At 37.7% G+C, this 144,179-nt stretch overlaps 1 protein-coding gene, 2 long non-coding RNA genes and 8 pseudogenes across 12 annotated transcripts; 6 read left to right on the top strand and 5 right to left on the bottom strand.

Annotated features, from left to right (window-relative positions):
- The first annotated feature begins 23,339 nt into the window (after window positions 1–23,339).
- LOC306641754 (BAG family molecular chaperone regulator 5-like) lies at window positions 23,340–24,839 on the top strand (annotated as a pseudogene). The gene has a single exon. The product of its transcript is annotated as a BAG family molecular chaperone regulator 5-like (transcript).
- Window positions 24,840–29,395: 4,556 nt separating this feature from the next.
- LOC306641235 lies at window positions 29,396–88,504 on the top strand. The gene is made up of 3 exons (XR_013758083.1): window positions 29,396–29,500; window positions 70,592–70,652; window positions 88,347–88,504. It is a non-coding gene; the product is annotated as an uncharacterized lncRNA (long non-coding RNA).
- LOC306641198 (alcohol dehydrogenase class-3-like) lies at window positions 67,809–69,191 on the bottom strand (annotated as a pseudogene). The gene has a single exon. The product of its transcript is annotated as an alcohol dehydrogenase class-3-like (transcript).
- On the bottom strand, window positions 74,236–74,905 carry LOC306641386 (ADP-ribosylation factor 4-like; annotated as a pseudogene). Its single transcript has one exon. The product of its transcript is annotated as an ADP-ribosylation factor 4-like (transcript).
- LOC306641753 (swi5-dependent recombination DNA repair protein 1 homolog) lies at window positions 76,355–77,067 on the top strand (annotated as a pseudogene). The gene has a single exon. The product of its transcript is annotated as a swi5-dependent recombination DNA repair protein 1 homolog (transcript).
- Window positions 88,505–90,264: 1,760 nt separating the features above from the next.
- LOC306641259 (phosphoglucomutase-1-like) lies at window positions 90,265–91,787 on the top strand (annotated as a pseudogene). Its single transcript has one exon. The product of its transcript is annotated as a phosphoglucomutase-1-like (transcript).
- Window positions 91,788–106,159: 14,372 nt separating this feature from the next.
- LOC306641231 lies at window positions 106,160–143,967 on the top strand. Of its 2 annotated transcripts, XR_013758078.1 has the most exons (4): window positions 106,160–106,601; window positions 137,690–137,827; window positions 140,579–140,755; window positions 143,042–143,967. It is a non-coding gene; the product is annotated as an uncharacterized lncRNA (long non-coding RNA). The 2 variants fall into 2 exon arrangements; XR_013758077.1 differs by lacking the exon at window positions 140,579–140,755.
- LOC306641258 (protein SET-like) lies at window positions 109,222–110,215 on the bottom strand (annotated as a pseudogene). The gene has a single exon. The product of its transcript is annotated as a protein SET-like (transcript).
- Window positions 121,854–123,665, bottom strand: LOC306641385 (TLE family member 5-like; annotated as a pseudogene). The gene is made up of 2 exons: window positions 123,650–123,665; window positions 121,854–122,623 (listed from the first exon to the last, which is right to left on the bottom strand). The product of its transcript is annotated as a TLE family member 5-like (transcript).
- On the top strand, window positions 124,809–125,446 carry LOC306642063 (iron-sulfur cluster assembly 1 homolog, mitochondrial). The gene has a single exon (XM_079107482.1). The coding sequence runs from the start codon at window positions 124,911–124,913 to the stop codon at window positions 125,298–125,300; it is 390 nt and encodes a 129-aa protein (XP_078963608.1). The 5' UTR covers window positions 124,809–124,910; the 3' UTR covers window positions 125,301–125,446.
- On the bottom strand, window positions 140,866–142,061 carry LOC306641206 (programmed cell death protein 2-like; annotated as a pseudogene). The gene has a single exon. The product of its transcript is annotated as a programmed cell death protein 2-like (transcript).
- Window positions 143,968–144,179: the final 212 nt, after the last annotated feature.

The raw sequence follows: 144,179 nt of genomic DNA, 5'->3' as shown, positions 1-144,179 counted from the left end.
AAATAAACAAAATTGATAAACCTTTAGCCACACTAACAAAGAGAAGATGAGAGAAAACCCAAATCACTAAAATTCGGAATGAACAAGGAAATATAACAACAGTCACAAGTGAAATACAAAACATAATTAGAAGCTATTTTGAAAATCTATACACAAACACAACAGGAAATTTCAAAGACATCAACAGGTTTCTAGAGACATATGAATTGCCTAAACTGAAGGAGGAGGACACACACAATTTAAATAGACCAATTTCAAGAAATGAAATAGAAGAAGTCATCAAAAGCCTACCAACAAAGAAAACTCCGGGACCAGATGCATTCTCAGCCGAGTTCTACAAAACATTTAAAGAAGAGCTCATTCCTAAACATCTCAAAGTATTCCATGAAATAGAAGAGGAGGGAACCCTCTCAAACTCATTCTATGAAGCCAATATCACATTGATACCTAAACCAGACAGAGACACATCGAGGAAGGAAAATTTCAGACCTTAATGAACATTGACTCAAAAATTCTCAACAAAATTTTACCAAATTGCATACAAAACCATATTAAAAAAATAGTGCACCATGATCAAGTGGGTTTCATCCCAGGGATGCAAGGTTGGTTCAACCTCAGGAAATCAATAAATGTAATTCACCATATCAATAGACTTAAAGTCAAGAATCACATGATTATTTCAATAGATGCAGAAAAAGCATTTGATAAAATACAGCACCCCTTCATGCTCAAAACACTAGAAAAAATAGGGATAGTGGAAATATTCCTTAAAGGCCATCTATGCTAAGCCCATGGCTAATGTCATTCTAAATGTTGAAAAACTGAAAGCATACCCCCTAAAAACTGGAACAAGGCAGGGATGCCCTCTTTCACCACTTCTATTCAATATCATCCTTGAAACTCTAACCAGAGCAATTAGACAGACCAAAGAAATTAAAGGGATACAAATAGGAAAGGAAGAACTCAAACTATCCCTATTTGCTGATGATATGATTACATACTTAGAGGAACCAGGAAATTCCATCAGAAAACTTTTGGAACTCCTAAGTGAATTCAGTAATGTAGCGGGATATAAGATCAATGCACATTAATCTAATGCATTTTTATACATAAGTGATGAATCTTTGGAAAGAATAATTAGGAAAACTACCCCATTCACAATAGCCTCGAAAAAAATAAAATACTTGGGAATCAATCTCACAAAAGACCTCTACAATGAGAACTACAGAACACTAAAGAAAGAAATTAAAGAAAACCTTAGAAGATGGAAAGATCTCCCATGTTCTTGGATAGGCAGAATTAATATTGTCAAAATGGCCATACTACCTAAAGTGCTATACAGATTCAATGCAATTACAATTAAAATCCCAATGACATACCTTACAGAAACAGAGCAAGCAATTATGAAATTCATTTGGAAGAATAAGAAACCCAGAAGAGCTAAAGCAAATCTTAACAGAAAGAGTGAAGCAGATGGTATCACAACACCAGATCTTCTACTCTACTACAAAGCAATAGTAACAAAAACAGCATGGTATTGGTACCAAAATAGTCAGGAAGAGCAATGGTACAGAATAGAGGACACAGACACAAACCCAAATAAATACAATTTTCTCATACTAGACAAAGGTACCAAAAATATGCAATGGAGAAAAGATAGCCTCTTCAAAAAATAGTGCTGGGAAAACTGGAAATCCATATGCAACAGAATGAAACTAAATCCATATCTCTCACCCTGCATGAAACTAAACTCACAATGGATCAAGGACCTTAGAATCAGACCAGAGACCCTGAATCTTATAGAAGAAAAAGTAGGTCCAGATCTTCGACATGTTGGCTTAGGACCAGACTTCCTCAACAGGACTCCATAGCAGAAGAAATAAAAGCAAGAATCAATAACTGGGATAGATTCAAACTAAAAAGCTTTCTCTCAGGAAAGGAAACTATCAGCAATGCGAAGAAAGAGCCTACACACTGGGAGAAAATCTTTGCCAATCATACTTCAGATAGAGCGCTAATATCCCAAATCTATAAAGAACTCAAAAAACTCTACACCAAGAATACAAATAACCCAATCGACAAATGGGCTAAGGAAATGAATAGACACTTCACAGAAGAAGATCTACAAGCAATCAACAAACATATGGAAAAATGTTCAACATCTCTAGTAATAAGAGAAATGCAAATCAAAACTACCCTAAGATTCCATTCACCCCAATTAGAATGGCGATTATCAAGAACACAAGCAACAACAGGTGTTGGAGAGGACGTGGGGGAAAAAGGTACACTCATACATTGCTGGTGGGGCTGCAAATTAGTGCAGCCACTCTGGAAAGCAGTGTGGAGATTCCTTAGAAAACTTGGAATGGAACCATCATTTGACCCAGCTATCCCACTCCTTGGCCTATACCCAAAAGACTTAAAATCAGCACACTACAGAGATAGAGCCACATCAATGTTCATAGCTGCTCAATTCACAATAGCCAGACTGTGGAACCAACCTAGATGTCCTTCAATTGATGAATGGATAAAGAAACTGTGGTATATATATACAATGAAATATTACTCAGCCATAAAGAATGACAAAATTATGGCATTTGCAGGCAAATGGATGAGATTGGAGAATATCATGCTAAGTGAGATAAGCCAATCTCAAAAAACCAAAGGACGAATGATCTGGATGATAAGTGGATGATGACACATATTTGAGGGTGGGAGGTGTTAGTGTTAGGGTTAGAGTTAGGGTTAGAGAGGGGGCAAGAATGGAGGAAGGACTGTATAGAGGGAAAAGAGGGGTGGGAGGTGTGGGGGGGAGGGGAAAATAACAATGAATCAAACAACATTACCCTATGTAAATTTATGATTCCACAAATGGTATGCCTTTACTCCATGTACAAACAGAGAAACAACATGTATCCTATTTGTTTACAATAAAAAAATTAAAAAAATTTTAAAAAGAATCAATAAATAAGATGAATTCAAACTAAAAACTCTTCTCAGCAAAGGAAACAATAAGGAAACGTGAAGAGAAAGTCTACAGAATGGGAGAAAATCTTTACCACATGCCCATCAGAGCACTAATCTCCAGGATATATATAAAGAATTCAATATACAACACCATGAAAACCCCCAAATAACCCAATAAATAAATAGGCAAAGGACCTGAAGACACTTCACAGAAGAAATACAACTGATCAACAAACATATGGAAAAATGTTCATCATCACTAGCAATTAGAGAAACACAAATCAAAACTAAGATTTCATATTCCTCCAGTCAGAATGGCAATGATTAAGAATACAAGCAACAACAGGTGTTAGCAAGGATGTGGGGAGAAAGGGACACTCATATATTGCTGGTGGTACTGTAAATTAGTGTAATCACTCTTGAAAGCAGTATGGAGATTCCTCAGGAAACTTGGAATGGAACAACCATTTGACCCATTTATGCCCCTCCTCCATCTATTCCCAAAGTTCTTAAAATCTGTATACTATAGTGATGCAGTCACATCAGTGTTTGTAGCAGATCAATTCACAATAGCTAAGCTATGGAACCAACCTAGATGCACTTCAATAGATGAATGGTGAAATAAACTGTGGTATATGTACACAATGGAATATTACTTAGCCTTAAAGGAGAATAAAATTTTGGTATTTGAAGGTAAATGGATGGAGTTGGAAAATATCATGCTAAGTGAAATAAGTCAATACAAAAAAAACAAAGGCTGAATGTTTTCTCTGATAAGTGGATAATGATACCTATTTTTTTTTTTTTTTTGGCTTGGGGGCAAGAGAAGAATGGAGTAATTTTGAATAGGGAAGAGGGGAAGAAGGGGAGGGGAGGGAACATAGGGGTGAAAAAGATGTTGGCATGAGATTGACAACATTACCCTAGATACATATATGATCATAAATTGTATGACTCCATATCACACACAATCAGTGAAATGAAAAGTTATGCACCATTCATGTACAATGCATCAGAATACATTCTGCTGTCATGTATAATTAATTAAACAGAACAAATAAAAAAAGTTTGGGCTTAAACTGTTTTTATATAATACCCATGTAAATAATAAAATATGTATTTTTGAAAGATACAAAGGAAACTGGAAAAGGAATCAAAGCATGTCATTATAAAGAAATCAATGAAATACAAAGGAATAAGAAGAGTAGGAAACAAAGAATGCAGAAAATAATTTACAAAATTATTGTGACAATTTTACCCTTTTCATTGATTTACTTAAATTAATTTATATTTAATAAGCTGTATTAAATATAAATTAAGTATAAATTAAATATATATTTAATTCAAAACAAAAATTGGCTAACAGAATTAAAACTAAAAAAAAAATTCAACTGTATGCTATCTATAGGACACTGATTTTAGGTGTAAGGGCATAAGTAGGTTAAAAGTAAAAGGATGGAAAAAATGTTTCATTAAAGTGACCAAAAGGGAGGAAATTGGCCATAAATATCTTCTGCAAAGCTCACTATAAAACAGGAAGTCATATAAAATAAGACATTTTAAGTCAAAAACTTTATGAAGAGCAAGTAGAATATTAAAAAGATAAAATGAGCCGTTCTATAGTATTCTAAAATAACAAGAAATGCATACACAACTCAAATTTCTCAAATATATTTCTCAAATATGGGAAGCACATGTTGACAGAATTGAGGAAATAAAAAGCTGAACAATAATATAAGACATCAATATCTCTTCACACTAGGGGAAAATATAGCCAGATGGAATGTTAGTCAGGAAACACAAAGCCTTGTAAAGGAATATAAGACAATTAGACCCATAAACTCCATTTTCTTAATAGTTCATGGAATATTATCCTCAATAGACCAGCTGTTATGGCACAAACAAACCTTAATATATATTAAAATACTGAAATACTTTTCTAAACATGAAAGAATAAAACTAGAAATCAAAAGTAGAATAGAAATCAGAAAATCCACAAATATTAGGCAATGGAACAATACACTGATGAACAGTCTTTTTTTTTTTTAATTTTTTTTAATGTGGTGCTTACAATTGAACCCAGTGCCTAATAGTTGTGAAGCAAGAGCTCTAACCACTGAGCCACAACTTCAGCCCCTGAAGCAGTCTATTCCAGAAATGGAAGATAATGTAAAAAGATTTCTATATTACCCATAGTGATTTAGAGATTCCATGCACTCTATATCAAAATCCCAAGAATAAAAAACTTTTTTCTTTTTTTTAAGAAATAGAAGCTATTCTAAAAAATATATGCAAGCTCAAGGGTTCACAAAATGCCCAACGACATTCAAAATAGGAATAAATTTGGAAGCATAATTCTTTTTTCTTTACGCAACAACCTTCTGGATTTCAAAACATCGAAAATTTGAGTTTTAATTTTGACAGACATGCTTTCTTTTATGGTTTAAATATTAGGTGTCCCCCCAGAAGCTCATATGTGAGATAATGCAAGAGGATTTAGTGGTAAAATAAGTGGGCCTTTTTGCCTCTCACCTGTGTTCTTTACTTCATTCATTCCTACCTACCTGGGTTTATGGTCCCTTGTTTGTTCACATTCAAGGGCTCTTTCCATTCTTCTAATAATGTGACCAGGTATGGCTTAGTCACAGAAAGACCCATTTAATGGAAAATGGAACATGAAACATCCTTGGAATTCTCCTAGTAATTTCTGACATTTCTATCCCCATACTGTGCTCAATAGAAAGAAGATACATTAGAAAATTCTACAAAACTATTTCTCCAACTATTTCCTGACAGACCCATGAAAACAGTTAAGAAACATTTTCTACTTGCATATACTCAGCTCACTTCCAGCTACTACCAAATCAAAGATAAAGGGAAGAAATTGGCAGCACAATATTTTATGTCTTTGAATTTTTACAATTACCACTAATCTATATTTAATGATGTATATTACATAAAGAATAGGGGAGGTTATAAACAAGAGAAAATATTATGAACGTGTTCTTGCCTATATCTACAAACCCACGTTTTTTCCTTGAAAAAAGGAATCCAAACCCCATGCAAAGAAGCTTAGAAAAGATATTTGGCCCAGTGAAAGTAAATAAATATTCGTAGTGCTTAGGAATTCTGGAGAGAAGTTATTCTCACCTAGGGAGACCAGATTTTTGTAGTTCTCTAGCATCACATCCCTGTATAAATTTGACTGAACAGGGTCCAGGCATTCCCACTCTTAAAGACAGAAATCAATGGTCACATGCTTAAATGTCAAAAATTCCTGAAATGAAAAAATAAATAAGTACTATAGCACATCAACTACATAGCCATTAATAGAGCTCTTAATCTGACAGAAGATGAAATAAGAGACAGAGGATAACTGTTTCTAACATATATGGGTTTTTAATTATTTAAAAATATAACATACTACCAAAATCTGAGGAAAATGAATGACATAAATGTCCATAAAGCCAATGCTGCATTTTTTAAAGCATAAAAATGTAAGATGGAGTCATCAATAGAAGTATATACATCTTAAGTGTGATATTTATATTTCACAAGATAAACTGACAAGGTGAGTTAGAAAGTGACTTCTAAAATATTAAAGTGTACAACCATAAATTGGAGATATGATTAAAATGCAGATTCTGATTCATAAGTTCTGATTAGGGGCCTGGCTATATGAAAATGTAGCAAGCTTGCTAGTGGTTCAAGAAACACTGTTGAAAGTCATAAGATAGAACACTAAGGATTTATTTATAGATTTTACCTTAAAAGTTTTAAGTAATTTATGCATTATATCATAAAGTAAGTGTAAGAACCCAGAAACCACTCCAGACATGGGAACTCACATAAGAGAGTTTATTAAGCAAACAGAGTGTCTCCCTGTAAGGTAAGAGAGAAAATGAGAGGAAAAGAGAGAGAGTGCACACGCAAGAAAGAGAGTGAAATGGAGGAGAGAGCATGAAAGCAAGGAGGAGAGAGAAATGGCAGGGAAGCTATTCTTAAGCAGTTGAATTCTGCGGGCTAATAGGGGACCAATAATGGAGAAGGATACCTTCAAGCTGACTGATGAATAAATAGCTAGCTAGGATGTTCACAGACTGACAAGAAGTTGGGAGGCAGGCAAATGACTGCAGCATAAAGGACATGGGAGCAGCTTTATATTATATTTCCCCATTTCTATTTGTATAAGAAGATCTTTTGTTCTCCAGTTCTTTCCCCCCTTATCTCTTCTTCCTGCCATTATGACTAGGCCTGGTTTTGCAGGTGAGATGGGAAAAGTCCATTCTCCCAGGGGCAGTTGCCAACTTCCAGACTTCCAGAGGCAGATGGCTTTCATGGACTTCATTTCCTTGATTTGACTGATCCTGTATTTCTACACTAACTGCCTGTCCCCAATTCTGGCTTCATTCCCCCCTCTAGTTTTAGGAACTCCTTACTGCTGTAGGGAAAGGGGGGTGATGACCACTCTGGCTTCTTCAAGCTGGGAGGGGTAGCATGGGGCAAGCAGTTTGGAGTTCCCTTTTCAGAAATCAGGTCAATTGAGGGGTCCATGGTAGAAGTCTGGTTGGAGAAGAGCAGGTTGTAAAGGCATCTGGACTGGGTGCTTCTATGAGAGAAGAACAAAAAGACATGAGTACTGAAATGAGATTAATACAAAATAAATGTTGCAGAACCTGGAACATGCCAATGAATGTCATGAAGATGACAGAACTCAATAATCCCTCACAAGGAGGTGGAAGAACTGAGAAATTGTTCCCATAACAAGACACAAAAAAGGCTGGAGAGGACAAGGCCTTTATTTGGGAACTATAACATTGTCCAGGTTATCAGTAATGTAAACACAACATTTGGTAGCGATCTCTATAGTTCTGTTACTAGCAAACATTAAGCCTACCTGTGTCTGTAGGCCTTAAACTGACTAAAAACTTCTGACTCTGGCAGTTTCTCTTGATAGTTATCAGGCACATTTGCCTAAGAATATCTCTTTTATAGCTTCCAGTATTTATTCTAGTGGGCTAACACAAGTGTATATTTTAAGTTAACTTTACAATTATTTACCCTTTTATTTAACTGGAGTCTGTATTAGTACTGGAAGTTATCATTATATACTATCTGTTCTGTAGGTGATTGCTTATTATCACAAGTTACCTAGGTTCTTGAACCAGTACCTCTGCCAAACAGGTAACAGTTTTACAAAATGAAATTAGCAAGGGTAAAAATATATTCGGATTGTATAATAGCTATCTTGAATTTTTGGCTGAGCTCTACATTATATCCCGTTTGAGATCACGGTAGTTTTACAACAAGAACCAATCTTTTGAATATAACTTTAAAGAAGCTGGAGTCTGGCTTATTTTGGAGCCACTGTAACATGCAGTAAGGTGGAAGGGAAGGCAGAGCCTTATCTCAGGTAAGGCATGGCTCTTTACAAATCTTAAGTGAAGTGTTTTAATTCTGATGTTGATCTTTGCTTCTTTCTTAAATGTCATTTTAAGAAGTTTACATATATTAATTCCTGAGTCTATATGAACATTAGTTAACACAATTTAACATTATATATAAAACATGAATTAAAGAAAGTCTGAGAGGACTTTTAACTTTCCTTTTGTGTGGCAAAGTGACAAAACACTTTCATGTTTCATGATATTAACCTTTAAATAAACCAGGCTCTCATTTTTTTTATCTCAGTGTAAAAAGTAACAAATTTTACATATACCCTACTGATGACAAGCTCTATAATAGAACATTAAGTGATAGAAATAAATCCCTAATAACATTTAATCTTCTTATAAGTTTAAAATTTTCATTACAGACAAGTTTAATTTGGAGAACAGCAGTTTGATAAATTTTCTGCTTTAAAGGTTTGTATACCTGGAAAATATGAACACATTTAATATATAAAGAATGATCATTCCACAATTATTACCAAATTTAGTTTTTAAAGAAAAAAATTTAGACTCTGTAACATACTACAATACTTTACAGTTTTGTTTAACAATAAGAGTAAATTTTACCAACCTATGAAAACATCAATAATGTTTAAGTATGTTACTCCATAGAATTTAAGGAGTTGAGAGTACTCAATGTTATTTAATAATTAGCATTTTGACTTTGTAAATTAATCACATGTATCTAACAAACACATTTGAGTAATTCCATACATGTATCAGACAAGTGTACTAAACAGCATTTGCCATCTCTTTCCTGTTGAAGAAAAATCCTAGAAAAAATTGATGTTAGATGTTTTATAAACATCAACATTTTATGAGTTTGACCACCTAAAAACTTGTGAGTTAATTTTAAAGACATTTTACTTTTATTAGTTTACCCAATTTAAATTGAACCTTTTTATTTTTTATTTTTTTTTATTGTAAACAAATGGGAGACGTGTTGTTCCTCTGTTTGAAAATGGAGTAAGGCATACAATTTGTGTAGTCATAAATTTACATAGAGTAATATTGTTTGATCCATTCTGTTATTTTCCCCCTCCCCCCACCCCTCTTTTCCCTCTATACAGTCCTAACTTCCTCCATTCTTGCCACCCTCCTTAACTTTAACCCTAAACCTAACCCTAACACTAACACTAAACCTTCCCACCCCCCATTATGTATCATCATCTGCTTATCAGTGAGATCATTCGTTCTTTGCTTTTTTGAGATTGGTTTATCTCACTTAGCATTATATTCTCCAATTTCATCCATTTGCCTGCAAATGCCATAATTTTATCATTCTTTATGGTGGAGTAATATTCCATTGTATATATATATGCCACAGTTTCTTTATCCATTCATCAATTGAAGGACATCTAGGTTGATTCCACAATCTAGCTATTGTGAATTGAGCAGCTATGAACATTGATGTGGCTGTGTCTCAGTAGTATGCTGATTTTAAGTCCTTTGGGTATAGATCAAGGAGTGGGATAGCTGGGTCAAATGGTGGTTCCATTCCAAGCTTTCTGAGGAATCTCCATACTGCTTTCCAGAGCGGTTGCACTAATTTGCAGCCCCACCAGCAATATATGAGTGTACCTTTTTCCACACATCCTCTCCAACACCTATTTTTGCTTGTGTTCTTGATAATCACCATTCTAATTGGGGTGAGATGGAATCTTAGGGTAGTTTTGATTTGCATTTCTCTTATTACTAGAGATGTTGAACATTTTTTCATATATCTGTTGATTGCTTGTACATCTTCTTCTGTGAAGTGTCTGTACATTTCCTTAGCCCATTTGTTGATTGGATTATTTGTATTCTTGGTGTAGAGTTTTTTGAGTTCTTTATATATTCTGGAAATTAGTGCTCTATCTGAAGTATGAGTGGCAAAAATATTCTCCCACTCTGTAGGCTCTCTCTTCACATTACTGATAGTTTCCTTTGCTGGGAGAAAGCTTTTTAGTTTGAATCTATCCCAGTTATTGATTCTTGCTTTTATGCTATGGGAGTCCTGTTATGGAAGTCTGATCCTAAGCTGACATGTTGAAGAATTGGACCTACATTTTCTTCTATAAGATGCAGGTTCTCTGGTCTGATTCCGAGGTCCTTGATCCATTTTGAGTTGAGTTTTGTGCAGGGTGAGAGATGGGGGTTTAATTTCATCCTGTTGCATATGGATTTCCAATTCTCCCAGCACCATTTGTTGAAGAGGCTATCTTTTCTCCATTGCATATTTTTGGCCCCCTTGTCTAATATGAGAAAATTGTATTTATTTGGGTTTGTGTCTGTCTCCTCTATTCTGTACCATTGCTCTTCCTGTCTATTTTGGTACCAATACCATGCCGTTTTTGTTACTATTACTTTGTAGTAGAGTCGAAGATCTGGTGTTGCCATACCCCCTGCTTTGCTCTTTCTGCTAAGGATTGCTTTAGCTATTCTGGGTTTCTTATTCTTCCAGATGAATTTCATGATTGCTTGTTCTATTTCTTTAAGGTACATCATTGGGATTTTAATTGTAATTGCAATGAATCTGTATAGCACTTTTGGTAGTATGGCCATTTTGACAATATTAATTCTGCCTATCCAAGAACATGGGAGATCTTTCCTTCTTCTAAGGTTTTCTTTAATTTTTTCTTTTGTGTTTTGTAGTTCTCATTGTAGAGGTCTTTCACCTCTTTTGTGAGATTGATTCCCAAGTATTTTATTTTTTTCCATGCTATGTCTTTGAGGTTTTCTGTTTTGTTGGAGTATAGATTTTCCAAATAGCTTCTAATTATGTTTTGTATTTCAATCGTGTCTGTTGTGATTTCCTTGTTCATTCCAAATTTTAGTGATTTGGGTTTTCTCCCTCTTACTCTTTGTTAGTGTGGCTAAGGGTTTATCAATTGTGTTTATTTTTTCAAAGAACCAACTATTTATTTTGTTAATTTTTCTGATTGTTACTTTTGTTTCAATTTCGTCGATTTTGGCTCTGATTTTAACTATTTCCTGTCTTCTACTACTTTTGGTGTTGGTCTGCTCTTCTTTTTCTAGGGCTTTGAGCTGTAGTGTTAAGTCGTTTATTTGTTGAGTTTTACTTCTTTTGTTGAATGCGCCTCATGAAATAAATCTTCCTCTAAGTACTCTTTTCATAGTGTCCCAGAGATTTTGATATGATATGTCTTTGTTCTCGTTTACTTCTAAGAATTTTTTTACTTCCCTCCTGATGTCTTCTGTTATCCATTCATCATATAATAGCATATTATTTAATCTCCAGGTATTGAAGAAGTTTCTGTTTTTTGTTCTGTCATTTATTTCTAATTTCAATCCATTATGATCTGATAGAATACAAGGTAATATCTCTATCTTCTTGTATTTGCTAACAGTAGCTTTGTGGCATAAAATATGGTCTATTTTAGAGAAGGATCCATGTGCTGCTGAGAAGAAAGTGTATTCATTCTTTGTGGGATGATATATTCTATATATGTCCGTTAAGTCTAAATTGTTGATTGTGTTATTGAGATCTCTAGTTTCTTTATTCAATTTTTGTTTGGAAGATTTATCCAGTGGTAAGAGAGGTGTGTTAAAATCACCTAGCCTTATTGTGTTATGGTCTATTTGATTTCTGGAATTGAGAAGGATTTATTTGATGTACATGGATGAGCCAATGTTCGGGGCATAGATATTTATGATTATTACATCTTACTATTTTATGCATCCCTTAAGCAGTATGTAATGTCCTTCTTTATCCCTTCTAACTCATTTTGGCTTAAAGTTCACATTATCTGAAATGAGGATGGATGGATACTCCAGCTATTTTGCTGTGTCCGTGTGCATGGTATGTTTTTTCCCATCCTTTCACCTTTAGTCTATGGGTATCTCTTTCTACGAGATGAGTCTCTTGCAGCCAGCATATTGTTGGATTTTTCTTTTTAATCCAATCTGCCAGTCTATGTCTTTTGATTGATGAGTTCAGGCCATTAACATTCAGGGTTATTATTGTGATATGATTTGTATTCCCAGTCATTTGATTCATTTTTGTTTTTTGACATGATTTGGTTTCTCCTTTATTTGGTTATTCCTTTAGGCTAGTTCCTCCCATTGCTGATTTGCATCATTGTTTTTCATCTCTTCCTCATGGAATATTTTGCTGAGAATGTTCTGTAATGCCGGCTTTCTTTTTGTAAATTCTTCTAGCTTTTGTTTATCATGAAAGGATTTTATTTCATTGTCAAATTTGAAAGTAAGTTTTGCTGGGTATAAGATTCTTGGTTGGCATCCGTTTTCTTTCAGGGCTTGGTAAATGTTGTTCCAGGCCCTTCTAGCTTTTAGGATCTGTATTGGAAAACCTGCTGATATTCTTATTGGTTTACCCTAAATTGAACCGTTTTAAATCACGTGAATTAAAAGTATTTGGATCCTTTTTTTAAATTTTAATTTTATTCACACTTATATTTAGTTGTACACACGTAACACATAACACAAAAGCAAAGGCCTTGTAATGTTTGTCTCCATTACAATGTAACGGATGTTCAAAAATAACTCTAGAGTTGGATAAAAAGAATTGACTGAAAGACATTAACCTAGGTATGTAGGATCAAAATTGTGAACTCAGAAAATATACCATTTAAGAAAAACAAGAGTCCCAGAAGAAAAATGATAGTGGCCATTAGTTATAGCATGAGAGAGTGAGAATGAGAAGGGCAGAGAGAAGGGTGAGAGGGAGAGATAGAGTGTTCTGTGTTGCAGCCAAGGAGAAATTTAAAATGGACATTTTTTTTTTCTTGGATTTGAAACTGGTCTCCCACTGCACCTTCTGGCTTTCTCCACTTACATTTCAATGTAAGCCTTGACTGAGATCTGAAAGGAGCTGAGATAATAGGTTCTAGCAGAAACTTGATGCCTAGGGCATTTTAACCCTTTTTCCTGGTTGTAATCAATTCAGGTTTAGATGCAGAAAATTGTGAAACATTATCTCCCACTACTTTTGAGGAAAGGGGCTGCTATATCATACTCCTTACTGTGACATGCCACTGACTGTTGGGCTGGTCACTCCCTCCACACCAGCCACCTCCCATAGTGGGGAGTAGAATATGTAGGGGGGACTAGAATATGTATCAGGACCTCATGGCAGGAGCACTAGGTGGGCTGGGCAGGAGAATGGAAGCAGAAACAGAATGGGATAAAGGAGATGGAGAAACAGGGGCCAGAGGGGCCTCTGTCACAGTGGACCACTATGGTAGTGGTTTGTTAGCTGAGTTGAAGTTGGAGGAGGAAGAGGAGGGATTAAGAGTGGGAGAAGAAGCCAAAAGGAGGTGTTCAAGTTTGCAGGAAGAGCAAAGAAGCACAAGAAAGAAAGGACTTGAAGATAAGGAATCCCTTTCCATCTGCCTGCTGACTCACGGAAGCTGTGTGCCATTACGTGGCCATTTTGGATTGATTATCTAAAGAGTACTGTGGCCAAATATAATTAAATTTTGATGGCTTTAAGCCAGGGGTCAGGCAAAGGATTCTAAAGTTGTCTAATAGACATCCCAGGGGTGAATCTGCTGGAATGGAGGACCCAGATCCCATGGTGGAGATGGATAAACAGCCAAGTCTGTGCCCTGGCATCCCAGGTTAGAGACTAGCCAGCTGGAGACAAGAAGGCAGCACTTCAGTGGTGTCATCACACAAGCATCAGTCTGTGTGCTGGACAAAAGCCGAGAGAGTTGAGCACCTGACATCAGGATTTTCGAGAGAGAGAGAGAGAGAGAGAGAGAGAGAATGAAAAGGAGCCTCAACCCTGAGAGAATCTCCATCATAAAATCAGGAACCCACCCAGCAGATAAGACCAACTGAGGCCAGCTGTAACTATAAAAGTCATAGCTGGGGTACCTCCACCCCTCAGCCGCCTCGAGGGCCCCAGACACTCAACTGTCACTTCTCAGGTCAGCAGAGGAGTGTTTAAATTGGCCTAGGGGAACCTACCTAGGGAGCACACCAATCTGAAGTCTGGAGATGGATGCAGAGCAGAGCGTCTGGGTGAATGGAAGGTGAGGCCATGTCTGGGGGGTACTAGGGCATCAGATGGGGTTCCACTTGCTTAAGAGAGAGTGGAAGAGCCCATCTGAGTCACAGCACCAATGTAAAAACCCAGAAACCACTCCAGACATGGGAACTCACATAAGAGAGTTTATTAAGCAAACAGAGTGTCTCCCTGCAGGGTAAGAGAGAAAATGAGAGGAAAAGAGAGAGAGTGCACACACAAGAGAGAGAGAGAGTGAAATGGAGGAGAGAGCATGAAAGCAAGGAGGAGAGAGAAATGGTGGGGAAGCTGTTCTTAAACAGCTGAATTCCGCGGGCTAACAGGGGACCAATAATGGAGAAGGATACCTGCAAGCTGACTGATGAACCAATAGCTAGCTAGGATGTTCACAGACTGACAAGAAGTTGGGAGGCAGGGAAATGACTGCAGCATAAAGGGCAGGGGAGTAGCTTTATATTATAGTAAGTATAGCAATGATAAAACTTTTTGATTACTTCAAATAGAGAAGGTGTAACTCTTAAGTTTTCAGGGTTCTGCATTAATATTTTTTATCTTTCATGACAACATTTTGTCAAACATTTAGTAAATCATAGAGTGCAGACTGTTCAAGTTTACCTGAGCTAGACTTAATACAAAAGGAATATAAAGATCAAAATGACAGGTGAATGTCAAAACAATGCTGTTTTCATAACAAATAACATTGGAAACCTTGTGATGGCAGCAAAACAAAAATGATCAAATAATGTATAAACAATATTTTAATTTCATACATACACATAGAAATGACAACACTTACATGTTAAAAACAAGTTAATTTTCATTATCAATGGAAATAAAAATGGGTTCATGTTTAAATCATTTAAACTATTCAGGGTTGATGCTTTTGCACCTTTTTTAAAAAGACACTATTGAGACACCCGCATTTAAGTATGGAAACTAAAATAAGAGCTACAGTTTCTGAGCCTTGTATTTTCTTCAATGTTTCCTTTATTTATCATTCATTTTGAGCTATATTTTAAAATTTTAAGATAGTTGGAAATAAAATTTAAGATTCTTTTTCTTTTACAAAAATAGAAGGGAGTAAAAAGGAAGTAGGTGTCTGTGACCTAAAGGTGAAATAAAATAACCTACACAACTGGTTTAAAACCTCTACTAATAATGTCAACAGAAGTGACTTTATTCTCTAGTCAACAAAAATGAGAGCCTTTATTCTCCAAAGCAAGACACAATCAAAGGGAAATGAAAAAGAAAGAAAAGTTTCTATATCAAATGTGATGGTTTACACAGATTATTAAGGAAAACCCCCAAGGATACTTAAAGAGCCAATTAACTTTATAATTGAGAATCTACCGGACAGCACTTAAACCAAGTAAAAGAGGTTAAATATCTATAATAAGACAAATTTGTATCACTTGTCAATGCACAAAAAGGACACATCATCACTGCTGCAATTTCAGTGGACAAAATAAAACAAAAAACATAATGCTGATCTACTCTTTAAGACATCAGTTTTATAAAAGAAATCAGTTTCATATAAAGTTCAAGCTGTATATGTCTCCCTTTGTCTATTAATAGAGTTCAAATACACTTCTTTTTTTATTCTAGAAAACGCATCTCTTCTATTCTCCTGTCCCAAGACATTCTAAGTAGTTTTGAACAATAAGTGTAGTACTCTTTAAATGTGGATTTCATTAACTCTTGTGTATTTAAAATTGATGGCGAATCCAGATGGAATACAAACACTCATAGTTTAATATCACACTATCCACAGAACTGAACACATTCCAAAGGGAATCAATGGTAGCCATGTCTTACCATGTTTATTTGTAAAAAAAAAAAAAAAAAAAAAAAAAAAAAAGTTCAATACTGCACGTCATGAATTCATGAAATCAATTGGCCATGGCATAGAATACGACTGGAATATAAGAATGGAATAAAAGTTCCTAAAATAGGACATTTTCCTTGGGAGAGAGTGTCTCTACAATTCAAGACTACATTTTGAAAATCTGTGCCTTATGCCATCAGAACCAATAGATCTTTAAGGACCTACTCTTAGAGGCTAAAGATTGGTTGCAACTTGAAGTCATTAGGCTCAGTCCACTCTGTTTCCAACTTACAAAGTTTTAAATGAGAAAAGTGCTTAATGTTGAAAGAATCCAGTAAAAACATTCAATCTCCATGTGTATGTTGACATATAGAAAGGAAAGAAATTTTATGGCACTTTTATGTCATACCTCAAAAGGAAAAGCAAAAGTATCTATTTTTACAAAACAATAAATGTCATTCATCACTATCTCTATAATAAGTCATACGTGAACACTTCTAGGATTTGCCAAATCCTGTCCTATAGGCTTTGTGATTAAACTCCAATATCCAAAGACTAGGATATAGGATTCATTGTCAGAAACCTTCAAAGAAGAGAAACTGATGTTCTGATGAATCTTCATAATTCACCAAATGATTTACCACTTTTCAAGGATATCTATGTATTCATGTTTTCTGCAGCCATAATGGAAGAAATATTTTCCATGTTTATTTTTCCTGGTAGCATTTCCAAAGTTAATACCTGAAATTCAATTTGAAATCACCTCCCAAAAAAATAATTGACCTGAGAAACCTACTATACTCACTCTGGGGATGAAAAAAGATAAATAAAAAAATTTAAGTAATTTAATAAGACCAATTTTTTTCTTAAATTCAACTCTTGTCTTGCCTCTTTGGAAATATGTCTTTATCTTTCAAGATCTACTAATAAAACAAATTTTGTACTTCATGAAAAACTGAATCTGAAATAAATCAATAGATCTTTTCAGAGTGACAAACCAGGGAACACCAGTGCTGACTCTTAAGATATGTTAGACCCAAGCTTTACATTAAATCATCCTGAAACCTTGGACATTTTCCCATCTCTGTTCTTGCTCACTGAAGTACATTGTGTGGGCTGGGGATGTAGTTCAGTTGTACACCACTTACCCAACATACACAAGGCCCTGGGTTCAATCCCCATTACCAAAAAAGTTTACAGGAAGTACACTGCAGGCTCTTACACACATTTTTCCTTGTACTTTGGAATAATCTTCCTCCCTTCACCACTATGAGAAAACATACAGGAGAGAACAATTTCTGTATTTCCCCTCAATCCAAGCATCTAATTAGATGATCATTTATGTTTATGAGGGAAATTTTCATGCCCCAAGATGTTAGTTATGTAGGTAAAGTAGATAAGAAGAGATTCCTTTCATCCCCAGGGAGATAAGTTACTCCTGTTTTAGGATCCACCCCATATCCAGCCTGTCCTATAGGAAGAGATGACTAGAGGTTGCTATTTACTAGACAATCCAAAATAAATGACACCTGTGGGCACCAGTTCAGCCTCAGGCAGTTTTGGGAAATACAGGACTAGGAAATGATAGAATAAAGAGGACACACCACCCTGCAGAGTTTCCAAAAAGGAACCTTAACCCAAAGATACTCTGATAAGATGACTGTGTGTAGGAAAGACAAAAAAGGAGAGGCACAAAATTGTTTTACAGTAGAGTTAGGTGATATTTTCTATTTTCTAACTATATGAACTATTAACAACTAGAAAACAAACATTTATACGAGTATCATTCATTACTGAGGGAAAAATGACAATGAAAATACTGTGCCAATCAATTTCCAATGTTGCCTGGAAAAACAGAGAGGAAATTGAGATTTTGGAATAGAGAGGGAATTCAAATTTTAACATTGTTTTGTCAGTGTGAGGATGAGCTAGAATGTGGAAACATGGTCCTAGATTTAACATCCTATTCTCATACATTTCAAGGACTCAGGAAAAATAAGTGATCCCAAGGGCCAGAGGATGGACTAAGTTCTCCTAGGAACACAGATGCTTCTACAGGACTCCATATACCAAGCTGGATTCTCTCCTGATGACTTTTTCATGGACACTGCACAATCTGGAAGACACACAGATTCCAAGTTAAATCTCTGTGCAGGGACAGGATACTTAGACATACCAACTGCAGGCTAAGCTCCCACCTCATGTTACAGAGGAGATAGGGCCAAGCTGTATAAGCAGTGGACTTGGATTCACTGGATTTAGAGGAAAATGTAGAAAGAATCAAGTCCCTCCACAGCTGATTTTGATTGGTTCCAATTCTGATGCCCTCATTTTATCAGGAGGCCCAGCACAGCATATTCATCATTTCCCAGAATTCCAGGCATCCAGACAGGCTTCCTAAGGATGTGATAGTATTTTTCAGGTCACAGGGTAACACAGGTCCCAGCAGAGATACCTGGGTCTCACAAGCAGAAAAAGACTCCAGAGCTCTGGGGCCTGAGAGACAAAGTCCTGTACAATGTCTCACCCTTCTTTCTGAATGCATTCCTAAGTGGAAAGTTATATCCAGGACCCAAAGTTATACCTCAGGTCCAGAGTGACAGGAGGTGGTACCAGATCCCTGTCTAACTAATGTCAGAATGATAGGTTGTTGGCTACAGTTCTTTTCAGGAAAAGTTTCTTCCTTGCACCGGGACTTTTACATTTTGGCTGAATTTGATTTTGATTTTCTGGGGCTGGCACAGTTGTCTTCCTCTCCTTCGTTCAGAGGACTATTCCTCCTGAATGGAGTCACAAGTGTGTACAGGATATTACACACTCAGTGTCCAAATTAGCCAACACCACTGGACTCAGACCAAAAGCATTACCCAGGCTAGGTCGGCCTACACTGGAAAGGAGGGCACTAAGTGTCACTGATTTACTATGAGGATGACAGCTGCAGTCCAAAGCCTCTGATACTTTATCTTTCAGTGTATTCATTTTAACAAAAAAAGGCCGATTGTCAAGTAGAGAATAAAAGTATTAAACACATGGAAAATTGGAGCTATATGGCAGTAATATATAAAAAAGAAATCAAAAGCAAATAAAAGCAAACATTTGAGCTAGTTCAGATAAGGAGTTTCCTTCAGTAACAGTTCACAAACAAAATCTGTATTCTGAAAAATAAGAATATTCTCAATCTCTGGTGCCAGATTTTAATTGCTATGTAATAATGCACTACATATAGTCTCAGATGAAATCAGTCACTGGTGATAAGGCACGGAAGCCTGAGGATTTAATTCTGGGAGCTCAAGATCACAAAGAATAAAAGAAAAAAAAAAAGCTTGATGTCAATGGTTATCCAAATAATGCAATATATACACACATAGACACACATAAAGATAAATGTTCATAAGAAACACACATGGTTGGATTATCAGATAGTTAATTTAGTTAATTAATATATTTTCACTGACATTTTCTAGTAAAATTGACTTTATCCATATTATAAAGTCCCCCAAAGTCCATAAGCAGTGGAAAAGGTGAATAAATTGAATGATATAGCTCCAGATAACAGCTGTGTACACAGATTGAGGCAAAGAAAGCATAAAATTAATTTTAAGAATAATGCTAATATAATTATGTGTAACAATAAGTTACTGAAAACTCAAAAGAAGCACAAAGAAGCTTGAGAAACACATTGTAAAACTAATGAATAACAAAAGAGAAATAGACTCAGTATCCAAATTAGTTAATACCTCTGTGTCCAGAAGGTAGATGAGATCAGTGAAACATTCTACATGTGCCCAGAGCTTATGTTTATCTGGATGGGGGTATTCATAGGTGTTTTGATTATCATCATTTAAATATAGCTTAAAACAAATATATTACCGAAAGACTTATTTTTGCTTCTTTAGGCCACATAATTCAATACACTCAGATTTTTGGCCAGGAAAATTAAAACTTTTTACTTGAATAATAGAGTGAAACTCATAAATCTTTGGCCAAACTGGAATAACATGGCACCAAAAAAGCAGTTTAGCAGCTCAGGTAAGTAATGTACTGAATCCACAGTTCACTAGGAAACTGACAGTAAGTCAAATAAACATCTTTCCAAGATTTGGGTACCAATTTCCCTGTGGGGCTATAGCCCAACATGGTTCATTCCTAAATAGTGAGAGAGGGCAACCTGAGCAGTTAGGAAATGTAGGAAGCTTCCTGAAGGTCCATATATCCTATATCCCCATCATATAGATATAGTCCCCTCTAGGCATTTTTTTCCTTCCACAGATAGAACTTACAGCTGTGTTTTTTTAACCATAGGTTCATTTTGTCTGAAATCATGCAATATATATTATTTTAGGTCAGACTCCTTCACTCAACACAATATTTGTGAGACTTATCTAGTTGATGTGCATCAGTAGCATGTTCCTTTGTATTACTGAGCAATACAGTGTTGTAAAAATGGAGCACAATTTGTTTAATAACTTTACTATTGAAAGACATTTGGGCCAAGCAATGTGGCAACTGTGTAATACCAGAGATTTGGGAGGCTGAGGACACCATCTTCTTGCCTAAAATGGTGGGCAGCCTAATTGGTGTCTACAATGGTAAGACTTTTAACCAAGTGGAGATCAAGTCTGAAATGACTGGACAATACCTGGATGAGTTCTCCATCACCTATAAGCCTGGGAAACATGGCCAGCCTGACATTGGGGCTACTCACTCCTCCAACTTCATCCCCCTCAAGTAGCCTGCCTGGACATTAAAGGCACATACGACTTTGGTTACAAAAGAAAATTTAAAAATAAAAAATAAAAACCAAAAATCCAAAAAGAGGTAAGAGGACTGAGGTTTGAGGCCAGCATGAAAAATTTAGTGAGACTTTCTCAAAAAAAAAAAAAGAAAAAGAAAAGAAAAGAGGTAAGGATGTATGTCAGTGGTAAACTCACCTCCTGCCCCACCTGGCTCAATTCCAAGTACCAAAAAGGAAAACCAAAAAGACATTTGGATCATTTCCTGTTTTGGCCTATTAGGACTACAGCGTCTCATGAACACTTTCTCTCCTTCCCCGCCATACTTGAGATTCAATCAAGAGGGTTCTACCACTGAGCTATATCCCTGGTCCTTTTATTTTGAGACAGGGTCTTACTGAGTTGCCCAGGCTGAAACTGAACTTGTGATTCTCAGCATTTGTCTCCTCAGTCACTAGCATATACCACCACACCCAGCTTTCTATGAACATTCTTGAACCATTATCCATTGTATTCAGTTTAATTCCTTACTAGCATTTAAATGACATTTTTTTCCATACTGGTTTAAGAGGGGTTCCATTTTTTTCTCAATACATTTTATATAATATTCATATGTTTTCACTCATTTTCAATTCTTTTTTTATTTGTTCCTTTTAGATATACATAACAGTAGAGTATATTTTGACATATTTATACAAATATGGAGTATATCTTATCGTAATTGGGATTCCAGTCTTGGGGTTGTACATGATGTGGAGATTCATTGTGGTATTCATATATGTACATAGGAAAGTTGTTTCAGATTCATTGAACTGAAATGACAAGAAATTACATGAAGTTTGAGAGACATGAGATTAATATTTGTCAATTATGTTCATGCACATGATCAATGAACAATTCGATTATAAAAAGCACAATACTACTTACACAGCACCAAGTGAAAAACAGAAAAATATTCTTATATACTAATCTTTCAGAGATTTACATAACAAAACATAAATTTCTGCTGAAAGGGCTAGAGATGTAGCATGTAGCACAGAGGCAGTATGTATCTAGCATTCATCAGGATATGCTTGGTTCAATCCCTGCCCCCCCCCCAAAAAAAAACTTCTGATGAAAAAAATCAAATAATATGTAAATAAAGGGTGAGATATTCCATGTTCACAGATCAGAAGCCTCAATATTATTAAAATGTCAGTTCTCCACAACTCCAATAAATAGATCCAATGCAATCCTGATAAAAGTCATAAACTGTTTTATAAATATCAAAAATGGATTCTAAATTTTACCTGAAAAGGAAAAAGACCAAGAATGCTCAACAAAATACTGAAGAATAAATTCATAGAGATGACAATATACAATTTTAAGATTTATCATAAAGTTTTAGTAATACACAGTGTGACATTGTAACACTGGATCTAAGCAGTCGAGTTCTTTGTCTCCCAAATTCAAGGAATTAAATCCACAGACCCAAGGGTGAGAGCAAAGTAAGAGGATTTATCAGAGTAGTAAAAAGAAAGAACTCTGAAGGGTGGGGGACAAGGGAAGAGAGGGACGCTAACTGATGTCTGTTGTCCAGGGGTTTTAAAGGCATATCTGATGGCCAAACACACGTGATTGGTGGGGTGGGATGCCAGCATGGACCAATCAAGTGCTTCAAGCGCTGAGTTTCATAAGCCAATCAGAAGTGCATAATTTCAATCCTTTATTTACATAATTAAGAGGATTGGTCTCACCCAGTGGATTTTGGCACATCTTTTAGAAAGAGGAAGAAGCATTTGGGGTAGAGGTGTGCCTGTGGTCAGTCATTGCTGGGGTAAGGAGAAGGGTAGTTAAGGAAGGGCTGCTGTGATTGCAGCTGGGAGAACAGAAGCAGTTTTATAGGTGAGAAGGCTTTGTGATTAATGCTGGCAGGGTGTGGCAAGTCACAGGAGGTCCCTCAGGATGTCTCTTTTCAAGTTAGCATGATGTCCTCCTCCCCTCCTGTTCTTCAAGGGCCCTTATCCTATCGGCCTATGGGCTACCTTCCTGCCTCAATATTTGACAAATAAAATGAAAATAGATCAATGGAATGGAATATATAACCTAGACAAATATAGTCAACTAATTATTCACCAAAGAAAAAGGAACAATGGAAATTCAATGGAGAAGGTACAGTTTTTTCAATAAATGCTGGAATACATAGATATCCATATGCAAAGAAATGAATCAGACCAAAAACTTATAACTTTCAGAAAATTAACTTAAAAGATATTATAAATATAAATGTAAAATACAAAATTTAGAATTTTGAAAACATAGGAGAAACAAGATGACTTTGTGTTTGGCAATTAGGTTTCAGACATAAAATCAAAAGAAGGATCAGGGATGGCGCTGGCAGCACAGTACTTGTGAAACTGAACACAACAAAAGTATGGATATGGGAAACCAAGATCCTTCTTTTAGTAGGCTTCAGGAAATCCAAAAGGAAGTAAAAAGTATACAACAGAAAGTAATCGGCTTCAGTGGTCTGTCAGATGACAAGAATTATAAGAAACTGGAGAGGATTCTAACAAAACAACTCTTTGAAATAGACTCTGTGGATACAGAAGGAAAGGGAGACATTCAGCAAGCTAGGAGGAGGGCAGCACAGGAGACAGAACATCTTCTCAAAGAGTTGGAGCAGAATGCAAACCACTCACACCGGATCAAAATACAGAACATCTCTAAGGAAGCCCGAGCTCTTGTGAAAGAGAAGGTCATGCCTTTTTACCGCGGAGGCAACTGTGTGATTGATACATTTGAGGAAGGCCTCCAGGATATCATTCTGAGGCTGACGGATGTTAAAACCGGAGGGAAAATCTCCTTACAGAAAGCAAGGTATCACACTCTAACCAAAATCTGTGCTGTGCAAGAGATTATTGAAGACTGCATGGGAAAACAGCCTTCCCTGCCACTTTCCGAGGATGCACATCCTTCTGTCGCCAAAATCAGCTCTGTGATGTGCAAGGTGAACACGGCCAGAGGCACTCTGATCGCACTTCTGATGGGAGTGGACAGTACTGAGACTTGCAGGCACTTATGTGTGCTCTCAGGTTTGATTGCTGACCTGGATGCTTCAGATGTGTGTGGACGTACAGAAATCAGAAATTCTCAGACAGAAGTAGTAGAAGATATCAACAAATAATTGAAGTATTTAGATTTAGAAGAGGAAGTCAATACTACTTGTGAATTTGACTTGGATCAGAACCATTCCATTTTGAAAATAGAAAAGGTCCTCAAGAGGATGAGAGAAATAAAAAATGAACTTCTCCAAGCTCAGAGTCCTCCTGAATTGTACCTGAGCTCCAAGACAGAACTGCAGGGTTTGACTGGACAACTGGATGAAGTGAGTCTTGAAAAAATCCCTGCATCCGGGAAGCCAGGAGAAGAGCAGTGATTGAAGTGCAAACTCTGATCACGTGTCGACCTGAAGGAAGCCCTTGAAAACAGGAAGGTGTTTGCTTGTGAGGAGCACCCGTCACACAAGGCGGTCTGGAACGTTCTTGGAAACCTGTCGGGGATCCAGGGAGAAGACCTCTCCTTTGACGGAAATCGATCCCTTTAGAACTACATTCGGCTGAAGGAGTTGCTGACCAAGCAGTTGCTGGCCCTGGATGCCGTGGACCTTCAGGGAGAAGAGAAGTGTAAGGCTGCCAGGAAACAGGCCGTGAAGCGTGCTCAGAAGACCCTCAGCTTTCTCAATCTGAAATCTGAGGAGTGGGAGTACTAAAATGCCCGCAATCTCACATTGATCTTGATGGTTTTGCACTTTATATAGACTTTTATGTATTTATAGAGAGCTTTCAGTTCACGGAGCCTACGTGTGATTTATACACGTACATCTCAATCTCAGTATTATGATTTAATCAAATGATATTCAGTATGTCTGCTGCTCTTGATGATGCAAAACAAATGTCATTACAACACATTAACTTTTCCATTTGGATCATTATCCAAACGATGTGGTGTGGTTTGTTTCATTTGTGTTTCTTCTGTTTTGTGTGCTTTTATTCAGAACATGAGACACAGGCAGCATTGGGTTGTACAAGCATAAGGTGCAGAAATTTCACCAGCTAGGAATAAATGGAACCTTATATAATTTTAGGGAAATTATGAGAAAGGGGAATTTGTTAAGTGGGAGTGAAGTCCTAGCACAAAAGCAGTACAACAATAAATTTTATTATACTAAATGAACCAGAGATTTTTTTAAAAATATAAAGCAGGATTGGTCCCACACAGTTTAATGCGGTGGGGTTGTTTATTAAATTGTCCATTCACGAACACTTTTATTCAAAGAACAGTGTCTGCTTTCCCCCGTACTCTATTTTAATTTTATAAGGAAGTGGGTTTTATTTTTGTGTGCAGCAGAAGAAAATTATGAAAACTAACAGCCAAAAAAACCTTTTGAGACCGCACCAGAGAAGGGACAAAGCATCATTAATACTTCAAGTCATTTCTCTATGTAAGATCTGAACTTAAAATTTTCCTTAGTGATTAGTAAGGAGGGGAACATTAAAAAAAAAAAAAAAACCTAGTGGATCTTTAAAATAAAAGTAAAAGGTGACACTCATACCTGTAGAGAATGAAACTGGAGTAGTTTACCAATATCAGGTTGCACTAAAACTGAGCAGAAATACCTGTAGCACGTAGCTACAGGTATTTCTTGACCTACTTCTGTAGGTCAAGGCTGTAAAACAAACAAGCTTGGTAAACACCCAGTCATCTCAGAACATCAGAGCAGAATCTAAGTAGCCCAGCAGGACCAGGTGTGCATAGCTTGTCTGAGGAAGTTGGCTGCCACTACCAGCACGCTAACTGCCACCTACGCCTTGGGGGACTTGAAGGCTGCTCTGGTACCTGCTGGACTCCTTAGTTCCTGCAACAGTAACAGGTGTGGGATTTCTCTGTTTCCTGAAAGAACCATTAGAATCTGTCAGGCATGAAGTGTTTTTCTTTGCCAAAGGGAATATTTCAATAAATACTTTCTGAGGATCCAGTTTTACAGTTGCTTGCTAATGTGAGCAAAAGGATCCCTCAAGTTCTGCAGTGCCTGTCAGACTGCTTTCTCTAGTCACCTTTCACTGGATGGTACTCTGAAGGCACATCCTTTGAACCCTCTGGGGATCTGTTTCAAAGATACTGATTTGGTAAATGTGCAGGGAAAATGTCACTTTAAACAGCTAAAACATGACAGGTAAAAGGAATGACCTAAAATACCTTGACGGTGATGAAAGCATAGCCCTCATCTTCACTTTTGACTCTCCCTTTGCCTTTTCTACTGAAGTGTAGGGTCAGAGGGCATTGGGGGGTCTTCAGGCCGCGGAGTCCCACGGCGGGCCAGCTCCAGGCAGCAGCAGGCTCTCAGTACACGCCACTGGAATTCTCGTTGAGATCAAGTTGTTTTAGGATTGCTCCTCCGTATCTTAATTTTGGAATTCTCTTAAAATCTTGAGTTTTTAAATTATACCCACTGGACAACCAAGGTTACACTATAATCACTTCCCGTGTATCCTTCCCTAGGTTGTGCTTAACTTTTAATTTCATTTTAAAGAGTCGAATGCCAGCCTTTAGAAGTGTCCATTGTCCCATGAAAGCAGATTCCCTGTCCCTTTAATGTTTTCAGTAAGGTGCAGAGATGTGTCCCATCACCGAGCTTGGAGACTGCCTGAGCACAGGATGCTGACCTCCTCTTTTGGCTGGGAGAGGGTTTCACCTGGGTTCTTTCGGTCATGGAGATGATCATTTGCCTTTATGTAACTGTCAAGGCATGGTTTCCTTCCCAAGTTTCAACCTGTCCTATTTCCCTACACCTCATTACCTTCCGGAATGAGCCCGAGTGGACACCAGACAGCTTCTCTTGTCCTCTTAGCCATGTGTGGATGTGGACTGCTGCACCTCATTTTTAAGTTGGGCTCATCACACTGTATTGTATTTTTATGATCTTTCGTGAAGAGACTCTGCACTACCAGTAAAATGTACTCTCCCAAAATGTGTGGCCTTCGGTCTGCATTAAACAATGTCATTCATGTTCATGCAAAAAATGGCTGGGAATGTTTGCTTTCTTTACCCAACTCAGTGAGCTTTGCTTTCAGATCATCTTTGTCCAACAGATTAGAGTCAACCCTGTGATGAAGTAGTTACTACAATAAATGTGTTTAAAGAAAGAAATAAAGAGAAAAAAAATCAGTAAATGAGAAAATTAAAATTTGACTTTATTGAAATTAATTTTGTTTTGTGAAATACACTGTTAATTTAATGAAAAGAAAAGCCAAAGACTGGAATAAAATATAAACCACATATCTGATAAAATCCCAGAATATACAAAGAGCACTTAAAACAGTTATAAAGGAACCAACTGAAAAATGGAAAAAGATACTGGAAAGACATTTCACCCAATACATACTTACATAAAATAAGCTTATGAGAAAATGCTCAACATCATGTCATGAGGATATTGCTTATTAAAACAACAACAAAGTACCATCTACATACCTAGTACACTATATATAAACAGAAACACTGGGACCACAAAAGCCAGTAAAAAATTTGAGGCAATAAAAGTTCTTATTCATTCTTGGCATAAATGAAAAGTAGAATAGTCACTTTGTAACACAGTTTAGAACTCTAGTACATACATAAACATGGTCTTTTCATATGGTTCAGCAATCACATTGCTAAGTATTTACACCAACAAACTGATTATCTACAGAAAAATCTTCACATAAACATTTCTGGTAGTCTCATTCAGAATTTGCCAAGATTAGAGGCAACTAAGATGTACCTAATAGGTGAGTGGATAAACTGTGGCATAGTTATGCAATGTAACATTATCCAGAAAATGAGCTATAAAGACATAAAATGATATGAAGATACTTAAATACATAGTATTAAATCAAAGAAGCAAGTTTAATATGTCCCTATACAGTATGATTCCATGTAAATAACATTCAGAAAAAAACAAACTGTATAGACCATAAATACATCAACAGTTGCCAGGAATTTAGGGGAAAAAAACAGAAAAATGGAAAGTGTGACAAACACATGGAACATAGAAAATTTTTCTGGACAGTGAAATTTTCAGCATGATACAGTGATGGTGTATAAAAAAAATGCATATAAGTATACTACTCAAAAGAGTGAACTGAACTGGTGTGGGGACATATGCCTATAATTCTGGTGACTTATGTAGGAGGTTAGCAAGTTATAGCCAGGGTTCACAATTTACCAAGACCTTGACTCAAATTTTACAAGCTGGTCTGGGGATGTAGCTCTGTGGTAGGAAACTCGTGGGTTCACACACATATCAAAAAAACTGCATCACACACATATCAAAAAACAAAACAAAACAAACAAAAAACCCAACCAAACAAAAAAATCAAAAAACAAAACAAAACAAAACCACATAATGTAAAGTATGAACTTTAGTTAGTAATCCATTGTTTCATTGTGAAATGTGATATAGTGACTCAGCAGTTATAAGAAACACTCTAGACAGGTATAAGATGTTAAAAATTGAGGAAACTATGAGCTAAGGCAAAGGGGTAAATGCAAGCTGTGCACTGTCTGCTGGATTTGGGAGTAAATCTAAAACTACACTGAGAAATAAAGCCTATTACGGCTTAGCAAGACTCTATCTCAAAATAAAAATTAAAAAGGACTGGGGGTATAACTCAGTGGTAGAGCAACCCTGGGTTTAACCTGGACACTGAAATAAATAGTCTATTAAATAACCAGCAAATATACTACAATTCCATGAAAGATTCATAACTGGAAATGAACAATAATATATACAAGAGTTTCAATGAAAAATATGAGTTAAAGAATACTGTTGAAGGGATGAACTTACAGTTAGAAAACTATGAAAAAAGTAAGGAAAGTATCATTCAGAATACTGGCTCCATCAGGAGAGAAATGAAATCATTTAGGAATAATTTCAAATGGGGTATATGGCATGGAAGTTCCTTCCAAAACCCTCCCTGATAATTAAGGAGAAATTCCTTTTGTAGTTCTTCAACAGACTGCAACTGTTTTTATTTTCTGCATGTAATACTTAGTTCAATACAAACCCAATACTCAAATCTTAGTGCATTTTGAATTGCTAGAACATTCTGTTGATTTTTTTTTAATGTGAGCCCAGAGATTTAACACAGGGCACCTTGGCACTAAGTTTTACTTCCAGAATTTTTAATTTTTATCTTGGGAGAGGGATTTGCTAAATTCCCAAGGCTAGCCTCAAACTTGTAATTCTCCTGCTTCTGATTAGATGCATGCACCACTACACCTGGTCTAAAGTAAATTTTAGAAGGAGGAAGATGAGAAGGCACATTGGAAATAGTAAAAAGTAGTGGAGGAGGAGGAGGACAAAGCTGATGAGTAACAAGGCATTGCTGAGGATGGGGAGAAAGAGGATGAAGAGGATAAAGATGAGAAGAAAGAACAGGATGATGACGAGCTGAAGCTGAATAAAGCTGCTGAAGAGGAAAAGGCCCAAGTGGCAGAAAGCAGAAAACAGGTGACAGCAAAGCTCTCTGCTGATGGCTGGGGGTGGGAGGTCCCTCAGGGACTGGAGGTTAGGGCAGAGACAGCCACCTTCTTTTTCTCCCAAGGCTTCTCATTTCTGTCTCTGCAGACACTTCCCCAACACTTCACTAAGCCACTGTTCCACCTTAAGACCTGCCCCACATGAACGCCCCAGCTGGTCCCATTTCACCTCTCTCCTTCCTTAACACTCTGCCTCCCTCAACCCACCTATCCCACCAGCCTCCGTTCCAAGGTAGCCTCTTCTAAGGGTCCTCCATATCCCCCAGTCTCGCATGCAGTCCCATCCTTCCCCTGCATGTCTTCCCTGAAATTCACTCAGATTCCTTTCACTCAGCAATAGTCTGGAGTCAGGGCTGGAGCCTAGCCTCATGGCTGCCCTCTTTTTAATCCACCTTCTTTATAACAATATAGAAATTGTTACACTTTTTTGTTTTTTATAAAAAGAATACTCTTAATAGTAATAGCTAAAACAAAAACATAGGAGTTTCCACTAGGAAGAATGGAAAGGATAATGAGAGGAAGAGAAAGCAGGGCTGTCCAGGGCATTAATCGTGTTTATTTTTTTGTTTTTTTTGTTTTTGTTTTTGTTTTTTTTTTTTTTTTTGTGGTGCTGGGAATCGAACCCAGGGCCTTGTGCTTGCAAGGCAAGCACTCTACCAACTGAGCTATCTCCCCAGCCCAGTGTTTATTTCTTGATGCAGGTAGTAGTTACATGCTGTGTTCCCTCTGTGATAATTCATCTATATAATTTTGATATTTGTTTTGTTTTTGTTTTGTTCAATAAGATTAAACTTATTAAATAAAAGGTGGTATAGAAGAGCAGAAAGAAGGGACTTTAAAAGGGTACTAGGGAATACTTCAGGGTAATGGATATGCTAATTATGTTCATGGATATGAATGTATGTCAAAAGATAAAAATATATATCTTAAATAGACACAAGGGACAATTATACCACTATATGTGCCATTATACTCGATCCAGGTGTAAAAAAAGTGGATGCATCTCAAGCTTAAATTAAAAAAGGAAACACAATTTTATACAGGTAATCTTAAAAAGAGACTAAGAAGGTGACTGTTATTTTGCCAACATCATAGAGTATAATGACACAAATCTAGATAATACACTGCTATCACCTAGATGATATGTTGTGGCCATTGTTGTATATGAAGTTTGTCACTGATCAAAACATGTTGCACAGGGCTGAATGCTATTAAATTGTTATAAAATCAGTGTAGACCTCATAATGAGATGAATAAGCAGATGTATGGAACTAAAGAAAGACCCTTACAAAAGGCCCTTGCCATTTAGACAACAATAAGTGACAGAGATTGCCCTGCAGCAAGGTAGAAAAATGACATCTTTTCCAAAGAAAGGCACTGGAACAATGGAACAATGGGTACTGTGTAACCACACACACACACACACACACAAAAAAAAAGCTACTGTACCCTTTCTCATACCACATGATAAACATTTTCAGAGGTAATACTTTAGTGTAAAAGCAAAATATAAAACATTCAAAAGTTGTTATAAGAAAGGGAGTTATGGGATGGATGTGGTTGCATACACCTGTAATACCTACTACTCAAGAGGCTGAGGCAGGAAGGTCACAAGTTTGTGGCAAGCTAGGGCAACTTAATGGGAAAATTTGCCTCAAAATCAAAAAGGACTGAGGATATAGCTTAGCAGTAGGGCACACCTGGCTTCACTGCCCAGAACCCCTGCAAAAGAAAAAGACATTTATTAATTTTAAAAGTTACATAAAACAATATTTATAAAACTTTAAGTTGGGAAAAAATGAAATAAAAATTCTATTCATCAAATGACACCACTGAAAAGTGCAAAGAGAAGTGAAAGATAGGGAAAACTAATTGTCTCACATATAACCAAACACTTTTAATAAGAAAAGATAGAGGCCTCAAAAGCAGGTAAGAGACTTGAATAGCCACTTTATGTAGTAGAAACCTAAGTATTCAATAATTCTAAAAAAGCTCAATGTCTTTAGAAATGAAAGAAATTTTAAAAAGTCACAACATATAGACAAAATTAAATAGTACTGATGAAGACATGGAACAAATGAATGAATGCTCATGAGCTGAAGATGAAATGTTGTTATCAACTATTTGTGAAAACTGGCTATTAAAGATATATGATACTCCCTTGGGAGAAGCATAGACTTATGTAACTGCACATATGAACAATGCTAACAGAATGATATAGACTTATTGGTCCAAACAGTTGAAACCTGGGCGGTGGGAGGAAGAGGACATAAATGTAGGAAAAGATAAATGATAAAGTATGCAGAAAATTGTTTCTAGGGCACAGCCACATTTTTGTTCACATTACATCCAGTCTAACAAATAGAACAAAACACCACAGTAAGTTTAATACAGTTGCCACACACATGTGATAATTCATGTGTACACATTTTTAAATGGAAACATGTAGAATTCATGAGAAAATTAAAATTTACAGAAGCACACAGAAGCCTCAATTACATATACCAGGTGTGTGGATGGTAAGACTTCTCATTACAAAGATGACCATTTTCCCTCAAATTAATCTATAATATTATCCCAACAAAATTTCAACACAATTTATTTTTAATGGAAGAGGGGACCAAAGCAAAAGTTTCTAAGATTCATCGGGAAGTTTAAATATATATAAAATTAGCCAAAAAACTTCTGAATTCTAAGAGCAAAAGTAGCTATCATTACCTGACACTAATGTATATTATGAAATAATATCGCAATAATAAACAAGGAACCTCAACACAAACAAAATCCATATGTATAAAAAAATATATTATTAAAAGCAATAGAAAGGCCCATATAAATCCAATCTTATCAAGAATAACATAAAATGCGAATGGGCGATGCAACCCAATATAAAGGGAGATGTTGGGGCTGCGGGCATAGTTCACTGGTAAGAATGTGTGTGCAGAATGTACAAGGCCCTTGATTTAAACCACAGCATCACAATACAATGTAGGTGTTGAGGGCGGATGTGGGTGATGTTGGAAATGTAGCAGAACAGGAGGCTCTTAATTTACCCTTCATCCTCTTAAACAAACTCATAAATGAGTTGAGAGATGTATACATTGGACAACTGAGAAAATATCTACCATCAGGAGTAGGGAAAGTTGTGGTACACTGGGCATTTGTCCTGCCTTGGGCAATGTGGTTTTTTACTGGGACGGAATCACCACAGCCAGTGTCAACCTGAGTAGAGAAAGATTGGGACCAGACATATAGCATATAGCTCTAAAGTTTCCTATAATTTGAATCTTATTTAGTGCTGGGAGAGAAAGAGAATAAATACACACAAGTATTAAGCCACAGCAAAAAGCGGTTTTTTTCAATGGCTATGCATGTACTTCCATGGGCTTTATTTCCAGGGATCGGTGCAGAAGACTTAAATCTCAAAGCCTACAGTTTATCCTTAGAAGAGATTTGTCGGTATAATCTGCCAATTGCTATTGCTAATAGCTGAGCTTCTATCTAGCCTGTATCAGAGTTAATAGGAGAAAATAAATAGACTACTGGCAGCTTGGGGAGCTCAGCATTTCCTGGGTCCCTCCCCCAGTTCATTCCAGTAATAACTCCAAGACTACCAATTCCTCTCTGAAAAATTTTGTGCATGCACTCTCAACTTCAACATCTTCCATTCAAGGGACTACATCCTAAACCATTGAGCTGAGAGTGAAAGTGACTTGAGCATGTGCAAACCTCCCTAAATCACCAAAAAAGTGGTTTTATATTGGTGTGCAAGCACTGCCATGGGAGGCAATCCCAGCAGTAGTGCAGAGAAGGGGTTAAAAAACAGATCCCTCTTTATTCCCACAAGAGCATGTGCTTCCAATGGCTATGTGACAGCCAGGATTCTAACTTCCAACGGGGATTTAAAGCATCATATAGCAGGTTTATTGTAGTCTGAGCACAGTTATCAGAATGGCTATTGTCAGAAAGTTGAAAGAGAACTACAGAATACATGGATACAGAAAAAAGAAAACCCTTGTACACTGTTGGTGAGACAATAAATTTAGTTCAGGCTGGGGTTGTAGCTCAGTGGTAGAGCGCTTGCCTAGCATGTATGCGGCACTGGGTTTGGTTCTTAGTACCACATAAATAAATAAAAGTTCATTGACAATAAATAATTAAATAAGAACAGACTTTTTTTGAAAATAGGATAAAGGTTCTTCAAAAACAAAAATAGAACTACCATACGCAACAGTAAAAATAATTCTGGGTATATATCCAAAGGAATTGGAATTACTATGTCAAAGAAATGGCTGTACTACCATTTTCATTGTAGTGATATTCACAGTAGCCAATATAAGAAAACAACTGAAATGCTGTTTAGATGAAGGATATACTGGGAGATTCGTTCCAGTTTCAGGGCATCCAGCAATTCCTCTGAGAGGTTCCATCCCCATGCTTTTTTCAAACTGCTCTCTGGAGGACAGTTATTCACTTGATAGTCACTTGACTTTACATGGTAGGTGTGAGCACCTTGTTTAAGGCAGTGCTCAAACCCAGAACTAGGAAAAGATGGGAGGGTGGGATTAGGACATACCATATTGCAGTCTGCAAGAGAAAATCTCAAAGACATTCTGATAAGGCGCGTTTGTTTAGAGAAGACAAAGGGAGGGCAGTAACGATTTTTTTCTTTTAAACAGAGTCAAGTGATTTTTCTCTGCTTACCTCTCATGTGAAATACTCACAAACAGAAAAAAAAAAAAAATCTTCTAAAAAGTGCTATCCAGTACTTGAGAGCAAAAAATTACAAGATACTACCTCTATTTGAAATGCAACATGGAAAAAAAATAGTTGATAATGTGAAGAGGAGAAGTTGTTTTGGGGAATATGGATGGGAAGCTGGAAATAGGAATTTATTCATAGGTCTGTGAAGAGCTAGGCTGGGGGAACAGGGTTCTGGATTTGAGATCCTGATTGCCATACATTCAGAAAGTTCAGGTGAAGGAGAATCTGGGGTCTCTACAGACCACGGCTGTATCATGCAGAAACAGTGGACCTGGAGTCGGGATTCTCCCTTGATTATCACTCCAGTTATCACCACACAATGTGGGTGGAGGCTGAGCAGCCAACACATTGCTTCCTAGATAGGGCTCAGGCAGTGTCCGAAGACACCACGCAGAAATGAGACAGATCGCCCAAAGTCCCAGCTGCTGACCTACCCCCACTAGACTAACCAGACAACTGGCAATTGAACTGCCCCAGAGAAGGACTTGGGCCTGCTGACTCTGAAGACTGTGGCTGGGAGTCCCCATCTTCTATTTCCAGTTCCTGCGATAGCCAGTTCCACCAGTTCCAGACAGCCGTCCAACCAAGTTTCAAGATTCCACCCGCACACTCACCATTTCCAATTCCAGGGTGCCAGCTTCTCCCTATAGGTCTTCCAGCACGTGCACAGCTTAGCAAACTGGCTCTCCTGAGCACAGGAGCGAGAACCCAGCTATATCCGAACAATGGCGAGCTTCAGAGCGACCACACCAGAGCGCGGAAGCCCGCTCCTCTGCACTAGCTGTAAACTGGATTGGAAGGTTCCCCAAGTTCTCCAGCTTGGACAGGTATTCAGGCCCCGCCCCCTGACTCTGAGCTTAATGAGCCTACAGTCTGAGTAACAGTAGATTGCATCCGACCCAGGAATAAAGGAGGTCAAAGACAGGATCTTGGCTGCAGCTCCCCTGGGTACTAGCTATTGAACGCAAGGAAGCATTGAGCGACTGCCCCAGTCCTTTTAATTTTTACTTTTAGACAGGGTCTCGCTAACAGCTCTGGGTGGTGAACTTGTGGTCCTCCTACCTCTGCCTCTCTAGTCTCTGGGATTGCAGAATTGCCCAAAGTCTCCAGCTTTTTTGTTTTGTGCTGGGAATTGAACCCAGAGCCTTAGTATGCAGCTGTTTTAAGGTACGGTTTCCTCACACTACGGGGAAACCTACAGTCCTCCCGTTCAGGAGAACATTTGTTTTTAACCTTGTATACAAGGTCATATCAATTTATGCATTAAATATGTGTATACAATATTCATGAATGGAAATGATATAATGACAATGTCTTTAAAATTTTGTACTTCTAGTCTTATAAGGAGGCATATTGATCTTTGAACTAGGAAACAATCCGCTAGGGTAGCATTGTCCAATACAAATAAAACGTGAGGAACAAATGTAATTTAAAATTTTCTAGTATTTACATTAAAAATTAAAAAGAACAGGTGAAATTGATTGTAATAACATATCATGATTATTATTATGGGACCAGTATAAAATCATTAATGAAGTGTATTTTTTTTGAAACTACATATTCTAAAGTTATAATTTTCAGCCTCCAGCACATCTCAGTTCACAGCAACCTCATTCCAGCTTTGAGAGCTATGGCTCACCTGACCTCAGGGTGTTTAAGAGCCTAAAGTCCTTCTTTGTAGGCCAGAGGTAACAGAATACACATTCTTATCAATATTTCTCCTTAAGGTCAAAGAAAAGGAGAGACACTGCCCTGAGAGAGAGCAAGGGGCTCCAAACAGGAAGCGTCCAAGAGTAGACCACTGCCTCCCCCCTGATGGTGGGTACAGATCCATACCCATTCCAAATAGCATGCAGTAAACAAATGAGGATGGGTGTCCCTGGGAGGTGGGGGTCCCATATCTTCAGATCTTCAACAATCTAGACTCTGGAGTTTAAGTAGATTAAAGGAAAACTTCTTATTTTGCAATTTGGCCTTGGACCTAATGGACAGGCTGTGATGTGTTTCCTCCTGTGGTACAGGGGTAAAAGCACATTATTAAGATCATGGATACAGGTAAGGCTAAAGAAATGCTGACATTTGCCACTCAGTGTTTTTCTGCCTTTTCTTGCACATGAAGTTTATATAACTGTTCAATGTAAAAAACATATTAAAACCCCACAACTATTAAACAGCCGGACTGGGATTCAGGATCAAATCTGCCTGACTCCAAAGCCAAAATACCTCCACTAGCCCATATGACTCATCAGGCTTTTCTTATTCTCTTAGGTCTTCGATGATGACATTTATTCTAAAAAGTTTGATTTTTACACATTTAATGTTATTCTTCAATAGAAATATATTATTAAGAAAATGCTTCTGATGCTTCTAGGAAGGACTTGGAATAATTTTAGAAAATGATTGAAGACTGAATTTAGAAAATCAAGAACCAAATATATACTTTCGTATTTATACCAGGAATTGAACCAGGGGTGCTTATCCACTGAGCTATATCCCTAGCCTTTTTTATATTTTATAGAGAGACAGTGTCTCAGTAAATTGCTTGGGGCCTCACTAAATTGCTGAGACTCACTTTGAACTTGTGAACTTCCTGCCTCAGCCTCATGAGCTGCTAGGATTACAGGTATGTACCACTGTGTCCAGATATTTTTTACTTTTTATTTTGAAGTAAAGTCTCACTAAGTTGTTTAGGGCCTTGCTAAGCCCTAAACATATTTTAAATTTCTCATCGCTGGAGAAATTTAAAAACAGATATAATACACCCGAGGGGCATGAAAACAAAACATCATGCTATGAAAACACTGTAGGGAGAAGACTGCATCCGTATATAAGAGTGCTAAAAGTTTAAAATTTGAAACACCAAATTAAGAAAGTGTAGAGGAGAATTCCAAGTCTGGCTGCTCACAGTACATGACAATACTCAGCAGTGGGATGGCAGTAGATGTGGCAGGGTCTGCCACAACCATGAGAGGATGGAGCCCAAGAAGCTTCAGTGGTTGCACCCCAGGGAGTTTAAGATAGCAGCAGAGAGGGCTGCAGCCCTGAGAGAGAAGCAGAGCTACAGACTGTCCTGTAGACTCTTCGGGCAGGACAACATCACTGTACTGCATATGAAGCTCAACAAGACTGCAATCTAGGTACTTGAGACTTACCAGAGTCACAAAATTTAATTCCTTTTCAACCTTTGATTCAGTTCCAAGAGCTTTAAGGGTTTTTCAAAATTTCCCAAAGTGATCCACATAATGACCTACATAACTTTTTTTTAGATATTTTTCAGTTGTCAATGGACCTTTTTATTTTTATTTATTTATTTATATATATGCGGCACAGAATTGAATCCAGTACTCCACATGTGCTAGACAAGTGCTCTACCACTGCGCTACAACCCTAGCCCAGAACTACATATCTTTAACTTCTATTTGTCAAATGTGGGCAGAGAACCCTCATGGCACCCTTGACTATATCAAGCAAATGTTCTCCAGCTCTGGAGCCTCCTAACTCACTTGCCTGAAATTTATACAAAATAAAATTACAGTAGGTGCAACAAACCACTCAGATGGGTCAACTGGAGAAAGAATGCCATTGGCAGAGGAGGAATTCTGCAACAAAAGCACAAAAGTTATCAAACTTGGTGAACCATATGTAGGGAAAGGAGTGTGAATTCAGAAAGCACCTCAAGCTGCCACCTCAGATGCAGTGCCTGAGAGGAAAAGGTTAACCCCCATGAACCCTGCAGGCATAATTAGAAAGATGTGTGGCAGCAGCAGTGTTTCTCAGTGACAATATTGGGACAGGGTGAATCGCTTACTGGAGCAATGACCTACAAAAACTTGAAATGCTGGATCAACTGCAGAAAAATGGTGTCAATCAAAAGGACAAGAACTCCCTGGGAGCAATTTTGCAACAGGTAGCCAATCTGAATCTAGAAGACCTCTCCTATACTTGAAAGGATTATGGTTTAAGGAGCTTCAGTGAGACTAATGGGGATACAAAGAAACAGAAAAATGGTTATTGGAGTCTGTGCTCTCTAGAAAACTAAAGCCACCTCAGAATTCTTCTGGCCCCAGTTATTCAGAATCTCTCATATGTTCTAGTAGAGATGCTGTATCTTCTCCACAAAAATGACCTTTGGAATCCGAATTCATTGATTCTTTAATGAATAAGAAAGCTCAACTATCTCACCTGACAAATAGAATATCACCTACATTAAATGGTCATTTGAATCCCACTAATGACAGATCTGCTGCGGGCTTCCCGTCACCCCTTGCAGTTATTGCCATCCCCATCCCTCCATGACTGCCTTCAACTTCCTTGCCTGTCTCAAATCTTCCTCAGACTAAATTCTAACTCCAGTTTCCCTAGGACCCCAGAAGGATGAGGGACTCAATAGCTACCTGTGGACAGTTTTAATTGGAATAGTAGTATCTATGGGGACCAGCAAGATAAATAGGCCTGCTTCCTTCCTTCCTTATTCACTCAGTGAGGTGGAAACATCACTCCCCACTGATGCCTCCAAGAACACTGGGCTCCCTTTCCTGTCAGCTGCCAGTTGGTTGACTAATTTTCCTGATGTGACAGGATATCAATTGTCCCATGCCACCAGATTCCTCTTGCTGGGACTATGTTCCCTGCATTTGACAGGCCCAGACTCTACTTGTGCCTTGAAGAATGTTGCACAGTGGGCATGATGCCTCTGAGAACAGTTTGACCTCATCATCTATTATATGTAATGTCAGAACAGGAAAATCTATAGAAACTAAGAGTAGTTGTTTAGCATTGGAGTGGTCGGGGATAGGGAAGAGATAACAGAAGGGCACTAGGTTTCTTTTCAAGTGATGAAATTGTTCATAAATTGATAAGTAATCATTGCCCAAATCTGTGAATATACTAAAACTATCAAATTGTACAGCTTTATTGAGTTTTAGGATATGTGAATTTTATCTCAATAAAGTTGTTTAAGCAGTTTATGATTGCTGAGTTTTAGATAATATTTTATATTACTTTGTTCCAAACTCAAATGTACATAAAATTTAATTTTCATCATGTATCATACTTTCTATATTTATATGCAGACATGAATATAAATGGAAGAGAAAATGTCTGAACCATACAAACTGGACAAATAATGATAGCTCATTCAGGGGTCATGTCTTCAGAGAATTGTGGGGAAAGATGACATATATTGTCTACATGTATTTTAAAGACTATTTTAATGAATTAGATTAACACAAAACAAAAATCATTGGATATAACAGATACCCAATGATATATTTTCAATATTAATGGATAGGAGAAGACAAATTTCGAGTCTTAAATTTATTGGATTCTAAATTCCATTTGCTTGTCATCACTGCCGTTATCTTTACAATAGGGACTAAACTATTCATTCTCTTGTGTTTAGTATAAATTAAATTTTGGAACTCCTGTCACTGAATAAGTGCTCAAAATCATGATCAATCATTGCACAGAAATTATAGCTAAAATACAGAGGAGGAAATAAATTGTTTAAGGTAACCCAATAATAACTGGTATGATCTTCCTACTGCCTTTTCTTGTGAGTATTCTCATAGAACCAACATCTCCAATTCCAGGATGAATGCTTCCTTCTAATATAGGTATATATACTTTGATCCCAGGGATGATCAGTACAGGAACAATAATTGTCAAAAAAAAAAAAAAAAAAAAAAAAAAAAAAAAAAGACATGAGGATAGACTAGACCATAGTGGCAATCTAATTCCTATAGTCATGCTAAAGTCATTTCTATTTCTTCTGTATCCTGAGTTGGAGGTACCTAGGTAGGCCCAAGGGTGAGATTCCTTGATTTGAAAAATATCACTGAAGGACAATTACAGAATAAGAGAAGAAATAGGATATTGAACAGGACAAGTTATAACCTCAGGCAGAAAGAAAACCACGAATAGACCATGAGCTGTCAGCACTGCCATTCCACCCCTACGAAGGCCCACATCAACCCTAATCACAGAAGCCACGTACAATCCCCATTTGGAAGAGATGTGATAGAAAGCAGGACTTCAGTGAATTCCTTGTGTTGAATTTTTCCTCTAGTTATGAGAAACCAGAGAGATGAATGTAATGTTCAGGTACAGCTCTCAGAAAAATAATTCTAAATGGAAGATGGATAAAAGGACTGTTGGACAGATGAAAAGACAAATGAAATGTGTTTTTAAAAATAAGTAATTAACATACAGTGGGACTTTGAAGTTTGCACAATGATTTTTTTGTGGTACTGGGGAGTGAACCCAGGCACTTTCTACCACTGGGCTATATCCCCAACCCTTTTCTTTTCTTTTTATTCTAATATTTTTTACAGTATCAATATGAGAATGAACTTTTGATATTTACAAAAAGTGATGTTGTTACATTAGAAATATCACTCTTGGAAAATTTTGCTTGCTGAGTGATGAGTTCCAGTCCCTGGTGAACTTTGACATTTCTCTGACTTTTCTGAGGTTATGAGTGAGCATGCATAAGATGCTGGACACATATGAACAAGGGTCAATAAAAATATGGGGAAAGAACAAAAATAAGCACATATCTTTATGATCACTTTTTTGTATCAAAGAAATGTTTTGTATTTATTCAAACATGCTCTTAAAATATTTTTATCACATCAACCTGTAAAGGACAAGGGAAATAATTCTAACTTCTTTTTTAGGTGAAAAAAAAAAAAAACAATTTATAAAGGCATGTGCATAGGTTGAGAACATTTATGAAGATTTTATTTGCATTTGGCTTTTCTAGATGCTTGCCCCCCTGCCCACCCTTCCCCAGCCGCAGGACACTGGGTGGTCTCATCCAATACTGCCAGGACCCAAGGGTTGACAGGTAGGATGAAGGGGAGGGGAATAGGAAGGGGGACTTGTGACCATCTTTCAAACAAAATTGTCTAAATTTATTTATTTATTTATTTATTTATTTATTTATTAGTACTGGAGATGGAATCCAGGGGCTCTGTACTACTGAACTACATCTCCAGCACTTTTTATTTTGAGACTGGATCTTGCTAAATTGCCCAGACTGATCTCCAACTTGCAGTCCTCTTGCCTCAATTTCCCAATTAGCTGGAATCACAGGCGACCAACCTAATATTTTAAGAAGGTGAATTTCATGATATATAAATTGTACCTCAATACTCTATTGGTATGTATATCTAAAAATAAAAATAAAAAGGTGACAAAACATAAAAAATAAATTGTACCCCCTTGTAGGAAAATCCCACAAAAACCACGCCAGACACAGGAAATCACATAAGGGAGTTTATTAAGCAAACAGAGTGTCACCCTGCAGGGTAAGAGAGAAAATGAGAGGAAAAGAGAAAGGAAAGAGAAAGGGCATGCACTAGAGAGAGTCGAAAGTGAGGAGGAGAAAGAAAGTGAGTCCAGGGGAGAGAAAAGCAAGAGAGAAAAGATGGCAGTGAAGCTATCTTTAAGAATCCCGCCAGGCTAACAGGGGACCAATAATGGAGAAGGATACTTGCAAGCTGACTGATGAACTAATAGCTAGCTGAGATGTTCACAGACTGACAGTAGTTGGGAGGTGGGGAAAATGTCTGCACCAGAAAGGGCGGGGAGAGCAGCTTTCAGACTGACAAGCTAGGTTGTAATGCAACGGAAAGGGCGGGGGAGCAGCTTTGTATTATATTCCCCCATTTCTGTTTTTATAAGAAATCTTTTGTTCTCCATTTCTTTCCTGCCTTATCTTTCCTTCCTGCCTAAGTGACTAGGTTTTGCAGGTGAGATGTAAAAAGTCCATTCTCCCAGGGGCAGTGTTCATCTTCCAGACTTCCAGAGGCAGATGGCTTTCATGGACTTCATTTCCTCGATTTAATGATCCCTGATTTTTACACTAACTGCCTGTCCCCAATTCTAGCTTAACTCCTTTACTGCTTTAGGGAAAGAGGGCAATGACCAATCTGGCTTCTTCGAGCTGGAAGGGGGCAGCGTGGGACAAGCAGTTCGGAATTTCCTTTTCAGAAATCAGGTTAATCCAGGGGTCCATGGTAGAAGTCTGGCTGGGAAGAGCAGGTTGTAAAGGCATCTGGGGATGGGTGCTTCTATGAGAGAAGAAGAAGAAGACATGAGTACTGAAATGAGATCAATACAATATAAATGTTGCAGAATCAGGAACATGCCAACGAATATCATAAAGATGACAGAAGTCAATAATTCCTCACCAGGGAGTGGAATAACTGAGTTCTTCCCATAAAAAGGCCTAGCAAAGGCTGGCTGTAGGTGTTAAACTGACTAGAGGACAAGGCCTTTATTTGGGAACTTTAACATTGTCCAAGTTATCAGGAATGTAAACACAACATTTAAATCTTAATGTCATCGATGTCCCCAGAAAATATAGTTAACCTGTGTTTAGTAGAGCTATCTATATTTCTGTTACTAGCAAACATAGATTAAGCCTACACGTGTAAATGCCCAAGAATGGCTATATTTTGGTTTTAACTGTTTTGCTAGGTGTCTAAGATCAAGCTGGTCAAAGTGACCTGTTCCTGTCTGTTAAAGAGTCAGCTGAGTTCCCACAGGGGTCACTGGTAGAGAACTTGAAAGCCTTAGCTTTAGTGCCATCTGGTAGGCAGGGTCTCCTCAATGAGATGGCTTCCCTTGAAAGCACCAGGGATAGCTCCCTTTTTCCTTGACCCTCCTCTGCAGCAGGTGCACTGATTGCCTTTTCATCCTCTAGTGGCCTCATCAATCTCCCTGTTCAGGAGGTCGTGTGACCCAGAGTTTCAAAGCTCCTTAGAGAAGTTCTCTTGTTCCCTGGACTCAGGCTGACTGAGGGCAAGACCCAAATACTGGCTTTTCTTGGCCTCTGTGTTTAATCTCAATCTCTAAGTCTGATCTTAACCATCCAGCAAGCCAGTCTCACCAGTCATAAAGTAAGAGTGCTGGGATTTAGCTTCAATGTCTATAACTTTACAGTTATTTACCCCCTTTTATCTAATTGGGGGTCTACATTATCTGTCCTATAGGTAATGGCTTACTAGTTATTTCAAGTTAATCTATGGTGTACTTCTGCAAAATATTAATTAGGCAACAGTTAGAGTTTACAAGGAAAATACAAAATGGAATCACCAACAGTAAAACATTCAGTTTGTGCAATAGCTATCTTGAATTTTGACTGAGTTATTCATTATAGCCCCTGTTTGAGATCACAGTAATCTTTATGACAAACATCAAACTTTTGAACACAACTTTAAATGAGTTAAATGAGTTTAAATGGCTTACTTTGGAGCCATTCTAATGTGCAGCAGGGTTGTGAGGCAGAGCCTTATCTCAGGTAAGGCGGGGCTTTTCACAAATCTTAGGTAAATTATTCTAATCCTGAAGCTAATTTTTTCCTCTTTTGCCATGACCAGCATGACCAAATTCTCAAGTTCAGTGAGGGGCAAAGGAGTATTAGAAAATAAAGGTTTATAAACACAGATTTTGGAGATTAAGCTGAGGTCAGATGGAGCTGGAAATGCAGATCTAAAGAGTTATGTCAGCAATCTTTATATACGTATGTAAGCATTATTCTTTGTTTTCAGGAAAGTTACAAAGACTAGGACAGTAAAGTAACTTTTTTGTTGTTTTTTCAGAGCTGCAAAGTGCAATGTTAGGAGCTCTGTGTAGCTCTCAAGGAAGTCTAATGTCCAAAGTTACTATAAGGTGGGCAGGAACCAGAGAAGGGAGCTGATGAAACACTGGTTATCTCTCAAAAGAATTCCTTCCTGCCCAAGAGCTGTGCCTGAGATAAATGTCAGAGTTGATAGGACTCCTGTTTAGAGCGTTCCCAGGGAGGGTACTGCCACAGCAGTTATGCATCTTGTGCTCTTGCATAGGAACACTCCCAGGCACCAGGCATGCCACAGTCATGACCCCAATCTCAGTGACTGTTTTCCCATTTTTGCTACTGCACATTACACTCTTTCTTAAATGTCATTTTAAGAGGTTTAACACAATTTAACATTATATCTAAAAAATGAATCAAAGAAAGGCTGAGAGAGCTTTTAACTTTCCTTTTGTGTGGCAGAGTGGCAAAATGCTTTCATGTTTCACAATATTAACCTTTAAACAAATCAGGCTCTCAAATTTCTTTAATCTTAGTGTAACAAATTTTACATATACCCTATTGATGACAGGTACAGACAAGGTTAATTTGGAGAATAGCAGCTTGATAAATTTTCTGCTTTAAAGGCTTGTATACCTGGAAAATATGAACACATTTAATATACAAAGAATAATGTTGAAGTATGTTACTCCATGGAATAGCTTTATAAATTAATTAGATGTCTTTAACAAACACATTTGAGTAATCCCATACATGTCGACTCTAATTCACTCATCTTATTGTAAAAAAACCAAGATGTCAGACAAGTGTAAAAAAAACCAAGATATACCAACAGTATTTGCCATCTCTTTCCTGTGGAGGAAAAGTCCTAGAAAAATTGATGTTAGACATTTTATAAACATCAACATTTAATGAGTTTGACCACCTAGAGACTTGTGAGTTAATTTTAAAGACATTTTGCTACTATTAGTTTACCCAATTTAAATTGAACCTTTTTAAATCATGTGAATTAAAAGTATTTGGACTATTTTTTAAATTTAAAATTTTATGTGTGCTTATATTTAACACAAAAGTAAAGGCCTTGTAATGTTTATCTCCATTGCAATGTAACAGATGTTCAAAAATAACTCTAGAGTTGGATAAAAAGAACTGATAAAAAATCATTAACCTAGGTATATAGGATCAAAATTGTGAGCTCAAAAATATATCATTTAAGAAAAATAAAAGTCCTAGAAGAAAAATGATAATGGCCATTAATTATAGCATGAGAAAATGAGAAAGAGAAAGGCAGAGAGGAAAGATGAGAAGGAGAAATAAAGTGATCTATATTGCAGCCCAGGAGAAATTTAAAATGGAAACATTTTTCCTTTTCTTGGGTTTGAGACTGGTCTCCCACTGTGCCTTTCTCCATTTACATTTCAATGTAAGCCTTGACTGAGATCTGAAAGGAGCTAACAGGTTCTAGCAAAAACTTGATGCCTAGGGCATTTTAACCCTTTTTCCTGGCTAGTAATCAATTCAGATTTGGATGCAGAAAATTGTGAAACCTTGTCTCCCACTACTTGTGGGGAATGGGGCTGCTATATCATACTCCTTAATGGGACATGCCACTGACTTTTGGGCTGGTTACTTCCTCCACACTCACGTATGTGGGACCTCATGGCAGGAGGACTAGGTGGGCTGGGCTGGGGAATGGAAGCAGAAACAGCTGAGTTGAAGTTGGAGGAGGAGGAGGGATTAAGAGGGGGAGAAGAAAGAGGCATTCAAGTTTGTAGAAAGAGCATAGAAGCACAAGAAAGAAGAGACTTGAAGATAAGGAATCCCTTTCCATCTGCCCGCTCGCTCATGGAAGCTGTGTGCCATTACGCGCCCATTTTGGATTAATTACACAAGTGAATTTTGATGGCTTTAAGCCAGGGTTCAGGCGAAGGGTTCCCAGGGTTGAATCTGCCAGAATGGAGGACCCAGATCCCATGGGTCTGTCACCAGTTTATCCCAAGGCCAGAGTAGTCGACTGAAGATGAGAAGGCAGCACATAGATGGTGTTGTCACACAAGCATCAATGTGGGGCCAGGCAAAAGCCTAGAAGAGTTGAGGACCTGATAGCAGGGTTTTCGAGTACAAGTGCGAGTATAAGCACGAGTGTGAGATGAGCCTCAACCCTGAGAGAGAATCTCCACCATAAAATCAGGAATCCATCCGGCAGATAAGACCAACTATAGGGGCCAGCTCTAACTATAAAAGTCATGGCCCCCACCCCTCAGTCACCTCGAGGGTCCGGGATCAATGGTCCCTTCACAAGTCGGCAGAGGAGCGTTTAAATTGGCCTAGGGGGACCCGCCTAGGGGACTCAACAATCTGAAGTCTGGTGATGGGTGCAGAGCAGAATGTCTGGGCAAAATGGAAGGTGAGGCTGTGTCTGGGGGTCACTGGGGAATCAGATGGGTTTCCACTTGCTTAAGAGACAGTGGAAGATCCCATCCCGAGTCACGGCACCAATGTAAGAAAATCCCACGAAAACTACACCGGACACAGGAAATCACATAAGGGAGTTTATTAAGCAAACAGAGTGTCTCCCTGCAGGGTAAGAGAGAAAATGAGAGGAAAAGAGAAAGGAAAGAGAAAGGACATGCACTAGAGAGAGTGGAAAGTGAGGAGAAGAAAGAAAGTGAGTCAGGGGGAGAGAAAAGCAAGAGAGACAATTCTAACATTTTTATTCTGAACCCAACTCTTTTGAATCACTTTTCACATCACAGTTCTCCTTGCCTTTATTTGTCCACAGAACATAATCCTAAGTGTCTTCAAGAGTACTGGTGATGTAGCATTTCTTGTTTAATGTCAATGGGAAGCTTTGCATAAAACTATGTCTAATGATTCAGCTCAATTCATGAATCGGTTACATTGGCCTCACGATGCTTTGAATTTTGTTCATCAGTTCTGAGGGTTTTGTCAATCTTCCTGCTTTTAATTCCATTGCTTGGCCATCCTTTTACATGTGCCTTGCTGACAAAATGTAATAGAGCTTCATCTACTTGTGGGTATCTTCCTTCCTTAGGTCTTATGAAACATTTTGTGGTTGCTTTGCAAGAAAATATGGAATTTCAATCATTCCTTCAATGATGAGTGTTTGCTTCACTAACATCAAATGTATGCCATGCTGCTGGTTCTATGCTTTTCTACATTCACGATAAAATCATTTCAATGCTGAGTCATAGTGTAAACTTTTTTTTTTTTTTAAGCATTTTGGTTATTTTTCCAAGGGCAACAAAGTTAACTAAAGATCAGAAAGAAGCTCGGTGTGGGCTTCTCACAAGCTCTTGCTCCAAAACCTGGAAATGAGGAAAGAGAGCCCTTTTGGGAACACTGGGGTGACTAGAACAGCAGAAGAATTCTTCTGGTGGGGCTAGGCACAGCTGCTGCAAGACCAACCTTGGTCATTGCATTGGTTTCTGTGGACTCTAGGGTGATTCCCATGGGCCATTTGGTTGACATGATTAGCATTATTATTCTTTGAGGCATTACATTAAAGAATGGCATAGGGAGCCAAGAGTGTGGCTTATTCAGTGGATTCTTTTTTTTTTTTTTCCTTTTTATATTTTATTTTGAGATAGGATCTCACAAAGTTGCTCAGGGCCTCACCAAGTTGCTGAGGCTGGCTTTGAACCTGCCATCCTTCTGCCTCAGGGATTACAGGCATATGCTGACAGGCCCATACCTAAGTGACTTTTTTTTTTTTATTGTAAACAAATGGGATACATGTTGTTTCTCTGTTTGTACATGGCGTAAAGGCATACCATTTGTGTAATCATAAATTTACATTGGGTAATATTGCTTGATTCATTCTGTTATTTTTTCCCTTCCCCCCAACCCCACCCACCCTTCTTTTCCCTCTATACGGTCCTTCCTTCCTCCATCCTTGCCCCCCTCCCTAACCCTAACTCTAACCCTAATACTAACCCCTCCCTCCCCGCATTATGTGTCATCATTCACTTATTAGCGATATCATTCATCCTTTGGTTTTTAAGATTGGCTTATCTCAGCATGATATTCTCCAATTTCATCCATTTACCTGCAAATACCATAATTTTATCATTCTTTATGGCTGAGTAATATTCCATTGTATATATATATATATATATATATATATATATATATGCCACAGTTTCTTTATCCATTCATCAATTGAAGGGCATCTAGGTTGGTTCCACAATCTCGCTATTGTGAATTGAGCAGCTATGAACATTGATGTGGCTGTATCTCTGTAGTTGCTGATTTTAAGTCCTTTGCTATAGGCCAAGGACTGGGATAGCTGGGTGAAATGGTGGTTCCATTCCAAGTTTTCTAAGGAATCTCCACACTGTTTTCCAGAGTGGCTGCTCTAATTTGCAGCCCCACCAGCAATGTATGAGTTTACCTTTCTCCCCACATCCTCGCCAACACCTGTTGTTGCATGTATTCTTGATAATCACCATTCTAATTGGAGTGAGATGGAATCTTAGGGTAGATTTGATTTGCATTTCTCTTATTACTAGAGATGTTGAACATTTTTCCATATGTTTGTTGATTGCTTGTAGATCTTCTTCTGTGAAGTGTCTGTTCATTTCCTTAGTCCATTAGTCGATTGGATTATTTGCATTCTTGGTGTAGACTTTTTTGAGTTCTTTATAGATTCTGGCGATTAGTGCTCTCTCTGAAGTATGATTGGCAAAGATTTTCTCCCACTCCGTAGGCCCTTTCTTCTCATTGCTGATAGTTTCCTTTCCTGAGAGAAAGCTTTTTAGTTTGAATCTATCCCAGTTATTGATTCTTGCTTTTATTTCTTGTGCTATGGCTGTCCTGTTAAGGAAGTCTGCTCTTAAGCCAACAAGTTGAAGATTTGGACCTACTTTTTCTTCTATAAGATGCAGGGTCTCTGGTCTGATTCCAAGGTCCTTGATCCATTGTGAGTTGAGTTTTGTGCAGGGTGAGAGATAGGAATATCGTTTCATTCTGTTGCATATGGATTTCCAGTTTTCCCAGCACTATTTGTTGAAGAGGCTATCTTTTCTCCATTGCATATTTTTGGCCCCTTTGTCTAGTATGAGAAAATTGTGTTTATTTGGGTTTGTGTCCTTGTCCTCTATTCTGTACCATTGATCTACCTGTCTGTTTTGGTGCCAATACCATGCCGTTTTTGTTACTATTGCTTTGTAGTAGAGTTGAAGATCTGGTATTGCAATACCCCCTGTTTCACTCTTTCTGCTAAAGATTGCTTTAGCTATTCTGGGTTTCTTATTCTTCCAGATGAATTTCATAATTGCTTGCTCTATTTCTGTAAGGTACATCATTGGGATTTTAATTGGAATTGCATTGAATCTGTATATCACTTTTGGTAGTATGGCCATTTTGGCAATATTAATTCTTCCTATCCAAGAACATGGGAGATCTTTCCATCTTCTAAAGTTTTCTTTAATTTCTTTCTTTAGTGTTCTGTAGTTCTCATTATAGAGTACTTTCACCTCTTTTGTGAGATTGATTCCCAAGTATTTTATTTTTTTTGATGCTATTTGTGAATGGGGTAGTTTTCCTAATTATTCTCTCCAAATATTAATCACTTATGTATAAAAATGCATTACATTTATGTGCATTGATCTTATATCCCACTACTTTACTGAATTCACTTATGAGTTCTAAAAGTTTTCAGGTGGAATTTCCTGGTTCCTCTAAGTATATAATCATGTCGTCAGCAAATAGGGATAGTTTGCGTTCTTCTTTTCCTATTCATCTATCCCTTTAATTTTTTTGGTCTGTCTAATTGCTCTGTCTAGAGTTTCAAGGACGATATTGAATAGAAGTGGTGAAAGAGGGCATCCCTGCCTTGTTCCAGTTTTTAGAGGGAATGCTTTCAGTTTTTCACCATTTAGAATGATATTAGCCATGGGCTTAGCATAGATGGCCTTTACAATGTTAAGGAATGTTCCCACTATCCCTATTTTTTCTAGTGTTTTGAGCATGAAGGAGTGCTGTATTTTTTCAAATGCTTTTTCTGCATCGATTGAAATAATCATGTGATTCTTGACTTTAAGTCTATTGATATGGTAAATGACATTTATTGATTTCCGGATGTTGAACCAACCTTGCATCCGTGGGATAAAACCCACTTGATCATGGTGCACTATCTTTTTAATATGTTTTTGTATGCGATTTGCTAAAATTTTGTTGAGAATTTTTGCATCAATGTTCATTAAGGATATTGGTCTGAAATTTTCTTTGCTCAATGTGTCTCTGTCTGGTTTAGGTATCAGGGTGATATTGGCTTCATAGAATGAGCTTGGGAGGGTTCCCTCCTCTTCTATTTTATGGAATACTTTGAAAAGTATTGGAATGAGCTCTTCATTAAAGGTTTTGTGGACCTCGGCTAGAACCCATCATCTGGTCCCGGACTTTTCTTTGTTGGTAGGCTTTTGATGACTTCTATTTCATTACTTGAAATTGGTCTATTTAAATTGTGTGTGTCCTCCTCCTTCAGTTTAGGCAATTCATATGTCTCTAGAAACCTGTTGATGTCTTTGAAATTTCCTGTTGTGTTTGTGTATAGATTTTCAAAATAGCTTCTAATTATGTTTTGTATTTCAATCATGTCTGTTGTGATATTTCCTTGTTCATTAGAATTTTAGTGATTTGGGTTTTCTCTCATCTTCTCTTTGTTAGTGTGGCTAAAGGTTTATCAATTTTTGTTTATTTTTTCAAAGAACCAACTATATATTTTGTCAATTTCTTGTATTGTTTCTTTTGTTTCAATTTCGTTGATTTCAGCTCTGAGTTTAACTATTTCCTGTCTTCTATTACTTCTGGTGCTGGTCTGTTCTTCTTTTTCTAGGGCTTTGAGCTGTAGTGTTAGGTTGTTTATTTGTTGAGTTTTACTTCTTTTATTGAATGCGCTCCATGAAATAAATTTCCCTCTAACTACTGCTTTCATAGTGTCCCAGAGATTTTGATATGATGTTTCTTTGTTCTCATTTACCTCTAAGAATTTTTTAATTTCCTTCCTAATATCTTCTGTTATCCATTCATCATATAATAGCATATTGTTTAATCTCCAGGTGTTAGAGTAGTTTCTTTTTTTTACTCTTTCATTTATTTCTAACTTCAATCCATTATGATCTGATAGAATACAAGGTAGTGTCTCTATCTTCTTGTATTTGCTAACATTAGCTTTGTGGCATAGTATATGGTCTATTTTAGAAAAGGATCCATATGCTGCTGAGAAGAAAGTGTATTTGCTCTTGGTTGGATGGTATATTCTATAAATGTCTGTTAAGTTAAATTATTGATTGTGTTATTGAGATCTATGGTTTCTTTGTTCAATTTTTGTTTGGAAGATCTGTCCAGTGGTGAGAGCGGCATGTTAAAATCACCTAGTCTTATTGTGTTATGGTCTATTTGGTTTCTGAAATTGAGAAGGATTTATTTGACATACATGGATGAGCCACTGTTTGGGGCATAGATGTTTATGATTGTTATGTCTTGCTGATTTATGCTTCCCTTAAGCAGTATGAAATGTCCTTCTTTATCCCTTTTGACTAACTTTGGCTTGAAATCCACATTATCTGAAATAAGGATGGATACTCCAGCTTTTTTGCTGAGTCCATGTGCATGGTATGTTTTTTCCCATCCTTTCACCTTTAGTCTATGGGTATCTTTTTCTATGAGGTGAGTCTCTTGCAGGCAACTTATTTTTGGATCTTTCTTTTTAATCCAATGTGCCAGTCTATGTCTTTTGATTGATGAATTCAGGCCATTAACATTAGGGTTATTATTGAGATATGATTTGTATTCCCGGTCATTTGGTTCATTTTTTAAAATTTTATTTATTTATTTATATATTTGTTTTTTGACACGACTTGGTTCCTCCTTTATTTGACAATTCCTTTAGGATAATTCCTCCCTTTGCTGATTTGTTTCTTTGTTTTTCATCTCTTCCTCATGGAATATTTTGCTGAGAATGTTCTGTAATGCTGGCTTTCTTTTTGTAAATTCTTTTAGCTTTTGTTTATCATGGAAGGATTTTATTTCATCGTCAAATTTGAAGGTAAGTTTTGCTGGGTATAAGATTCTTGGTTGGCATCCATTTTCTTTCAGGGCTTGAAAAATGTTGTTCCAGTCCCTTCTAGCTTTAAGGGTCTGGATTGAAAAAATCTGCTGATATCCGTATTGTTTTCCCCCTGAATGTAATTTGGTTCTTTTCTCTCACAGCCTTTAAAATTCTGTCTTTATTTTGTATGTTAGGTATTTTCATTATAATGTGCCTTGGTGTGGGTCTGTTGTAATTTTGTGTATTTGGAGTCCTATAAGCCTCTTGAACTTGACTTTCCATTTCATTCTTCAGATTTGGGAAATTTTCTGATATTATTTCATTGAATAGATTGTTCATTCCTTTGGTTTGTTTCTCTAAGCCTTCCTCAATCCCAATAAATCTTAAATTTGGCCTTTACTTGATATCCCATAGTTCTTGTAGATTCATGATTTTTTACCATCTTCTCTGTTTGTTCAACTTTGTTTTCAAGGTTAAGTATTTTGTCTTCAATATCTGAGGTTCTGTCTTCCAGGTGTTATATCCTATTGGTTATGCTTTCTATGGAGTTCTTAATTTGGTTTATTGTTTCCTTCATTTCAAGGATTTCTGTTTGTTTTTTTTTTTCAATATCTCTAACTCTTTGTTGAAATGATCTTTTGCTTCCTGTATTTGCTCTTTTAACTGTCAATTGGTGTGATCATTCAATGCCTGCATTTGCTCTTTCATCTCATCATTTGCTTCCCTGATCATTTTAATTATGTACATTCTGAACTCCCTTTCTGTCATTTCTTCTGCCATGCTGTCATTGGGTTTTATTGATGTAACATGTAGATTTGTTTGGGGCATTTTCTTTCCTTGTTTTCTCATATTGTTCTGGTATCAGTGGACTGCTGAGATATTTCAGATTTCCTCTATTGACTTATAATGTCCCTGAAGATTTCTAGTATATCCCCTCTTAGCCTTCAGTAGTCTGAAGTCTTAGAGGAAGTTGATAATGCAGTGTTCCACAAGGAAGCTGCCTCTCTCTGGGTGGTGGCCTTCAGGTGGGGTATATTCCCTGTTAGTGGGCAGAGGTGCCTCCACTTGTTGACCAATGGTCATCCAAAGGGGAACTAGGCTGTGGGCTGAGGCAAAGCCTGTTTGGGCCTGTGTCTCTGGTATTACCGTCCTTGTGGGAAAACCTCACCCGGCAGGGAAGACTCACCCGGTGGGGAGGTCTCGCTGGTCAGTTCCCCTCCTAGAGGTTCCCCTCAATTCACAACTACCACCTGGGCTGGGCTGCCTTCCTCTGCAACGTTCCCAGGGGCCCAGACCTACCTCCTAGGCCTGAGAGCCTCACCCTTCGCAGACGAGTCTCCTTAGGCTGCCCCTCCTCAGAGAATCTGCCCGCAGTCCTGGAACCTTCGCTCTGCCCCTGAGCTTGTCTCTGTGCGGCTCTTCCACCAAGAAGCTTCCTAGGTCCTGGGACCCTGCTCTGAACCTTATTGCCTGGCTATGTGGCCCCTCCTCTGAGCAGCCACCTGGAGCCCTGTACAGTCGCTCCGAGTCCCAGCGACCCGCTGCATGCCTCTTCCTTCCGGCAGCCATCAGGTGTTCCAGTGTGGTTGCTAGGAGTCCAAGCAACTCACTGCGTGCCTCCTCCTCCCACCAACCACCCATAGCCCTGTGCAGTCATTCCGAGTCCAAATGACCCGCCCCTTTCCTCCTCCTCCTCCGGGCAGTCCCCCAGTGTTTAGGAGTGGTCACTCTGAGTCCAAACAGCTCGCCGTGCAGCTCCCCCTCTGGGCAGCCACCCAGAGCCCCAGTGGTTGCTCCGAGTCCAAGTGCTGTGCTGAGCGGCCTCCTCTATGATGCTCCCAGTTGTCTGAGTTCACTGCTCTAGTAGGGGGAGGGGTGTCTCATTGGGCAACTCTACTTCACAAAGTTCCCTGTGATCCAGGACTACCGCCCCATCCGGGACGCCTCCCCAACAGGAGAGACTCATCCAGCAGCTCTGAGTTAGTCCCAAGTCTCTCAATATCTACTCTTTTGAATCCTGAGTCCTGGAGCAACATGAAATGCAGCCACCCTCTAGTCCGCCATCTTGAAACCCCTCTGGAAACTCAGTTGGATTCTAAATCACAATCAGGAATTAGTCTTTATCTGGTGCAACCACAATTTAATTTAAATTCTCACAGTTCATGTTTCAAATAAAGCTACTATCTATGGTCTCTCATGACTTTTTCAGTGTTTCAGTTTAACAAAGTATCACATAACTTAGTGACTTAACCCAAGAATTTATACTTACTATGGGTCACACTTCTGTGGGTGAGAAAATGGTAAGTTGGATGCTTCATGATGTCTCTGGTCTGCTTCAGAACAGTGTGGTCTACTCCTTGATATCTATGGTTTCATCTGGAAGTTCATTAGTGGTTGAGATGTTGATCAGGCATCCACATCACAAATTTTAGTAATTTGAGTTTTCTATCTCTTTCTCTTTGTTAGTGTAGCTAACAGTATATCAATTTTATTTATTTTTTCAAAGTACCACCTTTTCATTTTGTCAACTTTTAAAATTGTTTCTTTTGTTTCAATTTCATTGATTTCAGCTCTGATCTTAATTATTTCATATCTTCTACTCCTCTTGATTTTTATTTTTTCTCTTCTTCTAGGACTTTGAGATGTAATGTTAGATCAGTTTTTGACTTTTTATTCTTTTAAAGGATGAACTCTATCCAATGAAATTTCTTTAGTATTGCCTTCATAGTGTCCCAGAGGTTTTGATATGTTCTATTGGTATTCTTATTTATCTCTAAGTATTTTTTTATTTACACCCTGATTTCTTCTGCTACCCATTCATCATTCAATAGCATATTATTTAGTCTCCAGGTGTTGGAGTAGCTTTTATTTTTTATGTTATTATTTATTTTTAACTTTCATTTCATCATGATCTGATAGAATGCAGTGTAGTATTTCTATTTTTTTTTTTTCTATTTGGTAGAGTTGCTTTATGACATAACATATGGTCTATTTTGGAGAAGGATTCATGTGCTGCTCACAGAAGAAAGTGTATTCTCTTGGTAATGGATGAAATGCTCTATATATGTTGTTTAAATTATTGATTGTACTTTTTAGTTCTATACTTCCTTTGTTTAGTTTTTGTTTGGAAAATTTATCCAGTGGTTAGAGAGGTGGGTTAAAGTCACTCAGTATTATTTGTTATGGTCTATTTGATTTTTTTATGTATGTAGATGTGCCAGTGTTTGGGGCATATATATTTATAATTGTTATGTCTTGTTGATGTATTATTGTCTTAAGCAGTATGAAATGTCCTTTATCCCTTCTGACTGTGTTTGGTTTGAAGTTCAATTTATCTTATATGAGGAAGGAAACCCCTTGTTTGTTTACACAGTCCATGTGAGTGATACGTTTTTTCCCTTCCTTTCACCTTCAGATTGTGTATGTGTTTTCCTAGGAGGTGAGGCTTCTGAAGACAGCATATTTTTGGGCCATTTTTAAAATTCAATCTGCCCAGTCTGGGTTTTTTGATTGAAGACTTTAGGCCATTAACATTCAGGGTTATTATTGAGATAAGATTTGTATTCCCAGTTATTTTGGTTTATTTTTTGTTTTTAACTTGATAGTTTCTGCTTTGATTGACTTTTCCTTTAGGGTAGTTCCTCCCTTTGCTGGTTTTCATTGTTTGTTTGTTTTCTTTCATTTCCTCCTCATGATGATATATTTTTTCCGAGAATGTTTTGTAAGTGCAGGCTTTCTACTTGTGAATTTTTTAAACACTTTTTTGTCATGGAAGCTTTTATTTCATCATCACATCTGGAGCTTAGTGTTGCTGGATATCCTTTTCTTTGCTGGCATTCCTTTTCTTTCAGAGCTTGATATTGTTATTCCAGGACCTCCTGGCATTGAGGGTCTGGGTTGAGAAATCAGCTGAGTTCTGAATTGGTTTCCCCCTATATATAATTTGATTTTTTTCTCTTGCAGTCCTTAAAATTCTATCCTTATTTTGTATGTTTGCCATTCTCATTATAATGTGCATTGGTGTGGGTCTGTTGTCATTTTGTACATTTAGGGTCCTGTAAGTCTCTTGTAGTTGATTTTATATTTCATTCTTTAGATTTAGGAAATTTTCTAGTATTATGTCATTGAAAAGTTTGTGCATTCCTTTCACAAACTTTGTATCTCCATTCCTTCATCTATTCTGATAAATTTTAAATTTGGTCTTTTCATGTTATCCCATATTTCTTGGAAGTTCCATTCATGGTTTCTTACCATCTTCTCTGTATGGCAGACTTTATTTTCAAGAGTATATATTTTGGGGCTGGGGATAGAGCTCGGTTGGTAGAGTGCTTGCCTTGCAAGCACAAGGCCCTGGGTTCAGTCCCCAGCACTGCAAAAAAAAAAAAAAAAAAAAAAAAAAAAAAAAAAAAAAAAAGTATATATTTTGTCTTCATTACCTGAGATTCTGTCTTCTAAGAGGTCTAGTCTGGTGGTGATACTTTCCATTGAAGTTTTAATTTGGTTTATTTTCTCCTTCATTTTGAGGATTTGTTTGATTTCTTTTTATAACCTCTGTCTCTTTATTGAAGTGACTTTTCACTTCCTGTATTTTCTCTGTGATACTGTCCTTTATTTTGAAAATCAGTCTAACTATGTACCTCCTAATCTCCTGCTTTGACATTTCTTCTACTCTGTTGTCTCTGGATTCTATTGTTGGAATCTCTTGGTTTGTCTGAGGTGCTTTGTTCCCTTGTTTTTTTCATGTTGTTTGTGTGTCTTCCCATCGAGAAGTATGGATCTGGCACAGTACAGTTTCTACCCTGTAGTCTTGTAATGTCCTTGAAGGCTTCCAGGACCTCACCTTTAAGGGGAGGGACTGAAATTTGCCAATATTAACAGCACCCAATACAAACAATATACAACCTTAAACCAAATAACTCCTATTATGGCATCTACAGTTTTCTCACAATAAACAGAAATGATGTGTTCAATTATTGTCTACAATATAAACAGCAAGTTTGATAAAAGGGTTTACTATTTCAAATGATAGACAATGAGGGAAGAGATGTAGTATAAATGTGATGTTTATGGGGGTGAAGGAGAGAAGATAGATGTAAAATTTTATAGTAAGAGCAAAAGAGGAATGAATAAATGTTGGCTATTATCATGGGAGAAGTGTGAAAGAGAATCCAGGGAGTCACATAAGTGAGAGAAAAAAATATATACAGATTTTCTTTAAATAAAAATATAAGAATATATAAGAAAAGCATAATATACTATGCAGACATTCCATTCATCAATGAATTGATGCATGAAAAACATTTGGATTCAAAAATGGTAGATATGTGAGAGAGAGGGAAAAAAAAAAGAGGAAAGTCTCAATGAATAATCAAATGATTGCTTCTGTTGGCTTTCAAAAATTTTCTCAGGTTCTCTTCTTGGCTTATGTGTGGGGATGTCTGAAGTTTGATGGTGGCTCTAGTCCAGTGAGGGGCAGACCAGTTGTCTGGGTGAGCCAATGGCAAGATGTTTTCACACCCTCTTCTAGTCTTCCTGCCCATTGTAACTCTCCCTTTCTGTGCCTGTGCACTTCAGAACAAACTGAGCTGGAAAGAGCTCAATTTCCTCCAGTTTCTCTAACCTGTGCTCCCCCTAGGGAACTGACCCCAGTCTCTGGCTTTCCACAGGCTTTCCAGGCCCAGACAGGCCTATGCAGACGCAACTGCTATCTGACAAATCTGGGCTTCAAGTAACCCAGGCTCTGCCTTGCTGTAGTCCCAAGATCTCAGTGTCATTTCAGCTTGCAGAGAGATTACCAGGGATGTGTTCACAAAAAGAAGTGACTCTGCAAAGAGGTTACCAGATGATAGCTATAGCACTCCCAGAAAAATGTGAGGTGCAACCAGATCTGCAGATATCCAGACAATATAGCTCTAGGCCCTGGCCCATGTTCCCAGACTGAGGTGGCCATGGCCTGAGATGGCATCAGTGGTGGTGGTAACAAACCTACAGGCCCCTTGGCCCTGGACTCCCAGGCCCTGACTGGTGTCCCAAGATAGCAGTGGTTTGTTTAACAAAACCTGCAGGTACTGTGACAATGGACTTCCAGACAGCAGCAGGCACTGGGCAGCAGGTGATTCACAGATGGTCTGCTGGTGGTCTCCTCTTGGCCTTCTTTACTGCAATGTTACCATTGATATATCTGTTGATAATTTATGGATACTTTCATACATATGTGAAGAAACACTTCTCTTACATTGCTTTAAAATGCTCTCTTTAACTTTTGGCAGTTTGATTAGACTTACCTATATTTCTTTATGTTTATAATAGCTGGAATTCATTAAACCTCTTGAAAATGAGTCCCTTGCTTTCTTCACATATTATAAGTTTTAAGACCTTATTTCTTATAATAATATTTCTACTTTTTTGTCTCTTCTATTCCAGCTGATGGAATTCCATAAATTCTTTATTCCCTCTTCAATATTTCTTGTTTTTTTCAATTTATACTCCTCTTTCTTCTGGGATCTAGGGATGTCCAATGCTCTGTTGTATATGCCTCTGTTTTCAGTGAACTTGGCATTCAAATTATAATGTTCCTCCTGTTGACACTCTGAGACAGGGCAGACAGAATCCAGCCCCTTAACCAGCACCTGAACAAGAAAGAGGTTGAATGCCTGTTCCGTTCTTTTTTCCATCCTCAGGGAGAAGCAAGAAATTTGTAGAGTATCCTCCAAATCATACCTTTCTCTTTCTGCATGGATAGCAGTGTGGGGATGTAAAAACCTTGACTTTTCTTAGAGTTTTGATATAGTTTTCCATAGCTACTCATTATCTTGGGTGTGGCAACTTCTTAACAGTTTATGGATTTCTTACAAAGTTAAATTTTTGTTCATGTATTGCTATTCTCTTTGTGGGAGTATATTTCAGAGCTTCAGATTCTACCACTGTGCTGGAATTATTGGATTGTTGGGTTTTTAGCTATATAATTTTGCATTAATTTTTAATTGTTGTAAGTGGTTAAAATATTAATACCTTATCACAAAAAACTTAAGAGCTGCTGCTAATCTATTATTTCATAGAAAATAGGGGAAATTTATAATTTCATAGTTTCATTTAGGATTCAATCTACAGTACTATGGTACTTTGTACTATGTTTATATATTCCATTTATAGATGTTAATGCTTCCCACATATATGCTATACTTTTTGCTTTTAACAAGAGTGTATATTTTAAATTGAGTACCCACATACACCCTTTTATATTTATCTATACGTTTACCATTTCTATGGACTCCAATTTTTATATAGATCCAGGTTTTTTCCTAGTGTCATTTTCTTCCTATTCTAAGAATTTTGTATGTCATTTTTACACTGCACTTTTACTGGCCTTCAGTTTTCTCTGTTATTGTTTATCAAAATATATCTTATTTCACCTTTATGAGGATAGTTTCACTGGATATAGCATCAGTATATATTTCTGTCAGAACACAATTCTTGATTTTGGGGGCTACTGGTATTAGTCGAACTTCCTAAATCTGTTCAGGGCCTTCCTGCTAGGAATTTGCCATTTAGCTATCTGCATACTCACAAAACATCTGTTAGTGGTGTATTATGCCTAAGATGGGGCAAGGGACTTTGTATTCATTCTACCTTTGCATTTATGTAGTATCTCCAGGTTCCTTCTTTTCCTAGTCCTAGATGGACTGTGAAGCAACCACGTGGGGATATCTGATTTTTTTTTTTATTACAATTACTTCCTGAACCTTGAAAAGAGTTCTTCTGATAGGCATTAACATGTCCCTCAATTTCCCACTGTAATTCCCATAGGACTAAGCTTCATACTTTATCTCTTTTATAGGTCAAGTTTCTATTACCTTCATTCCTAATCATGTGATTGGGTCATCAAATAGTTACCATGAGTTGATAGAAACTGAAACACCATAGCAAACAACATGCAATTCAGCCCACCAAACTGATTTGCTTTCATTTTGTAAGACTGGTAGCTTCCTAAAATAGAATTTTTTTTTTCATTTGGTAGATGCCTTGGATAAACTAAACAGATTTCTTCTACCTCTAAAAGAGATTATATGGAATTAATATAATTTCTTCTGTAAGTATGTGGTTAAATTCACTATTGAAACCATCTGGGCCTGGTCATTCTATCTTGGAAGGCTTTTAGTTATTTTTACCACCCCTTCAATATATACAGGCCTATTAAATTATGTAATTCTTCTTGTTTCAGATTGGGTAAATAGTGACTCTGGAAAAATTGGTTCTTTTCACCTAGGCAATCAAATATGTGGACATAGAGTTGTTCATGCTCTTACTTTCTTAGTTCAGTGTCCACAGGATCTGAAGTGATGGTCCCTCTTTATTTTTTGGTATTAGTAGTTTATAGTCTCTTTTCCCACCTTTTTTGTCTTGTTTTAGACTGTGGGCTTTATTAATTTTTTTAATATAACAAGTTTTTATTTGTGATTTTCTTTGTCAAGTTTTTGTTTGCAATTTTATTGATTTCTGCTCAAATACTTTTTATTCCTTGTCTTGTCCATGTTCTGTTGTTCAGTTTACACTCTGCTCCACCAGGTCCGTGTCCACTGCAGGGTTATCAAAAGTCTTATCTATGCTCATCTGGAACCCATCTGCTGTACCCCAACTCTACCCAGGAATCTATGTTAATAGAACATTGGCAACTGAGTACTACATGCTGTTCAGTGACCAAAGGTCCCTCCTGTCCACCAGGTCCATGCATCTCTCACCTGTGGAACATCCTGCTGACTACACCAATTGTCAAGCAGAGGATGAAGCTCAGGCCCTAGAAGCAAGGTTCATGGTTCCTGGTAGGTGGAAGAAGATGCAAGATGTGGTTGGGATGATAGACATCAAAGGTGGCAACAGCCTTCAGCACCCAGCTGTAGATTTGGTCCCAAGTCATTTCCATTTAGCCAGAGTCAGTTCCATTTAGCACCTTTCCACAGATCATTTTCATAGGCCCTTATTATATGCAGGCCAAACAAAGAAGGCACACTGACAACAGGTTACACAAATGGGTGCATGCTCACAGCAAATGTTTATGACCTTGAGTACAGAATCAGAGTGTTTCTGATACAGACTACGCACTGACCATAACATAGCTGAATTACAGCCTTGGCAACACGCTAAAAACATAACAGCTTGCTAGAAACCTCGGCGAGGGAGCCTATCTAGTCATTTTGGGCCTGCCTCAAAAGGTCTCATAAATTTCCCACTGGCCTTGAACTCTCCTGAGTAACTGGGATTATAAATCTCCACCACTCACCCCTGGTTATATTCCCAATCTTGAGGGAAGTGTCTCTTCATTTTTAGCTCCAAGAAGAGCTGCTGAGCTTTTATTCTTTTTAGATTTTTATATTTTGCAGTGATGGAGCCATGACTTCTAAGCTCCTTATGCAGAACAGAAAACCTGGACAGTTTTTAAAAATCACTTCTCAACTTCTTTGTGAAAAATCAAGGAGATTTTTCTCCATAGAATTATGAATATGTCAAGTTAATAGACATCCAAGTATTTATTTATTTATGAACTCAAAAATTTATATCTTGGTTTTTGCAAGCTATGTTCTTCTACTATTAGTAAATACTAGTGCTTTCTCAGATTTTGTACTTGTTCTTTTTTTTTTTTTTTTCAATATTTTAGGTTCCCTTCAAGTCATTTCATAAGATTCAGGCATCTTTGAAATTCTGCTACTTTTCAGATCTTTTCTCTTCAGCTTATATGTCTTTCCTGAACTCTGCAATAAATCCAATTTATATTTGAACATCCCACGTATGGAGCCTCAGATACTCCAAATATGATGCATTCAAATCTGTATTCATCATATTCTTCCATTTTCCAAGTTTCTCTTTATGTTACCAGTATCTAACTATTCATGTGTGCAGAGACTGAGAGACAAAGTGACTTTGACCTAGGAGGAGGTTAGAAAGGAGGCCATAAAGGAGACTGAAGAGAACTGAGGCAGAATTGGGAGGAGAATGTCAGACCCCAGGGCCTAGAGACCACATTAGTGGCCTACTGCTACATGACAGCATCCCCCTAACAGTTCTAACAGCCACAGACAGTGCCTACGATTCTTTCAGGAGGCCTACACAGAGGGAGAGCTGAAGGGATTTATCTGTTTATCTCTGTGTTTTTGGTATGATCAAGTTTGGGTGACCCTCAGTGCCTTTTTATTTGTTGTACAGGACACTGCTGAACCTTCAACCTTGGGGTCTTACGCTGGGTGACTCATAATATCTCAGCTTAATTCCCTACAAAGAGAAGTAGAGAGAGAAGGGGGGAGAGAGAGAGAGAGAGAGAGAGAGAGAGAGAGAGAGAGAGAGAGAGAGAGAGAGAGAGAGAGAGAGAGAGAGAGAGGGGAAAGCAGAAAAGAGGGACTTCGGATTTCCATTACTCAGTCTTGGAAGTGATACCCCATAACTTTTGCCAATTTCTGTTCCTTGGAACTCAGATGCTGGGTTTGATCCACCTACAAGAGAGGGTGCTAGAGACCTTACATACCAGGAGGCGCCTGAGATTTCTGTGGGGTCACCACATCATACAATGAGAAGAGGCATATAATCCAATTTTATATCTCATGGGAAGCCATTGGAAGGTCTTTTTCCAGAGGAAATGATCTCAGGATCTGCCACTTCAACTTTCCCATGGTGCAGAGTGAGAAATCCAGCCAAGAAGGAAGGGACTTTTCCTAGTTCTCTCTGTGGGACTCAGGTCTGGGTTGAGTTGTATGTCATTCTTTTTCTCTCCCCTTCTTGTTATTGTTCCATTTCTAAGTGTGTGCATTAGCAACATGTGATTCAAGCCTTAAGGAATAGCCAGTAACATAAATACACCAGATGACAGCCTCAGAAGTAAATGCTAGAATGATTCCCAGGGAACATGTGGGGAGAATAGTGAAGACCTGAGAGGCACATTAAGTTGTCCAGGGTCACACACCTGAAAGAATGAGGGAACAGGTATGAGCCCAACTCTATATCCCCAAATCTGGGGTAATAATGGCTACACCCAGTCTTGCCTGGGGATGGTGGGTCAGGGTGTGCTTTTGTAATTGTGTCCAGCTGTGCACATGTCATGAGGAGAGGGGTAGAGTTGGCATCCCAGGAGGGCTTTGAGGAGGGCTTGTATGAGGAAGAGGCTCAGGTGAGGAGATCCCAGGAAATGACCTCGTTTCTCTGATAATAAACCAAACACAACTTGGAACCCTGGGAGCCAGGTACACACATTCCATATCTAGTCCCAAACAGATCTCTTTTAAGAAGAACCAAGAGAGTATGTGGTATTCTTATGCTGTCTACCATCTTGTCAGCTCAGGTCTCAGAAAAGCTTGAAGTAGGGGGTCTTATCCAAGTCTGGAGATACTGGGTCAGTACTTGATATTTCTGATGGTTTTCCTCAAGGAGGTCAGAGGTGACACAGGCATCCAAGGGAAGGTCAGCATGGGATACCCCACCTCTCTGATCCCCACATGGATAGTCCCAGACCCTCTCCAGTGGCATGGTGTGTTTATATGTGTGTATGTGTGTGCACATGTGTGCATACAAACTTGAGATCACACAGGTGTGAGGAGACCACACCTACTTCTCAGCCCATCAGGATTCTTTCTGTTTTCTTACCTCCTACAGCCAAATGCATAGAGAGCAGTACTGCCCAAATTCTGAAGGAAGAGTCACAGTGAGCAGCCTTGGCTGCAGCATCCCATGGAAGTTCATGTGCGGATATAGTCACAGATGTGGCGTAAGTTAAAGAGGAGGAGATGATCTCAGAGATTCCATAGCATTCAGTAGAGGTGGGTGCAGGGTGAGGAAATCTGGCATCAGAAAGACAATGCCTTGAAGGGAAGTGTGTACAGTCACCTTCTGCTGGCCATAAGGGGATCTGAACATAGCACATGTATATCTCTGCCACTTAGCAACTGGCAGAATCAGCCAAGTGTACACTGAGCATGTCATCAATGTCCTTGGTGCTTATAAGGTGACTGCCCCTGAGCTTTACAGAAGACAGGGAGTGGGGGATGTCACTGGTCCTGGGTTATATGCTAGGACCTAGCAACCACCTGGGAGCATCAGCTTTGCACAGTCACACCTCTGCATGATTGGTGCTTTGGGTAATTGTGGACATGCATGGTGGGCACCATCACCAGGAATGTGAGGAATCTTAGGGTAGATATTGGGACCATCAGGGTCCCTGATATTTTAACAGTGCTCTTTGATTAAAGTCCTTGCAACCTCTTGTTCCCATATCACAAAAAATGCTTCTGCTACCAGTGGCTCACAGCGGACAGAATGACCTGTCTTCTGGTGGGTGTTTGTTATGGTTTAAAAGGTGAGGTGTCTCCAAAAAGCTAGTGTGTGAGACAATTAAAGAAGGCTCAGAGGTGAAGTGATTATGTTATGAGAGCCTTAACCCACCATAGGGATTAAAGGAGTTGTAACTGAAGGTAGGATGTGGCTGGAAGAGGTGGGTCATTAAAGGCATGTCTTTGGGGTATATATTTTGTATCTGGAAAGTGCTCTCTCTCTCTCTCTCTCTCTCTCTCTCTCTCTCTCTCTCTCTTTCTCTCTCTCTCTCTCTCTGAATTCTGATCATCATGTGAGCTGCTTTCCTCCACCATACACTTTGGCCATGATGTTCTACCTCACCTGGAGCTCCAAGGAATGGAGCTGGCTGTCTATGGATTGAGACATCTGAAACCATGACCTCTTTTCCTCCTTGAAAATTCACAGGTCTTTTAGTCTAAGCAGTAAAAAAGCTGACTAAAACAGTAGTATTCTCTGCAGCAGAAGTTCAGGTAAAACTGGGGTCTGGAATGAGCTGGGATAGAGGGTGGCAAAAATTGCCTAGGCAGTCTGGTGAACTTTGATCTTAAGTGCTTAGCCACCAGTCAGATGGAACTTGAGAAAGGTGACCCTGTACCTCTTCCGTGCTTGAAATCAATGAGATGATGCTTTTGGTAATATAAGGTTATCCTGCTTCATGTTGGGGGGATTAAGCTAGCCCCTGGTTGTCGTATGGATAAGGGTCACTTCTTTAGGACAATGTCTAGTGCATGGTAGGATTCATGACATAGAACACATTGGCTTATCAAACATCATTCCTGAGGAGGGAATAGAGCTGTACTCATGAGTGACCTGCAGGTCAATGAGAGACATTCAGAGGCAGAAAGCAGATTAATGGCTTCAGGGTAGGGTGTGGGGAGTTGGGAGTGATTGCCTAAAGGACATATGGCATCTGTTTGTGATGATTAAATGTTCTGTAACTAGATAATGGTTATGGTTGCATAGCACCATGAATGGACTAAATACCCCCAATTAAAGTTAGTAAATCCCTAACTTTTTAAATTCAATACTTAAAATACACAATAGAATAAATCATAAATAATTAAAAATATAGATATAATGAATGTCTCAGGGAGAAAAAAGGGATATTTTGGCAACGGAGCACGTACTGGTTGGAGCTCAGGAGTGGGCATCAAGTTATCTGTCACAGCAGGCTCCAGCTCCCCAGGCTGGCCAGACTCTTCCAAGCAGTTGGTACAGAGCTGCCTCAAGTTCTACAGCATCAGAAATGCCTGGTACTAGACTTTATAGGTGGAGTCCTTTCTAGCAGGGATGCCCAAGAACAGACAAAATTGCACCTTCATGGGGGATGAAAAATCCTGTGCCAGAACTAGCTCTTCCCTGTGGCTGCTGCAGAATGGGATCTAGGTCCTGATTTGCAGCTAGAAATGGTTGTGAATTAGCCCTATGGCCACTGATAGTTGGGTACCACATTCAATACCTCTAGCTTTGTCACTGCTTCTCTAGCTGAATCTAGTTCTTGAGATTTTTTTCCAAAGCTGATGCTGGAAATAGAGTTGATAGTGAATGTAGTTGATGCCCTCAAATAGTACAATTTAAAGTGATTACAAGGTTAAATTTTGATTTATGTAAAATTTTAAGCATAAAATATGATAATCTACAAAGAATATGGAAGATAAAATATTAAAATAAATAGCCGCCAGTCTAGGAATAGACATAAGACCATGGCACTGGAGCTGGCCCTGGTTATAGCTCAGGAGTTGGAATTAAAGGTAGCTCTGGGCTGGTACTATGGTGGATGCTAGAGTCACTAGGGGCTCTGGCTGTGGAATTAGAACAGAAGATATTATATAGGAAAGCTGGGATTGCTCTATTTCAGACAAGTCCTGGAGCAGTACTAGAGTTATCTTCTCTGGGACTGATACACACTTTCTTATGGTACCAGAAAGGGCACAAGACCTAGTGATGGAGGTGGCCTCAATTCTGGCACTGCAGATACCTCTATTTATGTAACTGGCTCTAGTGCTCACTAGAGAACTGGCACCATTTTTTTTTTTCTACAGGAGGCTCCAGTTTAAAGCCTCACTATGGCATGTAGGTATGTTGCTGTCCCACCTGTTAGGCTGGGAACATTGAGGCAAGGAACATACCAGAGGTTCACCATTTTCCCCCCCAACATTCAACAGTTAACAGTAGATGCTCAATGTGTGAATGAATGAAAGTATCAATGGATGAACTCAAGATGTCTTTGTGTCTGAGACTTCTTATGTGTAAAATAATTGCACTTTCAATGTAGTGCTTTTGGGAGGGTCACACAGTAAACAGTGAGTGTCTTCTGTGTGCCATAATCTGTTCTAGAGGCTTTGGAATATATCACTGCACACGAATAGCCCCCCCTTGAAGAATATGACTCAAGAAGGTGTTAAATAATGTAAAGCAGATCACAGGCACAAACGCTGAGCTCAGCTGGGAGCAGGTGTCTGGATGAACAGGTCAGAAACAAATTCAAGTCCATCAGTATAGGACAAGTCTACGTGGGGCTTGTGGAGAATGTGATCTGAGATTCATGCTCTGAATGGCCATGCTACTCATGATCTCCCTTACTTTTGTCATTATGGGTCCTCAGTTTCCTCATTTGTAAAATGTGCATGTAAGGAAATTCTTTGTTCATTTCTTTAATGAAGTTGGCTTTGATATTCAGAGACAAAACTCTCTGTGGCTTTTCCTGCTCTAGTTAACCCTGTAGAGCAGGTATGCAGTTCATCCAGGAGGTTTGGGACCCAAGGGGTAGGCTAGGGTCCCCCTTTTTAATCAGTGACTGAACAGGGTAGGGGCTCTGGGTCCAAACCTCAGTGAATGTGAAGATCCAGACACTGACAGTATACTGCTCATGTGACTTCTTGAGGTGCTAGCAAAAGAGATCTGTTTGTCTGAGACTCAGACCAGTATGGCCAAACAATTGAGGCCAAGCAGAGATCTTTTCAGATGGGCACATAAAGGCCTTCCTCCTTTCACTTTTTAAAAAATTCCTCCCTCAACTGCATTGTATTTCATCATGTGGATGGTCACATTTCATTTAAACAGACACCTACATGAGGAAATTTCATGAATAACCCTGTCTAAATGTCAAATGTACAGGTACTCCTATAGGCTGAATTCTCTCAACTGGTGTTGCTGAATCAAAGGGTAAATGCAATTGTAATATTGGTAGATATAAATATTGAAGGTGGTTCCATTGTGGGGGCAACTTTTATTCTGTCAGAAATGAATATTCTTGGCCTGGGCCAAGAGTTACATAATTCAGGAGTAGAATGCTTTCTTAGTATAGGTGAGTCCCTGGGCTCATTCACACATACTGCAAAATATCAATTTATCTATCCTAGCATTTATCTGTTTATTTTTTCATTTCAACTTTTCTCGTACCAATTATTCATCATTCAACAATTTGTCAAGTCCCTGTTACATATCTATTCTAGAATAAACTGCTATGAATAAGGAAAATCTCTGATCCAAAGGAATATACATTCTTTTTTTTTTTTTTTTTTTTTTGCTAGAAATCACTTTCATTATGTCGTAACATTTGTTAATGAGCTATAATTAGTTATGTGAAGGAGAGTCCAGAAAACAGATCTGGACGGTATTAGCCTTGTCCTTGATTGCAGACTTATGAATCACACATATTAACACTATTCTCTAGAGTAGTTACTGAAGGTCCAAGAGGCTATGAACTTGGAAGACCTTCCTGTCTGTCTGGCTGTTCACATCAGATTACAAAACTTAGGAATGGATGGATACATTTTTTTCTTTTAAATTTAAAACTTTACAACAGTTCGAATGATCTTTCCTGAATGCATAAGTTCAAAAGCTTCATTAATTTGGTCCAAGGACACCTTACCAGTCACAAATTCATCAACTTTTATCTTTTTGGACAATATTCAGACACCAACTTTGGGACACTTTCGACACTCTTCCATCCTCCAAATGCAGTGCCTTTTCACATGCTACCCGTCACCAGCTGGAATGGACATGTGGCAATCTCTTCACCTGAAGCAGCTACTCCAAACACCACACTGACACCCCAGCCTTTGTGGTATGCCTCAAGTGCTGCTCTCATGACCTTCACGTTACCAATACACTCAAAGGAGTAGTCCACTCTCCATCAGTCATCTCAATGAGCACTTCCTGGATAGGTTTACTGAAGTCTTGGGGATTAATACATTCAGAAGCTCCAAATTCCTTGGCCCTTGCAAACTTATCTTTATTGATGTCCACACCAATGATCCAGGATTCACCAGCAACCTTATAGCCCATGATAGTTGCCAATCCAACTCCCTCTAGGCCAAAGACTGCACAAGTAGAGCCAGGCTCCACCTTGGCAGTGTTCACTGCAGCACCATACCCAGTTGAAATGCCACAACCAAGAAGGCAGACTTTATCCAAAGGTGCTGAAGGGTCTATTTTAGCAACTGAGATATCAGCCACAACTGTGTGTTCAGAAAACGTGCTGATTCCCATGTAACGTAAACTTGTCTTTCCTTTGCAAGTAAATCTGTTAGTACCATCTGGCATTAATCCTTTCCCTTGAGTGACTCTTATCTTCTGGCAAAAGTTTGTTTTTGAATTTAGACAAAATTTGCATTCTTCACACTGTGGGATGTAAAGTGGGATAACAGTATCACCTGCCTTCAACTTAGTAACTCCTTCACTAACACTTCTCACAATTCCAGCACCTTCATGTCCCAAGATCACTGGAAAACACCCCTCAGGATCAGCTCCACTCAGAGTATAGGCATCAGTGTGGCAAAGTGCAGAGGCAATGATCTTAATTCGAACTTCAGGAGCCCGTGGGGGTGCTACTGCTACCTCCTCGATAGAGAGAGGCTTTCCAGCCTCCCAGGCAACTGCAGCCTTGCATTTGATAACCTGGTTCGCCATTTCTCCAAAGGATATTTTTGGAACCTTTGTCTAATATCAGATAACTGTACTTATGTGGGTTTTTATCTGTGCCTTTATTCTACCCTATTGGTTTTGATGCCTGTTTTGGTGACAGTACCATTCTGTTTTTGTTACTATAATTTTGTATGTAATTTTAGGTCTGACATTGTGAAGTCTCTTGCTTCACTCTTATTACTAAGGATTGTTTTGGACATTCTAAGCCTCTTATTTTTCCAAATGAATTTCATGACTGCTTTTTCTAGTTCTGTAAAGAATGTCATTGGAATTTTGATGGGGATTGTGTTGAATTTGTATAATGTTTTCTGTAGTATGGCCATTTTGACTGTGTTGATTCTGCCTATCCAAGATGGGCGGTCTTTCGATCTTCTAATGTTTTCCTTCAATTTCCTTAGTGTTTTATAGTTTTTACTATGGAAAGCAGTATGGAGACTCCTCAAAAAACTAGGAATGGAACCACCATATGACCCAGCTATATCCTCAGAATATATTCAAAAGATTTAAAAGCAGCATACCACAGTGATGCAGTCACATCAACATTTATAGCAGGATACTTCACAATAACCAAGATATAGAACCAACCTAGATGCTATTCAGCATATGAATGGATAAAGAAAATGTAGTATATATACACAATGGATGTTACTCAGTCACAAAAAGAATGAACTTACGGTATTTATAGCATTTGCAGTAAATGGATGGAACTGGAGACTAACATGCTAAGTGAAATAAACCAGTCCTAAAAGTTAAAGGTCAAACGTTTTCTCTGATATCCAGAAGGTAATCCAAAAAGAAAGAGAGGGGAGGAGGGGAGGAAAAACGGGGCAGGGAATTTCATCAAAATAGAGGAAAGATCAGTAGAGTAGATGAAGAGAATTTAGGAGGAGGAAGAAGTGATTGGAAAAGGGGGACCTGTGGAATGAATCTGACTGACCTTTCATATGTGCATGCATGGATGTGGCATGGTGGGTCCCAGTACTGGGTTAACCACAGGAGACTAATTAAAAAACAAACAAAGTAAACTGAAAATGGATTAAAGAGGGATCAATGGAGTTGGGAGAGGGAGGGAAAGGGAAGTGTGGGTGGTCTGAATTGGAGTAGGTTGTTCTTTTGGATTATGTCAGGGTATATCCTGGTGTTGTATGTAACTAAAAATAATAAAACAATAAAATAAAAAAAGAGTTAATTTAATACTATGCCAATTATATCTCAAATAGCTGTTATTTTAAAAAGATATATATGGTAGTTATATGTGCTGTGTAAAAAGATAATGCAGGGAAACATGGCATAACAGTTGAAGTTTATAAGTAACCTTTGTTTATCTCCCTGGTTTAATTTTACTTTGTATTGTTTTATTCTCCCCCTTTCCATTGTTTCCTCAGGAGAGGAATAAAAGTATAAGGTTTATTCAAGTGAGAAGAAAAGAGACAGAGCTCCCATAAGGTGAGAGGTGACCTAATAAAGAAAACTGAATCTCCTTTATTTTTAAGGCATTGCATTTATTTTAAAGATAAACTGGATTTAATAATGATGGTTTATATTTTCTTTGTAAAACTTTGTAACTGTTGCCAGTTAACAATTCACAGAAGTACCACTTTCAACAGAATAACCCGAGCCATATTTCAAGATAATAGCATGATCAACAGGGCATATTAGATATGCCACTGACTCCTAATAGGAACACTGACCAATAGTCACTAGAAAAGATTAGAGAAAATGGGTTTCTGGGTTATTTAGTAACCTTCAAAACTTGGAGGTCAAAATCAAGGAAAATAGAAGAGCTAAAGGAAAGAGCAGATATTTTGGCTTTTCTCCTCCAAAGTTAGCTAGGACCCAGGGAGTAACAGGACTTTTCTAAAGGGTCCTGGAACTCTGGTGAGTCACCTGCTCTCCTAATTAGAGGTATTGCGAACATCTCAGATGCTAGGAACAACCAGCACATGTTCTGAAAAATGGAGGGCCTTTGGAGGGGGGAAGGCGTCCAATGTTTCCAGTTGAAGCCATGTGGTCATTGAGACTCTGCACAGTCCTGGCAAATAACCCAGCTGGAATAGGATCAAGCTAAATTAATCAAAAAGCTCCTCACGAGTTGCTAAAAGTAAGTAAGCCTATATTGTGGAGCCTATATTGGCATTTACAGTAAAAACGTAACACGTTTATTTTTTAGCCAATATCAGGCTAACTACTTGGTTCCTAACACATAACAGGAAAGTATAACCAGAGGCAAATGTGTTATAAAATGGGTAAACGAAAGCCACACTCATAGAGCCATTTAGAAAAAAGAACCCCATAATTTATTAATTTAGACATCATCTTCTTTGACTCCATCTTATATTCTGCTTAGTAATTTACTTTTAGACTTAAGCATCTAGTTGTTTTCACTTACATACTTCAGTAACTGTTTAAAGAAATTGCTGGTCTCCCTTCTTATATATTAGTTTACCACTTGGATAGGATATCTATAGAGCCTTATTGATTAATACCCTAATTTCCCCAAGATTGAGGAATGAACAAAGACAAGACATTTGTGAGGCTCTGGGTTAAATCTCTAACACTGGAACCCCAAACAAAACAAAATAAAAATATTGCATATGTTTGTCCAAAATGAGTGAGTGGAGACATACATGCTTATTTAGTATTTAGGGTAATCACTATCTTGATTTTTTTTCTCCCCTTTTTTGGAGGAAGGGAACAGGACAGTCTCTTGTTTAATGTCCTGATTTTTTTTTCGGTTCCTGCAGACATTCTGAGAAAAGTAGGTGGACCTTAAAAAGCATTCAGAAGCATATTACTGTCTTCATAATTACTTGATTCACAGGATAAAGACAGTTGCCTTTAGTTGCCTTAGCTGCAAGGCATTGTAACCCCAATATTCTCACCTATTCATTAGATTGTATTGTACATTTTTATTTTCTTTCTTCCTTTAAAAAATTATATAATTCTGGGAATGGAACTCAGGACCTTGTGTATGCTAGGAAAATATGCCACCACTGAGTAACACTACCAAACCTCCTTTTCCTTCTCCTCCTCTTCCTCCTCCTCCTCCTTTTCTTTTGGAATTCTGGGGAATATAACACAGGGCCTTGTGTCTGTGCAGGCCAGGTCAAGTAATCTATAATTGAACTATACATCTCAGCCTTAATTTTATTATCTTTCACGTCCTTTTTTTTAATAAATCGGGGAGCACATATTTTCCTCAGACGTCAATCAAAATGTTTAAAATTCCTTTCATTTTGAGTATGAAACTCAATTTTGAACTTCAAAGAAGAGGTGAAACAGGTATTTCTATCTGTCACACTCTAAATAGAAACCAAAATTTTAAGTAAAAGTCAAATCCATGAATATAGGTCCTCACCTTTGGAGTTCCTGACCTGGAGGTCTGGATTAGGAGACCACATTCTAGGTATGTTACTAAGAATTATCTATGGGAGTGTGTGTGTGTGTGTGTGTGTGTGTGTGTGTGTGTGTGTGTGTGTATGAGAGGGAGAGAGAGAGAGAGAGAGAGAGAGAGAGAGAGAGAGAGAGAGAGAAGGAAATGGAGAGAGAGAGGGAAAGATCAAGGCTCTTTTATGGCCTTGGTAGGTGAAGGATAATCCTCCCCACAGAACATTTTGTGGCTTGATGGGTGTCATAAAAGGCAAAGAAATGGTCCATTCTAAAGTTATAACTCCCTGAATGACTTCAGATTCAGATAATCAATAAACTTGTAAAAAGAATTTAGTTTCTTCACATTTGCCTGAAATGACTTATGGGTATTAAAAAAAAAAAAAAGCAGGGTAAAAGATTAGCATTTGGTGGCAATTTTCAAGAATACAAGTAAGAATAAATATCACTGAGGATGTGGGGGGAAAGGTACACTCATAGATTGCTGGTGGGATTACAAATTAGCGCAACCACTTTGAAAAGCAGTATGGATTCCTCAGAAAATTTGGAATAGAATCACCTTTTGACCCAGTTATCCAACTCCTTGGTCTATACACAAAAGATTTAAAATCAGCATTCTACAGTGACACAGACACATCATTGTTTATAGCAGCTCAATTCACAATAGCTAAGCTAGGTGCCCTTCAACAGATGAGTGGATAAAGAAAATGTGGTACATATACACAATGGAATATTACTCAACCTGAAGATGAAATCATGGCATTTGCAGATAAATGGATGGAACTGGAGACTATCATGCTAAGTGAAATGAGCCAGTCTCAAAATTTTTGCAGGCAAAGGCATGGATCAATGGAAAGCACTAATTCTATGTCAGTGCCTCTTAGATAGAATTTTGTGTCTTGTGGCATATATAAATATATGTATATGTATATATTTATATATATATATAATATATAAACCTATAAAACAGATTATTTATTACTATAGTACAGCATGGTCTATGAGCCTGAAAGTGCACTCAGGTTTAAGGCAATTGTTTTATGTACTCTTTTGTCTATTTTAGCCTAGCTGTTAGTATGTGTTTATGAAGACTGACTTGATAAAGGATATATATATATGATCAGAACCAGCATCTAGTTCCTATTGGGAATATATTGGTTTATTTTGTGGTCCTTGGTTTATTCTAAGCTGGTTATTATTTGGATACCCTTTGTTTCAGAACCTTTGGCAGAACATTGGCTGCATAGGCAACTTTTCCTGGATTAAATCCCTAGTAATACACACACACACACACATACACACAAACACATGCAAGGGATAGAAATAAATACAAATGGAATGCTATATGTTTAAATCAGCAGACTGTTCCAGGAATGATATAGATATCAGTAAAGTAGCAAGGGAATAACTTTAAAATATTATTTTTGGGGGGATTCAAAAGACATTCAAAACTGATTTATTTAACGGTGTCACAATAGGTATGTCCAGGCATTTAGGTTTAAAGGAAGTATGAATTAAAAGAGGATACTTTTTTCTCCAAGGAGAATTTCTTCAAAACCAAGCATATTGCTAAAGAGCAACAGTATACTTGGTAAACAATAATTGGCAACAAACTAAGTTTAAACACTGTAATATTCAGTCCCAGATACAGCTTAATGACCAAGATCAAAACTAATTTTGTTGTAGCAAGCCTAGACCAATTCTATGAAAAGGTATCCTTGGTTAGATATGCAGTTTCATATAACGTTTTGAAAGCTCATTTGATAGCCAGTCAAGTCCCTCATAAGACCAGTTCTTTGTGTAGCACAAGTGGCTTGAACATACCCTGTTCTGTTAGGAAGAGACTAAAGGCCTAATTTATCTGTCATTTCACTGATAGGCATAGCATTTGGTAAATCCTCTTTGTTCACAAGAAGCAGAAGCACTGCATCTTGCAGCTCATCTTCCTCAAGCATTCTCTGCAGTACTTGGGCTCCTTCCTGAATTCTTTCACAATAAATGCCATCTCCCACAAAAATAAGAGCCTGGGTATTCTGGAAGTAATGCCTCCACAGAGGCCTAATTTTATTTTGACCTCCAACATCCTATACTGTGAAACAAATGTTCTTTTATCTACTGTTTCCACTTAAAACCAGTGGTAGTGGTTACTATCTCCCCTAACTTCAGTTTATACGGAAAGGTCACTTACCAGAAGCATTCAATCCAACCATCAAATACACACACATCTGCTTCTTGCCCAATAGGCAGAAGAGAGAAGATGGTGAAGACTGTGGTGGCAGTGGCACTTGTGATAGGCAGAAAAAGTGTTCCATGTCTCTAGGCTTCTCCTTTCACACACCCAACAACTCAGTAAAAGGGAAGAAAAAGAGCTGAGGCAGAAAGGGGGTGGCAAGGACAATTCATTGGCCGTCATTGATGTCATGACGCTTCAGGACAGGAACTAGTGGGTAGAGGACCTGCTTGGTGAATCAGTTATAAAGTTTCAAAAGGATTAAAAAATGAAATTAATGAGAGCAAAACCATATTTAGTTTGTATAACAGCTCTGAGTCAAGAATTATAACTGTATTATAACTAATACATTTTTGATATCTCTTTAGCCTCTATGAAAAAGGTTTACCAATTCAATCATGTACACGTCTTTTACAAATTCAATTTCATTTTAAAAGACATATTGCAATTTTTAAATACATTTCATAATTTTCTCAAAACCTTACTTATTTTTGCATTATATCTCTATTTGGGATCACAGTAATCTTTACCACAAAGAATTATTCTTTTGTACAGAACTTTACATAAATTAAAATTTAGCCTACATTGGGGTCATCCTAATATGGAGAAAGGCAAGAGGCAGAACCTTATCTTAGATGAGACTGGCCTTTTGAAAAATTAGGTGTTTTTCATTTGAAGCTAATCTTTGCTTTCTTTCTAAATATCATTCTGTTTAGGAGTATAAGAAAACATTATTTCCTGAGTACTGGAATATCAGTTAACATAATATCATTACAGCTGAAACATGAATCCAACAGAACTCTTAATTTTCTTTTTTCGTGTGAAAAAAAAAAAAAAACAGCAAATAGTTTCCATATTCAACACTGTCGACCTTTAAGCAAATCTTTCCAGCCTCAAGTGTAAAGAGTAACATAATTCTTCACATATAACTTATTAATAAGTTAGTTTTATGAAGTTAGAAAATATTAAATGACATAAATAAATCCCACTCAATTTAATCTACTTTTATGTACACCTGAAAAAGATTATCCTACTAACAATTATAGTCTGGAGGACACTACCTTGGTAAAGTGCTCTTCTAACCTTGACATTTTAAAAAGATGGTACATTTTAAAAAGATGGTACACTTTGTATGTTAACTGTATGTGAATACAGTTAACATACAAAGTAGTCTTTAATAACTAGTGTCACAGCTTCGGGTCCTGCGCCACAGCAAGTCCTGTTTGACCACATTTTATCCCAGATTGTCTGAATAGTGTGAAGCCACGTTCCAAGGCGGACAGCGTGGGACGCCGAGTGACGGGACCGCTGGATTTGGGGCAGCAAGGCTAGGAACTTGCTCAGCGGAAGGAGCAGGGACTCCTCGGTCGATTTCTAGCGCGTTTGATTCTCCACCTGCTGGAACCCAACCCCGCTCTGCGGAGGTCTCTGCCTTAGGAGGGTTTGCACGCTGTACACTTCTGGTCTCGCCACGTCTGAGGCAAGCCAGTGCTGCGGTGACGGAGACCAGCCTGACCCGAGCCAGGAGGACGGTGTTGGGGACAAAAACGAGGAAGCAGAAGTAAATCAAGATCTCACTTCCACTATGCAAAGTCCATCAAACTCGGCTGTGATCCAGCCTACGACTCCACAGGCTTGTGTGGAGCCACCGCCTCCCCATACGGATAGTTCACAAAAACAACCTAGGAGTGCAACACTTAAAGACAAATTAAGGAAAACAAGATTGTCTTTAATTCCTGTTGCAGTGTGATAGAACACCTTAAAGTAGAGAAGAAAGAAAATGATCAGACTGTTTCAGAGAAACCAGCATCTTCAAAAGAAGAAAACTCTTTGGAATTTCAAGAAAGTTCCAAAAACAAAGGCAGTGAATCTGAAGAACATGCACATTCGAAAAATACCAAGAATATCAGTGCATGTAAATCTGAGTCACTTGATTTTGTGACTTGAGAATCCTAAACAAGAGTTAAACGAAGAAAAAGCGGAATTGGTGAAGCAGGTTCAGGACAAAGAAGAACTTCTTCAGAGGTTAAAACTAGTCAAAATGTATAGATTAAAGAAAAACCTGTCTCAGTTAGAGTTGTTAATATGGAAATGGAGAAACTGTAGCCAGCTGTCGCTTCATGAGCTTTAGTCAGTTATGTCAGAAGAGAACAAGAAACTAAGCCTTACTCAATCGATCACTATGGGCTGGATGATCAATTGCTGCATTATACCAGACATGAAGAAGAATTTACAGGTGTTTAATTCATAATTTTTTTTCTTGAGAAATATCTTTGAGAATGACAACTTAATGACAAGATACTTGCACATTTTAAAGGGGAAGTATGCACATTAGGGCTTAGAAAATTAGGGAAACAATGGTAATGATCACAAATAGACTCATTATCTGTTGTACAAGTGTGTATTATATATACAATAACAAAATACCTGTTCAGTCAAAGCAAACAGATGTAAACCAAATACAAATGGCAGAAATGCCAAAGTTTATTGACCATTCTATATGTTTGTTTCAGATAAAATCTATATTGTATAGAAGATGCACTCATTGTTTACCTTACCTGTATTAAACCTACAAAACTTTAATTCTATAAATCTTTGCATATCTAGCCCTCAGATTATATACATATACACATATGTATATATACATAGTCACACATATTTGGGATGTTGTGTATTCTATAATAACCAAAATAACTTTTTTTACCCAGAGTTTTTAAATAATCATTTAAAAGACTTTGAAAGGCATTTAAACAAACTCTAACTCTTAAAATTTAGTTTCCTAAGCAATAAAACCTAATAGATATAAAAGTTATCTTGACAAGAGCAGATCAATGTTTTAAGAAAGCTTTGTTGTTTTAAACATAGAGAATTAAATTATGGTTTTATATCAGTATTTTAAATTTTGACCTAAAAAAACTGCTAAATAACTTTAAATAAGTGTTATAGTCAATAACAAATGCAAACTTTTTCATATTAGTTTTGCACAAATTTGCAACTTACTTAGACACTCAACAACTTGTGTTTATCCCTACTTTTATCCTCTCTTACTTTATTTTCCATCTTGAACTTTAGGATAAACATATTTAATCATACAAAATGCTTTCTCATTCAGAAAATTTTCTTTTCCTTTTAATTTTCCTTACCAAAATTTATTCTCATACCTATGACTTCATTTTTATCTCTATCTACTAATTGCCATTTCCTTTCTTTCCCCAAGTTGACATTCTGAAGCAATCCTTACAAAATGTTTGAATTTAGTCAAATTTCTCCTCTTTTTTCCTAATGAGGTGAAATATTTTATGGTCTCTACAATATTTTAATAAAACAGCTGAAATTTTTCAAAATTTTCCAGATAGAATTATATCTGTTAATTGGAATTTTAGCTGTTAGTAACCCTGCATTTAGTGAAAACCCAGGAACAAAGCAATAATAAACTGTTTTCATATACCAATGATTTATTTTTAAAAATTTGCTGAGATAAAACTTTTTAGTTTGAATCCATCCCATTTATTGATCCTTGCTTTGATTTCTTGTGCTTTGTTCTCACAAAGTTTCTGATCAAGGACACCCAAATTAACCAGCTCAGAATAAACCAAGAACCATTAACCAAAGAAACTTTTAATAGAAACTGTCATTGAAACACATCAGATTTTTTGCCTTTATTTTTTTCTTTACTTGTGATTCATCACAAGCACAGACTAATAGACAAAAGAACACATAAATTTGCATTAGTGTGCACTTTCAGATACATAGCCCATGCTATACTACAATAGATCAGACAAACAAAATTATCCCTAGGGGTCCTGGCACAGAAGTAATATATATATTTGTACTAGGAATAGACCACAGGGGCAATTAAACACTGAACCACATGTCCAGTCCTTTATTTATTTTGACATGGATCTCATTAAGTTGCTGAGGCTACCTTTGCACTTGCAATCTTTCTGTCTCAGCCCCCTGAGCTGCTGGGATTACAGGTGTGCACCACTATGCTTGGTGACATTTATGTTCTCATGCCAATTACAAGCCTCCCTGTCAGATAAATGGCAAAAGCCAAAATTTTTTCAAAAGAACCTGAATTGGCTCAAAAGAGACTTAATCTACAAAGAAAAGGAAAAACAAAACTGCTGGGCACTCTCAGGGAGAAATTACTAGGGGAAAGACTTCATGACCCACAGAGTTCAAAACTTCATTTCTCTACTTCACCAAGTAATGGTATAAAGTAGTCAGTGCCATCCCAATAGTGGAAAGAAAGGGAGAGACCTTGAAATTAATATAATGTTGGCAGTTGCATGCAGCTGCATGAGTAACTTCTTTTTAGTCCTCTTCCTTCTGGGGTCAAATACCTGCTGGTGGATAATGCTCATGTGGCATGCAGTTATATGTAAATCAAGTCATTCTTGGAGAATGCATACCGGCTTTGAGTCCTGAGAAAGTACAGTTGCTGCTTGTGGCAACTTCCCTAGGCAGTAATCCCACATTTGTACAGCCTGAGCCTGTATCTCAGTAGGCTGCTTGTGTACCAACACCAGGGAACTCATAATTGACCAAAGGGAAATGACAACAATGCCCTTGATCACTCTCTATTGTGTGCTGGCCATGCAATGCTGTTAACACTGTCAGGGTATGAATATTAGTACACTGATTTGCCTGGCTACTGGGCAGGCAAACAACAGGACTATGGCCATATAAAATGCTGTCAAGACCCTCTTTGACGTCAGTAGAAGGCCCACGTAGTCAACCTGCCATGGTGTCAAGGAGATGCATCCATGCATTAGCTGGCCAACTGTGGCTCCAAGAAGGTGAGAGTGAGGATACTGTTGCATTCCAGTTATACATTCCTGGCAGGCATCTACCAGGGTGCTCCATGTCAAAGGCAGATCCTATTATTTGACTATATTCCACATGATTTTCACACCTGTCTTCTGTATGCAGTGCTGCAACCAAACCACCAGGTCAGTAAGTGGTGCCCATTCCAACCCCCACACCTTAGCCAAAGCACCTGCTTTGTCATTCCTTGGGTTAGTCAGGGAACACAGTCACCTGCTTCTGGTAGTCTAGCTCTTAGAGTTCTTGCCGTGGAGTTTGCTCCCCAAGACTTAGCACAACTATCAGTACATATCACTGTGAGGGACACTTCATTTGCTATCACTATCCAGGTGGTGTACAGTTAAGCTCATTTGCTACTTTGTCCTGTACCAGTATCAAAACAAACAGTGTATGGAGGAGTGGTAAGGTAACAATGGAGAGACACTGAAGTTGTAGAGGGAAATGAGGGGAGGGGTGGGGGAAGGAAGAGTGGAATGAGACAAATATTATTTCGCTATATACATGTATGATTATACAAATGGTGGGAATCTACTGTATGTACAACCATAGAAATGAAAATGTGTACCCCATTGTGTACAGTGAATCAAAATGCATTCTGTAAAAATTAAAAAAAAAAAAAACCAGACAGTATCTGTCTCCTGCTCCATATCCACTGCCATACACGAGAAGTTGGCAATGACTGGAGTCACCAGTCTACCAAACACTGGACAGTAAATGTGCCTTATCTACAAGATATGGGCTTGTTTCTGCTTTACCTACATAGATAACAAGTCCAAACACTTCTTTAAGTTCAGCCTATGTCCCTTTTGATTAACTTTGGCTTGAAGTCCACTTTATCTGATAAGAGGATAGAAACCCCTGCTTGTTTCCATGATCCATTGTAGTGATTTTTTTCCCCATCCGTTCATCTTTAGTCTGTGAATGTCTTTGCCTATGAGGTGTGTCTCATGGCAACAGCATATTGTTAGGTCTTGTTTTTAAATCCAGTCTGCTGAGTCTATATCTTTTGATTAATGAGTTTAGACTGTTAACATTCAAGGTTATTATTGATGTATGATTTGTGTTCCTGGTCATTTTGGTTTATTTCTGGTTGTTAATTTGACTTAGTTTCTCTTTGATTGACTATTCCTTTAGCATTGTTCCTCTCTTTACTGGTTTTCAATTTTTTTTCCTCACTTTACTTCATCCTCGTAGAATATTTTGTTGAGAATCTTCTGTAGTGCAGACTTTCTAGTTGTGAATTCTTTTAACTTTTGTTTATCATGGAAAGTTTTTATTTCATCTTCAAATCTGAAACTTAATTTTTCTGGATATAAAATTCTTGGTTAGCATCCATTTTCTTTCAGTACTTGAAATATATTATTCCATTACCTCCCAGCTTTGAGGATTGGGGTTGAGAAATCAGTTGAAATCTGAGTTGGTTTCGCCTATAGGTAATTTTGTGTTTTTGATGGTTTTTAAGTTTTAATCTTTATTCTCTGTGTTAGTCATTCTCATTATAATGTGTCTTTGTTTGGGGCTGCTTTAATTTTGTACATTTGGGGTCCTGTAAGTCTCTTGTATTTGATTTTCCATTTCATTTTTTAGATTTGGAAAATTTTCGGTTATATTATTTAAAAGATCATGCACTCCTTTGGTTTGTATCTCCACTCCTTCATCTGTCCTGATCACTCTTAAACTTGGTCCTTTCATGTTATCTCATAATTCTTGAATGTCCTGTTCAAGGTTTCTTATCATCTTCTCTGCTTAGTCAACTCTATTTTCAAGATTATATATTTTGTCTTTATTGCCTGAGATTCTGTCTTCTAAGTGGTCTAGTCTGCTGGTAATGCTATCTATTGAATTAATAATTTGGTTTATTGATTCCTTCATTTTGAGGATATCTGTTTTTTTCATAATATCTAATCTTGATTGAAGTGATCTTTCACTTCTTGTGTTTTTTCTTTGATTTCACTCCTCATACTACCCTTTACTTCACACATCAGTTTAACTATGTACATTCTAAACTCCTCTGACATTTCTTCTACTGTCTTGTCAGTGGATTCTGTCATCGGAGCATCTTGGTTTTCTTGGGGTGATTTATTCCCTTGTTTTTTCATGTTTTTTTATGCCTTTTCCCATCTAACAGTATAGATATAAGGAAGCATAAATTTTACCCCGCAGACCTATAGTGTCCCTGACAGTTTCCAGCACCTCACCTTCAAGTGTGGAGACCAATAGCAACTGCACTCAATGTAAAGAACACATAGTCCCAAGCCTACTATATCCTATCAAGATTTCCAGTTTTCTCACAACAAACAGAAATGACAAGTTCAATTACCATCCACCCTACACATAGCAAATTTGCTAGAAGTGTTCACAATTCCAAGTGTTGGACAAGGAGAGAACAGAATGGTATAGGACATGATATTCATGAGGGAGGAGGAGGCAGAAGCAAAAATCTATAGTAGGAGTGGAAAAAGAATTGATAGAGACTGACCGTTAGCAGGAGAAAAGATAGTGAATCCAGGAAAACAGACAAAAAAAGAGGAAAACTGCATACAATAAAAAATTAAAAATATAAGAATACACAACAAAATTGTAAAATACCATCCTTACATCACAGTCTTCGACAAACTGAAGCATGAAAAATGCTGGGTCCCAAAAATAGCATCTAGAGATGCTAGAGAAGAGAAAAAAAAATTATTTAAAAAGAAGAACAATAACAAAACAAATCAACAAACCAAAAAAACTCAATGGAAAACTGAACAACTGTATGGTTCAGAGTTTAAAGTTTTTTCAGTCCTGTTGTACTCAAATTAAAATTAATGATGCATATAATACTACATACATACATACCCTTAAACCTATAATAACTTAGAAAAGAAGATGACACTTGGAAAATATCCTAGATGACCAAATATTAAAATAAAAAGGCAAGGAAAAAAATAAACAAGAAGTGTCACATGCAAAAATTACATGAGTTATTTTAACAATGCATGCATTCAGAGGACATATGGGTCTCAAGATCAATATAAAAGTGATGACAATTAGGAACCAGAATGTAATCTGGAACGAGATACAAGGAGCAATACAGGATGTGAAATATCTTCATTAAAAAATTTAAAATTCATAATACCAATAGACACAACACAATCCAAACACATTTAACTTTACTATGCAGATAGACTTTATAGGGCCAATACAACAACAATACCCACAAAAATATGCAATAACAATGGTAGAAATCTACACATAATCAGGTTTAGCTTTAGCAGCAACAAAACCATCAGCAGCTTTTACAAAAAGTATAATGGAATGCAGGCTATGGGACCCCTAGGATAATAGAAGTTATTCAGGGAAACATTTCACCGCACAGGAGTATAGTTCTTTTTCTGATTCTTCATAGGTTTACAAAGCCCAGAACAGCCCATGCAGACCCAGTTACTATCCCATTGATCTGGGTTTCAGATACCCCAGGCTTGGTCATGTTATAGTCCCATGATCTCAGTGCTGTTCCAGTTTGCAGAGAGATCACCAGGGATGTGCTCACATAGAGGAGCAAACCTGAAAGGAAGCTGCAAGATGGCAGTCATCAGCACTCCCACTGGGAAGACTCCAGGCACAGCCGATCCTGCGGGCACTCTGACACTGGACTTCCAGGTCCTGGCCTGTGCCCCTAAATAGAGGTAACTGTACCCTGAGATGGCTGTGGTGGCAAACTGGCTAGCATCCTGACCCCCCAAGTGCTGCCCAGCATCCTAAGTTGGAGGTGGCTCTGTGTAACCAAACCTGCAGACATTATGGCAGTGGACCTCTGGGCAGGGCCAGCAGCAGGTCAAGCCAGCCGTGGGGCGGGGGGGGGGGGGGGGGGGGGGTTGTTAGCAGCAGCAGCATGCTGGTTGGGGGCAGCAGCACCAGTGGTAGCAGCATTGGGAGAGAAGACCTCCAAGTGAGCGTAGGAGCAGTGTCTTCGGCAGTGGTGTAGGCAGTAGCGCTCTGGAAAAAGACCTCTGGGCATGGTAGCAACGGCATTGGGGGTAGCAGCATTGGAGGCAGCATTGTCATTGGTGTAGACTGCCACTGCACCCAAAGAAAAGACCTCTGGGCGATGGCAGTGGCATCTGCAGCAGTGACATTTTCCACCAAGAAGTTTAAAAGAAAAATGTAATATTTCAATATCAGGTCCAGAGGATATAACATTGGATATAAAGGATGCTAATAATGTGACCGCATTAATGCATCAAAAAAAGAGGTATCTGCAACATTTTTAAAAGAAAAAAAAAAAAAACCCCTGATCAGGAAGTCACAAGGGCAAGCAATTGGCACTTAAAGTACTTAGGTATTATAAAGTCTGCAGATAACATAATGAGAGACAGCATAGTAGATGTCACCCTAGGACCTTGGACTCCCATCTCAAGGACCTAGGAGATTGCAGTGATACTTGGGGGAGGATCTGTGTGAGACAACCTCTTAAAACTAGCAAAACAGTAAAGGATTATAACTTTGGAGAAGGAAGTCCTTGAAACACAGCAGATGAAAGGGAATACATTAGGGCAGAATTGCAAATTCCAGCAAGTTGATCTCCATTTCGTGTGGAGCCCTGGTTGGCCCTGGAAGCCAGTATCCCTGCTTTGTGTGTACTTTTGCACAAAACGAGGTTTTGATCTATTCAGATACCTGACAGCTCTTCAGCACTTAACCCCTTGCAGTGAAGTAAGGTATCATACATCTGATTATAACAGTTCTCTTGCTAGTTCAGAGGCTCTTTGTCTTTTAGTGCCTCATAAATTACCTGAACTTATTTTTCAAAGATTTATATTTATTTGGTGCCTATGGAAATTTTATGATCCATAATCTCACTGGAACAAAATTGTATTTGTACCTTGGGCCATAATGGCTATGGGCCATAATCTTGTGCCCTTATGATTTCTATCTAAGTTGTTGTGCATGAGGTGTTGGATAATGTAATTTTTGGAAGATATGGACATAATCTTGGAGTTTGTAGTGCTTGTTCTTGTTCTGCCCCCCATTTGAAGGTCTGTGGATTTATTATTTTACATATAGGTCTTAAGATAATGTTTAGATAAGGTATATATTATCTTTAGTAGTCAAATAGTTCTATCAGCCTTTGTGCTTCTTGTTTAGCTATCTCAGTGTCCCTATTGCCAAAATTTTGTTTGTCACTGTATTTGGTATCTGGCTCCCATTCGATGACCATGTAACTTCTAAATTTACAGGTGGTATCAGGTCCTGTTTTTCTTTGTCATTTAGTGTTCAACTTTGTCTTTAAGTTCATCTATTAATTGTTTCTTTTCTTCTTCTAGTTTTTCCTTATTATTTGTCATTAATATATCATCTATATAGGATATGATCAAGGAGTCATGATTTACTTGATTAATTTGGGAGGGTAGTATTGAATGAGCTATTATAGAACCAATTAACTAGCTCTGTAGGAATCTTACAAATTGATATTATTTGCCATCTGACATAAAACTGTAATATTCTCAGCTTTCTTTAACTATAGGTATTGCAAAGAACATATATAACATGTCAATTTTCATGTAGAATTCTCCATTATATGGTGTTATTTTATTGGTGACTTCTACATCTAATAATGGTCTTGGGAGTTTGGGAGATATCCTATTTTGGTTTCTATAATGTAATCATTATTTGAATGACCCATTAGATTTTAGAATGGGTCATATTGGGCTATTAAAGTTATTAAAATTGCCAGGAACTACTATGTTTTCCTTGAGTAATTCTACTATTTTTCTGTAATTCCTTTATGTACACACTTGAATGGGTATTGTTTTGTATATGCTGTCACTGTGGTTGTGGGTAGTGTGATAGGTGTTACCAGTACTTTTGCTAATCTGTACTTCATAATTTTTAAGTGTTTTCTTGGCCACATTATATATATATATTATATATATATATATATATATAATATATATATATATTATAGATACCACATCCGAGCCCAAAATGTTTTCCACCTTAAGTGAACAATGTATAGTTACTTCTGTTGGTTTACTATTTTATCATATAATTTTGCTGTTTTTGAAGTGTCTGGCTTCACTTATTTTATATTATTTTATTTATATTTATTTTATTTGTTCTTTTCATACATGACAGTAGAATGTATTTTGACATATTATACACACATGGAGTATAACTTCCCATTCTTCTGGTTGTACGTGATGTGGAATTACATTGGTTGTGTATTCATATATGCACATAGGAAATTGATGTCCTATTTATTCTACTGTCCTTTGCATTTTTGTTCCCCTCACTTCTCCCTTTTCCCCTGTCCAATTCGGTGAACATCCACTCCTCCCTCCCCCCTATCTATTGTGAGTCAGCATCTGCATATCAAAGAGAACATTTGGCCTTTGTGCTTTTTTTTGGACTGTCTTATTTCACTTAGCAAGATAGTATCCAGTTCCATCCATTTACCAGAAAATGCCATAATTTCATTCTTCTTTATGGCTGAGTAATATTCCATTGTGTATGGGTGCCACACAATCATAGTCTACTCATTCCTTTCCCACCCTTCTTATTCCTTCTGGATTTTTCCTGTGAAACATTCTAACCAGCAGATATCTGGGCAAAATACACAGCCCCCTGGAGGTGCTGGATCTTGCCTATCTTCTCAGGTATGGGGGAGGTTAAGAAAAGTGGTTCTCATGGGCAAAGCCAGTTGCTCTAAATGGGGAATGCTTAAGTAATTTACCCATATAAGTAGGCAAAGGGAAGAGGTGATGGCTCATGGGATCTGTGATCCCAGGAGCAATATTTGCTGGTAGAAAAAAAAAATCTCATGCAATTTTTCAAACTTCTGGTAGATATATTAGCTGCAATTTCTCTCAAGATTCATTACAGTGAGATTAGTTTAGGAAGTCATATCCATTGAACTCTCAAACATGTACTTCCATTGAAAATTCTCCCATGTTCTGGAATAAACAGAATTAATATTGTCAAATGGCCATCCTACCAAAGGTGCTATACACATTCAATGCAATTACAGTTAAAATCCCAATGACATTGCTCATAGAAATAGTGAACGCAATCATGAATAGCCAAAAAAATCCCGAACAGGAAAAGTGAAGCAGGAGGTATCACAATACCAGAACTTAAACTATACTACAGAGCCATAGTAACAAAAATGGCATGGTATTGGCACCAAAATAGACAGGCAGACCAATGGTACAGAATAGAAGACAAAGAGACAAACCCACAGTAATACAGTTACCTCATACTAGACAAAGGCGCTAAAAACATACAATGGAGAAAAGATAACCTGTTCAAAAAATGGTGCTGGGAAAACTGGAAAACCATATGCAGTAAAATGAAATTAAACCTCTATCTCTCACCCTACACAAAATGCAACTCAAAATGGATCAAGGACTCAGGAATTAGACCAGAGACCCTGCACCAAATAGAAGATAAAATAGGTCTGAATCTTCATCATGTTGGCTTAGGATCAGACTTCCTTAACAAGACTCCCAAAGCACAAGATATCAAAGCAAAATCAGTAAATGGGATGGACTTAAATTAAAAAGCTTTTCACAGCAAAGGATATAATCAATAATTTGAGAAGACAGCCTGCAGAGTGGAGGAAAATAATTTACACATGCACTTCAGATAGAGCACTTATCTCCAAAATTTATAAAGAACTTACAAAACTCTACACCAAAATACAAAGAATCCAATTAATAAATGGGTGAAGGAACTGGACAGACACTTTACATAAGAAGACATACGGGTGATTAAAAAATATGAAAATGTGTTCAACATCTCTAGTAATTAGAGAAATGCAAATTAACAACTATGATTTCATCTTACTCCAATTAGAATGGCTATTATCAAGAACACAAACAATTATAGATGTTGGTGTGGATGTAGGGGAAAAGGCACACTTTTTCATTGCTGGTGGAATAGCAAATTGGTGCAGTCACTCTGGAAAGCAGTGTGGAGAATCCTCAAAAAACTTGGAATGGACCCACGTTTTGACCCAGTTATTCCACTCCTCGTTTTATACCCAAAGGACTTAAAATTGGCATACTACAGTAACACAGCCACATCAATGTTTATAGCAGCTCAATTCAAAATAGCTAGATGGTAGAGCCAACCTAGATGCCCTTTAACAGTGGTATATATACACAATGAAATGTTATTCAGCCATAAAGAAGAATGATGTGACATTTGCAGATGAATGGATGGAATTGGAGAATATCATGGTAAGTGAAATAAGGGCATAGCCAGTTTCCCTAAATTACGGAAATCCTAAGCAATTTAGCCAGACCCCATCTGTAAATAGAAATAGGCCAAGGGAAGAGGTGAGGTCTCACATGGTCTGTGATTACACGAACAATATTTCCTGGCAGAAAAAAAAAAAATCCACATCCAATTTTCAAACGTCCAGTAGGTATGTTTGCTGCAATTCCTCTCAAGATTCATTACAGTGAGATTAGTTGCAGTTTTCCACTGAAATCTCAGTCATTCGCTTCCGTATAAAATCCATCTATTCTCGTTTGGATCCTTTTCAAAGAAATACCTCACTTGGTTTCCAGTGCTCCTGTGACATGAGAGCAAAAGAGGCGAGAACTACAATATTCAAATCCGGAGGGGCTGGCATCGGGAATTTTGGGAATGGAGAGCGCCGAGATCGAAGGCTCTGGTAAAAGAACGCACTTTGCTTCTGTCCCCAGGGGCTGCTTCTGGGTTTTGGGCAACAGGGGTTTTGATGAGTGGCTTCCCTGACATCCTGGCTGCGCTGCGGACACCGCCTGATGTCACGGAAAGGCTGCAGGACAACACGATGAGGTCACGGTGTCCATGGCAACCAGAGACGCTTCCGGTCCCCTCCGCTTCAGACGGAGATTCCAGGTGGGCGCCAGCCCAGCTGCGATGGAAAGTGGGAAGACGAAGGGAGCGAGTCCCAGGGGCCTAGAGCTTTCAAGAAATGCCACCCTCACATGTTCCGCAGGAGAAGAGGCAGGGTGCGTTGGGGGCGCGGTCCTGCGCGCCTGCAATACAACCACCTCCTGCCAGGACTAGGGAACCCGCTGAAGCCTGGCAGCCCGCACTACCCTCCAGGCCCGCTAGGTGGCGTTGTCCTCGTCTGGCCACACCAGGCCTCATGGCCGCCAGGCCACCCAGATCGTGCTGCGGGCAGTTAGCCCCACCAGCTCGAGGTGACTCAGGAGGATCCGAGGGGTGCAGGAGGACGTGTGGGTCCAGCTTAGCACAGTCCCCAGCGGCATTGCCCTGCCAAACCGCTCCTCCAAGTCTGGGCTCTCCCGAGATTTTGCAGAGTCAGCAGTCTCTCCTAGGGCCCTATCAGCCACAGGGAATGATGGCTGTTGACAGCCCAGAGCACCGGAGCATGCAGGGCTTAGGTGATGATTGAATCGGGAAACATCACACCAAGGTGTGTGACCAGATTTGCTTTCTTCAACATTTCTGCTGGTATAGTGTGAAGAACAAAATGGAAAGGGGCTTGAGTGCATCAATCTTGATTCTCCCAGAGGCTCTTCTCAAGTTCAGATAAACACCAATGGGGTGGGGCCAGGAAGTATAATAGAGTGAAAAGAAATGAACTGATGTGAAGAGATTCACAAATAAATTTGATGTAGTTTATTTATTTATTTATTTATTTATTTATTTATTTATTTATTTATTTATTTTTGTAGTACTGGGGATGAAACCTTGGTGCTTTACCACTGAGCTACACCGCCACCACTTTTTAAATTCTATTTTTTTTGTCATAAATGGATAGGACTTTATTTTTTTTTCATTAATTTTTTATTTATTCTAATTAATCATACCTCGCAGTAGAATGCATTTATGCATTTTGATAAATTATATTAAATAGAATACAATTTCTCTTTTTTCTGATTGTACATATTGTATTGTGAAACCAATACAATGAAGCCGAAATATTCACACTAAATATGAGGAAGAATGCCCAATTTTAATGACTAAAGAATACGAATTCTGAAATACTTTTAAAAATATGTAATACTAGTTCTTTCAATTGAATGGTATGTTTTAAATTGGGTAACAAAGTAGTGTCTACCTGATATTTTTAAGGGATGTAGAATGTCTTATGAAGTAGCATGACAAAATGGGTTCCACCGGGTTCCATAACCTTCTCTCATATGCTAAATATTAAACAGCACTATTACCTTGACATTTTCCACTAGTCTTTATATGTAGTAAATAAAGCAAATTATTATATAGTGTTAACATTTTTGTTGTAACAACTTTTAGGATAGAAAATAAGATGAAAGACAAAAAGCAGAGATAGGAAATTTCAGATGTGAAAAAGATGTCGTAGATCAAGAATTTTTTTTCTTTTTTTTCTTTCTTTCTTTCTTTCTTTCTTTTTTTTTTTTTTTTTTTTTTTAAAAAGCCAGTTAGAATATATTGCAGAGAGCGACAGCAGCCCCAGCCGCGGCCGCCCCTCGGGTAGCAGTGTCCGCGCCAGCGCCAGGCAGCGAGTCGCCATTGTGGTGAAAATCCTGTTAAGACCCAGGCGTACCCCGACCAAAAGCCCGGCACGAGCGGGCTGAGGAAGCGGGTAAAGGTGTTCCAGGGCAACGCCAACTACGCGACAATTTCATCCAGAGTATCATCTCCACGGTGGAACCCGGGCAGCGGCAGAAGGCCACCCTGGCGAAGGGCACAGACTGCAGGTTCCACATGGAGGAGGCCGTCCAGCTCATCGTCCGCATCGCCGCCGCCAACGGGGTTGGTCGCTTGGTTATTGGACAGGATGGAATTCTCTCCACCCCTGCTGCATCCTGCACCATTAGAAAAATCAAAGCCAGTGGTGGGATCATTCTGACAGCCAGCCACAACCCAGGGGGACCCAACGGAGATTTTGGAATCAAATTTAATATTTCTAATGGAGGTCCTTCTCCAGAAGCGATAACTGATAAAATCTTCCAAATCAGCAAGACAATCGAAGAGTATGCAATTTGCCCTGATCTGAAAATGGACCTTGGCGTTCTGGGTAAGCAACAGTTTGACCTGGAAAACAAGTTAAAGCCCTTCACAGTGGAAATTGTGGATTCAGTGGAAGCTTACGCCACTGTGCTGAGAAACATCTTTGATTTCAATGCACTAAAAGAACTTTCTGGTCCAAACCGACTAAAGATCCGTATAGATGCCATGCATGGAGTGTGGGGCCACATGTAAAGAAGATCTTCTGTGAAGAACTCGGTGCCCCAGCAAACTCAGCCGTAAACTGTGTTCTGGAGGATTTTGGAGGCCACCACCCTGACCCCAACCTCACTTATGCAGCTGACCTGGTGGAGACCATGAAGTCTGGAGGGCATGACTTTGGGGCTGCCCTCGATGGAGATGGGGATCAAAACACGATTCTGGGCAAGCATGGGCTCTTTGTGAATCCTTCAGACTCTGTGGCTGTCATCGCTGCCAACATCTTCAGCATTCCGTATTTCCAGCACACCGGGGTCCGCGGTTTTGTACGCAGCATGCTCTGGATCGGGCTCTGGATCGGGCGGCTAACGCTACGAAGATCGCTTTGTACGAGCCCCCAACTGGCTGGAAGTTTTGGGGGGATTTAATGGGTGAAAGCAAACTGTCCCTGTGGGGAGGAGAGCTTCGGCACTGGTTCTGACCACATCCGTGAGAAAGATGGACTGTGGCCTGTCCTCGCTTGGCTTTCCATTCTGGCCACCCGCAAACAGAGCGTGGAGGACATTCTCAAAGATCAATGGCAAAAGTATGGCCGGAACTTCTTCACCAGGTATGATTACTAGGAGGTGGAAGCAGAGGGCGCAAACAAGATGATGAAGGACCTGGAGACCCTGATGTTTGACTGCTCCTTTGTGGGGAAGCAGTTCTCTGCGGGTGACAAAGTCTACACTGTGGAGAAAGCTGGTAACTTTGAATACAGTGACGCTGTGGATGGAAGCATTTCAAGAAATCAGGGCTTGTGGCTCATTTTTGCAGACGGTTCTCACATCATCTTCCGACTAAGTGGCACTGGGAGTGCAGGGGCCACCATTCGACTGCACATCGACAGCTATGAGAAGGATGTCGCCAAAATCAATCAGGACCCCCTGGTCACGTTGGCTCCCCTTATTTCTATTGCTCTGAAGGTGTCCCAGCTCCAATAAAATTTTATCTATGGTCAGTGAAATTGGAATTTCATAAAATTTTATGTGCAAAGAAATATCATGTCTTGATATTTTTAGCCATTAAAAATGTTAAAGAGGAAAATTAAAGCCTTTTAGTTTATAGACTGATCAAAACAGGAGGTGGATTGGATTTGGCCTGTAGGCTGTTGTTTACCTCAGACATCAACGTCTTCATATATATAAAATTCTACCACACTGGAAACAAGGATATTTAAGATCACTAAAGAGCTAAATGAAAAGTCAGATATTTAAATATGCATATCAGAACTGTTGAATTTCATTAAACATATGTGAACTTTATTCACCTACCTTTTTTGTATTAAGATGATAAACAGTTTTTAACCAGCAATTGTAATCTTATTAAACTATTTTGATCCCTCATAAACATCAGTAAGCACAATTTTTAAAATATGCTTAGTATTTTTAACAGAAAAACTAATTGCCAAATAAATAATATACTTCTTTCTGTAAAATTAAAGTGAAAAAATGCAATGTTGTTTTAATTCTCCTATCCTCTGCAACCATGACTTTCATCTTTAATTTTGGGGAAAAAATTGAGAAGTGGTCACTTTTGTCACAAGAGGAGATGCTGGGGCTCTCCAGTGGTAGGCATGTATGTTTTTCTGCTCTTTTTTTTTTTTTTTTTTTTTGGGACCTTCCCTTACAGAAATAGCAGATAAGACTGTCAAGTAAGAGTCTGTAGAATTTACATTCCCAGAAGTAATTATGCACAGAAAATAACTGATTTATGACATATGCTGTAGAACTACATAAACTGTTCTTGTGTACAGCAGAGTGAAACAGACATTGTTACCTCACGTACATAAATGACTGCATGACCAATGTGATCATACAATATGTACAATCAGAAAAGTGAGAAATCATACTCCATTTATGTATGACTTATCAAAATGTGTAAGTGCACTCTACTATCATGTAAAATTAATTAGAATGAATTAAAAATTTAATTTAAAAAATTAACAACAGAAGAACTGTTCTTAATGGTTATTTACCTGAACCCTTATCTGCAAATCCTCATAGGGATACTTCTAGGAAAAAATGAAAAAGCTAGGACATGCAGAGACTAAGTGACTTGGCAAAGGTTATAAAGTTATGAGTGGAATGACTGGTGTAACTTTAGATTCCCAGTTGGGGACGGGAAAGGGCTGGACAGAGTACAATACACTCCTCACGTGTTCCCTGAGGATGGGTTTTGGGCAAACCTGAGGAGTTATGTATGTTGACCCTTCAGGTTTGCGCTGAGTAATATTGGGTCACACTCTGGGTTGCTCTCCACATTCCACTTCACAGTGACCTTAGGAACACACCATAATGAGTTGTCATTGTTTTCATTATCATCAAGTCATCCATACAAAATCTTCCTTTGCAATGCACTTTTTATACCTTGCTTTTTCAAATTTTATTTTTAAAAAAATTTGTTCTAATTAGTTATACATGACAGTAGAATGCATTTTTGACACATTGTACACAAATGGAGCACAACTTCTCTGGCTGTACACAATACAGAGTCACACTAGTTGTGTAATCGCACATGTACATGGGGTAATAATGTCCGTCTGGTTCCACCATCCTTCCCACCCCCACACTCTGCCTCCCCTCACTCCCCTGTGCCCAATCCAAAGTTCATACATTCTTCCCTACCCACCTCCATTTCAGATCAGCAACCACTTATCAGAGAAAACATCCATCCTTTGGTTTTTTGGGTTTGACTTATTTCACTTAGCATGATATTCTCCAGTTCCATCCATTTACCTGCAAATGCCATAATTTTATTCTTTTTTAAGACTAAGTAATATTCCATTGTATGATATATATATATATATATATATCATAGTTTCTTTCCCCATTCATCTGTTGAAGGGCATCTAGGTTGAGCTTCTGTAAACGTTGATGTGGCTGAGTCACTGTAGTATGCTGATTTTAAGTGCTTTGGGTATAACTGAGTAGTGGGATAGCCGGGTCAAATGATGATTCCATTCCAAGCTTTCTGAGGCATCTCTATACTGCTTTCCAGAGTGATTTCAGCAATCTGTAGTTCCACCAGCAAAGCATAAGTGCACCTCTTTCCCCCCTGGCCAACAGTTATTATTGCTTATAATTTTGACAATTGTCATTAAGAATTAAAGACCATTCTTAACATCTCTAAGGTTTTCTCTATGGAACCTACACCTAACATCATAAGATCAAAAACAAGGCAACAATATTAACAGTCACATCAACATCATCCTAGACATTCTAACAAATGTAAAAGGCAACTAAAGCAAATAAAAGACCTACAGATTTGAAAATAAGAAATAAAACTTCTCCAGTCCCACCATGGGTAAGAATAAGATTGTGAACTCTAGGAACAGAACAAAAACCAGTGTGCCTTGAGAAGAATAAATTGTTGCTGAAGGCTAGGCAAGAGCCAGATTGAATATAGCCTTGTAAACCAGAGAAAAGAGTTTGTATTGTATTTTATATGTAATTCGAATTTACTGGAGAGTTTAAAGCGAGAGAATGTCATGATCTAGTTTATGTTCTAAAAAGCTCACTCTAAAAACCCAATTAAAAGATCCTGGTATGTTTGACCTCTAAGTGGAGGTGGCTGGCTGCTGTGATCCCTAGAGAAGACAGAGCCAATCACTCAGCATGTGGGAAGGAGGCCTGGAAAGGGCTAGCAAGAGAGGAAAGATGACCTGTACTCACTCCACCCACCAGGCCCCACCTCCTTTGCTGCTGCCTTACAACTAGGCTGCACTCAGAAATTCCCTTGGTATGACTTTCCAAGAGGCCCTTCGACTCACCTTTAAAGGCAGAAATATCTGGCTAATCAGTCTTCACATAAGGATTCATTCTCTTGACCTGACTACTGCCTGTCAGGCACAGGGCCCAGGGTCCTTGTGCCAGACCCTGAGGGATGCAGACTATAGGCCAGTGTCACAGACACTGGGACAATAATGCTCCACACAGTGAAATTGAAGGTTGAAGCAAGTGCCTGATAATGGCATGATGAGCACTGTTTAACAGGGCATTATACCAAATTTGGTAGTCTGCCGAAAATGTCATATATTGATGGTGAGTTTGGCAAGGTTTTTTAATCCATGACCATTTAGTTTTTCTACTCTAGTGTGCTAATATATGAAATCACAGATTTTCAAATGTTCTACCAGCCCTGGATTCTCAACATAAATCCAATTTAGTCATGATATGTAGTGCTAGTTATATGTTGTTGAATTTGATTTCCTAAGGTTTCATTGAAGAGTTTTGTATTTGCAGAGATTAGCGAAATTTATCTGAGGTTTTCTTGTGTCATCTTTGGTGATTTTGTTTTTATTGGCCTTATAAAATAAGTTGGGGAGTTTTGCCTTCTTGTCTAAATTCTGGAAGTGATTGTGTAGAATTTCTATAATTTCTTCCTTAATGGTTTTTTTGTTTTTGTTTTTTGGTACTGGTGATTGAACCCAGAGATGCTTAACTACTGAGCCACATCCCCAGCTCTTTTTTTATATTTTATTTAGAGACAGGATCTCATTGAGTTGCTTAGGACCTCACTAAGTTGCTGAGGCTGGCTTTGAAATTGCGATCTTCCTGCCTCAGCCTCCCCAGCCACTGGAATTACAGGAATGCATACCTGGCTCTTCCTTAAATGCTTTTAACAATTCACCAATGACACTGCCTAGCCATGGAAGAACTTTTTTAAATTGGGAAGAATTTTAACTACAGTTTCAATTTACGTAATAGGGATAGGTATATTCAGATTACCTGTTTCTTTTTAAGTGAGGTTTTTCTCTTCTGTTTTGTTTGGTTTGATTTGTTTTGTTTTTACGTTATTTATGTCTTCAATTGAACTGATTCATTTTATCTAAGTTATCTAATTTCTGGGCATGGAATTGTCCTTAGCATTCTCTTATTATTCTATTAATATCAGTAGTACCTGTAGTGGTATTCTTGCTTGTTTTATGTTCTTTTATTATTTTCTTATCTCTTCCTGTTTTGGACTTTCTTCCTTCCTTCTTTCTTTTCTTTTCTTTTATTCCTTCCTTCCTGCCTTCCTTCCTTCCTTCCTTCCTTCCTTTCTTTCTTTCTTTCATTTTCTTCTTTTCTAATTTCCTAAAATAGAAACATATTATTTTTTTATACTCTTTTTTTTTTCTCATATGATAATTTAATCCTGTAGTACTTCCTCTATGAGCTTCCTTAAATTAATCCTTCAAACATTAGTTTTGGAGATATTCTTTCTTTATCTTGAAAACTGGACAGGGTTTAGCCCCAATTTGGGAGGGTTACAACTTTTCAGTTTTCTAAGAATAATTTTTAAAGAAAATGTCACATAAGATCTTTTATCACATCATATCACTCTTTGTAGTTAGAGCCATAATTTAGCTCAGAATCTTAAGTTTTCCAGTGGAGATACGCATTTGCCCAATTTTAATGCATTTAGAATAAACCTGTACATTGGGGACTACACCAAGATGGCACCTGGCAGCCAGCCAGAAGTTGTTTTGGTCACACCGGGCAGTGAGGAGGTTAATTAACATAAGCACACTCAGGTAATTTGTCATTGGCCGTATCCAATTAAGTCCACGCATGCACAGGTGTTCCCAAGTGCTCCTGATCATGCCTGCTCGTTTTGACCTTTACCATGATTGGGCAGCTGGCTCCTCGCCTAATCTTCGCATAATTGGTCTCAGCCCTACCCTTCACCTCCTGGGGGGATATAAGCCGGCTCTCCTTGAGCGTAGGGTTTCCTGAATCTACAATAAACCGTTCTGAATTCGAGAGCCTCGCTATTCTTTGACTCCACTGGATGGCATCACCTCACATCACTCCAAAGATATCTTGCTGTCTTCTCTTTCATGGTGACACTGTAGATGGCCCAGCGGAATCTTGCCCTGTGTTAGATACTTGATGATTTCTGACAGTCTCTTGACACATAACTCAGAAAAACAAGGAAGAGTGACTATTACATGTCAAAACCATTTACAGCATTTTTTCAAATATAAAGCCAATGGGTTAATGTAATAGTAGAAACAAATTTCTCCTCAAGTGACAACTCTTGTCATATTTAAAGATTTTTCTAGAGAAACCTTCTCTATGCAACTCTCTCAGTTTCTGTTAAACTCTGGGACTATTCATTCCAAATGCTTTTCTGCCACCTTCCTCCGTTACTACAGTTGTTTATAGCTATAAAATGTTTTCCTGATCATACTCAAGGTGGCGCTATAGAGCTGAGGAAGTGAGAAGTCTGAAATGAAGGACTTGGTAGGGTTGATATCTTCTATTGGCTCTGAGGGAGAAACAACCCATGTGTCTGCCTCAGCTTCCTAGTTGTTGAGAATTGCTGGGATTCCTGGTAAAGGGCATAACTCCAATCTCTGCCTCCATTTTCATATCACCTTCTTACTGTGTATCCATGGTCATCTTATAAATTTTACTATTTTGTATTTTCATCTTCATTTGATTCAAAATATTTTCTAAATTGCATATATTAAGGAGATTTATCTGACACTGTTTTGCTATTGATATCTAGTTTAATTCCATTAAGACAGCTGAAGTAGTTTATATTTATTACATTCAGTATTTGTTCTACCTATTCATTTATTTATATTCTGCTAATGTTTTTTAGGCTTATCTTCTTTTTTAAAAAATATTTACAGACTGCAGTTTGATTCACTGTACACAAATGGGGTGCAACTTTTCATTTCTAGGGTTGTGTACAATGTAGATTCATACCATTCATGTAATCATACACAAACATAGAGTAATGATGTCTGTCTCATTCCACCATCTTTCATATCCCCTTCCCCTCCTCCCTCTCATTTCCCTCTATGTAATCTAAAGTTCCTCCTTTCTCCTCTCACCCCCCACCCCCTGACCCCCATTCTGTATCATCACCTACTTATCAGAGAAAACATTCAGCATTTGTTTTCTTAGGATTAGTTTATTTTACTTAGCATGATATTCTCCAGCTCCATCCATTTATCTGCAAATACCATAATATTATTATTCTTTGTGGCAGAACTATATTCCATCATGTATATATTCCACAGTTTCTTTATCCATTCATCTGTGGAAGGGCATCTAGGTTGGTTCCACAATCTAGCTATTGTGAATTGAGCTGCTATAAACATTGACATGACTGCATTACTGCTGATTTTAAGTCCTTTGGGTATAAACCAAGGAGTGCGATAAATGGGTCAAAAGGTGGGTCCATTCCCAGTTTTCTGAGGAATCTCCATTCTGCTTTTCAGAGTGGCTGCACCAATTTGCAATTCCACCAGCAATGTAAAATGTGCCTTTTCCCCCACATCCACGCCAACATCTATTATTGCTTGTGTTCTTGATAATAGCCATTCTAATTGGAGTAAGATGGAAATATATATGAAAAAGTGTTCAGCACCTCGTAATTAGAGAAATGCAAATTAAAACAACTCTAGGTTTATTTTCTTTTATCCTTGCTTAGAGTTATCATTTTTTTCTCATTCTATTTTTACAATTTCTTGAAGATGTTTACTTCTTAAATTCTTTTGTTCTTTGCTATTGAAGACCTGGAAATGTTTCAATTAAGGTCACCATTCCCTTTCTAATCTTGGACATTAATGTCACCTAGACTTAACCTCTATGGAGATCTCCAAAAATTCCAACCAATTAAGCATTATTGTAACTGTGCTATGAAATCAATTTTTGTTTATTTTTACTTACATTTTTTATCACTTAATTTATTCCAAATTTATTCCAGAATCTAAGAGTTTGCTTCAGGGGTCATTTTTCTTCCTTTTGTTTATCCTTTACTATTCTAGTGAGGGTCAATAGAATCATTATGGGAGTTTTCAAAGGTATCCCTGTAAGTTGCCCACATTCTGAAAATTAAGAAAGAATTTGTAGATAAATATAAGGGTAACAACATTTCCATTACTAGAGAGACAGGCTATTTAATAGTGGGTAGTGGTTCGTCTTTAGAATGGTAGAATAGAAGATATGCTTTCTGAGGGCAGTTTATTCCAAGGAATAAAGAGGGATCTCCTGTAAAGTTGTTTTTCACAGTTTGTCTAAGTTCTTTCTGTTTTTATTTAGTTAAATTACCTTTACTTCCTTTTGGTTTTAGGACAACTATCTTGAGAATGGAACTTTGGATTGATGGCTCTTTTCTTTCAGTATGTGGGAGGTAATTTTGCCACTGTCTCATCTACAACCCAGTTGTGCCAGGGCAGTGGGTTAGGTTGCAGACAGGCCAAAGAAAGTGCCAGGAGACAGCATGGGAGCCATAGGATTTATTGCAAAACTTTACAAGAGATGGGTGACAGCTCTGCGTTCAGGGTGACATATAGCCTTCTGTCCCTCAAGGTGCTTTGCCAAGCAGAGCCTCCTTTCCCTCCTGGTGCTTTATTCACTGGAGGCCTGCTAGATGAGTGACACATATTCTTTCCACAGGACCCTCATTTCCACACCCACCATGTCGTGGGACTTGAGACCTGCCGAGAATCTGAGGAAGGAAAGCCATCCTTTCTCCTGATACTTGTAAATATGCCCAAAAGATTTCAGACATGTCTGCAGAGTATCAGCCTTTTATATATTAGAAGGGATAGGAAAGGGGAAAGGGGGACACTTCAAGGGTGAGAGTGAGTCCTCTCAGAGAGAAGGATGGCATGTCCTTCCTGCCCTCCAGTTTTATTGGGGATCCCAGGAAAGTTTCTAGAGTCCCACAGGGGGGGACTTAGACTTTTGACTGACAACATAGGAACTGCATGGACTGTCTTCAAGAGAGGATGGAGTGCTGCTCATAGAGTAGGGGTTTTAAATGAAATTGAGTACCCCTGTTTTTGTCTCAATGTCCTGCCCCCTTAAATGGTTTATCACCATTTGAATAGCCCTCAGCAAGCTTTCTTTGTGAGGATCTTGGTGTTTTTGTTGCCAGGGTGATGTTTGGTTGGGGTTTGTGATAAGGGAGGGTCTAAGCCACCTGGTAGGGTGTGACATGATCTTGAAACAGTAACTTCTTACTAGGATGTAACTGTGGCTGTGTAGGCTTTAGCATTCCGAACCCCCATCTTCCAGGTGCTTCCATGTCAGATAAGCTTCCCTGTGGTTTTCAGTGGCCCTTCATTGTCCTTTCCCTACTCACTCATTCATGGCTGACTCCTACCTAGTACCCCACTCAGAGAAGGATTTACTTTATATGTCACATAATCTGCAGTAGCAGTGATGTCATCAGCATTAGCTTGCTTAGTTAGCTTGCATGGCCAGTATTATAAATTGCAACTTTAATGAAAAGCATGCAAGAAAGTAGCCTTCTACAGATAGCACCAATTTGCCCTAGTTATCAGTGTGTGCAAGAGAAAGCCAGTGTTCTTTAAGTTAACATGTATCTGGACTTTTCAGCTCTGGCTTATTTCCATTTTTCCCTTAAGTTGGTTAGGTTTAGGGGAACAGAAGGGGGGTTTTGGGGACATGGTGTTTTGCTCTCTCCTTTTACTTTAGAGATGATAAAACCACTGTGTTGAGTAGGTTATCAGTTTGAGTTCATTCACAAGTAAACAGTGGTTTTCCTTGAGCTACTTTTAAGATTTCCTTGTTGTCTTTCATGGCTTGCCCTTGAACTATTGTGGATGTGGATCTCCTGCTTAAACAGCTTTCAATACTTTGGAATTTTTAATGGGAAATACATGTCTTTCTAAAATTCTGGACATTTCAGTCACTGTCAGTTCAAATTTTACCTATTCCACCTTTTTAAAAAAAATTATAAATAGGCAAATTATGGTTGTGTATATTTATAGGGTACAAAGTGATGTTATGATTTATGAATACCATGTAGGGTAATTCAATCAAGATAATTAACATATCATCTCAAATGTGTATCATTTTTTGTAGGGAGAACATTTGAAATAAACACCAATTTCAAAATGTACAATACACTGCCATGTACTACATTCACTACACTGTGCAATAGAGCTACAAAAAGAAAAAAGAAAAGGAAAGAAACCCATTTGTGTGAGAATTTGTGTCATTTGACCATTATCTCGTATGGAGAGCAGGATGTCCTCTGCTCTGAATTACTCCATAGTGCATAGAAAGCAGTTTTCAGGCTGTGCCAAAACCTCAGTTACTCCATTTTGTAAAGCAGTAGTTTGCCATAAGCTAGTCTATTCTTTGAGTTGAAGTGCTGAGGAATGTCTCTACACCTCTTTTGCACAAGTAAATGATGACCATCTGCCTGGCATAGCCATAAGGCATAAACTGATAAAAAATTAATCCTGATAAGAAAAATGACTACGTGGAAACTTATCAAATTAATCAGAAGCACATGAATTTGTGGGTGTATCACACTCATATGGGAAAAACGGACCCAGGAGCTTATCAAACATATCAGATCACCAAATGATGCAGCTCCCAATTGAGACCCATAAAAACAAGGACACTCGAAGACTGAACATGGCAGCACCCTGACTCCATCACTTGAGACTTGCCCTGGAAAATCACCACAGTACAAACCTCAAAAATGCTGTCCTTGGGCATAGTTTCTCCTGCCTGTGATGACCTTGGAAGTTCCATTCCAAGCTGACATCTCAGACTGACACTCCAAGCTGACACTGCCATCCCTTCAGATCTTGACCTAGAATAAAGTCTGACACTTTGACAGCCCTGTGCCCTGAACAAGTTCTTTGGCTGTTTGGTAATCGCATCCAACAAGATACAGTGGCTCTTTGCATTCTCACATCTGTTCTCTGCTCCTGCTCATAGTTCAGTCTCCTGAACCCCTCTGACTGCCTTGATCTTCCTTAGTATTTCTGTAATGTGTATGTGTGTGTGTGTGTGTGTGTGTATAATTGTGAAATCTGATCTGTGACTTGAATGTTATAAATATTCAAAATTAAAATTGGAATAGAAGAACCTGTGATTGTTGTGATTGCCTGGCTTATGACAACCAGGTGCCCCACAGTATTCAGTGAACTGCCACTGATATAAGTGGTGTAGCCTGTTAATTTATTCAATAAATTCTGACACTGGAAAGACACAAGTGTGTTTGGTCTGTGTTAATGACATAGCACGCTCACAACATCTCCTCGTTTTCCTTGTCCCCCCAACCTATGATTCCATCATACTACTTTCTGCTTCTTTGAGTTCCACTGATTTTGATTCTACACATGTGAATATGAAGAATTTGTCTTTCTGTGACTGGCTTATTTTACTTCCCATAATGTTCTCAATGTACTTGCAAATGACAGAATTCCCTTCTTTTTAAAAGATAAATAGTATTCTACTGTGTATATAAACATTTCTCATCCATTTCTCTGTTAATGAATATTTAGGTTGATTCCATGGCTTGGCTATTACAAATAGTGCTGCAATGAAAATGGGAGTCTGGGCATCTCTTTGACAATATGTCAACATATATTTCAGGTAAATACCCAGGAATGAGATTGCTGAGTCATACGGTAATTCTATTTTTAGTTTTTGAGGAATATTTATACAGATTTCTCTAATGGCTGAATTAATTTAAAATATCTTTTCCTATATCCTTGCTGACATTCATCATCTTTAGTCTTTTTAATAATAGCCATTCTGACAGTGGTGAAGTAAGGTATCATGTTATTTTAATTTGTATTTCTTTGATTATAAGTAATGCTGGACATCTTGAAAACATATATGTGGGCCCTTTGCATGTCTTCTTTTGAGAAATGTCTATTCATATCCCTAACCCATTTTTAAGTTTTCTTATTTTTCTTGCTGTAGTTATTTTCATTCCTCATGCATTTTGGTTATTGACACCTTATCAGATGTATAGCTTGTGAGCAACTCTACCAATCCATAGGTTGTCCTTTCACACTGTTAACTATTTTCTTTGATTTGAAGAAGCTTTTTATTTGGATGCAATTCCATTTGTCTATTTTTGCTTTTGTTCCCTATGCATTTGGGTTAATAACCAAAAACTCACCACCAAGACCCATGTCAGATTTTCTTCTTATAGTATTACATTTTCTGGTGTTACATTTAAATATTTAATATTTAATCCCTCGTGAGTTAATTTTTTGGTATATGAGGTGAAATGAGGGTTTAATTTCAGACTATCCTTCTACTGTTGTGTATTCTTGCCATTGTTGTTGAAATCCAATTCACCAAACAGTGAGTATATTTATGGGCTATCTTTTATTTCATTGGCTGATGTGTCTATCATTATTATATATTTCTGGTATTAACATGCTATTTTAAGTTGCACAGCTTTGTGGTGTCATTTGAAATCAGGTAGCAAAATTATTAAGTTGTTTTTGTTCTTCCTTAAGATTACCTTGCCAATTTGTTGTTGTTGGTGTGTGTGTGTGAGTGTGTGTGTGTGTACGTTGGGGGGTTTCCAAATAAAGATTGATTTTTCTTTTTATGTGAAAAATAACATTGGAATTTTGAAAAGAATTGTGTTAAAGTTTATAGATCACTTTGATATATGTACCATTATTAAATTTTCCATTCCAAGAAAATGGGATATCTTTTGATTTACTTGTGACTTATTAAATTTCTTTCATCGATGTTTTATGGTTGATCATTTTTATCATGGAAGGATATTGAATTTTGTTAATTTCCTTTCTGCATCTAATGAGATGAATATTTTTTTCTTCATTCTGTTAATGTGATGTATCACATTTATTGATTTGTGTATATTGAACCATCTTGCATCCCCAAGGATCCCATTTGATTTGATGTTGAAATTTGATACTTTTAATTTGCTGTTGAATTTAGTTTTTTAATATTTTCTTAAGAATTTTTGCATTTATGATATTAAAGAATATTGGCCTATAATTTTATTTTCTTGTATTGCACTGGTATGGCTTTGGTATTAGGATAGTGCTAGATTTGTAAAAATGAGTTTAGAACTACTTCCTCATCTTCAATTTGTTGAGGTAGTTTGAGAAGGATTGATATTGGTTCTTCTTAAAATGTTTTATAAAATTCATTCAGAATGCCATAAAGGTACTCTTTGATGTTGGACTATTTATTTTTTATTTGATCTTCTTACTCATTATTAGTCTTTTCAGAATTTTTATTTCTTCCTGATTCAGTATTAGTAGGTCACATTTATTTAAGAATTTCTCCATTTCTTCTAGATCAAACAATTTGATGGACATAAATGTTCTTAGTAGTCTTATATGATCTTTCACATTACTGTTACCAGTTGTCATCTCTCTTCTATTTTTTATTATGAGTCTTTTCTCTTATTTTCCTAGTCTAGCTAAAGTTTTTTTCATGTATTAAAATCTTTTTAAAAACCAAAGTCTTAGTTTTGTCAATCTTTGCATTATTTTTCCAGTTTCCACCATTTTATTTATTTCTACCTTTCTTTTTTTTTTTTTTTTTTTTTTTTTTTGTGGTCTGGGGATCAAACTCAGGGCCTTGTACTTGCAAGGCAAGCACTCTACCGACTCAGCTATCTCCCCAGTTCCTATTTATTTCTACTTTAATCATATTATTTCCTTCCTTCTGCTAACATAGGTTTAATTTCTTTTTCATGTTTTAGTTTCTTGAATAGCAATATCAAGTTAAGATACTTCTTTATTGATGTGGATGTTTATTGCTACAAATTTGCTGTTAGAGCTGCTTTTACTTTATACCAAAAGTTTTGGTATGTTATGCTTCTATTTTAATTTTATTAAGGTATTAGTTAATACCTAGTTTCATTTCTTCTTTAGTCCATTGGTTGATTGTTCTAAATTTAATTTTTATGGATTTGTGAGTTTGTTGAAATTCCTCTTATTGATTTCAAGCTGAATAATATTGTACTTGATGTACTTTCAGTCTCTTATTTTTTTCTGTGCCTGAATATGTGATCTATCCCAGAGAATATTCCATGTGTGCTTAAGAAGAATGTGCATTCTGTTGCTGTTAGATGGAATGTTCTATATGTATCTTCTAGGTCCATTTGGTTTATAGGATTGCTCAAGACCAATGTTTCTTTATTAATTTACTGTTTTTAAGATCTGTCCATAGTTGAAAGTGGAGTAGTAAGGTTCCCTACTATTAGTGCTACAATCTGTCCTCTTCATATCCTTAAATATTTGTTTTATATACCTGGGCATTTTAAAGTTGAGTACATATATATTTATAATCTTAATATGCTCCTAATAAATTAACCACCCTATTACTATATGATGTCCTTCTTTCTTTTTGCAGTATTGACTTAAAGGCTCCTTCATCTGATGTAAGTATAGCTACCTAACCCTGATGTCTTTTGATTTTATTTGCCTGAAATATCTTTTTCCATTTCTCCACTTTTAGTCTATGTATGTCCTTAAAAGTGAGGTGAGTCTTTAAGCAGAATACAGTTGGGTCTTAATTTTTTTATTCATTCAACACTGTGTGTCTTTTTATTGGAGAATTTTATCCATTTATATTCAAGGCAGTTATTTAGAGGTAAGCACTAACTAGTGTCATTATATTAACTTTTCTGGTTGTTTTGTAGCCAATTTCTCTTACTATCTTCCTTTGTGGCTTGATGTTTTTCTATAGTGGTATGCTTTGATCTCCTCCTCCTCCCCCTCCCCCTCCCCCTCCTCTTCCTCCTCCCTTCTGTGGTTATCTTTAGGGTTACCTAGAATGTCTTATATTTGTAACAGTTTATTTCAAGCTAGTAGCACCTTAAGTTGGATTGCATAAAACAATGATACAGTCTTATTTCCCCCATTTTGTATTTTTTAAGTGTCAGAAATTATAACATTTTATAATGTATATCCCTTGACAATTCATTTTTAGTTACAGTTGTTATTAATAGTTTTGTCCTTTAATTCTCATATTAGGAATAAAATTTCTTTACACACTATTACAGCCCTAATATATTCTGAATATAGCTCTACTTTACTAACACCATTAGATTTTTTTTGTGTTTGTGTGTTTCATGTTTAGTAATTATTGGTCTTTTTTTTTTTTCTACTTAAAGAACTCCCTTTGGCAAATCCTGTAGGGCAAATCTAGTGGTAATAAACTCCCTTAACTTTTATTTATTAGGAAAAAGTTTTTTTTCTTCTTCATTTCTACAAAGCAGTTTTGCTGGATAAATTATTTTTGATTGGCAATTTTCCTTCAGCACTCAGAATATATCATCCCATTGTCTCCTGGACTGTACAGTTTCTGCTAAAAAATTCTCTGAGAGACATATTGGAGACTTTCACTATTTAGTATATGCTAGTGGTGACCCTGGGCAGGCAGAACTTATTGTGAATTCTCTAATTATCTGGGATATTGCCTTTGCCCTGATGTAAGGTATAGATGTCGGCTGGGCTATGTTGTCTGGAAACAGCACTGTCTGGTTCTGTGCTCAAGAGAACTGTTGGCTAGGTATAGATGATGGCTTCTCTGTTTGGGATCACTATTTGGGAACTGCAATTGGGCAAGGCTATACTCTGAGCTGTTATGTTAATCAGTGGCTCAAAAATGGTTCAACTTCCTAGTGCATTTCTGAAGACAACCAGTTCAGTTTTGCAGGTAAGCTATGAAGTTGGCCCGCATCTCTGCTCGGATGCAACAGCTGGCAGTACCACAAAGATATCACCAGGATTTGTTCACTGGTTAACATGACCTTTCACAACTTTCTTAGTTTCTATTAGATCCTGGGCTATCTACGTGTGCCATTCCCCAAAATATTCCCCATAAAGTGATACCAGACTGGGCTTCTTGAAAAGCATCTTAGAATGCTTAAGGAATTTGTATATCTGCCATCTGTTCTTTTTCCCCTGAAGAGACTATGCTCCTAGGGAAATCCTTTTTGTCTGGCATTGTGTTGACTTAAGGAGGGATTGCATAGTGAAGGTAAGACAATTTTTCTTATACTTCTAATTTGGTTTATATTTAGTTCTTTGGTCTTCCCATGTGTCTCAGTCTTATTTTTCAAGGATTGAGGTTTTCAAAGAGATGCTTTTGTCCCTGATGGGGTGTGAGACCTGATACTACCTATTCCTCCATTTTGCTGATTTGGAAAAGCTTACTCCTCATTTCTCACAAAAAATCTTCATTTCTCTTTACCTTTCTTTCGTATTCTCTATACCTTTTTCCTTCTGTGTTAAATTTGATGCAATTTTCCCATTTAATTTTCTGCTTATTACACTTATCTTCAATTGTATCTAATCAGCTCTAAACGTCTTCATGTGTTTACATTTCACTGTATATGATGCACTTACATGTGATGCTTCACGTATATAACAATTTATAATACATAACACAAAATATAAGACATAAATTCTAGATATTTTCTTTGTTTTGCTGATTCTGGCCATTTTGGCATTTTGATTGCCTTTTTTTGTGAATCTGTGAGTTTGAGAAGAACTTGTTGGAAATGACTCATCTTTATTCCACTTGACATTGGCTGGCTGTAGCTTTTTTCTCTACATGTCCATCTCCTTGGAGCAACTTTACTTTCTCATAGCATATGGCTGAATTCCAAGAGAGAGTATGCCAAGAGAATGTGGAAGTTTCCAGTTTTAGAAGACCTAGACTCTGAAACTGGTAAAGCATTCCCTCTACTGAGACTGCATTGGTCAGGCAATCAGAACTTGAATTCTAAGACAGGACTTTTTACCTATCTCTCAAAGAGAGCACTGGTAAAGAAATTTAGGGACATGTTTCAAGCTTTATAGATGCACTGACATGATACTCATTCTAGACTCTGAAAATCAGAGAAATATAGAATAAAATGTTATTTTTAGAAACTCCCCCCCCAAAAAAAAAATTTTTATGTTCCTTTATTGGAGCAAGATTCCAACCAGTATATAGTGATGTATTTACTAAACAGAGACTTGTGCAGAAATTACATACTATCCATCTAGACAGGTTTGGGTTACACTTTGCCTATTGGTGGAATAGTTCCATATATAAAGTTTTATAAAACAAAAAGCTTTGAATTTGACCAGGCTATCCATTAATTCACCTCTGAAAAAGTGGCATTTAATTTCAGCTATATTTTACAGCATTAAAAAGCTTATGCATCAGGTAGCTTTTCAAAATGCTACTCTCTGCACAGCAGCATTGAGCAGACAGAGCAGTCTATCATCCCACCTATATCCACACATTGACAATGGAGATTTATGCCAGATACCTGGGACTTAAGAGACAAAAACATCTTCCTGACTACCAGCATGGACTTCTTACTCTAAGAGTCCATCTTCTTGGCCTCACTTTATAGGGCCAATGAAGACATGCCAGGAACTGTCCCATGTACAACTTGACATTAGAGCACCAGGTCCATTTGATGGTGGCAGTGAGCGTTGCTATATCCAGGTAAATGAAGGCCCACTTTAAAAACTGCCAATTTGCAATAAAAATCAAGGGTATAACTCAGAACTCAGTTTTGAGTTTCTAGTATCCCAAATGACATGTATATTTTCAGAAGCCAATAGCAAATTGCATCCATATTTCCCAGCTATGGAAACATAAGACATTGATTCAAATTCCTTTACTCAATCCACATTGCCCTGAGGTCATCCCGCAAAGTGTATCAAAAATTACAAAGTTAGGGTGACAAAGTTTGATGAAGATGGTATTATACAAGTCAAACTTGGAAGGTCATATTAAAAGTACATCTATTCTGAGAGGAAAAAGCATCAAATTCTTTGTGTACACATTTAGTTTTATTGTAACAAAGCAACTTGTACATTTTTAACGTTTAAAGCTGAGCATCATCTTTCCTTTCCAGTGAAAACAAAAAAGAAAATTTAAAAATAAACAAAATTACAATAGAGAATGTCAATTCCAATTAAGATCCTACAGGTTCTGCTGATTCTCCCATCGAGTAACAGGACTCAAGTCATCATTAGGAGAGAATTTTATTTTAAAAATGTCATCTTAAACTGTAAGGATGTCCGTTAAACATCACAATTAAACATGCCAAAGGAGAAGCCATGTTGTCAAAATGCCCATTTAACCCACCCAAACATCTCAAACCCACCCTTTGCTGACCTTCTATAACCCCATTTTTGAAGTTTTTTTTTTTTTTTCTTTTTTTAAACAAGAAAAAGTAGACAGATACAGGTTGGTAAATGCTAACTGTCCATATTCACATACAGACACAGTGTAATCTCTGAGCCCAATAAACGGAGAAAGGAGGAAAAAAGCTAGAATTCTATGCACTACTACGCAGGGCCTAGCACTGTCAAGTTTCCAGCAGAGTGAAGGGAGCAGAAGGTTTTTCTTTTTTCCCACAGAGCAGGGTGGTGTTGATTCCATACAGTTTTTTGTTTTGAGACAGGAAGGGATAAAAATGAATTTAGAACAGAAGAGTGTAGATTCTTTTCCCATTATACTCTGCTCAAGATATTTCCCCCCAAAATAAGCTGAGAACCATAGTTTGAGAAAAGAGACCTCAAGAACAGGGCGACGGGGGGGGGGGGGGGGGGGGGGGGGGGGGGGGGAGAAAAATGAAAAAAAAGGACTGCAACTTGCTCCCAGGTACTGAAAAAGAGGAAAGAAAGTAAGAAAAAAAGGAAGGAAGGAAGGGAGGGAGGGAGGGAGGAAGGAAGGAAAAGAAAGAAAGAAAGAAAGAGAGAGAGAAAAGAAAGAAAAAGAAAGAGAAAAGAAAGAAAAAAAGGTTGGAATCCATCAGTGTTCAATTAGTCATCTCCTTCATCCTCCTCTCCTTCCTCCCCTTCATCATCATCTTCATCTTCACCTTCATCCTCATCCCCTTCATCAATATCTTCCAATCCTCCTCCTCCTCCTCCTCCTCCTTCTTCTTCTTCATCATCATCTTCTACTCCTTCCCCTTCTTCATCATTCATACCAAGTAGTACTGCAATGAATTTGGCCAAATATCGACTTTGATGACCTCTCCTAACTCATCTGCACCTGCATCAGAATGGTTAGTAAACCAGGTAAAGAAGCCCTCTGGTTCTCCATGCTGCCTCTTCCTGCTGGCTTTATTCTGCGTTTGACTTGAACGTTTTCATCAAATCCTTTCCAAATTTCCATTTGATTTCAGTGGACTCTGAAGATGGATCACCGCTCTCATTGAGATGAAATTCTTTGAAGAGAACTTTATTGTCGAAGTAAGGATTTTCATCAAAATAAAAATTTATTCTGTAACCTGATTTGATATCTTCAAATTCTGTCACTTCAATTCTGCCCAAATAATGCAGCGCCTCTTCATCTTCCTCCCCAAGCAGTGCAGACACTTGTGGATGGTTGACAAATGTTACCCAAAATTTGGGATTTGGGCGATCAATTCTGACCTCTGCTGAAAAATTGGTTGGCGGGGTTTGTTATGTTTCTGTTCTACTTTCGATATCTCTTCACTGGCTTGTTCATTAAGTCTATTTCACTTTGCACGTCATCAATCTGTTCGATTGCTTCTTGTTCTTTTTCTGAGGTCTCGTGGCCCCGTCGTGGTTGGAATTGAGCTCCTTTTTATTGACTTTGGCCGCCGGCGCCAACATGGTGCTGCTCCGCGACCCGGCTGGGAGCGTTGAGCCGGAGAGAAGCAAAGGCGAAGGGGGCGGGCAGCGGCTCCCAGCCCACCCCAGCCACACGCGCAGGCGCCCGCTCCCTCGGTCGCCCCCTCCCGGCGCTCGCTCGCCCTCCCCCTTGCCCGCCCGCCTTCACTCCCCCTCGCGGCCTGACGTCGAGGGCGGGGCTCCTGCTCGCGGATTGGAGGCGGCAGCGGGAGACTGGGCTCCCTCCCCGGCGCTCCGGGGCCGTCTCGCTCTATTTGTAGAAACTTTAAATGGATGATTAGAATTGTTAAAAAAAAAAAAAAAAAAAAAAAATAGTACTAGTTGTTGGTCATATTGATCTCTGGGGGATCACTGGGTCAGGTATATAGGTAGTGATATTCATAATTCATCTTTGCCAGAATGCCCCACCTTCGTCATTGACACCTTCTATAATTCTTGAAACGCAATAGATATGTTATAAAAATATTTTTACTTTTGTTTCATCAAGAACATTTCAGCATTTCTACAAACTCAGTGAATGCTGATTACTTGGAGAAACGTCAACATGAATGGTTACAATATGAATTTTCAGAAAAAGAGGTCCATCGATTTAGTGGAAAATGGTAATAAATATACTCTGACAATAAAACTCAGTTTTGTAATGAAATACATGTAATATTTTCTGTAAAATTGCCACTGGAACTATTTGATATTTAAGAATACTATTGAAACTTTTAGGTACTTAATTTCTCATAGGCACATTTTAAGGTCTAAGAATGAATTGCTTTTATATCCAGATGAATTTTTCAAATTTAATTCCTGTCTGCCTTCTTCTAAATCCAAGTCTTTTTCAGTTAAGAGTGAAAGTACTAAATTTCATCTTAGGCTTTATGTTTTCAGTAGATTTAAAGATAGTTTTACACTTGTCCTGTTGACAGGGGCTTCAGGGACACAAATACAGAGTCAGTCAATCTGTTATATGATCTGGGAAAGCAAATCAGGGCTTTAGATGCAATTCAAAGCTGAGCATCCTGAAAAGAGCTTTCTAGAAATGACTCATAAGTAGTTTCCAACAGGGCTTCAGTCAAATGCTGACAAAAGTCTTTTAAGTTCAAATATGTGCAAATGAATCCGAATTTGGCTTTGCATTACGATTTTTCCTTCTATTTGTTCATTTTCAAAGTCAGTATAGTGTCATCATTGTTTCTTTCAGAAGTAGCGAATGCATCCAAACTTGGACATATGGAATTTTTGTGCTTCTGCTGGACGAATTAATCCTCCCAAAGCCTCAAAACTTAAAAGCCAAAGTTTTGGCATCTTTTCAGCTAGACTCTGAGGCATCAGACTAAGTGGATCTTAATTTAAATGCATGGATATAAATCTAATCTAGAAGGCTGTTTGTGCATATTATAAATTATTGGTGAACAGTGCATGGAAAGCAGTCTGATTGTCTATTGAAATCCCTATTCAGGTATTCAGAATGAAGTACTATGACTTGTTATGTGATCAATGTCTAAGTGCTTGTTTTCCATAGGAAAGGAATATGCTAACCTAACCAGGTAGAAGATTACTTCCCAGACACACTGGTAGATGACTATTCCCTTGTACAATGACACCACTCTTCCAGTATTGTCCTGTTTGAAGTTTAATTTAGCCTCTTTCACTCTAATCCCCTTGTATAATTTTTTGCTAATCTAATACGTAAAATTGATCATGTTCAAAATGAAACTTGTCTCTCTCATTTTTCAATCCCTTACTTAAGCTGGAACACTTAGAGACTGGCTTTGACACTTTTTTCTTTCTTTCCAGTTATGCATCCCAAATTCTTTCTATTTTTTCTTGTAAGTTTTCTAAATTCTGTCATTCAGTCTTTTTTCTGCTTCTGAGCTAGTTAAGCCTGGTCCTGTCTTTTGCTTGGACCAAAGAAATAGATATTTTGCATATCTTCTAGCTTCTGGATTTTTTGTATCTTTTCTCTTTATTTTAAATTTTTTTTAGTTGTCAATGGATCTTTATTTTATTTATTTATATGTTGTGCTGAGAATTGAACTCACACATGCTAGGCAAGCACTTTATCATTAAGCTACAACCTCAGCCCCATATTTTAGCTTTTTAATATATCCTTGCCACTGTTAGATTTTTAAAAATTCATGTCTGATGATGTCATTCCTTTATTTGTAAAGGTATAATAATCTCAGATTGCATACATCAGAGTAAAATCCAAGTTGCACTGGCAAGCCCAGTCTTTCCATCCTTACCTCCTGCTACTTTTGTCTGGAGACCATCCCAAGCAAATTAGTTGTAGTTTGTTATGTATTTGTGATTTGGTTCATATTCAGTCTAATATTTCATCTGTTTTCTGCACTGTCTTAATCATATTCCAAGTTCAAACTTCATTACCACCTCTTTTCAAAGCTTTAGGTAAAACAAAGATATTCTACTTTTATCTTTTTTCTTTCAATATTCTTATTATTGTGTTTCCATATAGAGTGAACAATATTATCGGACACTATTACGTACCTCCTATTTAACTACCATGGTAATCTAATTCTACAGATGAAGAAAATGAGGTCAAAGGAGTTTAAAGTCACACAGATAATACATGTCAAGGCTGATTGCAGAATTAAGAGGTTAGATATTTAGGAAGCTGGACTTGACAGAGCAAGAAATTGAACTGTGATGCATTTGGAGCAAAAGCTGCAGCAGTTCATCCCATGGGGGGTTCTGGAACTAAGAGGCTCTGAAGATCCATATCATCTTGCCACAGTTGAACTGGGCACTTGCAAGTGCACTGACAAGTCAATTAATGTATGCTGTCAACAGAGAAAAGGAGTAAACCAGAACAAGATTTTTCCCATCAATAGTTAACACTCCTGGTCCCTGAGAAATGAAGATCTCAGACATGGAAAGAACACTCCCAGGGGTCATCATGACTTTCATAACACTTACTCTTTCTATTGGTGTCATCTCCTTTTATGCCATCTGGTCGATTGATCAAGATCCACTTAATTTCCTACTGCTTGTCTAGAAATTAAACATTTGATATTTTTGTGATTGCCCTTACATTTTTGATATGCATACTTGATTTATTGTGTTTGAAGTTAGTCACTACTCCTTTTGTCCTCCCAGTTGACATTGGAATCTTAGTATACTTTAAATCAGATCACCTCTACCAACTCTTGTAATATTATTGTTCAGCACTTTTACTATGTTTCTCTACACTTAGATCATTATGATTACTATTGTGTTGTACAGATTTTCTAGCATGCTTATCTTTCTTTAGTTCCTTCATTTCACTCCCTTCTCTGGGTTCAAATTCCTTATATAGTTCTTTCAGCAATTAAGTGCAAATTCTCTGTATCTTCTCTTATCTCAGATTCTTTTGTTTGTCCCACCCTTAAATCTTCACTTAGTAGGTTGGTGAATTCTAGGTTGGCTGTTATTTATTCTTAGCACTTTGGCCACTTCTTTCAATTTTTCATGACTTCTACTGTCACCTGGGAGGAGCTTTTAGCCGAGATCAGTTCCTAAAGAGGGACCCAGCAGATGGCCATCAGCTCCAACATTCCAACTAGCTGGGAAAATGAAGGCCTCAGTTCAGAAGAAGGAATCTGTGGTGCTAACTCCACTAGAGTTAACTAATCTGTTTTAAAAAGGAAAAAAGTAGGGAAGGAAACAGAGATGAAGAAAAAGTTGTTAATTATTTCTTATTAAAGGTAGACCTTTAGTGATTCAGAAAAAGCTCTCTGCCAGGATTCTTTAGCTCAGTGACCAAATATACTAATTTTTAATATTCTTTTCGTGTTTTAGAAAGTAAAATAACATTTTCTGGCTCGTTTCTAGTTCCTCAACCAGCTGCCAAAGCAGCAATCTAATTAATTATTTATTTACTTTGTGGTTTAGCAGAGGGTAAATTTTATTTTCATATGAACTCAAGATGGGAAGCCTAATGATAACATTTGTAACCCCATTAAACTGAGACAGGTTTAGAATTTAAGGAGATCAGCAGAAGCACTAATACTCTGTGGAAACTGGATAACTTTAGCAAACTCAGTTAATGATTCCTTTTAGTCCAGGAAATTTCTTTGGAAATACTGGAATCTCATTTCTACTGGAAGCAGAAGGGAGGAAGTTCTTCCTATATAGAGTCTATCTCAAAATTTATACTCCTTGTTTTAAAAAATGATTTGACCTCACTTGCATGAACATGGGATTGTTTTTCTGAAAATAGGAATTAACTTGAGTGACTGAAAATGATCAATTAATGTAAAATCAATTTACACAAATGTCTACTCCACAGCTTGACACAGTTAATGAGTTAAAAATGGACTACATAACTGCTCTACACTTTCTGATTACTGATGACAACAGAAGACTTACCAAATGCAAAACTTTCTTGCTTCATATAATGGCATCTAGTTATGGTCTCAGTTCAGAGGTTTTGAAGAATCACCTTGACTCATTTTCCATGTCTACACTCCTCCAAAAAATGAAGACTTAAATAGCTTACATTAGCTAGGGTGCTATGCTAGAAACACATTATTTTAATCTTAATTTTTTAATTTGTCCTAGCTAGTTATACATGATAGTAGAATGTATTTTGACATATACATACATGGAATATAACTTCTTATTATTCTGGTTGTAGATGGTGTAGAATTACATTGGTCGTGTAATCATATATGCATATAAGCTATGCATATATACATTGCCTGCAAGAAGAAAATCTGAATGACAATCAGATTTTCCTTTCTCCAATCTCTTCATTTCTTCTAACCAAGCTCCCTTGGCAGCCTTGGGTCTATATTAATAATGTCTCACTTTACTTTGTCAGTTTTTAAAAAAAATTTCTTTGTACTTATTTTACTTTGATTTTCACATGACCACAGAATGACTGCTTTAAAGCCCATGGTCAACATTCAAATCAAGTTGAAATTCAGCATGGTATTCAAAGTTCTCTATATTATGTGTCTGCAAATCCTAGGCTGGATTTGCAGTTTTTCAACTTTGAGATGGTGTGAAACTCATGCCCATTTATTAGTAATTTTTTTAAATTTTGAATTTGGATCTTTTCCTAGGCTAACAATATGTATTAAAGTAAATATGATGCTGGGTAGAAGCAGTGAGCTGCAACTACTGACCAACCCTGTAATCACAAGGGAAAATAGGGAAACTCTGCAGTGTTTGGTGAGGCAAAGCCATCATGCTTGGTAGTTTAGTGTATCAATTTCATTTTAAACTCATGATATTTTCCATCAGGTCTGGATGTCCTTCTCTCTGATCTACATGGCTATCTCATTTCTTTTCCTTCAAAATGCATTCAAGTGTCTCTCCCAAGAAGCCTTCATAATGGGTCTTTCTTCACTGCCTTGAAATGTCACTCCACTTAGACCTCTAAAAGTTCCCATTCCTCTGCCCACTGTACCCATGTGCTTTTGGTGTTTTGAAACTGTTATGTATTCTGAGAGTTTGCTAGATCCATTTAGGGAAGAAAGAGAGTGAATTTAGATAAGCATTTTGGCTCTGATGAATGATTGGTAGGAAAGGAATCAAGTGACTCAGGCAAGATTTAGAATTGGTTCTATATTATTTCAAGTTTTCCACAATCACCTTTATTTTAAGTAGTTCAAAATTAATATATTCTCTAGTGCATATCCTTTAATTCACTTCATTGCAGCTTCCATGGAAGAGATAGGACCTAGATCTTTTTCTTGAATATCATATTAATTTCTTGCATCAACTTAGACAAGTCAACAAAACTTAATGCTTACTCTTTAATAAATGAAGTGGCTATTAGAGATTTCCTCTGTAGGTTTTTTTTATTTTCCCTCCAGCTCTAACGTTATACAGGTCAGATTCTACACTTTTATTATTCAGGTTGTATCCATTTGTACAAGTATTTTAATATGTTGCTTAAAAAATTTCCTCTCAACCTGAACATGTCTTAAGCATAAGTTTAGTTGGAACTTACAGTTTTAGGGGGTCCCAAAGGAACTTTCAAGTTTGATTAAAAGCTTTGTGTATTTACTAGGATTTGTCTACCTACATTCCGGGAAAGCATTCTATAGACTTGCTCCTGAGGAGTTCATGCTGCCTTTAACAATGACTCCCTTGTTGCCATGAGGTGGAGTGGGCAGCAGACACATGGCAGCATGGTCAGTGTCTATAAAGTCTAAATCTTTTCATTGAACACTTGGGAATAATTTGATGCTAGACCACATTTGGTTTTCAAGGATTGCCATACAAATATATTGAAATTAGGCAATTTATACTGTGATTTTCCACAGGTGACCAAAACCAGACTAAATAATTTAAAATACCAAGGAAAATAACTTCTAGAGTAGAAAGGCAATAATTCAGGTATAGCAAGAGTTCATGCAGATAAGATGGATCATACTTTCTAACACACTTCTGACCTGTTCTGTTCTGTCATGCTGGCCTCCCAAGAAGAGAGGGTTTTCCATTCTTCTTTTCTCTTTTCTCTTCTCTCCTCTTCTCTTCTCTTCTCTTCTCTTCTCTTCTCTTCTCTTCTCTTCCTTTCTTCTCTTTCACATGGTTTTGGTGAAAACATTCTTATTTTTTATTAACTGGGATTTTAGAAAGTAAGCTTTGTCAGACAACATTAGAATCATTGGTAGCAACTTTGTGTTTTTACCTAAAGAAATAATAATCAGTGAGACTATTTTTTAAATTCCTGCATTAAATATATGCTCCAATTTAAATTGGAAGATACTTTAAGAGAAAAAAATTTTAATAACTTTTTTACTTCAAATCAATCTAAAAAATAAAACAATATATTGTATGCCCAAATTAAAAACAGAATAACAGTATAGATTGTTATGCATCAACTTTTGTGGAAGAAAAATTTTAAAAAATGATGTAGAGGAGTTTGGTATTAATTTTGTGACAAGACAAAATGAGAAGATTGGACACTTGTTGAATGTCTGCTAATTACCAAACCCTGCTGTAAATTCAGACCTAAAATTCACAATATGTATATATTGGGTATATATATTAGGCACATACTATGATAGAAGCAGTAAATGAAAAGATGAAGTAATCTCATCTCACAAGCATTTTCAAACAACATTACCATAGGTAATGATTTTATATGCATCCTTAGGCAAAATGAAAATAATATGTTTGTATAAATCTGTATGTGCAATATCCTTTTATATTCCTAAATGCAATCGAACTATTTATACCAATCTGCACATGGATTTTGGACTATTAATTAATAAATCAGAAAAATTTTGGTATCAGCCTATATAATCCTATCTCATCACAACATAGTTCTTTTTGAAAACAATATATTTAGTTTAACAATTTTTCTACTAATGCACATATTCATTGTTCCATCTTTTTCCTACTGTAAATTATATGGTAATGTACGTTACTCTTCAGGTATCTTAAGTATTTTGATTAGTGTTGTTTTAGTCAGTTTTTTCACCATTGTGACAAAAAGACCGACCAGCAAAATCTTAGAGGCAGGAAAGTTTATCTGGAGGCTCATGGTTTCAGAGGTCTCAATCCATAGACAGCCAGGTCCATTCCTCAGGACTCAAGGTGAGGCTGAACATCATTGGGGAAGAGTATGGCAGAGGGAAGCAGCTCACATGGTGATCAGGAAGCAGAGAGACTTCACTCACCAGACACAAATATATACCCCAAAGCCACACCCCCAATGCCCTACCTCCTCCACCACACCCAACCTTCCTTCAGTTTAACCACCCAATTAATCCCATCAGGTGACTAATCCACTGATTGGGTTAAGGTCCTTGTAACCCAATCATTTCTTCTCCGAACCTTCTTGCATTGTCTCACACATGAGCTTTTGGGGGACACCTCACATCCAAACCATAACAAGTGTGTACATAGAAACAAATAATAAAAGTGCAACTGATAAATCAAAATATGTCTGCATTTAAAATTATAATGGGATATCAGGAAGATGGCAGAATAAGAAACCTTGGACCTTCCTTCCCCCTTGAGCACACCAGTCAATAGTAATAGAAAAATTCTTTCACAAGAAATCCAAAAAGTAGTTGAAAGATTATTCCTGCACTCTGGGTGTGTATGAAACTATATACATCCAAGCTGGTGAGGAAATTTCAAACACTTTCTTGCATAATCCCCACCCACCTCCAGTATTGTTCCATATAATTGTCAGGTAAACATTAGCCCCAGCTTCTATTTAGAGAGGGAAAGCCATAGACTATGTGTCTAAGGCCTCAGACTTTCTGAGAGCTACCACAAAGACTGGCTTGTTTTTCAGCCATTTCAGAGTGTTTATGTAACCTGGCAAAATCTAGTTGTCTGGGGCCAGAGATAATAGTATAAGTTAGTAGGTGCAATAGCCTCACATCCTCTCCCCCAGATCAACACAGAGTTGGTGAATGTTCAATTTACAAGTTTCTTCTGGGAGGTAGGGAAGAGTTACAACTCATGTCCAATGATCCAACTTTTCCTGGGATTAGCAAGAGGACTGCGTCCTGTTCAATCCGCTTCTAGCACTGACAGGACCACCAGCTGGAGGTCACTGAGAAGAAAGATGGTTATTTGAATTAACGTGCATCTAGTGTCCATGACCCTCTCCCCTGACTCAGCAAGAGTGAAGAGGCAGAAAGCAAAACAACCAAACAAACAAAACTCCCAGATCTCAACTTCTCTCTGGGGAAAGAAAGAGTTGGACAGAATGTCCAATGATCCAAGTTTTCTGAGGGCTTCCTGAGAAAACACTGGGCTTTGGCATCATTTGATACTAAAGAAACCAGTAACTCTAAATAGGATCCAGTATACCCTAAATATCTTGGGACTACAAAGAAAAAAAAAGTGGACTGGACTGCAGAAAGTTTGGGTAGGCACCTAGAATCTCTGACCAAACTGATTTGATGAGGGTCCTCTCCTATATGAGGCTAGTCCGTGAAGACTGATAGAGATGACTGTTTTGCCTAATGTGTAAGGTATTGTTAAGGAATCAAGGAAAATGAAGAAATAAGGAATATGTTCCCCCAAAGGGAAAAAGTAAATTTCTAGAGACTGACCCAAAAGAAGTAGGATTTGCTTGACAGAGAATTCAAAATAACTGTCAAAAATATGCACATAAAAGTAAGCAGAAAAATTCATGAGAAAAATGAGAATCTCAACAAAGATAAAGAAAATATTTAAAAGTGCCAAGATTCTTGAACTTAAGAATATAGTAACTGGGCTAAAAAAAAATTACTAGAGGTCTTCATTAGCAGACTAAGTTAAGCAAAATAAAGGTTCAATGAACTTCAGGACTGGTCATCAGAAATTATTCAGTCAGAGGAGTGAAGAGTAATTTAAAAAATAACAACAACAACAAAAAAGAACGAAGAAAGCTACAGGGATTTATTAGATACCATCAATTTCATATACATTGTGAAAGGGTCAGAAGAAGGGAAAGGACCAGAAAGTGCACACTGAAAATTTCCTAAATCTGTGGAACAAAAGGGGCATCCCATTCCATTAGTAAATTCAATTAAAACGTGTACAAATAAATCAACACTGAGACACATTATACTAAAATTTTCAAAATTAAAGACAAAAGAGAATTTTGAAAGCAGAAAGAAAAGCAACTTGTTTTGTAAATGGAAACTTACATGAACATAGCAGATTTTTCTATGGACATCAGAGAGTGGAAAGATATCTCAAATTCTGAAAGGGAAAAAATAATCTTCTAATTAAGAATACTATTACTGATAAAACTCTCCTTCAAAAAATGAAGAAGAGATAAAGACATTGTCAGACAAATAAAAACTGAAGTATTTAATCATCACTAGACCTGCATTACAAGAAATCCTAAAAACAAAGACAAGATAGCATAAGAAAGTATAAAACTCATTGGTAAAGGTAAATATATAGACAAACACAGAAGACTGCATTATTGTATTATATAAATTCAAAAGATACAAGAAATAAAAACAACTATAACCAACATGTTAGTGGGGTGGCAGTTATAAAAATGTAGAATTTTCATGTATGATGAAAGCTAATATCAATCTTAAAGTGCAGTGTTATAACAAGATCTTTTACACAAGCCTTATGGTAGCAACAAAGGAAATACCTATAGAATTTACACACACACGTACACACACAAAGAAATCAAAGCACATCAATATAGAACATCAATAAAACATAAAGGACAGCAGAGAAATAAAGAGGGACAAAAGAACTATAAGATAAATGAAAAACCATTAATAAAATGGAAATAATCCTTCAAAGTAAGTGGATTAAACTCCCCAATCATAAAAGAGTAATTGAATGGATGAAATTAAAACAAGATAAAACTGTATGCTATTCATAAGAAACTCACTTAGATATAATAACATGCATAGACTGATAGTGAAGAGATGGAAAAAGATATTACACACAAATGGCAACTAAAAGAGAGAGGTGAGTGGGTTATAGTTACATCCAATAAAATAGGCTCAAATCACAACTCTTAAAATATACAAAGTACTTTATGCAATGAAAAAGGTGTTGATTTACCAGGAAGATATACAAATTACAAATACTGTATGTACCCAATATCAGAGCACTTAATCTTTTGAAACAAATATTATCAGAACTAGTAGGAGTAGCTAGCAATACAATAATATTATGAGACTTTAAAAGTCCCATTTTCAATAATAGATAGAACAACTATATTGAAATAATAATCAGCAAAAATGGTAACAGCAAAGCAGAGTTGAACAGCACTGTAGGACAAATGGATCTCACATTCCACTCAAGAGCAGTAGAATACACATCCTTCTAAAGAATACACAAGGAACATTCTGAAGAATAGATCATGTATTAGATCAAAAAACAAGTCAACTAATTTGAGAAGACTGAAGTCACAACAGGTACCCCTTCTGAACATAATGTAATGAAAGTAGATATCAATAGTTGAATGAAAACTGGAAACTTTAAAAATGTGTGGAAATTGACACGTTTGAACAAAGGATCAAAAATGATATCAAAAGGAAAATTAAAAATATTTGAGACTAACAAAAACAAAAACATAGCATACTACAACTAATGTAGCAAGCACAGTATGGAGGAATTATTATAGTGAAAATTGCTATTTAAAAGAGAAAAAATATCTAAATTATCTCACCTCACACTATAAGGAAACAGAGAAGAAGAAACTAAGGTTACAGTTGCAGAAAGAAAGAAAGAATAAAGATTAGCCCAGAAATAAACAAAGTAGAGAATAGGGGGGAAAAAAACAGAAAGAATCAATGAAACTTAAGAATTGGGGTTTTTTTGTTCGTTTGTTTGTAGCCTCATCTTTATTTGGGAAGGGGAGAAGGGAACTCGTGGGTCGCCCCGACACCCTGCGTGTCCAGCTAAGCTCTCTGCGCTTCGCCCCGTCATGGTCCAAGGGAGGGGACCAGGTGGCTGGGGGCGTCTGCAACTGACCGGGGAGGCGGAGGCGGAGGGGGAGCAGGTAGGTGCTGGGCCACTCGGGCGCCCGGCGCGAGGGGTCGCATGCAGTGCCAGGGTGGGCGGCGGCGGCGTGTGCGGGAGGGGAGTGCTGGGAGTCTGGGGTTTCTTGAGGTTCTGCTCCCGCGGACTTGGTCCCCGGGTTGTCCTCCATTCCTCCGCATGGCCCACCTGGGCAGGTGTCACCTGTTCAGGCTGCGGGGGAGGAAAGAGGTCGGGCTGGGCGGGAGCCACGCCAGGGGGCTGTGTCGCAGGGCCCCGGCCCCAGCCGGCGCGACCATAAATACCGCGGAGCCTGGCCGACCCGAGCTACGCCGGCCACACGGCTGCACTGTGCGAGTCCCGGCCTGTCCCCCTGTGTCCCCTTCCACCCTTCCCGGCCGGCCAGCCGCAGCAAATCCGACTGCTCCCAGTCGTCCTCCTGGTGGGCGTCCCCGTCGTGGCCGTTCTTGTCCTTAGAGAGGTGCGCCTGCGAGCCCGGCGCCGACAGTGACAGCAGGCGGGTGCCCGCGCTCAGGGCCGGCAGCGACCCGGGCTGCAGCCCTACCGGCAGGGGCGTCAGGGGCAGCGCCAGGGCCTGGAGCTGGACAGCCGGTGCGCCTGGAGCTGCTGTCGGATGATGGAGTTGACCTCAGGCGCAATGACCTGCTTGGCCCTCTCGATAGCTCCCAAGACCTGCTGCTGGTGCTCCTGGGACAGGTAGGGCAGGACCTGGGCACAGATGCCCTTTGGGTCTCTTGACGATTTCAGCCTGCTTGTGCATCTCGATGTTCAGGCCCGAGGACATCTCGCAGTACATCACATAATGACGCTGCACTCAGACTTCTCACTGGCCAGCTTGTCACACTCCAGCTTCAGGCTGTGGTACTGGGCCTGCAGGAGCTGGAACTCGTCTTTTATGGGGTCGCAGGAGTCCGAGGTGGTGAACTTGAGCTGGCTGGGGTAGGTGCGAGGAGCCGGCTTTGTGGAAATATCATGTCGGGCACGGCGGGGGGCACGCTGCGCCCTGGCTGTGCTTCAGGCTCGGGCTGCTCCAGGCGCCAGGCGGCCATCCGCAGCTCCGGGGCCGCAGCCTCAGCGCCAGGTGGCGCCCGCTTCCTCAAGAATTGGTTTTTGAAAAAAATAAGCAAAATTAACAGATCTTTATCTAGGCTAAGGAGCAAAGCAGAAGAGAGAAAAGTCTCAAATAAAATCAGAATGGCAGAGGAGATCATTTAACTGATGCTGCTGCAATGAAAAGGATAATGAGAATATTATGGACGACTATACACCAAAGAGTTGGATAATCTAGAACAAATGGATACTTTACTAGAAACCCAGCCTACCAAGACTGAATTATGAAGAAATAGAAAACCTGAACATGTCTGTCAGTAATGAGGTTGAACCAATCATCAAAAATATTTCAATGAAGAAAAGTTCAGGACCAGGTAGCTTCACTGAAAAACTCTACCAAATATTTTAAAAAGAATTAAATCTAATCCTGCTCAAACTTTTCCAAGAAATAGAAGAGGAGGAAACACTTCCAAAGTGATCTGATGTGGCCAGAATTATCCTAATACCAAAGTCAAAGACACCACAAAGGAAAGGAGAACTACAGGCCAATAATCCTGATGAACATATATTTAAAAATTTTCAAGAAGCCTTAATAAATGAAATTTAATAGCATATTTAAGGATCATACACATGGCCAAGTGAGATTTATTTCTAAGATACAAGGAAGGTTAAATATATCATCAATTAATATGATACACTCCTTGAACAAAATAAAGGATAAAAATCATATGATTATCTCAACAGATATGGAAAAAGCATTTGACAAAATTTGACAAACTTTCATGAGCAAAACTCTAAACAACCTAGGAATAGAGAAATTGCCTCAAAATTATAAAGGTTAAATTTTAAAAGCCCATGGGTAATATCATACACAATGATGAAAAACTAAAAGGCTTTTTTCTAAGATCTATAGCAATGTATGTCTGCATTTACCTCTTCTATTCAACATAGTAATCAAATTTCTATTGAGTGCAATTAGGCACTTGTAAAAGATATCCAAGTCAAATAGGGAGAAGCAAAATTATCATTGCATGCAAATGACATAATCTTATATATAGAAAACTCTAAGGTGCCATCAAAAAATGATTGAATTAATAGATGAATTCAGTAAAGTTGTAGGATGCAAAATTCATTGTGTTTGTATATACTGATAACAAATAGAAAATCAGAAAAACAATCACATTTACAATAGCACCAAAAACAATAAAATACTTAGTAATAAAGAGATGAAAGAATTTTACACTAAAAAGTATAAAAACATTGATGAAAGAAATTAAAGAAAAATCAAACAAAAGGAAAGGCATCCTTTATTCATGAATTGGAAGACAATACTGTTAAAGTGCTCACACTAACCAAAGTGATCTATAGATTTATTGCTATCCCTATGATGTATTTTACAAAAATAGTAAAACAGCACTAAAATTTCTGTAGATCCTCTAAGGACCCTAAAAGGATAAAATAGTCTCAAACAAGAAGAACAAAGAATTTTTCCTAACTTCAGCATACAAGGATATAATAATAAAATAGCATGGTAGTGGCATTAAAATAGACATATCAACCAATGGTCTAGAATAGAAAGCCCAGAAATCAATCCCCATCTTTATACTCAACTTATTTTTGGTAAGGGTTCAAAAAATATTCAATGGATAAAGAATAGTGTCTTCAACAAATGATACTGGGAAAACTGGATAACTATGTACAAAAGGATGAAAGTGTATTACTGTCTTGTGCCGTATTCAAAATCAATTGAAGACCTAAAAGGCAGACCAGAAATCTCAAACATCCAGAAGAAAGCACGTGAAAGAGCTTTGTGATATTAATCTCACAATAATTTCATAGATGTGACCCCAGAAATACAGATAACAAAAGCAAAATAGGTAAATGGGACTACATTAAATGAAAACTCTTTCTCACAACACAGGAAATAATACACAAAGTAGAAAAGCAACAGATGTTTTGGAAGAAAATATTTGCAATCCACTTATCAAGTAAGGAGTTAATTTCCAAAATATATAAGGAATTCTCACATTCACTGGTGTGAAAATAAAACAAATTAAACAAAAATTGATTCTTAAAAAATGGGTTAGGGGCCGTGCGCCGAAGCTTGTGGCGTCAATGCGCCGGTGGTGTCCATGGAGAGAGGTTGAGGTGGCCGAGCTCCGGCCCGAGGCACCCGGGCGCCGGGACGGTGAAGATGTCGGCCTCTTTAGTCCGGGCCACTGTCCGGGCTGTGAGCAAGAGGAAGCTGCAGCCCACCCGAGCGGCCCTCACCCTGACACCTTCAGCAGTAAACAAGATAAAACAACTTCTTAAAGATAAGCCTGAACATGTAGGTGTGAAAGTCGGTGTCCGTACTAGGGGCTGTAATGGCCTCTCTTACACGCTGGAATATACAAAGACAAAAGGAGATTCTGATGAAGAAGTTGTTCAAGATGGAGTCAGAGTGTTCATCGAAAAGAAAGCACAGCTGACACTTTTAGGAACAGAAATGGACTATGTTGAAGACAAATTATCCAGTGAGTTTGTCTTCAATAACCCAAACATCAAAGGAACTTGTGGCTGTGGAGAAAGCTTTAATATTTGAAACCTCAGGATTCCTCTGGCTGTAAACTCCAGGAAGGCTTGCTGAAACCTTGGAGCTTGCTGAAGAAATCATGTGACTGTCACATGCCTAAGGTTTATAATGTGTGACCACCTTGTGGGGAAAATAAAGTGATGCATTTTGAAAATGAAAAAAAAAAAAAAAAAAAAAAAAAAAAAAAAAATGGGTTAGGAACCTGAATAGATATTTCTCCAAAGAAGACATACACATGGATAATAGGTCTAGAAAAGATGATGAAAAACAGTAATAACCAGGAAAATGCAAATTAATGGCAAAATGAGAAATTATTTCACACTGTTAGAATGACCATGATCAAGAAACAAAAGACTAAATGTTGATAAGGATCTAGAAAAATTGAAACCTATTGTACATTGTAAGTGGGAATGATAAATGGTGTAGTAGTCACTGTGGAAAGCAGTATGGAGATTCTTCGAAACATTAAAAATAGAGCTACCATATGATTCAGAATTCCCACTTTAGTGTATAAATACAAAGGAATGAAATCAGAAGAATCTCAAGTGATATTAGTATTCCAGGGTTTGCTGCAGCACTATTCACAATAGCCAAGACCTGGAAAACATCTAATGTCCATTGTAAATTGAATAAATTAAGAAAATATGCTGTATAAATGCTGCAAAATATTAACCTTAGAAAAGGAAGGAATACTAAAATATGCCATGATGTGTATGAAAATTGAGTACAAGTGAAATTACCCAGTCCAGGACCAAGATTACATGAGTCCATTTACCTGAGGAATCTGATGTAGTCAAACACATAGAATCAGAAAGTGGAGTGGTACTTGCTGGTGACTTGGGCCAGGAGGAGATGAGGACATGCTGATCATTAGGCATAAGATCTCAATTATGCAAGATTTGATTCTTAAATCCTAAGTTAATTTCAGCAGAATGCTGGAGAGTCCATACTTTTGATCAAGGGTTATACCAATCGCTATGTAGAAAAGTTAACTAGTTCTTAAATTCCAAGTCAGAAAAAAAATTCTTAAGTGTATTTTAAAAATCTAAATCAAGATGAATGCTGATGGTGAAATTTTCCTTCTAAGAGAGAAGAGAAATTGAATAGAGAAGTCATGAAGAATAATAGGTCAAAAAATGTATTCTTTTACTTGCATTTGCTTTTAACCAGGTACTTATTGAGTCATCTTACTGGGAATGAGACATTATGATAAGGGACCTAGAAAGCACAAGAAACTAGAAGAGGATTGTGGTTCTCAAGGAATTCACAGTTATATATTCAAGAGGAAAAAACAATCTCAGAAAACACCAGAAAACCCTATAAATTAGCCTATAATTGTCAAATAAAAATTACAATAAGTGAATGCCCAGGATCAAAATATGAGAGAAGATTTAGACAAGGAAGGGTTTATAAAGAATATAAAATTTAAAATGGAGCTAAACTCTGAAGAGGTAATGGAAGGAAATTCCTGTGGTAAAGCAAACCCTATTAATTAATATGAGGTTTAATAACAGCATTGTTTTATAGGTTAGGTCCTTCAGAAATGAGTTGTTTAGAGAAACTCAAATTTCTCTTTTTCTTTCTCCTTTAAAAATTTTTCCTAGGTTCAAATGCAGAGGGGCATTTGTTTTGTTGTTTTTCATTTTGGTACAAATACCATTTTGTGGAAAAACTATAGATGAGAACTGACAGAATTTAAAACACTTTCACCTGTCTTGTTATCATACTATATTATGTGGTATGTGCTAGGTGTGTTGCATACGTTGTTTCATGACCTTTCTTTTGTCACAAGACCTTTGACCTTTATTAACAGTGTTATAAAATGTGATACAGAATCACATTTCAGGGCTGCCTGAATCAGCATGAAGGCGACCTGAAATAATGGTATAAATGGAAGAGTCTTAAAAGATCTTATTCATCCAACTTACCAGTCATGGTGCCCTCAAATTTTGCCATGAGATTCTCTCCTCTGAGTTAGAGCAGAGGTCTGCTAGTTATTACCCATGGTACAAATCCAACCCATTCTACTTTTGTATAGCGTGTAAATTCAAGAGTACTTTAAGTTTTTTTTAAATGTCTGATTAAAATAGAAGACTATTTTTGTGACAAATGAACATTTTATCACATTCAAATATCATGACCCATATATCACCGGGCAGGGGGAACTTGGGTGTCACAATGATAGACTTGAGTAGGTGCAAAAGAAACTGTAACATCCACAAAATATAAAATATTGACTATTGTATTTCTATTTTACAGAAAATTTTGTCAACCTCCAGGTAAGAGGATTTTTTTGAAGGGTCATATTTTAATGTGTGGCCAAGATAAGGAAATTATTAACATATTAACACCCACACTAAGATATTCCTGAATTTTTATAAGAAAGAAGATGACTCTGATAGGCTCCATAGCTTTTCCCTCAGTCTTAGTATCTTCACAATAGTGTAAATGTGGGAAAGTTAAGGATATTAGAATCAATTTGTAATACAGTTGTGTTAGGCAATGTTCTATTACTATAAAAAATGAGACAATCAAATTAAAAAGAGGAAAGGTATATTTTGGCTCACAATTTGGATGTTTCCGTTCATGTTTGATAGGCTCCATTACTTTTGGACCTTGGTGGGTAGTACTTCATGGTGGGAGTGTTGGGTGGAATGGGCTACTTCCCTTATGGCGGCTGTGATGCAAAGAATAAAGGAAGAGGAAGACTTCTACAGTCCCTTGGAGGGCATGTCCCCAGTGACCTCACTTTCTCCCACTACATGCTATTAAGGGTTTGACTGAGGCAGGAAGATAGGTCTCCCACAGGCAGCCAGGGTAAGGGCCCTGGAGAAGGAAAGGAAGGGAGGGGGACATCAAAACAACCTGAAAGGAGGCATCATCCTGGGAGAACATCCGGTGGCTTTCTACTCACTGACAGATGAAACCACAGTGACTCCACCTTATTTAGAACACCTATTTCTGTTCCTCACAGCTTCAGACATAGCCACCCTTCCTTAGTTACCCTTGCCCCTACCCTAGCAACAGCCAACCACAGAGTAGACCCTTACCTGAAGTGCCTCCTCTCCCCAACAGAGGAGTCAGACCACACAGTTGGACCTGTCCGCTTAATTATGTAAATAAGGGATTGAAATTATGTACTTCTGATTGGTTTATTAAACTCAGAGCTTGAAGAACTCAGTTGGTCCTTGATGGCATCCCTCACACCACCAACCAACTATGCTGCGCCATTAGCTATGCCTTTAAAAATCCCTAGACAACAGACACCCTTTGGCATTCCTTTCTTGGAGCCCCTCCCCTTTGGGAACTCTGCTTTCTTTTGCTTTTCTAGTAAATCCTGTTACTTTGCTCTCACTCCTGTGCCTGTGGATTTCATTCCTTGAATTTGTAAGACAAAGAACCTGACTGCCTGCATTACAGTCTGCCAATAGTACCATGGGCTGACAACCACACATTTAAAACAGGGCCTTTTGGGCCAGGATGTAGCTCAGTTGGTAGAGTGCTTGCCTCACATGTATGAAGGCCCTGGGTCCAATTCCCAGCACACACACAATAAAACGAGCCCATTGAGGAGACTTACCCAAACCATAGCATGGCTAAAACTTTCTCATCTCTCCTGCCTCAGGACTGGGATCCCAGGAGTCATTTGATTAAAGATTTTCAACTTCCCAGATTTCTTCTGGGACCTTCTTTACCTGTTTTGCTTTCCCAAAAAAGTCCCTCTTTTCTATTTCTTCATCCAAAGAAAAGTTGAGGCATAACCCTTGACCAATGATTCCCAAATCCTGGTCTGTGGACCTCTGGAATCTCTGAGATCCTTTCAAGGGATCCAGTACATCAAACTATTTGGATAGTAATACTAAGATGCTACTTGCTTTTTTTTCCATGTGCTTGTTTGCACTGATGATATAGAGTAGACGTGGGCAAAAAAATACATCTGCTTGAATGAAGAACCAAAGTGTCGACAGAGTGTGCCTTCCCCCTGGAGGATGAAGGATCACGGTGCCATCTTAGGAGTACAGAGCAGCCCTCATCAGATGACTGAATCTGCTAGAGCCTTGGGCTTGAACTTCGCAGCCTCCAGAACTTGAGGTTGAAGCACTGATGATATAGAGTAGATGTGGGCAAAAAATACATCTACTTGAATGAAGAACCAAAGTGTCGACAGACTGTGCCTTCCCCCTGGAGGATGCAGGATCACGGTGCCATCTTAGGAGTACAGAGCAGCCCTCATCAGATGACTGAATCTGCTAGAGCCTTGGGCTTGAACTTCGCAGCCTCCAGAACTTGAGGTTGAAGCACTGATGATATAGAGTAGATGTGGGCAAAAAATACATCTACTTGAATGAAGAACCAAAGTGTCGACAGACTGTGCCTTCCCCCTGGAGGATGCAGGATCACGGTGCCATCTTAGGAGTACAGAGCAGCCCTCATCAGATGACTGAATCTGCTAGAGCCTTGGACTTGAACTTCGCAGCCTCCAGAACTTGAGGTTGAAGGGAGCTGTAGAGTCATCTGCTGCCCTTGGTCCTTAATCTGCAGCCTATGAACTTTTTGCATAAGTAGAATTCAAGGAGTTTGAGAATGACCGTAGACCACCAGTGGAGCGCCAGCTGCCTGCCAGTGCCTGGAAGTTCACTGTGAAAGTACCTGCAGGTTTGTTTACAGGTGGCTGCCGCCATTTTGAGACAACAGCCAGGCCCCATAGGACCCCAGGCTGGACTGACTGAGCCCCATCTCCAGGACCCCTCAGCCTGACCAGTCACTGGCTGCCTCCAGGGTGTTCACATTGACTCACAGCTCCCTGCTGCCAGGACCCCCAGACCAACTGACTGCATCTATCACCAGTACCCCAGACCCACTGATTACACTTGGCCTCCAGGATCCCACAACCAGACCAAACACACCAGACCTCCAGGACCCCTGCCTGACCAACTGCACCCTGCCTCCAGGATCTCCAGCCAACCATGTCCACACCCTTAGCTGCAGCTCCCCATTTGCCAACACATTTGGAAGCCAGAGTGGCCATCTGGGATAATCCTGGAAGCCGGAGGTCCGATCTTTAGGTGGGGCAAATCCCATCCTGAGATGCCTGCTGGAGACTTGAAGCTCATTGTCAGGTACCTTTCATGCATCAGGTTACTGAAGACTGGGAAGTTTAAATACTATATGACTGTTATAGTGTAGATTTTCTTTCTTCTGCTTCTTGAACAATTTTAAGTTTTTATTTCTTAACTTTTTTTGGCTTTCTTTTCCTTTTGTTTACGTGTTCCCTCAGAGTCTCTTTCTCCCTTTTTGCATGCTAACATCCAATTTCTTTTGATTACACTCTCTGACCCTTTCTATTATCTAAAATTCTGTATATTCTTTTCTTAACCCAATAACAGCTACATCCTACATCCCTCTGCATCCTCTTTGTCCTCCATTAGAAACTTCAGACCTTATTGAAATCTGTTTGTTTTACTGAAGATAATAGTTGAACTCATTCTGTTCATTATGACAATACTGTTATTGTCCTCATAGGAGCTATTTGGTCTAGGGTTGCATAGTGTCTGAATTGGGCACTGCTAATATTGATCTCCCCTTAAAGAAAAAGTTTTGGAAACCTATAGGGCCACTATAAGCTATAGGGGGGAATCTGCAATACCCCAAATCTGCACTGCTAGAGGGGAAGATACATGAACAACACAAAAAAACAAGGGAAGAAAATGATCCAAACAAATCTAGATTCTATATTAATAGAATCCAGTGACAGTATGTTAGAAGAAATGTCAGAAAAGGACTTCAGATTATACATGATTAAGATGATTCACAAAGCAAAGGATGAGATAAGAGAGCAAATGCAGGCAATGAATGATAATACCAAAAGCAGTTGAAAGAACAAGTGCAGGAAGCAAAAGATCATTTCAACAAAGAGATAGAAATTCTCAAAAAAAAAAAAAAAAAAAAAAACAACCCAAAAGGAAATCCTTGAAATGAAGGAAACAAAAAACCAAATAAAAAACTCAATGGAAAGCATCACCAAAAGACTAGACCACATGGAAGACAGAACCTCAGACAATGAAGACAAAATATTTAATCTTGAAAATGAAGTTGCCCAAACAGAGAAGATGGTAAGAAATCATGAACAGAATCTCCAAGAACTATGGGACATTTGTTAAAGAACAAATTTAAGAATTGTTGGGATTGAGGAAGGCTTAGAAATACAAACCAAAGGAATGAACAACCTATTCAATGAAATATCAGAAAATTTCCCAAACCTGAAGAACGAAATGGAAAATCAAAAACAAGAGGCTTACAGAACACCAAATGCACAAAATCACAACAGATCGACACCAAGGCACATTATAATGAAAATGCCTAACATTCAAAATAAAGACAGGATTTTGAAGGCTGTGAGAGAAAAACATCAGATTACATATAGGGGAAACCAATACAGATAGCAGCCAACTTCTCAACCCAGACTCTAAAAGCTAGAAGGGCCTGGAACAACGTATTTCAAGCTCTGAAAGAACATGGTTGCCATCCAAGAATGCTATACCAAGCAAAACTAACCTTCAGATTTGAAGATGAAATAAAATCCTTCCATGATGAACAAAAGTTAAAAGAATTTACAAATAGAAAGCCTGTGCTACAGAATGTTCTCAACAAAATATTCCATGAGGAGGAAATGAAAAACAACAATGTAGGTCAGCAAAGAGAGGAACTACCTTAGAGAAAAACCACTCAAAGGAGAAACCAAGCCAACTTAAAAACCAAAAAGAAGCCCAAATGACTGGGAATATAAATCATATCTCAATAATAACCCTGAACGTTAAGGGCCTGAACTCATTAATCAAAAGACATAGACTTGCAGAATGGATTAAAAAGAAAGACCCAACAATATGCTGCCTGCAAGAGACTCATCTCATAGAAAAAGACATCCACAGACTAAAGGTGAAAGGATAGGAAAAAACCTACCACACACATGGACTCAGTAAAAAAGCAGGGTTTCCATCCTTATGTCATCAGATAAAGTTGACTTCAAGCCAAAGTTAGTCAGAAGGGATAAAGAAGGACACTTCATACTGCTTAAGGGAAACTTAAATCAGGAAGACATAATGATAGTAAATGTTTATACCCCAAACAATGGTATATCCCTGTACAGCAAACAAATCCTTCTCAATTTCAGGAATCAAATAGACCACAACACAATAATTCTGGGTGACTTTAACACACCACCGTCACCACTAGATAGATCTTCCAAACAAAAACCAACCACAGAAACCATAGAACTCAATAACACAATCAATAACCTAGACTTAATAGACATATATAGAATATTCCATCCATCAATGAGCAGATTCACTGTCTTCTCAGCAGCACATGGAACCTTCTAAAAAATAGACCATATGTTATGCCACAAAGCAGCCCTTAGGAAATGCAATAAAATGGAGATACTCCCTTGTGTTCTATCAGATCATAATGAACTGAGAGTAGAAATCAATGACAAAATAAAAAAGAGAAATTACTCCAACACCTGGAGACTAAATAATATGCTATTGAATGAAACATGGATAACAGGAAACATCAGGGAGGAGATATAAAACTCTTAGAGGTCAATGAGAATTATGATACAACATATCAAAATCTCTGGGACACTATGAAAGCAGTACTAAGAGGAAAATTCATTACATGGAGCGCATTCCAGAAAAGAATGAAGAGTCAACAACTAAATGACTTAACATTACAGCTCAAAGCCCTAGAAAAAGAAGAACAGAATAAGAGCAAAAGTACTAGAAGACAGGAAATAATTAAAATCAGAGCTGAAATAATGAAATTGAAACAAAAGAATCAATTCAAAAGATTGACAAAACAAAAAGTTGGTTCTTTGAAAAAGTAAACAATATAGACAAACCCTTAGCCACAGTAACAAAGAGAAGGAGAGAGGAAACTCAAATTACTAAAATTCATGATGAAAAAGGAAACATCATGACAGACACCACTGAGATACATAACATAATGAGAAGCTACTTTGAAAATCTGTATTCCAACAAAATAGAAACTACCGAAGACATTGGCAAATTTCTAGAGACATATGCTCCTCCCAAACTGAACCAGGAGGACATACACAATTTAAACAGATCAATATCAAGCAATGAAATAGAAGAAGACATTAAAAATCTACCATCCAAGAAAAGCCCAGGACCAGATGGATTCTCAGTCGAGTTCTATAAGACCTTCAAAGAAGAATTCATTCCAATACTTCTCAAAGTATTCCAGGAAATAGAAAAGGAGGGTACCCTACCAAACTCATTCGATGAAGCTAATATCACCCTCATATTCAAACCAGCTAAAGACACATCAAGGAAAGAAAATTTTAGACCAATATCCTTGATGAATATAGATGCAAAGATCCTTCACAAAATATTGGCAAACTGTATCCAAAAACATATTAAGAAAATTGTGCACCACGATCAAGTGGGGTTCATTCCTGGAATGCAAGGATGGTTTAACATCCGCAAATCAATAAATGTAATCCATCATGTCAATAGACTTAAGGATAAGGATCATATGGTTATTTCCATTGATGCAGAAAAAGCATTCAACAAAATACAACACCCTTCATGCTCAAAACACTAGAAAAAATAGGGATAGTAGGAACATACCTGAACATTGTAAAGGCTATTTATGCTAAGTCCAAGGCCAACATCATTCTTAATGGAGAAAAACTGAAACCCTTTAAATTCCCTTTAAAAACGGGAACAAGACAGGTTTGTCCTCTTTCACCACTTCTATTCAACATTGTCCTCGAAACTCCTGCCAGAGCAATTAGGCAGACTAAAGAAATTAAAGGGATACGAATAGGAAAAGAGGAACTTAAGCTGCCACTATTTGCTGATGACATGATTCTTTATTTAGAGGATCCAAAACAATCCTCCAGAAAACTTCTAGAACTCATCAATGAATTCAGCAAAATAGCAGGCTATAAAATCAACACGCATAAATCTAAAGCATTTTTATATGCAAGCAACAAAACAGCTGAAAGGGAAATGAGGAAAACAACTCCATTTGCAATAGCCTCAAAAAAAAAAATACTTGGTCATCAATCTAACCAAAGAGGTAAAAGATCTCTACAATGAAAACTACAAAACATTGAAGAAAGAAAATGAGGAAGACCTTAGAAGATGGAAAGATCTCCCATGTTCTTGGATAGGCAGAATTAATATTGTCAAAATGGCCATACTACCAAAAGTGCTATACAGATTCAATGCATTTTCCAATTAAAATCCCAATGAAGTACCTTACAGAAATAGAGCAAGCAATCATGAAATTCATCTGGAAGAATAAGAAACCCAGAATAGCTAAAACAATCCTTAGCAGGAAGAATGAAACGGTATCACAATACCAGAGATTCAACTATACTTCAAAGCAATAGTAACAAAAATGCATTGTATTGGCACCAAAATAGACAGGCAGATCAATGGTACAGAATAGAGGACATGGACACAAACCCAAATAAATACAATTTTCTAATACTAGACACAGGTGCCAAAAATATGCAATGGAGAAAAGATAGCCTCTTCAACAAATGGTGCTGGGAAAACTGGAATTCCATATGCAACAGAATGAAACTAAACCTCTATCTCTCACCCTGCACAAAAATCAACTCACAATGGATCAAGGACCTTCAAATCAGACCAGAGACCCTTCATCTTATAGAAGAAAAAGGACGTTCAAATCTTCAACTTGTTGGCTTAGGATCAGACTTCTTTAACAGCACTCCCGTAGCACAAGAAATAAAAGCAAGACTCAATAACTGGGACAGATTCAAACTAAACAGCTTTATCTCAGCAAAGGAAACTATCAGCAATGCGAAGAGAGAGCCTACAGAGTGGGAGAATATCTTTGCCACTCATACTTCAGATAGAGCACTAATTTCCAGAATATTTAAAGACCTCAAAAAACTCTACAGCAAGAACACAAATAACCCAATCAACAAATGGGCTAAGGATATGAACAGACACTTCACAGAAGAAGAAGATCTACAAGCAATCAACAAACATATGAAAAAATGTTCACCATCTTTAGTAATAAGAGAAATGCAAATCAAAACTACCCTAAGATTCCATCTCACCCCAATTAGAATGGTGACCATCAAGGATAGAAGCAACAATAGGTGTTGGAGAGGATATGGGGGAAAAGGTACACTCATACATTGCTGGTGAGGATGCAAATTAGTACAGCCACTCTGGAAAGCAGTGTGGAGATTCCTTAGAAAACTTGGAATGGACCCACCATTTCACCCAGCTATCCCTCTCCTTGACCTATAACCCAAAGAACTTAAAATCAGCATACTACAGAGATACAGCCACACCAATGTTCATAGCTGCTCAATTCACAATAGCCAGATTGTGGAACCAACCTAGAAGTCCTTCAATTGATGAATGGATAAAGAAACTGTGGTATATATAAACAATGGAATATTACTCAGCTATAAAGAATAATAAAATCATGGCATTTGCAGGCAAATGGATGAAATTGGAGAATATCATGCTAAGTGAGATAAGCCAATCTCCAAAAACCAAGGGACGAATGATCTGGCTGATAAATGGATGATGACACATAATGAGGAGTTGGAGGGGGACAAGAATGGAGGAAGTGGGGACTGTATAGAGGGAAAAGATGGGTGGGAGGGGTGGGGGGAGGAAAAAAATAACAGAATGAATAGAACATCATTACCCTATGTAAATTTATGATTACACAAATGGTATGCCTTTACTCCATGTACAAACAGAAACAACATGTATCCCATTTGTTCACAATAAAAAATTTTTTTGCAGAAATGTAAAACTGTGCCATTTTTCACTTCTTTTGGTTTTAGAAAATGTAGTTATTAAAAAATGTGACATTAACATATTTATTATTGAGGGTTTATTAGTGCTATTTCTAAATAAATATATGTTTAAAACACTTTCAGTATTAATTTCTAACATGATAAATAGGGGCTGTTGTAATTCACATTAACAAAAAGTTTTCAGAGTCTTGCAGTCATATTTAAGGTTGTTAACAGATCCTGAAACTACAGGACCTCATGAGTTTGAGAACCACTGCCCTGGAGGTCAGACAGAGGGACTGGAGCAGGAAAAAGTGACATTCATCCTGCTTACATCAGAGGGGATATTACTCAGGTAGGGTAGGAGAAATTGGGTTGAGATTGAGTTCAGTTTAAGATAAATGGGGTCAGAGGAGACAACTCCATTAGAACTTGGATTTTAAAGGGAAGGGGAATGGGAAAGCAGGGAGAAGAGGGCTTAGGAAATGTGTGTATGGAAGCTTTTGGAGGGCTCTGGACCTGGTTTGGGCAATGTAGGCTTCAGGTCTTTCTCCTACTGCTAGAAAAAGCTGAGAAATATTGACCCTGAAACACACACACACACACACACACACACACACACTCCCTCTACCCAGCATGCTACAACCTCTCCACACCCCTCTTATTAGGGGAATCAAGTTTGTATAAAAGGATGAGAACCTCCTTTCTCTCCATCTCCTAGCCACCATAATCTAAAAACTAGATTTGGCTTCAGGATAAAAAGAAGGTTTGACTTTGTGCATTTTCTTCAGATATATGAATGTCTTCAGGGAAGAACTATAGGACATGAGCCACTGACAATGATTTTGTATTCCTCTCAGAATATGTAAATTTCAGGAAGATATTGCTCTGTCTCAAAATGAATTTTAAAATCTTGCTCATATGTGTGACACAAATGACTTCATTTTGTAATTAGACATAAGATATTTATATCACTTATATGGTTGGAATCCCTTGATTTTCATGCTCTATTCCCTCCTTTCCTATTTTATTTTCATCTGTTTCAAATACACAACTTTGTATGTTGCCTCAATTCCTTTTAGAAAACGAGGTGATATGGAAATAATAGCAAACAATAAAGAATAACTTTGTAGGAAACAACTTGAAACAATGCAAGAGAAAATAATCTTGTCAGTGAATTTAATCCAGACTATAATAAATAATATCCAACTTTCTCTTATTTCCTTGGAATATTTTGAATTTTCTTTCATTAATTGAAAATACTTTAGTCTGATACTTTTGCTCCAATAGTAAAAACAATATGATGATAAAAATATGAAAAGTAGAGAAACAGAAAACTTTTCATACAGAAGTAATGGATTTTGATAATCCAAACAACTATTAATTAATGTGTTTACAAATGAACTTTATATGTGAATTTCTTCTAGTAAATTCATTTGGCCATGCATTGTAGAACAATATTAAATATGGAAGTTGGTGAGGGGAAAATTATAAAGGTATAAGCCTGTCATAGGTCAGAGGAATAAGGAGGGATAATAATAGCCAACAAGAAATGTGCCATCTACTTTCTGGATTTCTTCAGATTTTTCTCTCTTTCCCATTGAGGAGATGATCAAGATGATGATGATATGACAAGGCCTATGTATGAAGTTTTGAGGAAGAAGTACAGGACATGACAATGATTTTGTATTCCTTTCAGAAAGAGGATCAGAAAATCATGGTAAGATCTTCTAATAAGATACTTACATACATATGATGCAATTGCAAATTGTTTTACATAAATGATTAAACTTCAGAATTTCATGTTGCAAATGTATTATTTTCAAACAAATTTCTCATATTTTAAGGCCTATTTGCATTCCTTCCTATGAGAAGTTGGAGCACTGTGAAATGCATAACAGTTCACATGTGTAGTGTTTTGCACAAACTAGGAATTAATTGTGTGTTTGCCTTTCAGGAGACTTGGCACACTGTGGAACTAGATGATTGTTTTTATTTTACATTAAACAAATGTGCATAGTCCTAAATAAGTATACCTGTTAAACACACCTTGTGTACACATAATACCAATACAACCATTGTGAAGAACTGTATAAAACCAGTGATTAAAAGTTGTTTTACCACAGTTTATCCATTCATCAATTGAAGGGCATCTAGGTTGGTTCCATAGTCTGGCTATTGTGAATTGAGCTGCTATGAACATTGGTGTGGCTCTATCTCTGTAGTGTGCTGATTTTAAGTCCTTTGGGTATAGGCCAAGGAGTGGGATAGCTGGGTCAAATGGTAGGTCCATTCCAAGTTTTCTAAGGAATCTCCACACTGCTTTCCAGAGTGGCTGCACTAGTTTGCAGTCCCACCAGCAATGTATGAGTGTACCTTTTTCCCCACATCCTCTCCAACACCTATTGTTGCTTGTATTCTTGATAATCGCCATCCTAATTGGGGTGAGATGGAATCTTAGTGTAGTTTTGATTTGCATTTCTCTTATTACTAAAGATGGTGAACATTTTTTCATATATCTGTTGATTGCTTATACATCTTCTTCTGTGAAGTGTCTGTTCATTTCCTTAGCCCATTTGTTGATTGGGTTATTTGTATTCTTGGTGTAGAGTTTTTTGAGTTCTTTATATATTCTGGAAATTAGTGCTCTATCTGAAGTATGAGTGGCAAAGATATTCTCCCACTCTATAGGCTCTCTCTTCACATTACTGATAGTTTCCTTTGCTGAGAGAAAGCTATTTAGTTTGAATCTATCCCAGTTATTGATTCTTGCTTTTATTTCTTTTGCTATGGGAGTCCTGTTAAGGAAGTCTGATCCTAAGCCAACAAGGTGAAGATGTGGACCTACTTTATATATACTATATATATACAATGGAATATTACTCAGCTATAAAGAATAATAAAATTATGGCATTTGCAGGCAAATGGATGAAATTGGAGAATGTCATGCTAAGTGAGATAAGCCAATCTCAAAAATCCAAAAGAGGAATGATCTCACTGATAAGTAGATGATGACACTTAATGGGGGGTGGGAGGGGGACAAGAATGGAGGAAGGAGGGACTGTATAGAGGAAAAAGAGAGGTGGGAGGGGTGGGGGGTGAGAAAAAAATAACAGAATGAATCAAACATCATTACTCTATGTAAATATATGAATATGCAAATGGTATGCTGTTACTCCATGTACAAACAAACAAAAAAAAGTTGTTTTATTGAATTTTATTTTTTCCGTCTCATCTTAATTTTCTTTCACACTTTTCCTTACTCAGTGGAATAGATTCATATGTGTGAACACCCAGTTTCTGTTTTTTGTAATGGACTTTTTCTTCTAGAACACAGGTAGCATACTTTCCACTTTCAGTAAATAATTGGGTTGACTTTATTTCTTTTGTATTTTTAAGGTTATAAATATTTTAAAATGGATCAGTTGATTTTTCTTTCTGGGATTCTAAACCAACAGAATTTCTTCCCTTAAATCTGAATAGTTTCAGATGATTTCTGATGTACAATCAAATTACTATGTCACAATACATTTGTATAAAGCCTCTTATGTTTGTGAGTGGGGCACTGTTTCATGGTGGTGGGAGGTGAAAAGTTTACACTTGCTCACTAATAAATGCTTGGCTATACTGGTGATACAATATAAATCTAGACAGATTGAAAAAGCTGCTTTCAAAAAATAAAGTTTAAAATCTATAATTAAATGTTTTTATATTAAAGGATTTTCTTTTTAATTCTTTGCTACATGTAATATTTAGCCCAAATTCACTTTTCCTCAAAATAGAAAATCTAATTTTACTTTATAGTTAAATATTTTTATAGATACAACTTTAGAAAAATAGGCAAAATTGAATTTTCTATCCCAATTAACTGTTTTGTTTCATTCTAATACTATTTTAAGTAATATACACATGTAAAGTACTTGAAAATTTGCAAATCTTTATGAATAAGTACACATATCTGGTTTTTATCATTTGAATACTCTTAAATTACACCTAGTACTGAAGTTCAATAAGAAGAAATTTTAAAATAATTTACTAGAATTATTATCCTAAAGAAATTTTAATATTTTCATTCTAAAATATTAGCAAGTACTTATTTTTTAATATAAAATAATTTGACTAAGTATAGTTTAAATAAGACCTACAGTTTATTTGTATGTGACCAAAGAACTTGCTATAATTGTTGGCTTCTACAGGGGCAGTTTTGATGTGACTTCATAATCTTTCCTAGAAGAATTACTACATCTATACATGAATGCAGTAGAATATATATTTGAGTTAGATTGTTAACGTAACATGGAGTTAATAACACAACATGACTTTTAAAAATTATTTTTGAGACCCAAAATACAGTCTAGGGAAAATAATGATTTTATGGGTAGAATTTTACATAAACCAAGAAAGCTTGAGCGACCTAACTCTGAATTTTGAGTTTCTAGAGCTCAGGCATAACTAGGACTTGTACTCACAGTGAGCTGTCCAGTAGTCACATTGTCCACCTCAAGCACAAAAGGGCAAGAAGCTGCAAACCTGAGAACTTAGAACAATGAACCAAAACGAAGACGCGAATGTGTTTGACTCCTGTAGCTAGTCTGCAATGAGCTGTACAATTGGTTAAAGAGGATGGGAGCTCAAAGTCATCAGATCAGTAAGATTATCTTTTTTTATTATTTTTTTTTACTTAAACCCATTTTATTACAAAAAAAAATTAGTACATAGTAAAAAGATCCACCATCCATAGGTAGACAGACAAGTTTGTACTTGGTGTGCAGCTTTTCAGATTTATATTTATGCACATATACATGTGTAAATATTTTTACAAAAATACATACCATGAATATAATGGCCTCTTGGTGTTAACTTAGATCTCCCTTTCATTTGGTATCCAGGTTAAGTGTGTATCATTAAGAATGTGCCTTTCATTTGGATGCACCAAAATTCATGTGATTCCATTATTGGATATTGTTTTAGTAGTACTTAAGACATTAAACAAGGTCCCAAGCCACATCTTTGTTCCTCCACCTCTGGTACAGTTACTTTCTCAGGATAAAGTCATAGAGATGGAATTGCAAGCGTGTAGATGTTAGTAATCTTTCTTAGGGCTTGAAGATATCTTTAAGGTGTATCTGTTACATTCTGCTTCCACACAAATTCCTCTGTGTAGCCAGTGCCCAGGCTACAGCTCTTGGCACAGGTGAAGAGGGCCAGGACGCTCCAGTCAACACTCTGTGCCCAGTCTGTCCACCTTGAGGTGGTTCAGAAGCTGCGACATGACCTGGAACTCAAATATTCTCTTGGCATCACAGGGACAGTCGGGAATATCCTCCTCTTGAGGGATGTTTTCACCAGAAATTTAGATGGGCTCAGTACCCCTGCCATATCTGAGAATCTGCTCTGGTTCAAGGGCTGCCTGAGCTTTGAACTTCTGGAGAATGTTATCTTTCCTGGATTCGTGCTTTGCCATGGAATCCAGTTCTTCCTCAAGAGCTTCATCCATGCTTCCTGTAATCTCAAAGTCTTCTTCCTTTTCCACAACTTCGGGAGAAATCTCCTCTTCTGTTTCTATGACAATTTCAAATGCTGGAAAGAGGAAGTTGTGGTTTAGGACTGTATGGTCCAAATGATCTTGGGTACAAGTCTGCTTATGCCCCAACCTCCAGTCTAGCGTCTGATGCTCCTCACTGCAGAAATGTGCCTGGTGTCATCTGGAGGATGTTTTGGGGCCTAAACAGCCACAAACCCTGCAGAGATGAGCGCACGACTTAAGTTGGAGACACACAGAATCTGCTGTTTCTGGGGGAGGGTTCTCAGAAGGTGGGTCATAGGAGTAAAACTCATTTTTCCTGGGAAGCTGAGCCCTAAAACTTGCTGGGTAACTACTAGCTGTGCAGCTGCCACGCTGGTGCCGGCTTGGTGAAGCCCAGCTCCACCCGTCTGGCCAGGGCTGCCGCCATCCGGGAGTGCACGGCCACTCAAGATCATCTTATTATAATAAAGTCATTTAGGATGTTTCTAACTTTAATTCTTTGACATTTCCCTCCTATAAAATATAACAGTTAACCAAAATTTACTTTTCCTTAAAATAGAAAATCTTCTAATCTGAGTTGCAGGTTAAGTAACAAAATGACAGCCAATTCTTAATAATTTTATAACTATCACGAAAAATTGAGTTTTGAGTTTTATGTAGGCCCTCACCCATAATTCACTGTTTAATTATTTATGACTTGACTAAAAGACTTATATGAAGTTCACTCTAATAAACCATTGCTGACATACCATTTTTGTTGTTGAATTAATTCTTTCAGATTAAAAAGTAATTAGGATACATAGATTCTAGCTACATATTATAATTTTAAAAAATCTAAAATTAAAATTAAAATTGATGGGGCCTTCAGTAGAGAATGTGAATAACAGCCTATAGCTAACTCTAGAAGGTCTTTAAATCTCTCTCCTTCCTCTGTCCTTTCCTTCCTCCCCTTCTCTCCTTCCTTCCTTCTCTCCTTCCTTCCTTCCATCCTCTATTCCTTCCCCTCCCTTTCCTCTTTGAGCTCTACTAATCTGTAACTAGCTTTAAAATATTTGTGTACCACTTTGGCTAATTTCTCAGACTTAAAAAATGTTTTTGTTAACAGAATAAAATCTACTTGAAGTACTCTAAACAGAGCAATTCTATTGTTATAATAATTTATCAAAACATTTTTAACTTAGAAACTGTTAGAATAATGCAGACTTCAAGAAAATATCTAGGCAATGTTATATTTTATAAACATATAACTAATGAAAAGAAAAATTACTTTTTGTCTAGTATTAAGGTCAGCATTAATGTTATATTTTGTATGTATTTTGCTCTTCCAAAGTTATTATATACTGAACCTGACCATACATTTTTTATTCTTTTTTGTTTGTTTGTTTCATCCAAATATTTATTCCACAGGTCAAATGGAAAGGCATTGCAAGAATCATAGAAAACAGCAGCTCCATATCTGTTATTAAATTCATAAACATAATAATGAGAAACATGGATTGATTCCCATAAGTACTGAAGTTCCACAATTCAGGGCAAGGAGGTGAAAATGGACATCTGGGACCTTGTTGTTGACTTCATCACTTTTTGGAAACTAGGACAGGTTGCCAAGAGAATCAAAACATGTCAGTTTATCTCTCAATAGAATTTTATTACAGATACCGAATTGTGTTAATTATATAAGTGTTGTCTTGCAGGTTAGCCAGAGATTTATTTAAATTTAAATTTTCACTGTTCTGCACTTTTCTGTTTATCTCCTTTAATTGGTGTGTAATTGTTTAATGAGCTACTTTAATGATGTCTGTCTTGGGTACAGTTGTTCCCAACTAGTATTATTTCCACATTTTAGAAAGGTTAAGAAATCAGAACTCCTTTTTCCTCCTTAGTTAAAAATGACAGTGATAGAATGAGTAAGAGGAAAAAGAAAGAGAGGGGGGAGAGAGAGAGAGAGAGAGAGAGAGAGAGAGAGAGAGAGAGAGAGAGAGAGAGACTACTGCAAATTTTGGTGGATAGAACTTAAAGTTTTGACTGTTAAAAGCTGAGATTAAAAGAAAAATCTTTGATGTAATGCTACAGTGACTTTCTCGAGTCTCTGAACATGCAGACTGAGTTCACCTTCTACAGCAGGTAGCACTAAGTGTCTAGAGCTTCTCCTTGTACCACTCAGGTCACTAGGAGTACACAGCCAACTGTGGGTATTCACTTGTCAAGACAGGAGCAGAAAACATCAAACTGTGCACATCCAGTCTCTGCTCCAAAGCTTACTGCTTTGGTCAACCACAAGATCTAAAGATGGGACAAGGGATCAGGGATGTTCAGAGGAACCTCTCTTTTAGATAGCCAGAGATGTGGGGAATAAAGAATCTGAAAGTTTAGTTCAATTATTTTTCTTATGTGAACTCCATCTAATCAAAGAACTGTTCCTAGCCAAAGGAACTTCATTTATTAAGTAGTAAATATCCAATTTTCATTAATCAAGGCACATAAAACTAACAGTCAATTAGACAAAATGAGAAAAAAACTAATCCATGTTCTCACAAATGAGTTA

Source organism: Sciurus vulgaris (assembly GCF_902686455.1).
Source record: "Sciurus vulgaris genome assembly, chromosome: 12".
NCBI lineage: Eukaryota > Metazoa > Chordata > Mammalia > Rodentia > Sciuridae > Sciurus > Sciurus vulgaris.
Note: the sequence above shows the minus strand (reverse complement) of the source record. Positions and strands in the feature narration are given on the sequence as shown.

Coding starts and splice junctions, on each gene's coding strand:
- LOC306642063 (XM_079107482.1), top strand. CDS start 124,911: ATGTCGGCCTCTTTAGTCCGGGCCACTGTCCGGGCTGTGAGCAAGAGG.